Source organism: Cyprinodon tularosa, unplaced genomic scaffold (genome assembly GCF_016077235.1).
Source record: "Cyprinodon tularosa strain WSP-4 unplaced genomic scaffold, ASM1607723v1 ctg1057, whole genome shotgun sequence".
Taxonomy (NCBI): Eukaryota; Metazoa; Chordata; class Actinopteri; order Cyprinodontiformes; family Cyprinodontidae; genus Cyprinodon; species Cyprinodon tularosa.
Genome location: NW_024037846.1, coordinates 66,524 through 195,813, shown reverse-complemented (window position 1 = coordinate 195,813; position 129,290 = coordinate 66,524). Strand labels below are relative to the sequence as shown.

Here is a 129,290-nt window from a genome sequence, read left to right as displayed (position 1 = left end):
CGGTTGCTAAGCAACAGAGCATACGGCGGTAAAACCCGCCGAAGGGTAGACCTGGTCGAATTTACAGCCAAAACTCTTCCGGTCTCCTTATTTTCAAGGACTTCGAAGGATCCAGTCTAGGTAGACCGCGTCCTTGGAGGACCCGTCCTAGGTTTTCGAACAGAGCCCAAGAGTCCTCGTTATGCGGCCTTAAAATGCGTCCTTCTTTTTGCCCGATTTGAAGGACGGGTCTGATGTATCCTCGGTATTCTTGGATATCCCAGGATTCATTGCGAGACCAAGCAAAGGTTACTTAGCGCCGAACAGTGGTGGAAATTGGAAGTTCAGTTTAATATAATACAAGTCATTTAATAGTTTCGTCTGAGATTAATGAAAAATTGTTGTTTTAATATTAGTTGTTGTAAGGTTATTGAGTCAGATATGTGGCGGTAATGTTTGGTTTATCTAAAGGTTTTAATCTGTTACTGTGTAAATGGGTTTGGCTATAATTTAAGGACAGATTCTAATATATCTGCAGGGTGGGGACTATAAATCTGATAGGATTTTTATCTTTTTATTGCTGTTTTGCACAATATGCTTAACTACGTATTTTTTGTTGTTGAATATTAGAGATTTCGCAGATATATTTTTTAGAAATACATTGTTTAGATTTACTTATATCTTTCTACCCCTTTTATAGAACAGAATAGAAAATCCCTTTATTGCAGTGGCGGCTGGTGAAAAATATTTTTGGTGGGGCTGATATAGCCTAGTGTATGTCTCCAACTAATCCGGAATAAGAATTCAAATAAACAATTGGACAATACATACAATTTAACAGTAATGATTTAATTTACTATATAATAACAGTAACAGTGATGATTTGGGTCACTGAGACGGGGTTCTTTGGCCTCCAAGAATCCAGTCTCAGTCGGGTTACCGGTGTTGGTGATTTATTGAGCTCAAAAACTCAAAACAGGGTGCAAAAGAAACTAAACATATACAGGTGCCGGTCATAAAATTAGAATATCATGAAAAAGTAGATTGATTTCAGTAATTCCATTTAAAAAGTGAAACTTGTATATTATATTCATACATTACATACAAACTCATATATTTCAGATGTTTATTTTGTTTAATTTTGATGATTACAAATGACAACAAATGAAAATCTCAAATTCATCATATCAGAAAATTAGAATATTACTGAAGACCAATAAAAACAAAGGATTTATAGAAATGTTGGCCAACTGAAAAGTATGAACATGAAAAGTATGAGCATGTACAGCACTCAGTATTTAGTTGGGCCTCCTTTGGCCTGTATTACTGCAGCAATGCGGCGTGGCTTGGAGTCGATCAGTCTGTGGCACTGCTCAGGTGTTATGATAGCCCAGGTTGCTCTAATAGTGGCTTTTAGCTCTTCTGAATTGTTGGGTCTGGTGTATTGCATCTTCTTCTTCACAATACCCCATAGATTTTCTATGGGGTTAAGGTCAGGAGAGTTTGCTGGCCAATTAAGAACAGGGATACCATGGTCCTTCAACCAGGTACTGGTAGCTTTGGCACTGTGTGCAGGTGCCAAGTCCTGTTGGAAAATGAAATCTGCATCTCCAAAAAGTTGGTCAGCTGCAGGAAGCATGAAGTGCTCTAAAACTTCCTGGTATGTGGCTGCGTTGACCCTGGACCTCAGAAAACACAATGGACCAACACCAGCAGATGACATGGCACCCCAAACCATCACTGACTGTGGAAACTTTACACTGGACTTCAAGCAACGTGGATGAAGTGCCTCTCTTCTTTTCCTCCAGACTCTGGGACCTTGATTTCCAAAGGAAATGCAAAATTTACTTTCATCAGAGAACATGACTTTGGACCACTCACCAGCAGTCCAGTCCTGTTTCTCTTTAGCCCAGGCAAGACGCTTCTGACGCTGTCTGTGGTTCAAGAGTGGCTTGACACAAGGAATGCGACAGCAGAAACCCATGTCTTTCATACGTCTGTGTGTGGTGGTTCTTGAAGCACTCACTCCAGCTGCAGTCCACTCTTTGTGAATCTCCCCCACATTTTTGAATGGGTTTTGTTTCACAATCCTCTCCAGGGTGCGGTTATCTCTCTTGCTTGTACACTTTTTTCGACCACATCTTTTCCTTCCTTCGCCTCTCTATTAATGTGCTTGGACACTGAGCTCTGTGAACAGCCAGCCTCTTTAGCGATGACCTTTTGTGTCTTGCCCTCCTTGTGCAAGGTGTCGATGGTCGTCTTTTGGACAACTGTCAAGTCAGCAGTCTTCCCCATGATTGTGTAGCCTATAGAACTAGACTGAAAGACCATTTAAAGGCTTTTGCAGGTGGTTTGAGTTAATTAGCTGATTAGAGTGTGGCACCAGGGGCCATCAATTTTGAACCTTTTCACAATATTCTAATTTTCTGATATGATGAATTTGAGATTTTCATTTGTTGTCATTTGTAATCATCAAAATTAAACAAAATAAACATCTGAAATATATGAGTTTGTATGTAATGTATGAATATAATATACAAGTTTCACTTTTTAAATGGAATTACTGAAATCAATCTACTTTTTCATGATATTCTAATTTTATGACCAGCACCTGTACAAGATACTCTGGGCCTCAGCCTCCCTCCAGTTACCAGCAATGTAACAAAGAAACAGAAAACAAAAATTGCCGCTTTTCTTCCCACAGCCCTCATTAAATAGTTTAAGCCCCTCACCTCAGGCTCTCTTATTTCTGATTTCTTCTCATAAATCAGTTTTGTCCATATATTACCTCCACAAACAATTGATGTACAAAAACAAATAATTTTTACAACTTAATTCTTTTACACAGATTCATTCACTTATTCAATTACACCAAACTGGGTTTAAACCCAGCAAAGACGCAGCCAGACTGAAGATGACAAGTCCCCGTAGCATAAACACGTACACACCCACACCCCCCACATACCCACACACACACCCACCCACGGCTAACCCCACTGAAATATTAAGTGTGCACCCTCAATACGCCAGCAGGTAACCAGGAACAGCTTGTGTGTTTTAAGTTTATGGAGCTACTGGTCTCAGCGCGAGCGGATTGGTCCTCACAAACACAGTATAACAGGAATGTGTGTGTGGCGCGCAAAGTTAGAGAGGTTGTTTTAAGCGACGAGGTGGATTCGTCACAGTCACAATAACCATGACATGAAATGTTCATATCCTACAACAGGGATGTTCTTCTGGCAAACGGGTAGATAAATAAGGATCTCACCGAATTTGGTGGAAGCTGCATCTCGCTCGTTACGTTCGCCACCTTCCCTCTCATTGTCTGCACCTGCGCATTGGGTGCAGAAGCCTGTTAATGCGCAGTATTTTCAGCGCCCCAAGACCATAAAGTTCCGAGACGCTGATTGGCCATTAAATTCATCTAGCAATAGTACATGATTGACAGATTCTCTGCAAATGTGGGGCTGTCTGATCAGCGCCCCCAGAACAGAGACGGTAGGAGTCTGTCTGTGGAAATCCACAAATTTATGACAGTAGATAGCGAAATGTTGTTTATATAATTTGTTTTGCTTATAGGTACACAGTCTAGAGAGTAAAACTGACTTTTATGGGTTAATTTCTAAAAATATATTTTACGTTTCTCTCTTCTTTTCAGGGGGGGCGGTGCCCCAGCGCCCCCTATGGGCCGGCCGCCACTGCTTTATTGTCCCACAATGGGCAAATTTACAGTAGCAGAAAGATTATTGAAAATGGTCACACAAATGTGGACCTTATATAAACAATACAATACTGTAAAGTGTTTTAACAATATAAAACTGGGGAATAAATAACCAATATGCAGCTATGGACATTTTTACAGTAATGGATATTCGAAAATAGCAGCAACATCAGAGATGTGCAAAATGACAGCAGCATGTTATTTAACTGACTAAGGTTTCTATCATTACATTTGATTTTATTTGTTCCTGCTCCCGGTGGTTGGAACAGTTATTCCATTCTGGATTCTTGTGAGTGTAGTCTTTGTTCACTTCACAATAAAAAAGAAATAAATAAACAGTTTTGAAAACTTCTGTATTCATTCTTTTCCTGCTTTGTGTGTCAACGTTTACGGTTGCTAAGCAAAGGAGCATACGGCGGTAAAACCCGCCGAAGGGTAGACCTGGTCGAATTCACAGCCTAAACTCTTCCTGTCTCCTTATTTTCAAGGACTAGTCTAGGTAGACCGCGTCCTTGGAGGACACGTCCTAGGTTTTCGAACAGAGCCTATGTTTAAATCAAATCGGTTTCAACTCATTGCAGGGGCGGATTTAGGAATTTTGGGCCCTAGGCAAAATCAAGAAGGGGACCTTCTGAATTGAGAGGACAACACATAAAACAGACCCATTATACAGATAGAGAAATATTAATAGAATAGACATCCGTTATTTGTTCTAGGTTTTGTCCCTCTCTTCTTGTCCCTTTTCTTGTTCTTTTCCTCTCTATGTTTTGTACTCAGCTGACTTTTCATGCTGTCTCAAAAGGAATGAAAGATTTTTTCTAAGCACTAAGTCCACAAAAAATCAATTATAAAATTTAAATATTTCTATATATATTGACATATTTTTTTAGATGTGCAACATAAATATTTAATTTTTAATCACAATTAAAGCTGTTTAGTTTGTTGTTGGATTGGTGATGTATTTCCTCCCCCCGGGTGCAAAAATAGTTGCCCATTGACTCTCATCCGCAGTAGCTCCTCTTTAATGCTGCAGGATAGGAGAGCTCTGGTTGCATGAGAGCTGCGCCCTGAGCTGACAGGAACTATCATCACAGTTGTTGTGCAGCTGACTGAGATGTTGATCCCTTAAAGCAAACTTACCAAGAGAGGCTGGAGGTGACATTGTTTGGATCTGATCAGCCAAGCATCAAATACTCAGCGTTCCAAAGAGAGATGGAGACGGTTCACTCTGTCTTTTTCCAGGACCTGGTTTAGCTACAAGGCTAGGCTAACAGCATGCAGTGGGGCTAAGGCTTTATTCTGGTTTCACTGTCTCTTTTTCATCATTCTGCTTCATTCTATCTCTATTCTCCTACTCTGCAGAATCTGTTAGTTCAATCTCTAACGTTCTGCTCTCTCTGCTTTTTCTCATAGTAGCTTCATCTGGTCTGTTCCTGTTTGGCTGTGACTCCATCCTGGAGAGAAATATCAGCTGTGCTGCTGCCATCAACACCTTTGTTTCTAGATGTTGGAGCTTGGCCTGTTTTCCAGTGTAGTCCTGTTTCTCTGACTGCGACTAACTGGATGTGCTCTCTCTTCATCCTCTGACATGGGAGCTGGCTCGGAGCTCGTCTGCCTGGCTGTGTGTTTCCTGGACGGGGCCGCCTGTGGAGCTGGTTGACAGCTGCTTCTGTCTCTTTGAACCCCAGTCGGCCTCAGCAGATAGCCGCTCACACTGAGTCGGGTTCTGCTGGAGGTTTCTTCCTGTTCAAAGTGAGGTTTTCCTCTCCACTGTCACTACAAGTATGCTTAGTGTGAGGGATTGCTGAAGAGTCAATGAGTCGATGCAATCAACTGGTTTTCCTTAGATAGAAAACTTTGAATAAATCTGACTGGATGATCTGGTGAACTGGAAAGTGCATTGAGATGACATGATGTGAATTGAAGCTATAGAAATAAACTGAATTGAATTGAATAAGAGAGTCTGGACTCACTTCTATTCTGGAATGGCCCATGAGTGGAGGGCTGGGGTGTGTCTGCTTGGCTCCAGGAGTCAGGGGCCACCCAGTCTCAGTAGATTCCCATACTATCTACGTTGGCGCTAGGGACCACCCTGCTTCCTGGTCCTGGTTCCTTAAAGCCAGCGCTCTTCAGCTAGCTCTTATTATGGGACTGCAGAAGAAATTCCGCTGAGGCTTAAGGGCCCTTACCGATTTTAGGTATTGAAATCAGGCCGGTTTATCGTACTGTCTATGGTGTGGCACCATATAAAATGATGATTGTCTGCCCTAGGTTGTGTAGAGACCATTTGGTTACTACTTTTGCTACTTTTCAGCCTTTCTTAATTTTCAGTTGCTTTTTGCAACTTGCAGACTTTTTCCTTTCTATTTACGTTGTATGTTTGAAATGCAACATAATTTTGGTGTTTCTAAAAAATTTTTAACATTTCTTGGAATACATGTATTTGCAGGGTGTTTGCACTCCTTGGCCACCCATCACAGCCTCTCTGATCACCAACCTGCAATAAACAAGTTTTGTTTGTTTTTTTATCGCCCAAAAGGCAGCAGAACAAGCTGGGTCTGAAATCAGATGGAAACAGTTTCTGCAGAGTCGAAAACCATCAGAATATCATTTTCAGATTTTGGTTTAACACAACAGTGTTGAAGCACTCAGGGCATAATCACCCCTCCGCTTCATCCTTTTCTCAACATGGAAACAAACAAAACCGCAACAATTTCTCACATAAACCTGTCCTCCCCCACCCACAGTACTGACCTTCAGACAACTACGTCAGTACCAAATATACATCATTAAAAAAACAAAAAACTTACTGCCTCAACCCTGAAGACTAGCTTTCACTCACTTTTTCCTCCACTTCCTGTAAGTTCAGACTGAGGTTGAAACACTACCTGAATGTTTAGTCTGCAGCTAAAAACAGATGTTTGCATACATTTAGGTGTCATTAAAGACTTTAGAAGTTTCACTTTTTGCATCTGTTGCAGAAAAATCTCAAGTGTTGCTGCAGTTTTTTTTTTCTTCAGTTTCATTAGCTTGAATAATAAATAAACCTTCAACACTGAGAAGTCTGAATAGAAGTAATAGAAATTTTCCTAACCATAGAATAGTAGAGAGATTTGAATAGAATTTGAATACCATACTAACGAACGTGTTTTATGTTGCATTGACACATCCAAACCTCTGCATTTCACTTACTTAGACAAACTTTATTGAAATTTTGTTTTGTACAGCTCTCAAGACATTTCATTTTCTTTAAGTGCATCTGTGACCAAACATAAACATTGGGAAACAGTGGGATAAAAGCTGTTGCAGAACCTGCTTCTCCTCATTCAGGATCAGGCTGTTATCTTTGCACCAGCCCACCAGCTGCTCCACCTCCTGCAATGCAGTGTTTACCCCCTGGACTGCATCATTAAGTAGGAGGAGCTTCAGTGCTTTGTTTTTATTGGTCTTCAGTAATATTCTAATTTTCTGATATGATGAATTTGAGATTTTCATTTATTGTCATTTGTAATCATCAAAATGAAACAAAATAAACATCTGAAATATATGAGTTTGTATGTAATGTATGAATATAATATACAAGTTTCACTTTTTAAATGGAATTACTGAAATCTATCTACTTTTTCATGATATTCTAATTTTATGACCAGCACCTGTATCCAAATCATACCTCCAATTAAAATTTTATTAAATTCATTTTATTACTGCCATCACAACATGTCATCTCAACTGACTTTACAGACATATACTGTCAGATTGGTTAGAACCAGTTGATTGCATCTGGTAACTGACTTGCAAGACATGCTCCTGTGGGAGTGAACATTTTGCATTTAGGATAAAAAATTTTGTCAATATGTTCTACTCTAAAGTAGAAAATTAGATTTTTTTCTGGTATAATTTAGCAAAAAGTCTTCTTTAAGGAACCTTTCACTATCCGATTATTATTTGATCAATCAAAAAGTTCTCGACAGATTAATCCATTTGCAAAGTAATCATTAGTTGCAGCTCTATACCAAATGCAATTTCAGCAGCAAAGAAGCTCCTGCTGCTTCCTTTTTGATGCGTCCACATTAAGGTCAGACGCGCTTCCAGAGCATCTTTGATGCTCCTGATTCACATCAGGTAAAATGTGCCCAGATGTGTCTGATGTTCCTGAGCGGCTTTGCTATATGTGTGAGCAGTGGTTAAAGAATAGTTTAAAGTATAGTAGTAAAGTAGTTTAAAAATAGTTTAAAGTATAGTAGTAAAGTATGTCTGATTCTGATTGTAACCCCCATAAACTATGCTGATCTGTCTGTATTAGAGACATATACAGACATTTTTCCGGGAATCCCACGGGTCACGGGATTCCCATGGGATTCACGTGGGATGGGAGTCAGTATTAGTATTGATCACGTGATTGGGACAGTACAGGATTAAACATTAACGGGAGCAGACGGGAGCGGGAGCAAACCAATAATAACTAAAAAAAAATAAAAAAAACTAGGATCGATGCCAAAAAATAAAATAAAATGGAAAGAAAAAAAATCCAGTACTGGCGTGGTGCCGCCATTTTGTAGTTTTTTTCCTTGAAGCCTACACTATAATGCGAGTCAAAAAAACGACACGACCCAAAAACCAATAGTGCTTCCGCTCTGAGTTTTTCACCCGCGCTGAAAAAAACAACAAAAAAACAAGAATGGGAGTGGTGCAGGTGCGGGAGTCATTCTGAATGGGAGCGGGATGGGAGTGGGAGTAATTTCACCAGGAGTGGGACGGGACAGGATTTAGATTTCTAGTCTGGCCCGGGATCGGGACGGAACACAATTTTTTTCTGTGGGAGTGGGATGGGACAAGAGCGAAAATCCACTCCTGTGTCAGTCTCTAGTCTGTATGTTTAATGTGTTTGTTTTCTTAGTTCTTAAAATTTCCTGTAGAGGGCTCCAGACCCACATTTATCCTGTGTCGGTAAGACAGACGAGAGAAAAAAAAAATACGTAGATGAAACACGTTTCAGCAGAAGTAAAAAAGTTGCTACTTAAAAGTTATGCTGTGATACAGAAGATTTGTTTATTTTGAGCGGGATAGAATATACATTCTGTTCTGGGATTTCTCCGGTGAGTCTTTGTGTTATTTTCAGCTGCTTATTTATGCAGAATGGCTACCAAGTCAGAGCTAATGTTGCTCAGTTTTTTAACTGGAAAAAACTCCCAACCGGAGTATAAGGTGTTTCTCTGTAAGTAGCATAGTCCTGTGAAATGAGACAGTTTCATGCTGAAGTGATATTGTTAAGTTCTTAACTACTGAGCGTTTTGTTTATTTTAAATGCTGAATTGATTTTCACTGAGCGCGATTGTAGGATTTTGCTGATATCAGTAAACGTGCATGATCGGTTGATGCTCTGCATACAGGTTGGTTTTTTTTGGACGGCCAATAACCAAACGAACGAGTGGAGATCTAGAGGCAGGAGGATCCCGCCGCCATCTTTGTGACTCGGACTGAACGATGGGAAGACTGAGGGACTGGAGCTCCTGGAGCGTGATATTTTGCTTGGACAACAGATAAGCTTTTTGAACAAAAATCCTTATTTTTTTTCTATAAACAAAACTATATGTTCAAGAACATTATTTTTTTTTTTTCAAAACTTACAACTTATGTGCACATTGACGTAACCGACTGACCAAACTGTTATATCTAAGGACTAATTACTTTGTTTAAATGAGCTTATAAAAAAAAAAAAATCAAATGTTCAGGACAAATGAGGGTAGGTTTTCTAAATCGTAGCTTATAGAGGGATTATTTGTTTATCAACACGGCGGATGCGCGCGCATCTTGGCTGCAAAAAGTGCCGGGTCCTTTAAAGCGTCTGGTCGAATGTTGTGATTATACGCGGTTATTTAGCAGTTGCGATCCGCTATCTCGCGATGTTGTCAGCGTACTACAAGTTTATTACCTAGTGATAAAATAAGTTATGCTTCTAAATTAACACTAGTTAATGGAATACGTCTTAATGACCGATACGCGTTACATGCCGGTGAGTGGATAAATGACGATTAAAAATGGCCCAAAATTCAGTGGCCGGACATTCATTCCCACCTGTGCAAAGTGCAATAGGCATTTCCACTACGAATGTGCAACAGTAAAAAAGAAAGGCTAAAGAATGGTATTGTGATCAGTGCAAAAAAAAGAAAAACTAGAAAAAATGCACTCTGAAACAGAGTTGTAACTGTACCTGTGCTTACCATTCAAAGTATGCACTAAGGTTCTCAGTGTGCATCTTATGACAAGATTGTTTAATATTTATTTTTTTATTTTTAATATTTATTTATTTATTTATTTGTTTTTTAAGAAATATTTTTTATTGAATTTTATAACAAAAGAAAAAAGCAAGTGACAGTGATACACTTAACACAGATTCTTAAAAAATAACTTGGTCCCCAAAGCCAACAAACACAAATAAACAATAATGAACAATGAGAAAAAAAAAAAAAAAAATAAACCCAGCAAAACTCTGCACAGTTCTCTTAATGTCCTTTGTAACGTTTCAGAAACTCGGTCAACGGTGACCACGTCTTTTCAAATTTTGCTCCTTTTCCTCTGACAATATAAGTGAGTTGCTCCAGAGCCATACAGGATGACATCTCCTTCACCCACATGTGCTTTGATGGTATATCTATTTTTTTCCAGTGTAGAGATATTAATCTCCTGGCCTGCAGGAGTCCAAAGTCAATCAGTTTTAACTGTCTGGAATTAAAAGCACAGTTCTCTGAATAAATACCCAAAACACACATTTTGGCCTCAGCAGGTACATTCACTCCAACGATCTCTGACAAAGTTTTCGTAACCACGTTCCAATATTGTTGTAACTTTGGACACTCCCATACACAGTGAAAGAGAGTACCCCTTCCAACCAAACATTTACAGCAGATATCTGGGATGTTAGGATCCCAGCGGTTCAGTTTGACTGGAGTTATGTAAGTTCTCATCAACCACTTGTACTGAAGGAGTTTCATGCTTGTATTGATTGATTGCTTTTGGGCTTTTACACATGCAGTATTCCAGTCCAATACTTTTATCTCTTCTCGAATATCAGCTCTCCATGCATCCAATTTATCTACAGTGGATTCCTCATCGTGCCTTAATAAAGCTATATAAAATAAAGAAATATGACCTCTCCTCTCTAAATTTTCTAGTACAATATTCTCTAGGTATGATAGTGGTGGTTTGGATTCAATCGTTTTATGTTTTGACATAATAAAATGTTTAATTTGTAAATACTTATAAAAGTGTTTCTTTGGAATGCTATATATTTGGCATAACTGTTCAAATGTCAGAAGCCTGTCATCCTTATAAAGATCTGCCAGTTTCTGTAAACCTTTATTTGCCCAGATTTTGAAACCTCCATCAGCTGTCCCTGTCTTAAAATATCTGTTCCCCCAGATGGGTGAGAAAGATGAAATGGAAGGGGTATCTCCAATATATTGATGGGTCCTATACCAAACATCAATTGTATTTTTCAGAAAGGGATTTTTTGTCATTTTTATCAGTTGCTTTGGTCTTGCGGAATACAAATACAGATTTAATCCAAGGTTTGTTATTAATTCTTCAATTTTTATCCATGCTGGGGGTGTTTCGGTTGAAAAGTAAAACATAGCTGAACGTAGCTGGGCGGACCAATAATACAATTTAAGATAAGGAAGTTGCAACCCCCCTCTCTCATATGGCAGGTACAACAGGCGAAGCCTTAATCTAGGTTTTTTATTATTCCAAATAAATCTACTGAAAATACCATTTAAACCATCAAAAAATTGTTTTGGAAGAGGCAAAGGAATTGTCTGAAAAAGATACAAAAACTTTGGCAATATATTCATTTTAATCACATTTATTCGGCCAATCATTGATATGGGCATTATCATCCAATTATTCAGTGACTCGTTTACTTCACTGACCAGAGGATCATAGTTTGCTGGTACAATTGATTTAATGTCTGGGGTGATCTTAACACCAAGGTACACAAATCCCTCCCTTGCGTTGATAAAGGGGGTCTGTATAACCGGGTTCAGTCTCTCATCCCTGTTCAAAAATAGAACAGAGGACTTTGAATCATTTATTTTGTAGCCAGAAAACTGACCAAACAACTCTATTTGTTGCATTAAGTTTGGGATGCTAATGGACAAACTTGTCAAAAAAACGATCAGATCATCAGCATACAATGCCAGTCTATGCTCTTGGTTTCCCAACTGAATGCCAAATAGATCAGTTCGCATTCTTATCATCATTGCCAAGGGTTCTATAGCTAAGACAAATAACATCGGAGATAATGGGCAACCCTGGCGAGTGGAACGTTCTAATATGAAAGGTTTGGAGGCTAAATTATTTGTCCAAACACTGGTTTCAGGAATTGTATACAAAAGTTTAACCCATTTGAGGAAATTGGAACCAAATCCATACCTCGGAAGAACGTTAAATAGGTATGACCATTCAATTCTATCGAAGGCCTGTCGGGCATCAAGTGATAATAAAGCAGTATCTTTAGCATCAAATTTCTCATGAATTATGTTCAGGACTCTTCTTATATTGTGAAACCCTTGACGCTTTGGTATAAAGCCATTTTGATCATTATGAACTAAATATGAGATAAAGGGGTCCAGTCTGTTTGCTAGAACTTTGCAAAGTATTTTAGTGTCCACCCCCATCAACTGATTGGTCTAAAGAGGAGCACTCCCCCAGGGGGTTTTTTCCAGGCCTTTTTTTAAAATCAGTTTTGATTATTGCATGGGTTTAGAGTAGGGGGGGAAAAACTTTACTTTTTAAAGCTTCTTCATACATGTTTAAAAAGCGGGGGTTTTTTAAGTTTTTTTTTTTTAAACGTTTGGTTAAAATTTAATAAAGGGAAACCCTCTGGGGCCCCGGGCTTTACCCTGTTGATACTTTGTATGGCCTGTGAAATTTCTTCAATTTGTTTAAAATTTTTATCCAATTCCTTTTTGTCTCTTCTGTAAATTTCTGAAAATGAAATTGATCTAAGAACATATCTTTTTCTTTCCCAAGCAAGGTGGCACACCCATTTATATAGATTTTTCATAAAATTGGCCCAAAGCATCGTTTTAATTTTAGCTGGGTCTACTGTTACCCTAAACCCGAAAAGGGGCCCTTTTTGCATTAATTGTCTTTTGCTTTTTTATTTTCTTAATTCTCCACGCCAATAATTTCCCAGCTTTCTCTCCTTGGTCATAATAAGATTGTTTTAACCACATTAAACTTTTTGCTGCTGCTTCATAAGATAATTTATTATATTCAGTTCTCAAACGTAACAATTCACTCTGCTTTGTTTGGTCATCATTGGTATTTAATTCTAATTCCAAGAGTTTTATTTGTTTATCCAAAGTTTCCATTCGCTTCTTTTGTTGTTTGTTTTTTGTACTTGTATAGCTAAGAATTTCACCTCGAATATATGCTTTGAATCCTTCCCATCTCACTGAAGCGCAAGTCTGATCCGTATTTAATTCAAAATAAGTATCTATCTTCTCCCCTATCAATCTGACAAAGTTTTGATCTTGTAGCCATTTTGCTTGAAACCGCCAACGAGGTGTATTATGCACCAAGTTTTCTATGTGCATGTTTAATGAGATAGGTGCATGATCACTGATCACTATGCTGTCATACTGACATTGTTTGATCATGGATAAAAGTTCTCTTGAAACAAGGAAATAGTCTATACGTGAGCGGGACTTATGTATACTAGAGTGACAAGAGAATTCTATTTTGTCAGGATTTTGTTCTCTCCACACTTCCACCAAGTTGATATCCAATATATATTGACTTATTAATTTTCTAGTTTGATTTTTATAAGCATCTGGGCCAATTGATCGGACAATATTTGGGTTTAAAGTGCAGTTAAAATCTCCTCCAATTACATAAAGTCCTTTAAGAGTAGATATAGTAACAAACAGGTCTTCAAAAAATTTTGGCTTATTTTCATTTGGACCATATAAACTCACTAAATTTAAAGTAAATGAGAAAATGTTACCCTGGACAATTACATACCTACCAGCTGAATCTTTTATTGTTCTTACAATTTGGAATGGTATGCTTTTATGGATCAAAATAATTACGCCTCTTGCATAATTATTATATGATGCATATATCACCTGGCCCGGCCATCTATTTTTAACAGACTTTATCTCACAATTTGTTAAATGTGTTTCTTGAAGAAAAACTATCTTCGATTTAAGTTGCTTAATCCTGTTTATAACCTGTTTCAGTTTAGTTTGTTTCCGAAGACCTCTCACATTCCAACTTGTAATTTTTATGTAAGAGATGTGAGTATTAACCTGTTCCATCCTTTGTTTTTGTTTTGGAAAGGTAATAACCAAACATGATGCTGAGTTAACGGAAAATACACAAAGATTTGAGTAAAATAAAATAAGTAACTAAATAAAAGAAAAAAACCCTGAAAATGACACATAACTCTTAACTTCCCCCCCCCTCCCTTACTCAGATTAATAAATTGGGGCTTTTGCTAATCCACTAATAAGAGGAGTAGCTGAACTATGAAACCCACTTCAAAAGCAACAGTGGTGCCCGTGAACCATACACCATAGTATAGTCATTAATACAGCGAACCCATAAATAGCCATAAATTCCCTCTTCTGAGAAGCGTTTAACCAAAGATATTTCGTATTAACGTAACATACATAACCAGCAAGTACAAAAGTATTTGTTAAAAGTATTATACGAACATATAGAACTATCCCACATACGAGAAGAGAAAATACATTTAAAAAAAAAAAAAGCCAAAACAAAGTCACTCCGTAGCTACCTATGACTTATACACTATATTGCCAAAAGTATTTGCTCACCCATCCAAATTATTGGAATCAGGTGTTCCAATCACTTCCATGGCCACAGGTGTATAAATTCAAGCACCTAGGCATGCAGACTGTTTTTACAAACATTTGTGAAAGAATGGGTCGCTCTCAGGAGCTCAGTGAATTCCAGCGTGGAACTGTGATAGGATGCCACCTGTGCAACAAATCCAGTCGTGAAATTTCCTCGCTCCTAAATATTCCACAGTCAACTGTCAGCTGTATTATAAGAAAATGGAAGTGTTTGGGAACGACAGCAACTCAGCCACGAAGTGGTAGGCCACGTAAACTGACGGAGCGGGGTCAGCGGATGCTGACGCGCATAGTGCGAAGAGGTCGCCAACTTTCTGCAGAGTCAATCACTACAGACCTCCAAACTTCATGTGGCCTTCAGATTAGCTCAAGCTTCATGGAATGGGTTTCCATGGTCGAGCAGCTGCATCCAAGCCATACATCACCAAGTGCAATGCAAAGCGTCGGATGCGGTGGTGTAAAGCACGCCGCCACTGGACTCTAGAGCAGTGGAGACGCGTTCTCTGGAGTGACGAATCGCGCTTCTCCATCTGGCAATCTGATGGACGGGTCTGGGTTTGGCGGTTGCCAGGAGAACGGTACTTGTCTGACTGCATTGTGCCAAGTGTAAAGTTTGTTGGAGGGGGGATTATGGTGTGGGGTTGTTTTTCAGGAGCTGGGCTTGGCCCCTTAGTTCCAGTGAAAGGAACTCTGAATGCTTCAGCATCCCAAGACATTTTGGACAATTCCAAGCTCCCAACTTTGTGGGAACAGTTTGGAGCTGGCCCCTTCCTCTTCCAACATGACTGTGCACCAGTGCACAAAGCAAGGTCCATAAAGACATGGATGACAGAGTCTGGTGTGGATGAACTTGACTGGCCTGCACAGAGTCCTGACCTCAACCCGATAGAACACCTTTGGGATGAATTAGAGCGGAGACTGAGAGCCAGGCCTTCTCGTCCAACATCAGTGTGCAACCTCACAAATGCGCTTCTGGAAGAATGGTCAAAAATTCCCATAAACACACTCCTAAACCTTGTGGACAGCCTTCCCAGAAGAGTTGAAGCTGTTCTAGCTGCAAAGGGTGGACCGACGTCATATTGAACCCTATGGATTAGGAACGGGATGTCACTTAAGCTCATATGTGAGTCAAGGCAGGTGAGCAAATACTTTTGGCAATATAGTGTACATACACCAGAAATTAGCTGGATATCGTGTCAGCTGAGACAGAGAAAAACAAATATCAGTCATAAGCAGCTGATTTTGTGGTTCAGGAACTGAACCGCTCACCAGTACTGTCAGTTCTCTCCAGTGTATGTGCGGAGGAAATCCCCAGCTTCCTTAGGAGAAGAAAACAGCTGTATCTTCCCCTTGTGGAGGATCCTCATTTTGCATGGATTATATTGAAACCCGCGGAACATTCCCTTTTCAGAAAAAGCCTTCCTGATGTTATCGAACTCAGCTCGCTGTCGGATGGTTTCTGCTGAAAGATCTTGAGTGAAGAAAAGTTTATTCCCATCGTATTGAATATTGCGTTGTTTTGTAGAGCGGAAAACAAATTCCCGATCTTGGAAATTCAGGAAACGAATGAGAACGGCTCTGTGCTGGTTCGGCTTCGGAGGTGCCAGGGTGCGGTGGGCCCTCTCAATGATGAAGGATCTATCAGTCTCCAGCCAGCGCGGCAGCATCTCCCGTATAAACTCCAGTAAAGGCCCCCGACCCTCAGCGCTCTCCCGGAGCCCAAAAAGGCGCAGATTCTTCCTTCGGCCTCGATTCTCCAGGTCGTCGGTCTTCGTCTCCAAGTAGGATATTCGCTTCAGGGCTTTGGTCAGACTAGCCGTACTAGCTTCTAAAAGGTCCTCCACCGACACGATTCTGTTTTCAGCTTCCTCCAGTCTAGTAGCATTAGCCGCGACATTTTGCTTCACCTCTGCTATGTTTTTTTCCAGAGAAGCGATGGACTTTGTCATTTCACCCATACGGTTATCTATGCTGTCCAGTTTATTTCCAAATCCACCGAACTCTGAATGCAATGACCGAAGCTCAGCTAGTACGGTGCTAAGGTCACACATGCTATCAATGCTAGCGGCACCTTCTTTGTCCTGCTCTTTTCCCGAAATATCCGTTTTAGTTGGTTTTTGGGAACCGCGTTTTCGTGTGAAAATATCACAATCCTTAAGAGTGGTCGATTTTGACATCTTCAGATCCAAATTACGTTTCTAATTCTGGGTTTTATCGAAGTTTTGGTGCAGGTCTCACGGAGCATCCACTTTAAGCTGCCATCTTGATTCGCGGCTCCACAGCGCCCCTATTTATTTATTTTTATTATTGGTTACATGCACAAGAATAAATATATTTCAATGTTTCCTTGACTCTTGAATACTTTATTAATATTTACACAGGTATCAGCTGATTGAGTGTATTCTTTTCAATGGCAAAACACAAAGCAAAATATCTGCATATTTCATTTAAGATTTTGAAATATATCATACAACAGAGGAATGAGGAAAAATCTCAATATTCAAAAGCAAACTGGATACAACACACATTTTGAACCAAAACTGCTGCAAAATGTTTTAAACCACAGCTTTTGAATGTTCAATGAGCTTATGCAGTGAAAATACTTGGGCAATCATTTTTTTCAAAAAAATAATATTCAATGACATTTAAACCTCAATTCATAGATGTTAACAACATTAAGGTCTTAATTTTGGCACAATATATTAAGGGCTTTTAATTTATTTTCTAGGGACTATGCATTTGCAAATGTTTGTCAATGCTGCACAAACAATTACAATGTCATCTAACAGGTCCACCTGTGATAAAGGAATAACAGTAAGAATTCGGAAAGTTTTCCATCTCCCTATTATTCTTTCAATGTGTATTCTAACATTGGACAAACGCCTCGATGTTTCCACCTCTTTAGCAGACAACTGCTTTTTACCTTTGGTAAAGTGAGGGATCCTCAGGGTAGCACCACGCAAGGCAAGCTCATCTCTAATGGTAAAACCACGATCTGCTAGTATCTCATCATTTACTTGTAGAAGGTCATAAAATCCAGACTCGGCTGTAAGTTGTTTATCAGAAACACGCCCACCCCAACCTGCAGACAGAAATGTAATTGCTCCTGCAGGTGACTTGCCAACCAAATACTTAACCGTGTTATGGCTCTTATAATTTGAATATGTTTGGGCTCTGGCTGTTAAATTTGTTGGTCTGTTAATAAAAATTTCTGTGCAGTCAATAATGCACCTGCAACGCTGGTATTTAGGTTTGAAACATTTTGGCATATTCTTTAATATAGCATGCTGACTTGGCCACTTGATTAAAGGTTTCAAAATCAGAGACATAATAGGCAGCCAACTTCTTAAGATTTTAGAGATGTCACATTCGTTAACATTAAATCGGAATGCAATATCCTTGTTGGTGAGTCCTAATCTGAGTTTCATGAGTACAGCCAAAAGATGATCCTCTAGGGTCAGAGAGCCACGGATGACCTCCACACTGTCCTTGACCGTCTGCAGGACCCAATTAAAGAGGGCACTGGTTAGACCTGTGAAAAACAGCACCTGTGCTGTTTTACACTTCAGTGACGCAAAAGACAACTGTGCAGTCCCGAGCATTTCTTTTAATTGTTCATTCTCTGTTTTCAGTTTGTTGATGTCCTCACGCAGGTTATCACACTCTGTATGAAGTTGGCTGTACTTCAGCTGGAGGTCATCATGGACAGTCTTTGGGACCATACCTTCTGAAAAATAAATACAAATTTTACATTCTTATCTTTACAAAAAACAAATTGTTACATTCTGGGTGATCAGTCACACTGTGGGCAAATACCTGTTCGCAACAAATATGAACATTACTAACTGATTAATCTCACTAGTACGCTAGAGGATAAGGGCCACTGGAAAAAAAAAAGTTAACTGTTTTTTTTTTATTTTATTTCAGTATAGTATGGGGAAAAAAGTCAGAATTCTGACTTGTTCCCATGTTAAACTGAAATAAAATTTAAAAATCAGTTTACTTTTTTTTTTTCAGTGGCCCTAAACCTCTTCCGTACACTAGTGACTATTCTATTCTGCAATAATTATTATAATTTCCCAATAATTTGCACTTCCAGTCATACTATGTGGAGTCATGCTTGTAATCAGACAACAATCAAGCACACAGATGTGATACTTACCGCTCCAGTTTTGCAACACCGTCTTTGCCGGGCTGGATTGAGTATGGAAAGATAGACGGGACAAAGTCTGGGCCCTCGATGTCATCTGATGCCTCTCCTGTACAAATAATGTATTGACGCAATCATCATCATCATCAACCTTTATTACAGACACTAATCAATTAAAAAGACAGCACACACAGAGAAGTTTAGACCAGACAACGTGATGATGTTAATGATAAAACTTATAGCTGACCCGATGAGTTGCAACTTGATAAGACTGAATCAAGGTACATTAGCTTGTATGCTAGTTATGCTCCAATGTGTTTTGTACGATTCATTAATCCCGTTTATATATGTAATACTTAATAATTATGTAAAAACGTTGTTTGTAAAACCAGCGATGCCGTTTAGCTTTTTTATAGATAAGACTTACCTGATATAAAGTGATCGCTGCAGATTGATGCATTTTTAATCATCTGCTCGTTCCAATCGCTTCTTCTGATGGCTTGCAACCAAAGACGTCTCTTGTTTGCCTTGAAAGGGGTGCGAGTTGATGGGATTCGGTAAAACTTGCGCTTTTTATTGTTTTTATCAAAACGGTTCTTGCAACCGACAGCACAACAAGACATGTTAGCGGCTCTTTCTGCAGGCGACATGCGCATTGGTGCCGGAAGTGACGTGGAGTGACGCTGCCTGATAATCCCTCTATAAGGTTGGATATTTTAAGTTATATTCTAAATTATGGTAAGGTAAATGGTGTTATCTGGATTTTTTTTGGGGGGAGAAGAAAATAAAATTTGAGTTGTTAAAACTTATTTGCTTATCATCCTCCTGCGTGACTCTAGAACAAAAGTAACTTTCCTACTGAATTTATTGTTAACTAAATTAAGTAGAAGTGAGAAAGTCCTCCTGTAAACATGGTCTGTGCCATCAGTTCATCCAGATTACCATCCTGCCTTCAAAGATTTCTGTCAGAGCCGCTCAGACCCCCATATACCAGCAGTGCGCTGTGACTGGGAATCAGCTGCCTCAGAACAGGTCAACTACAACTGGTAGCAGCTGGAAGTAGACGTTAGAGTTTTTCAGGTTCAAACTGCAGGCAGCAGGATAATAAAAGCGAACATATTCTGCCAGCAGGTTTCTACATTTTAAGTTAATGTAGGCGTTAAAAAACTGCTTTAGATGAGTGATCATAGCGCTCTGCATTAGCAGCGCTGTGTCCGTCTCCCTGCCAGCTCCCAGATCAGCTTGCCTGATTGGCTGATGTGACGCATCGAGCAGCAAAGGTTCAATTTTTTTAACTCCAGCAGCTGCTGATGTTGAGGCTATGAGGCGCTGCTTCACATGCTGAGATGCATAAAGATGCGGTGCAGAGACCTTTCAATGCGCTTTGATGCACTATAGACTTTGCATGTAACCCTGCTGCTTTTAATGCTCAAATCACGTCTGGTGTTAACAGATAAAGACAAACAGACAAACTTTTAGCCCTCTTAGTGTTCTGTGAATTTGTTCCAGATAAGTGGAGCAGAGATATTGCAGGTTTAATTATGTGATATATGTTTATTGGTTGCAATGCTCTCATCCTCTCATTCTCCTCCATCTAGACCTTCGTCTTCCTCCTCTTTTCTTTCTGGGGGTTCCCTGTACGCCTTCTCTGATGGAGTGACAATCACACCGTCCCATGTAGACATCTCTGTAGCCAAGTCTGGGAAAGTCAAAGTTTATATTAAATCAGTTTTCTGCCTAGAATTGTTGTTGTCAACATGGATTTGATACTAAAGTCAAATCCAGCCAGTCAGCAGTCATTAAATCATCTATTTTAATGTTCTATTTTAAAATTAGAAATGGAGCTAGTTTCCCAGGGACGGTTAAAAAGGTATTATCTTACAGCTGGCATCTCCCTCCAGGCCAAGGATCTTTCTGTAACCTCCGTGGGAAAGCACCCTCACTAATGTCTGTGCTGTGGAACACACCATGTCCTGAAAAAAGGAGAAAAAAACAAGACAAACCATTTCAGCTTCAACTTCTGTTCAAGTAGCATGCGGATCAAAAATTCAAATGTGGGACAATTAGGATGCTTATGAGCGACAATGTGAGTGAATGCTTCTTTTCCAAGCGTGCATTTCTTTGGTGAATCACTTTTCCGTTTTGCTTTATGTCCTCAGATCATTTTTCCAAATACGAGAATAAAATCTTAACATTATGTAATATATTATAAAGATAATATTACTAGAATAAAGTTGAAACATTACGAGAATTAAGTCATCATACCACACCCCGGTTCAGACAGAAAGCTTCGAGCTCCGACCAGCATATCACAACCGACCAGCTCCACCAACCTGAGTCCACTTTGTCTTAGACATATACTGAGAATTATATGCTGGTGCTTAAAGACTTAATATTTACTTATTTGTAGGGATGGGGATCGAAACCCGGTTCCATCAAGGACCCGGTTCCACTTTTTTCAAAACCCGGAAATCAATAACGTTTGGGCTTATCGATACCACTATCGAGTCTGGTCGTTTTTTTTTTTTTCTCCCCCCGAGGTCCTGTAACATTGGGTGTCCCTCGAGTCGCGTCACAGCATTTAACTCTAATCAATCCAATTACTGCAGCATGTCCACCAATGTTTTGGAATGAAATTGTAAGCAAACAGATATTAAAAGTAAAACAAGTGAAGTCTGGCAGTTAACTTCGTTCACGACTCGAGGATGGCTGAACGGACGAAAAGGTTTAAAGTTTGGCTTCATTTTACCAAGCTCAAAGATAAAGAAGAAGCGAAATGCAACTTATGTTGCAAAATCATCTCTTTTAAAGGGGGGAACACAACCTCAATGGCCAAGCACATTAGTATTGTGCATCAAATAAAGGCCAAATGCAGTACCTTCGACTGTCTCCCGGTTGAAAAGACTCCTCCTCCTCCTGCTGCTGCCACCGCACACAGTCGGGCCCATCTTCATCATCCACTCAGAGTAAGCGCACACAGACTTTGTAGCTTGTCCGGTCAGTTAAAAATAGTAATTGTGAAATCCGTGTTGTAATCGGCAACATACAAGCTAGTTAGCTTGAAAAGTAAATAAAGTTTCAGACGTGCTGCGTGATGATGTGTTCAGATTGGCTCAGTAAAACGACAATTAGGTTATCATGATGCATTCAAGTGTAACGTAAAGAAAAGGGACATTGCAATACAGTAGTATATTGCTCTAATTATTTTAGAACATATAATTAAACTACTGATTCCAACATATATTAAAAATTACATTTAATTTAAAATACAATTATTTATTTGCTAAATATTTTCCTAATCACTAAAAACATAATGAAAAGTGACAGTAGACAATACATTAACCAACAATTGTGAAAATTTATATACTTTTTTAAACCAAAAGACGACATTTCTTCAAAATATAATTTTTCTGCAAAAAAAAATACCTGTTAATTTATGAGCTGATATTTTATTTCCCTTTGTGTGACACAGCATATTATTTATTTAATTTACATACATTATGACATTTTATTTTTCATTTGGTGCTGCTGATATTCTAGTTATTTTTATGTCATTTCGAAGTGGCCTATTACATTAGCCATGTTTATTGAAGGCTGTTATGCTCACTTGTTAAGCAATAAAAGCAATACCAGTTCTGTTTAAAACATATTGTCGCATCGTCTTTCCACCAAATAGCAGAAAAGTATCGATAGTGGTATCGATAAAGACTCGGATCGATAAGGAGTATCGATAAAGGTATCGATATCAATAAATATTAACGATCCCCATCCCTACTTATTTTTGAAGTTTACTGTAGCTTCACAAGATGCTAGACATTCCTCATTTTAGGGAAGATAGTGCTTCTTGTAAGAGTTGTCTTAAAATACAACTTTATTCTCATGATATTACAGCAGCAGCCGTTCAAAAAGGCCCTTCCCAGTCAAACGCCAGCGAGATGGCAGCCCACTTCCCTCCAATTCCAGCGAAATCCCCTCCAACTTCCAGTCACTGGAGTGACACCCCCCCCTTGCATATTTTATTCTGACTCCACCCTTTGACTGAATTACAGGGTCTTACCAGGAGATGATACTTTTATTTAGTTCTTTATGTCCACAAATCATGACAGAAAGAATATTTTAGTACAAATATTGATGTTTAAAAAGGAATTGTAGGCGACCAGCCAAGGACCCATCAAGGAAAGTGGGGACATTTTGAATGGTTAATACTGCAGGACAATTCTTGTAAATTTACGATATAATTCTTATAAAATTACAACTTATCAATCACTTCACTTCACTTGGTGGGAATGAGAAAACTGTGTCCTGCACAAATCAGGACGTCCGGTCACCCTCTCTACTTTGAAAATCAAAACAGAATAAAACTTTGCACCAATCAGCATTTTTTAACCTCACATGAGGAAGAAGTTAAACAGCATGATCCTAAACCTTGTATGACCTGCAATGATTGGAAGGATCAATCACATACCTGTTGTTTTGAAGTCATGACTGTGTGTACCCTGACGTTTTCACTTTCACAGGGGTCAGTAATTCCCACAGAGCCAGGAAGGAAGAGACCGGCAGCTAGCATCTTAAGGCAACGCCTAAATAAATAAATACAAATAACTAGACATGATGTACAGGAAGCGTCAGACTTTCTACAATCGGATTAGAAACAAAAGCTAAGGTTTGAAACATTAAAAATTCTTGAATTAGACTTTTTTTTTTAAGATTAGAAATATTAAATTTTTTAATTCAGTTCTTGAAACTAAGACTAAGGTGGCTTTGCATTTCTATTTAGAGCCAACATTACCTCCATTTCAGAAACATGCGAGACCCTTCACGCTAATGCCTGCTTTGCGGAGTGGTGGCCTAGTGGTGAGAAGCATCCTCAGGTTCTGAGTTCAGCTCCACTCCCACAGACTGCCACTTTGGGTCCCTGAGCAAGACCCCTAACTCACATTCTGCTCCCTGGGTGCATTCCCCAAAGAGAATGAGTTAAATGCAAGGAGTGAATTTTGTTGCTCTGAACTTGTGACAGTGTAATGACAATAAAACACTGGGGAAAAAAAATCAGATAGAAGATTCCTTTTTCCAGGAAGATTTTTTTCCAGAATCAGACCTGGTGCAGCAAAACTTTTCCAGGAGTTCTGGATAGAGCATATCGATGATCAACAAGATTTTTCTATCCTAAATGCAATTATTTCTATTCTTAACAATTTTGGTATAGTGTAGGGGTGGAACGGTTCGGTTCACGGTTTTTTGGTTCGGTATGTTTCTTGTTACACCGAAAAATAAAAAAAATTATAAAAATTAATGAACTTCATTTTTTTAAAATGAAATTAATGAAAAAATCCAAAAAAAGTAAGGAATTGCAATTATTTTTAATGATCCGCGGAAACCCTGGATCATTTTCGTATGTTTTGCTGCTTTGAATTTAATCATCTCGCGCATGCCCTCTACGATCTCCAAGGAACTCAGAGCGGAGCGGACGGGAGCCACAGCGGAGGCTGTAGGCTTTGCTTTGTGCAGGAGGTCTGGAGCGCAGCGGGGCGGAGCGCTGACGGAGTATGTGGGATTTCGGGGTTAACCTGACATGTTGGTCATGTTGCTGTTTGCATAAACAAAACGCACTTTTATCCACAACTTTCTTTCCGGCATCATCGTAGGTCACTCTAAATGCAAAGCGGTCCCATACAGCAGACCTATAAAGTGCTGCTGGCGCGTCTTCCAGCTCCTGTTTTTTCCCACTCGCCATACCCACACAATTCTCCACAACAACTGATTTTTTTCTGCTACACCTGGCTAAGCTGCTTCGCTTCTTCTTCTTCTTGTTAACTACTGGTGGTTGGCTTTGGTCGCAGTACCGCCACCTTCTGCTCTGGAGTGTACATGTTTCTCCTATGAGAAAAAAGGAGCAGCGCATGAACCGAACGAAACACACGCAAACCGAACCGAGACAGTCGAACTGAACGGTTCGGACGGTTTTCATAAATCGTTCCATCCCTAGTATAGTGACTGCTTTAAGTGGGTCACTGTCAGTTAAGGGTATGTTTTAGAGTCTCTATATTTCAGTTAACGATTAATGAATTACTAAATTAGTTGGCAATTATTTCTAGTGTTGCGTCGATGCCATTTTTTGGCCCCAATACCGACCTGGCTGTACAGTATCAGCTGATAACATCTGTTTAAAATTGATGTGTGTGTGTTTATATATGAAGAACTGCAGGCTACTTGGATGTAAAATAATTACCATCATGGCTGTCAAGCTGCTGCCTACCTTTATGAAAGAGGGGAAAAAGACTAAAAGTGAATCCAGTAGAACTTTTTATTGCCTACCATAAATAGGTGACAATAGCTGAATAAACTGTTGGCTCTCAAAATGGTATCGGTGCCAATTAAACGAGATTAAAATTATTAATTGTGTCAGCCCTTTGGTGCCATTAGTTGCTGGACTTTTTCTCCCTAAATGGAATATGAGAATAAAAAAGTAGTTGAATTTTATTTTGATAAAGGTGAGCAGGAACAGACCTGTAGGCCACATTCAGGGACAGGGGCTGCCTGGAAGGGTTGTTCATCACAGCAGAATGGCCCTGCACACAAAGGACACACATTTACCACAGTAAACTGATCAGAAACGTTTTAACAAATCAACACCACAAACTATCGCAGTGGGAGATGCAGTTGTAAATGTCTCAACAACTCTTCAAATCTCTATGTTTCTTTCTCTCTGCTATCCTATCTCCCTGAGCTGCTTTGAAGGATGGAAAAAAACTCTTGCAAAGTGTTTGTTGAGCGGAGGAGGGAATGAGCAGCTGAGATCTCACGGGAGCTGTGTGCGTAAGTAAAACGGCGACATGCAGGTAATTCAAAAACAAATCCACTCAGGTAAGTAAGCCAATAATTGTAATTTAAACAAAGTAGGTTTAAACTTTAACAATTGTCCCATATTTCCGAGGGAACAAACTGAAAGACGAGCCTGGAGAGCTACCTGGATGAGTGTTTTGACAACATCGTAATGCTTCTACCTCTACTTTGTCTCCAGACAGGAGCTACAGCGGCGTCCTGCAATCCATCGACAGAAAGCTAACCAGCCTGGACGCCCGCCTCGCCCTGGTAGAAGTTCTGCATAAGGATTTTCAAGCTCTTAGAGAGTCGCTGGAAAATAGCCAAGCTCAGCTGGCCTCCGTTATGCTGGAGAAGGAATACATTGAACTTTTGCTGCTCACGCCACATCAACCAATCAGAGAAGCTGATCTGGGAGCTGGCAGGGAGTCAGACACAGCACTGCTGATGCAGAGTGCTACGATCACTCCTGTGAAACAGTTTATTAACGCATAAATTAACTTCAAATGTAGAAACCTGCCAGCAGAATATATTCGCTTTTATTATTCTGGTGCCTACAGATTGTACCACAGACCTGAAAAATCTCCAGCTCCCACCAATAGTAGGGGATAAACCCCAAGAGGCGAGCGGGCCTGAGGCAGCTGCTGCTGGGGATTCCCAGGGACAGCGCACCGCCGGTATGTGGGGGTCTGAGCGGCTCCCACAGAGAAATAATCTTTGATGAATATGGAGAAGCGTCTAAAATGAAGCAGCAGGAGCCATTTTGCTGCTGAAATTGTGTACGGTGAAAGTAGCATTAGGCTTCAGATAAACACCCATAATCCTCCGCTGCATCACAGTTTGTACCACATGACCAAGGCCCTCCTCTTTTCTGTCACCCAGATGCAAATACATGTTAGCTGTTTAAGTCAGCCCAGTTTTAATTACCAAACCGATATCAATGTTATAACAGGCCAACCCTGAGATGTTAATGCTGATATATAATTCACCCCTAGTTATAAATGATAACGTTATTGTGAAATATCGGGTTAATAGAACTTACGAGCAGGTCAAGGATCCACGGGGTTAGAGGTTCAAAACCAGGGAAACGTGCCCTAAGGTCTTTCAGGAGACGGATCAGTACTTTCACTCTAAAGATTAGAAAGCAAACAGGAAAGTTCAGGTGGGTGAAGTAGCAACAGAAAAGCGTGCAGCACAAATTGGTGTCTAAAGAATAGTTCAAATACTCACGTTGACTGAGAGGCATTCTCCTCAAACCAGCGGGCGTGGCGGATGGCAGCCAGGGCGCTCTGCAGCACCTTGATGTCCACTAAAGACAATACAGAACATATTATATTTATTCAAGCCATTAAAATACTGAAATGACAAATTCTAATGTCTTAAGCTCATCTCGGGTGCATTAACAAAACTGTATATAAGTTTATATTTAATTAACATTCTTAGGCTTCACAAATCATTTAATATCCAGGTATACTGTGTAAAAATGCATTTTTGTCTAAATTAAAAATGCAGAACTCTGCAAGTCCAAATAAACTAATACAGATTTCATTGCTTCAAATACTTCACCCAAATAACAAACTGCACATACTTTCTAAGTTTTCCCTGGATTTCAGGTGGCAAGGTAGCAACTTTAGCCCTTACATCACAATGTTTTTATCACTGCTGCTTAACTGCACTTAAAAAGAATTTTTGTTAAGTTCAGCTCTCTAGACTATTTAATTTTTTGGTTTACACTTGTGTGTTCAACACAACAAAATAAAATCTGCCTAAATCTAAGTCTGATGCTGCAGTTTAAGGGAAGTTTTATAATTTGTGTGGTTGTGGTGCGTTGTGTAGATGGTCATACGGTGCAGTTTTGGTTCCAGCTTGTGCAGATTGGGCAGGATGGTGGTGATGAGAATCTTAACAGTAGCATCAGCAGAACTTATCTCAAAACCAGTCTCATTGGTCAGCATGGAAAGCACTGAAAATAAGACATATACAGTCAGGACATTAATGGTCTTCAACTATGGAAGAAAAACAGTTTCATTGGAATCTGCCTTTTTTTTTTAACACCAAATTTTAAACACTGAATTTTTTTTAGACATTGAATTCCTTACACTATAAAAATTTAGCCAATGAAATCAGCTCATTTCGTCACGTGACAAAGCTGTGATCGGCTCAGTTGTTTCACCCAGTCTGATAAGAGGATAAACTCTAATAGCTGTCTTGCGTTTTGTAATTTTATCTGTTTAACAAAAAAAATTCCTCATTCAGCCGGGAACAGCGCTGAGCACAGCTGTTGTGTCACGTGACCAAATGAGCTGATTTCATTGGCTAGAAGCTGCTGGACTCCATCGAGTGTAGAACGCTTTGGCTTGAGATCACCAAAAGGTCACCACTTTTGAGGCAGAATTTTTTTCTGGTGAATTTCTACCAGATAAAAATTGAGTGTAAGGAATTCAATGTCTAAAAAAATTCAGCGTTTAAAATTCGGTGTTAAAAAAAAGGCACATTGTAATGAGACTGTTTTTTTTTCCATATTCAACTTGGCTTTAAAATTATATTGAGCAACTTTTAATCCTAAAGCTTTAGCAAAGGAATTAATCAAAAATGATGCTTTAATGTACAGGAAATAAATCTTAGACATAAAATTTGAAATATTTACCATGATCTTCACACTATTGCTCACATTAAAAGCATATGGATTCAATTTAAAATATTTTCCACAGATAAAATCTGTATACGGTAGGTTGCATTCATCTCAACTATTTCGAAATATATATTTTCGGTAAAACTCAAGAAAAAACTTGACATGTATGCCATGTGCGACATGAAATCGAGGTTGAGGTTCTTCCGGACAGGTGGAAGAAACTGGGTAAAAATCCTGGTAATAGATCACAGCTTTTAGAATTGGGATAGTTGAAAAACCACCAACCCACCAAGGAAACACCCTCGGGGAAAAGCCCATGAGTAAAAAAACATCAGGGAATCACATTTAATAGGGAAGTGATCATATTCTAGCCTTAGATGGTAGGAAAACGCTTTCTTTGATACTCAGATTCCACCAGCTGGCTTTATTTTCTTTAATTTCTAGTTTATTAAGCCCCACCTCAAGGTTAGAGGGACGATCTAATATAATGATTTGACAAAAGCTTTGTGTCCGTCAGTCTAATGACCTAAATCACTATAATCAACTTAAAAAAATAAAATAAAATAGGAGTCCTTAAATTGGAAAAAAAAAAAAAAAAAAAGAGCTGGTGAGCCAAGATTGAGTACAGATGGATATTTCAGAGCTCCTGCAGGCTTAACATTGTTGCTTTAAAAACCACATCTGCTACTAATGTTGAGCAAAATCAGATTATTAAAGGTTTTGGACTATGAAGAATTCCGTTCCAGCAGACGTTACTTCATAAATGGTGGATAAACTTTGCAAATTCAAGTACTACGGTAACGCAGCTAAACTAACGGCTAAAACCAGAGCCACGAGGCGGCGTATTTCAGAAGACCAAGACCCACAACCCGAGAGCCCTGGTATGAATGAGCCGACATCCTAACCTCTATATAAGGGGAAATCTCTACAGTTCTAAGGGAGGGAATGAGAAGTGCACTGTCTGAAGAGTTCACCACTCTCAGAGCTGACATCAACGCAGTGAGGGCCGAAATAGCTGGTAATGATGCAGAGGTGTCTGCTTTGGATTACTTTAGACAGCATGTCTCTAAATCACATAGTAAGAGAACATTAAGGAGTTTGGAGAACCCATGAAGGCCATGGACTACATACGGACCATTCCCACTACGATAACTGGAACTGAACCGAAGCTGCAAATGCTAATATAACAACATTTACCAGTAGCTCTGAAATATTCTGTCTTTAGCTACTTAAATGCCAACAGTGATCATGTTTAAAAAAGTCACTTGGCTAAACTGGTACATTTGAAAGGCAAATTACTAAAGATTACTAAGTCACAATCATTCATAATTAAGCTGTAGTGATATCACTAGTGAATGTTACGCTGTGGTCAAAGTCAATGGCTGTGGGATGAGGGAGATTTATACATCTTTAAATATTTTTCAAACGACTCTTTTTCCACTGAAAAACACGCATAGACCCACTATTTTTAAACATGGGTCGACCCCCTAATAATTTCAGCATTGGGATCCCTTCCCACTGGCAAAAGAAGGTGGAGGTGAGGGTCTAACCCCATGCTGGCCAGACGGGGGGTGCACTTAAGTATTGCAGTGCTGTTATTTTAAGGAGAGGAGATTACATTGCATTTTATTTTAAGTAGAGAAGAAGGAAGGCTGGGAATTAATGTGTTAAAATAATTTGCTTTAATAGCATTTCATTTAGTAGTCACAATATGAAGCATTTATATTTATTAACAATTCTGTAAAAACATATTGCTCAAGCATAAAGTTTCATAGCCCTCAGACCAGTAGATTTTGACCTCAACTTGGAGCTCATTTTGTTTATAAGTCATAAAAAAAACCTGGAAAAGGAGCGCAGACAACATCAGTGAGTGAAAGAAACCTTCTCTCAATATTACCTTCTGTGGGGTACTGAGTGCGAAGGGTCTCAACAACTTTGTTCCCAAGAGCAGCTACTGCCTCCACTGTGAAAGATTAAAAGACATATTTTAAAATGCACAATTGTTTTCTTTTTCTTTTTTTACATGGTCGTTTAATTCTGATTAAGGATTACATTAAGCATGGATGCTAACTGAAATAATCCCCAACCAAGATAATCAGATCTTTAACTCTAGTATAGTGATTCTAAAATAGTAAACTTGCTGAAAGAATAAACCCTTGTGAATGAGCCTAAACTGTACAGAAATTATAAACATTTTCGATTTAAATTAAAAATGTTCGTACTCTGTAAATCTGTTCTATCCAGAGAGGGGCAATTTGGGCTTCACCAAGCTGAAATACTATTTAAAACCCCCAAAAACCTCATACTAAGCACATTTTCCCCGATTAAACTGTTACTTGATAACTTTGTTAAATTTCTACAAGCCCAGACACTGAAGAAATTAGGCTGATGCTTTAATCTAAGGCATTTCTCAATATGTGTACTTGTGTGTTCTCACGCGCTCGTGAAACGTCATTTGCACCAGCGTTGATCCAATTCACAAGACCGAGAACAGAAAAAGTCTCCAGATGCATTTCTTCGCCCCTCCCTCTACTCAGCATGCATCAGTGCTGACCTGTGCTTTATCCAGCTGTCCCAACATGCACCGCGGAAACAGCAGCTTAAAGTGGAGCGCCAGTTAAAATTTCACTTTTCTGTAGCCATTGTTCTACAAAAGTTGGTTTTAAGATAATTTGAGAAGTGAATATTATACTTTTAAATTTGACTATATAGCCCATATATTAGAAGAAAAAAAACGAGTCCATACTGGCATTCTTGTGAATTGAGAAACAGCCTGTCTATCAAAAAATTTGGTCGGCTTAAAAATCTCTAACAGGAAGACATTTGTCCCTTTATGGGCATCTGTCTTGTGCGAGCTCAGACCAAACATGGTGTCTAGGGGTGTAAATAATACTCATTTTGCATCGATGCATCGATCCAACAGCCGACGATCCGATGCATCAATACGTCCGCAGAAGAATCGATTCATGTTTTTTTGTTTCCTCCAGTATATTTTTATCCATTTGCTCCTGGGCGTAATTCTCCCTCCCGTGCTGCGGTGGCGCTAAACCTATTTTGCCCTCCTACCTCACTTCCTGGTTTTACTCTTACAGCAGAGTGTTGCAGTGAGCTTGATGCAGACATTTTTGATTTATGCTCAATATTGAAGCATGGTCTGAGTACACACTGTGGGTCTAGATACGGCCGAGGCGGCGAGGAAGTGGGGGCGAGTTTAGTCCAACGACAGAGGGACATGAGGGCCAAAAAGAGCGGAGATCCAGGTGGAAAAAGGGTCCCGGCGTTCTCGTGCACCTCACTCTTCTAGCGGTTAAACTTCCCGAGTTGTTTTCTGCAATTTCGGTCATAAAAACAAAACAAGCCGGCCTCCTGTCTGCGGCACTGTCTGCGGTCAGCTACAATTTGGGAGAGGAGCAGCGGAGCGTCTGTGGAGGGGGCGGGGACGTCTGGAGCCGAGGTATTGCATTGCACTCATTGCATTGATTTTTGCAGTATTTTTTGATGCAACTTTTCTACTTTTGTTATTTGCTGTTGTTTCTAAAAAAAAAATGCATAACGATATTACAGCTTTCATTGATTTATTTCAAACTTTAAACTTTGTTTAGCCTGTAAGGTGTAAAAAAAAAAAAAAATTTACCGATTAATCTAATCGAATCGTGGTGTATTCTTGAGTATCGAAAATAATCGAATCGTTCGGTCAGGAAATCGATACTGAATCGAATCGCCATGATGGATGTGACCCCTAGTGGTGTCTGCAGTTTTTTCTGCAGAAAGCAGAGGGAGATCACCACAGAGGTTTCACAACCCTCACTTTGGACAGAGTCATCAAATAGGAGGAGCTTTAAATTCCAATTTAACTCCATACTGATTTTACAGAGACGGACCAGTTTGGACGGTACCACCACTGACTCCAACTGGGCCTAAATGACAGTCAAAACCGGTGGTACTAAAAGGTGCAATAAATATATGCACATTTTGTCAACTTTTTTAATGATAAGTTTACTGACTCATTATTTTAAGATATATGAATTACTAAAATATTGTCAACTTTAAACATACTGATCTAACACATCACTGTCATTTCTCTGTACACCCCAGCGACTGAACCCAGAATGTTCAATTATTAATTAGCTTTAAGTCATGATATCGAAGTTTTAAGGCTCCACATATCACTTTTCAAAATTTCATACTTTTTCAAAATCAGCAACAATAAAAAAGGTCTGGAAAGACAAATGTTACCATATGTACACCAACCTTGAAAAAAAAGGAATAAACTTTAAGACTAGGTAAGAAAAGAAAAAATTTACTGAAGAGGACCAGCAGTGATGATTATTTTTCATTTACTGTAACCTTTACGCACATGTGGGAAGGATGTTCAGGATGACAACTAGGTCTGCGACATTATGTCCTGTTGTCATGGTGCCCTTCTTGTATGAACCGACCTGACGGACCTCTTCAATTTGCTGTTAGGTGATGCAGAGAGATTAACGTCATAAGATTAGGGTTTCAGAAATTTTTTTTATTTTTTAAACTTGCTTAATTAGTAGACCTGTGACTTACCACTTCAAAGTTCCCAGGAGCAACAATCAGGTTGTCAATGATGTTATTAATCTTTGTGACTAAAGACAAGATGGAGGACTAAGGTGGACAGAGAGAGGGAGTCCAAACTGCTTAAAAGACGGTGGGATATTTGATTGGAACAAACAATGGTAGAGTGACAGGACAGACCTGCTCTGCTGGTGTGGGGCTGAGGTCCTGGTTTCTCTTCAGCAGACATTCAGTGAAAGCCGTCTCATCAGGCATCGGCTTTACTCTGGGGAATGCCTTCTCACACTGGTAAAAACACATTTCAGTAAGTACTTTTCATCACTGCTTCTACTTTACTAAAAGCTTAGTGTTATTTTAGGGGAAACAAGTGTGATCATCTTACACTACATATGATAGGGCTGAAGAATTTTACCCAAGATATAAATTGTAATTATTTTTCTACCGATATTGCAAATTCAATGCTATAATCCTTTTGACTAAATACAACAATGTTTATGTTTTATTCCATAATTTCACCTTTTCATGTCCTTGAAAGCCTGCTTGTCTAGAGTCCAACTAGAACAAACAAGTTCTTACTTCTACTAGAATCCTATAATCCTGGTTCTAGCTGCAACTCTGTCTTCCCATCTGTGTGGTGCATACCAACTTTAAATCTATTACTGCCACCTAAAGAGCTGCAGCGAGAAATTTAGGCCCCGTCCACACGAAGTCAAAACGAACACGAAACGCTAATATTTTCCAGAACGTTTGTCGTAAAGACGGAGACGTAAAATAAATGTGATCGACCACACGAATGCATGAAAACGCTGCAAAATGTATGCCAGGCCTGTAAGTGGCGCTGTGGTGCCAAAGCAAAAATAGGCGAAAACAGGCAACGAAATGTTGGGCATGCGCAGTAATATTTATACAACAACCAAACCAGAAAACCGGAAAATGGCCCTGCGGGTCCATTTTCGTGGTTTAGTCAAATTGAGGTGCTGAACTATGTCGTCTATATTGCTCCGTTCTTCCTGGAGATATTCCAGAAGAAGAAGATTCTGTTGTAAGCCCGACAGCAGGGTGAGTAGCATGAGCAGCAACCATTCAACACAGTACAGCGCCATTGTTGTTGTGATACTGTGTCGCGCATGCATGTTTAGAGGCGACACTATGACGCATGCGTGTAAGAAAAAAAATGCGGTTAGAGCTTAAAGATGGAAACGCGAAAACGGCGTTTCAAAATCTTCCCACTCTGAAGGCTTAATAAAAAAAAGATCGTTTACAGACCCCCGAAACGCCGGCTTCGTGTGGATGAGAGGCTGGTTTGGTGAAAAATTTGTGCGTTTAGGCCAGGGTTTGACTTCGTGTGGACGGGGCCTTAGCGTCTTACTCTTTTTAAACACAATGTTATTAAAAATTGAGCACCTGTGGTTTGAAAGTAGTACTTTTCTAATTTGTGGTTATATTGCTAATGCAATTAATAGCCTAGCCCTACTACACAATATGGTTATCTAGAAACAACCAAATAATGTGTCCCATTAAGACGCAAAGCAATCAGTTAAATAAACAAAAAAAACAACACAATCTAAAAATCTTAAACGTAAAAAAATTAAAACTGTATTTACACATGCCACACAGCTCTGGAGGCGCCATAAAGATTACAAATTCTGACAGCCTTCGGAAAAAATGCATCCAGGCTGCAGTAGGCTTCAGGAAAATCCTGAGTATATTGACAGATGACAATATTCACCCAATACAATATTGGCCTGAATAATACTTATATTATTCCTTTTCTAGTCTCAAAGACTTGATTAATAGACATTACTCAAACAGAGAACAATATCAGGGCTGGATGTTAACTATCGCCCGATCTCCCGTTGGGAGAGTACAATTTTCATTGCATTTGCCCGCCGGGCAAGTGCAATGAAATGGCAAAAAAAAAAATTATCACTCAAAATTACTTTAAAATCACCGACATTCGATGAAAACGACCCAGAAGCGTTTCCGGCGCCATTTTTGTTGTTTTGTACAAATTCTTGCGTGATTTGAAAAATCCGCTTGATTTTCCACCAGATGCCGTGATTTTTTTCCCAGGAATTTGCGTGAATTAGACACATTTATTTTGACTTGGCAGGCTAAAAACAACAAGGCAATAAAATGTAAGTACAGTAACACACCCACCACCCAGATGACCCAAGATTAAAAATTATCAGTCAGGGATTAGGAAAATTGGCATAATTGTACACCATGCGCACAGTGTAAATATGGCTATTATATGGCAGTCTTCTGTACAGTGATTCAGGTCATACATTAAAAAATGTCCATTATATTTTTTTCTCTCAGACATTGCAGAGGTGCATTAAATGTTATAGAGCTAAACATGTTAGATTGGTGAACTGTTTTGTTATTATTATTGTCTTGTTGCTGCATTTATTTTGTCAGGGAAAACTAAGAGAAAACTCCTGAGTCAGTTAAAAGTCAGGGAATTCTGAAATGTCAGACTGTGGAAACCCTGAATAAAATAACTATGTATAATGATTCTCTAGAAAATTCACATTATATTAATAGTATTATCTTGTATAAACATACCGTGACTCTAAAATAAAAGTTATTCATTTGTGACATTGACTTCTGTCTTGTGATTTATCATAAGTTTTTAACCTGTCAAGTTTTTTTTAGATTTTTAACATTACAATTTATATTTTTCTAAGCACACAACAGTTTAAAACAAAGTTTAGTTTGAAAAGATGTGCAGGAAGGATTGAAAAGCATGTTAACAAAGTAATGTAGGCTTGAGTTCATTATCTAACGCATGCAGATACACACCAGGAACCTGGAAACTTAAAAAATGCTGAATTACAAAAAACATTTTAAAAACAAACATGTTTCATTGATATATATAAAAAAAAATAGATATTAGGAACTATATTTATCAAACATTATACTGGGCAAGTAAAAATTGTTTCTGGGCAAATGAAATGTGAAAGTCGGGCAAGTGGTAAAATCCTTAACGTCAACCCCTGTAATATGTATTACCGTAAATCCTCTAATATAGGCCGGGGCCTTTATTTCACCCAGGTACATCTTGGTCCAGGCCATTATTAGAAGGAGGCCAGAATTAGAGGCAGGCCTCTATTTCTATTTGATCAAAACAGACTACCAGGGGAATGAAAAAAAAGGAGATTTTGTGTCTCTTTGAACCTATAAAATATTAGGTTCATTTATTGAAAAAGTACAGTTAACATAACGGTATACAGAACATTATTCAGACATCTTCCAGCAGCTGCAATTTTTCTGCACGGCAATAAAAAAAAAAAAAAAAAAGAAGACACAGAATGGAATGTTGGCCAAACTGACTTGCGAAAAAAAGTAAAAAAAAAAAAAAAAAAAAGCAAACTGTTCTGCATTCACAGCGAAATTTTATTTGAGGCAGGCTAAGTGGAAGTAGGCTACCGGTATCATATATTTCAAGAGAAATTCAGAACAACGAAGGCCACGAAATTCTGTAATTTTAACGCTGCCTGGTTACCACCAGACCTGCTGGTAATCACATGTGTCTTTCAGATCAGAATGATTGTGTGACTGGTTATACTCCTGCAGCAGTGTGTCACAATGAGCTTGACACAGAATTTTTTTTATTAATGCTTAATATTGAAGCGTGGTCCGCGCTATAATAGACTGTGGGTCTAGATACGGCCAAGGCGGTGAGGAAGTGGCGGCGAGTAGTCCGACAACGGAGGGACATGACGGTGAAAAAGAGCAGAGATACAGGTGGAAAAAGGGTCCCAGCGTTCTCGCGCACCTCGCTATTGTAGCTGGTGAAACTTAACGTGTTGTTTTCCGCAATTTCGGTCATAAAAACAAAACAAGCCGACCTCCTGTCTGCAGCACTGTCTGCGCTAAGGATCGGATTTCCCATGCAAAAATATTAGGAAGTGGGGGCGAGTAGTCCGCCAACAGAGGGACATGACGGTGAAAAAGAGCAGAGATACAGGTGAAAAAGGGTCCCAGCATTCTCGCGCACCTCGCTCTTGTAGCTGGTGAAACTTCACGTGTAGTTTACCTCGATTTCGGTCATAAAAACAAAACAAGCCGACCTCCTGTCTGCGGCACTGTCTTTGCTAAGGATGGGACTTCCCATGCTAATGGCTTGGATTCGTTAGCAAATATGTCCCCCCTGTAGTACTTGTATGTTACTATGACAAGTTGTTGAGGACTGCCCAGGAACATTGTTGGTTCTAATTATAGCCCCGGCCTGTATAAGAGTCCGGCCAGTATTTACCTCCTCCGACAGCCAGACAGGCCATTATTAGAGACCCGGCTGCTAATGGAATACAGGCCAATATTAGAGGATTTACGGTATTCACCAGTGGATTATATTAACTTTAAACAGAAATTAAGTCTATATGAATGCTTATGTCAAATTTAAGATGCAGGATGATATCCATGAGATTCTTTTGAAGTAGTGAGATGCTCTCTTGGAAGTTGTTGTGACAGGATTTTATTAGCCTTTTAAGCCTTATAAGAGAAATATTTTTGATTGAGATGAGAAATCTGCTTCCTGGTATGTTGAAGTACGAATAGTTTGCATCCAATCATTTAATCAAACGGTCTTCATTTTTGGGAATATATAAGGATTATGCTCTAATTTGTAGTTAGCGATCTAACATTATTATATTTTGAGTTGATGAACTGGATCGTCTCACCGTTCATTTCACTGTTTGGTGCGATTGCAATCATGGATCTTGACCTGGCCAGACCGGAGCAAAAAATGGCTCGGCTCCGTATTGTGATGGACGTATGTAAGCGGTTTTGGTGTGGCGGAAAAGTTGTGGTGGGTTTGGAACAGATCTCATTGATCGTGAGTGGGGCGGAACGCTAACAGCATGTGGCCGTCTACAGGTCTTTGTAGAATGTGAGAGACATTCACTATACAGTTCTGGTTTCACCAAAATTCACTTTTAGTATCTCTTCCAACTTTAACATTCAAATAGGACTGGGAAATTAATTGCATTTGCCACACAATTGTAATTTAGAAAAATGCAATTACCAGTTGCAGACACATTTAACAATAGTAAAACACTGAATGTCTCCTTCAAGCCCTTTAGGTGGCAGTAATACGATTAAAGTGGGCATGCACTGCACAGAAGGGAGGACAGATGTGCAGCTAACACCTAGATTAATGCAATATAGTAGAAGAAAGAACGTGTTTGTGCAGGTTTAACAGTAAAGTCCTGCAAAACTGGACAAGCAGGCTTTTAAGGACTGGGAAAACTGAAACCCTGGTGTAAAACAGACATGGTTGTTCTTGGTGTATAGGATTATCGTCCAAAAAAAATTTGCAATATTGGTTGAAAATGATTGTCCAGGCATATATTCAAACACGTCATTTTTGATTGCAACAGCTTTGGCATAATAATCACTTACCACATAAAAATCAAATGGAATGTGTGGCGGTACAAACGGGCGGTATCTAAAAAGTAGAGAGAAAAAGAAATGAGTAGCTATTCATTTGAAGTACATGAAAAGAACACTCATCAAATGTTGCAGCATCAATGTATACCATTAACCCAGCTGTTTCAATTAGGCAAAAGAGTTTGGCTGCAGTTTGCAAATTAAACCCCTGAATGGTGGACGCTCCGGCATTCAGGGGCCAAGGTTCAAATTTCTGAACTCCAGTATCAAACTCTGACCTTCCAATGCATCAGATGCTTTGACGCACATAACAGGTTCCTTGTGTGCACCATTAGGGAAGCCCATGCTTTTACTTTTAGGATTTAATTTATCTTCAACACATTCCAGTCACTCACTATGCATTCTCTTTTCAATTGTATCCCATCTTTGAACATTTCGTTAATGGTTGTGGTTGCATTATATTGTATAAGATGCTTCTTACCATTAAAGAGCTTCTCTAATTTCACATGAATGTCTTGCTTTAAAAGCCGTTAAAAGAGAATTTCGCTTTTATCACATTGGGCCCTTGATTTTACGTATATATCGTCATACACACTCCGCTTTGTTTTAAAAAATAAAAAATCTAACCGCGGATGTCGGGGGACAGTGATTGGCCTACATGTTCTGAATGCTGGCGTACCATAAAGAATAAATTATGAACAGTTTAGTTTGTGCCTTCAAGTCGGTGCCCATAGGAAGACGTTACTTGGATATAACCTAACGGAATATCTTCAGAATGGCTCCAAATGACACAAAACTCATATGGGAGAGTAGAACATGATGGAATAACGTAAAATCAAGGACCCAATGAAAAAAAAAAAAAAAAAAAAAAAAAAAAAAAAAAACAGTTTTTCCCTTTAATCTGAAATTCCATTTGTTAATAGCAGTCTCCCATATTTGAAACTGTTTTCCAACAAACAAACAAGTTTAAAAGACAAGAATTTTAAGTACATTTGCCTTTTCTTTACCACAATTGCCTATTTAAACATTGATTGATGCAGTAGTTTCCCACAGGCAACCTGGGATTATGATGGGGGTTTTCTATGAAACCGGCTCGTCCTTTAATGCAAAACAAAAGTGAAAACTGAATTTCATTAAAATGAATAATTTTTTAATACCAACAAGATAATTAACAAATGGTGTAGATTAAAATTGTCTAGGTTTAAAAGAACAGTCTCAAGTAGTGATGTTATGAAATGAGCCGAGGATTCGAGCCGTGTCGAGTAATGGAGGGGGGGGGTTTCCCCAAAGCGCTTCGAGGAGTGATTCATTTGGAGGAGGGGCCAAAATTGATGACGTCCGAGGCCTTGTTACCGTGAAACCACGTGACCACTTCGGGAAGCGCAAGAATTTTGACAGGCATCTAAAAAGCCTCAGTATTCAGTCAAGATGTGGGAGTTTGGAGGAGAGCTGCTGTCAGTATGATAGAGTTTGAATAGATTGGTTGTGGTTGTTTTTCCAACCAATCTATTTGTTTAAAACTATTTTGGTGAGAACAAACAATGTAATGACCAAAATCTGAGCAAGCCAATGGACACAGTGTTAGCAAGTCAGCATTAAAGGAGAAGTGCACTTTTTAACACTTTAAGCCCATTTTCTGTAGTGTCCAGGATGAAATCGAATGATCGACACCAAAATTTTGACAATTGGTCCTGTCTCTGCTTTTTGGCTCATTTAGAATCCACCTCTGGCTGCTTCAGAATGGCTTCCATAGAGCATGTCCGATAATGTCCTTAAAACAACCTTAAACGTTCTTTTTTTAAAATATGCTACTCACCGGGTCGTCAGCGCTGTTCAATGACGTTCCAAAAAAAGTTTCGTGAAGAAAAAACGTTCCTGTAGTGTTTTATTTAGCATTTTGTAAATCCCATTGAGTTCTGTTGGAATAGTCAATATTCCCCTGCCACCGGAAACGGAAATGGGGCCTGTTTACACAGTTGTAGTCTTTTCGCTTCACTCTGTGTACTCCGACGTCGAGGTGCTAACGTCTCTGTTAAACACTTTAAAAAACTCTGAAAATGGAATACGAAAGGTGGATTCTTGATTAACGTTAACTGCCAACTGTAAAGGAAGAAAATATTCTAACATAGTTAACTTTGGAAAAAGGTTGGCTTCTGATTCTTCCCTTCCCCAGGTCCACTCGGCGAGCTGCGTTTGGTAATAAAACCAACATTGCGTGTTGACATCACAGAATTACAGAGTTTAATCCAATATAAGACAATGCATAAACTTAGAAATAAGACAATGCACAAGCCTACACCAGAAACTGCAGAACAACAGAGACATACATTCCATTACCTGACATGAATGGAGAGAAGGAAATAAAGCAAAGACGTACAAGACATCTTTGGAGAGTTTGCAAGAGCAAAATCTGATCTGTAACTTCTATTTAGAAAGCTTTATCCTCTTGTATCTAATCCATTCAAAAAGGGCTGGCCCTCGGTCCTCCAACCAGAGCCATCTCTGACACTGAGCTTCACCTAATTTACTGCAAACATCTGGGGTCATTTGCTTCTTTGTTTTAACAAGAAAAGGCGGAAAGCTTGTCCTGGCATCTAGCATTCCTAAAGTCATAAAACACAAGATAAGCTCTCACAGACAGCTTGTGGAATGCGGGGGGGGGCCTCACTTTTGACCTTCTGTAAACCAAGCAGAAATCTCTCCTGCAGGCTTAACTGTTATTCACCCCCCAGGAGATACTCATTCTATGGGCTGGTGGTCTAAATACTTATCCATTAGTAGTTTTAAATCATTAACACAGCCTTGTTCAAAATTAAGAAATATGTTCAAGTGAGAGTGTTTACACATGCCATAAGATTAACTGTATTAAAGTCTAAAAAATAATCATTTTTCTTTAACACAACCCTCCGGGTTTCTCACGTATTTGAGCCTTTTCCCGCTGCCGTTTTTATTATTTTCCTGTAAAAGATCCCAACTTTGAAGGAAAGAAACAAAGTAGGCTATAAAATAAAACCGTGCATCTTTAACTTACCAGAATGAAAATGCAGGGAACACACTATCAATGACATTGGGATACTGTGGAAAGTTATGTTCGGTCATCTTACAGCCGCGATCCAAGCTAGCCGACGACTCTTTATCTCTGACGCTTGGTCTCATGGTTACGCCTCCAGGCAGGAAAGCGGTGGAAAGTTAACCCATATTCTATGTTGTTCCCATGGCGATCATGTGTTGAGCTGTTACAGCCCACAATACAGCAACGGTTTACCATGGTTGAAATCAAGTTAAGGTGATATTAATCAAATTAAAACAGGGCTGAGAGGGAGTACAGTATGTGGTACTCATAGGCAGTAGTCTGAGCCGCGGTAAAAGAGGCCGTCAAGATGGCGGCGACGCAAAGTGCTTACATCATTATGCTTTTTAAGCTGGATGAAATGCAAAGAAATGACTGCAACAGTGCAGTTAAGGTTTAGCAAAAATAAATGTAGATAAAACATAAATGTGTGTGTGTAAAGTGTAGAAGCGACTGTTTCTTTGACAATCAGACTCACCCCTGGATCAGTCCTCCGCGGCCACCAAAGCCCCGCCCCCGGCCTCTGCCGCGGTCTCCTCTGGGTAGTAAAACAAAATAAACATGGTAACAAACCTTGTAAGACAGCATTGCACCTTTTCAATAACGTTTACTATAGAGCTTAATATAATGCAGAACTACTACTGATCTGAGAAGACCTATTTCTGAACACAACATGACACACATTCAGTGGGATGTAAACGGCAAATGTTCCCAAAGATCACGTAGCCCATCTCCGCCAAGTGACCTAAAATGGCGTCTTAGCAACAAATGTCACGTGACTGGCGGAGACCGATTTTCCTAAATCCGCCCCTGTTTTCAGGCTTATGTTAATTGTAATGACTTATCTTGGACAGGCTGCTATGTAAACGGGCCTTTAGTCCTTCGTTTAGCTATGCTGCGGTTGTTTACACTTCGCCTTTTCCACCTAAAATGGCGTCTTAGCAACAAAAGTCACGTGACTGGCGGAGACTGATTGAGCGGCTGAAACATTTAAAAACATTTTCGGGAGCATTTTTAGCTTTCCGTAGCTCACGCGCTAATCACAAATGAGGAAGCATCAAACCGGCTACCCAGGGTATTAACTCACAGACACCAAGATCAGACAAATAACTATACTAATCAGAAAATGGTCACAATTACCTCATTGCGTACGCCGTTTTGAATATCTTGATGAAAAACCAGAACGAGAACAAATTTGAGCTAACGCTGCACCCAATCTGAATTAGTGGCACAAAGACGCTTCTTCTTCTTTAGGCAGATCGAATCCATTTAAGTACATCCAGCTGCAGCCTGCCCCGCCCACATCAAGGACAGAAACAAAACTAGAGAAAATTTGGAAGGTAATCAAAATAATGAATGGTATAAAAAGAGAGTTTGACTCTCCTGTACTAAAAATAGATGATACAAACCTAATAAGAGATAAAGATAAAGTTGAAATATTGGCAAGAACGTTTAGTAAAATTCATAGTTCAAATAATATTAGTGAAAATGGAAGAAAAGGTAGAGAAAATACAAAAATTAAATATAAAGATTTTATACAGAGCGTTGAAGAAACAAATAATTTGTTAAATGTTGAGTTTACAAAAACGGAATTGAACAATGCACTTAAAAAGACAAAAAACACAGCACCAGGTAAAGACCAAATCTGGTATAGAATGATAGGGCAACTTAGTGAAAAATCTAAAGATATAATATTACAACTATATAATAAAATTTGGGAGGAGGGAAAATTACCGTTGAACTGGAAGGAATCAATTATAATACCAATAGCCAAACCAGGAAAAGATCATTCAAACCCAGAAAACTACAGACCAATAGCCTTATCATCTAATTTATGTAAAATAATGAAAAAAATGATTAATAATAGACTAGTATATTATCTAAATAGTAAAGGATATATATCAAAATATCAAAGTGGTTTTCGAAAAGGGAGGAGCACTAACGATCCAACGCTCTGTTTAGAGCACGAAATTAGAAGAGCACAAGTAAATAAAGAAAGTGTAGTGGCTGTATTCTTTGATATAGAAAAGGCATATGACATGATGTGGGTGGATGGATTATTAATTAAATTATACAAGTTTGGTATTAAAGGGAGAATATTTAAATGGATTAAAGACTTTTTAACAGGTAGGAAAATACAAGTTAGAATAGGAGAAACTACCTCAGGAAAATATATAGTAGAAAATGGAACTCCACAGGGGAGTAAGTCCACTATTGTTCTCAATTATGATAAATGATGTATTTAAAGATATTGAAAAAGACATGGGGTGTTCACTATTTGCAGATGATGGAGCTGTTTGGAAACGAGGGAAAAATGTTGATTTTATTGTTAAAAAATTACAAAAGGTTATTATTGAAATAGAGAAATGGGCGTTGCAATGGGGATTTAAGTTCTCAGTTGATAAACGAAAGTAATGTTATTTGCTCAGAAAAAAATAAACAAGGAAATAAAATTAAAATTATATAAACAAGAGTTAGTGCAGGTAAAGTGTATAAAATTTTTTGGATTATGGTTTGATGAAAAATTTAAATGGCATATACATATACAAAAAGTTGTTGATAAATGTAAGAAAATCTTGAATATTTTGAGATGTTTGGCTGGCAGTGACTGGGGAGCAGATAGGAAACCACTAAAACAGATTTACACAAGTATGATAAGATCCAACATAGGGCCGGATTTATCAAGATCCAATTTTGCGTGCAGTAATTTGCGCTCGCAAACTGGAATTTTGCGCGAGGGGCTGAACCATGGTTTGCGGGTGATTTAACAAGAGTGATTGCGTAACTGGTGGAAGGTGCAAAACTGTTGGAGACGCCCTATTTAAATGATGGTTTTGCGCGTTTTGTGGTTTGCGGCAAAGTAGTTTGTAGTCTGTACAAACTAGTGCATTAAGAAATTTAAATATTACAGTGACCCCCAACAAAAAAAAAATAAGTAAATATATATATATATATTTATAAATTGGCAACCTTTATTCCCTAAGGTGGTATGTGCTGCAGTAAAAAGAAAAAAAAAAAAACAAAAAAAAACAGGTGTTTTGTATTGGCCTGTGACTGTGGATGGGATCCCCGCAGCATTTGGCACGTTGCTCCACAGGCGCAGGGGGAGAACCCCGACCCCGTCGGACAGCACTTCTGAAAAAACGAGATTGGGAGATCCCAGCTCTCGCTCCAACCGTACGCTGGAATGACCCAGATGCAAAAAAGTGCAATGTTGCAAGGAGTTTTGTGATATCTGGTATTGCGTGGGTCCTCCTTGCGGCTGGCTCCAAATCCATTCGGAGTTCCCCCAACAGCTCCAAAATGGCAATGCTGGATAAACGATATGTTTTGATGATCGTTTCCTCGTTCATTGCAAAAATATTCACACGGAGTGAAAAAATGCGTTCTCTGCGTCTCCTTGCTTTATTTCCATGTCTCCTTGCGACAATAACTGCTGCCATGTGTGCGCAATTACGCATACAGACCATTTGCACCTTCTTTTGAAACGTGTTAAATATAGAGTCAGATACCGTTAGCAAAATTGCGTTCAAGTTTGATAAATCACTTTGCGAGTGCTAAATTAATATATTTACATGTTCTCCTCCCACAAGACGCACTTTAGCGTGTAAACGCCCCATATTGCATATTCATTGCAGAAAAAGTACTAAATGGATCAGAGGCGCTATTTAGCACGTTTTAAAGACCAAATGCTTTTAGCACGCTGTTGATAGATCAGTTTGTAAATTTTTTAGCGTGCGCAGTGAAATAGCTCACGTTTTAATACACGCAAACCTTTGATAGATCCGGCCCATAGACTTTGGTTGTTTAGTGTACGGTTCAGCAGCTAAAACACATCTAACTAAATTAGACATTATCCAACATCAGGCACTAAGATTATGTACTGGAGCATTTAAAACCACACCAACAGCAGCATTAGAAATAGAAATGGGAGAAATGCCATTAGATTTAAGAAGAACAAAATTAGAAATTAATTACTGGTTAAATTTACAAGGAAATAATGTGGATCACCCAACTTTGGACATTTTAAATCCATGCTGGGAAAAAGAAAAGAAAGAAATGAGGAGTTTTGGATGGACAATTGAAAATAAAATAAAAAAATTTAAAATGAATAGTTTAGAAATGAGTCAAACAACACCAATATCAATTATACCTCCCTGGATTCTACCAGAAGCAACAGTAGATATGTCACTAATGGAAAAGAAACAAGATAAATCGTACACGGTAGATATTAATTTAGTACAGTTACATTTCGACAGTTATTATCAATATATTCAAATTTATACTGATGCATCAAAAATAACTGAGAAACTAGGAATAGCATTTGTAGTACCAGAATTCAATATAAAAATAGGAAAACGAATTACAGATGGATTATCAGTATACACAGGAGAAATGTTGGCAATATTATTAGCTTTACAATGGGTAGAAGACATAAAAACAATAATATGTTCAGATTCAAGCTCTGCATTGTTAAGTTTAAAAAATAACCAAACAGATAGTAGGATGGACATTTTATTAGAAATATATCATACACTGTTCAGAATACGAAACATGGGGCTGATAGTTACATTTGTGTGGGTTCCAGCACATATTGGGGTAGAAGGAAACGAGAGGGCAGATAAAATGGCAAAAGGGGCAATTAAACATTCTATTAGTTTTATAGTTAAAATAAGTAAATCAGAAGGAAAGAGTATTATTAAAGAGAAACTTATGGAAGTTTGGCAAAAAAGGTGGGATGAAGATAAAACAGGTAGATGGTTTTATAAAATTCAGAAGATGGTAGGAGAAAGAAGAAATGGAAGAAGAAATAGAAAGGAGGAAAGAGTGATAACAAGGTTAAGATTTGGTCATACAGGACTTAATTATACACTTTTTAAAATACAAAAACATAAAACGGGCAAATGTGATTACTGTGATAAATATGAAACCATAGAACATGTTATATTAGAATGTCATAAATATGAAAAAGAGAGAAGATATATGAGAAGAGAGTTTGAAGACATTAAGGAGAAGGTTAATTTATTAGATATACTGAGGAAAAATTTAGGGAGTAAACACATACAAATAATTATTCGATTTCTAAAGAAAACGAAATTATTTCATAGAAGTTAATTATAGTAAGTGTGTTTGTGAGTGAAGGAATGATATACAAAGCTGTGCACAAATATGTTTATATTTTTAAGTGTGAATGTATGTTTAGAAGAAGTTAGGGTAGAGTGTATCAGGATAAATATTTAAACCATCACGAACAACACTCCATACCAGTAAGTGGCGGTAATGCTACTAGCAGTTTGTTGCCAACCGCCATAAAACTCGACAAGAAGAAGAAGAAGAAGAAGAAGAAGAGGTCAGAAATGTATTTCCACAATTCACTGTTTTGCTTTAATCATGTTGCCTTTAACATATTTTTCTCACTTTTCAGTTTGAGGAGCTTTGTGGCTTTAATTCTCAACACAAGGCTGCAGCTTACAAAAAAAAGAAGCTGTTGCTAAAAATAACTTAACAAAAGGGAAATTTCTCCTGACTCAGCCAGTCTGTTTCTTTAATGGCACTTTCAGTATTATGATAAAAAAAAATTAACCTGATTAGAAGAAAAAATCCCTCTTATGATCCATAACATGAAACATGTGGATTAGAGATGGTTACAGACAGAAAAGCTGTTAGTTCAAGGATGTTAGATAAATATTATATTTCAGTTATTTTTCATTCTCAAAATTACCCCTTGATACTAAAAAAACGCAAATTATTTGATCTACTTTTATTAAAAACAAATGTCTGTTTAGAGCTCAATACAAGAAGCAATTGCTTCTTAAATAAGATATACACCATTACCAACATGCGACTAGTATGTTATCTCCTGTGTGAACTGCAGTCATACAAAGCAGGGGTCCCGCATGCGCATTAGAGGACGCAATGACGTCAAAGGCCAGCGTACTCTATATTTACGGAAGTAAACATGTATGGTAGTGCCGGGGCGCATCTAGCGATCTTTTCCAACCATAAAAACTCAATCTTTTCAATATGGTTGAACATAAAAACTGCTCTCCACATCATCATCTGCCATGGTTGTTGTTTTTCTTGCCGCTTCTGCATAGCAAGACGCATAATAGTGACCTTTGTCAAGTATTAATGACGTTCAGTTTGGATGAATCCGACCTGGCCGTTCACACCCAGGTCGCATTTGAAAAAAATCGGATCTGGCTGAATAGGCGAGGTCTTCTGTTCACCTGTAAAGGGGTTGGGGTTGCGATGATAGCAGGAAGGGATCAACTCAATCGCTGCGTTGTAGGGCCATCCCTCTAACGACCCCCCTTTCAGAGACATAGACAGGTATGGGGCATTGCAGGCTAACAAAGAAGCCAAACGACCCCCATTCCAAAGGGGTGGACCCGTTCATCCGTTTCTATTTGCATGTTTTCTAAGCAAAAACAAGGCTTTGTTGGGCTGCTGGATAAAACCTGGAACGAAGAGAAACGTTTTTGAACTTGGAAACAAAGTCCAGTGGATTTATTTTAACTGTTTTTGGAATTCTTTAATTTACTATAGCTCATTTAATTAAAGCTTTCAGAGTTAAATAATTATAACTAATTGAAAATAAATAAATAACTCAAATAAAATAAAAAATGAGTGAACATGCTGTGGAAAGAGAAAAGCTATGGACCCTGCTTGGATCTGTTGGGTTTTATGTTTCCATCATTTTTTTTTATTAATTAGCTGCTTCTCTCAAATAAAGGAAAGAATCAGCTTCTAGTTAGAGTGAGACCCTAACTATAGGTCACCATATTTGTTTTTCACATAATAAATGTCTGGGTGTTTCCTTCATGTAGATAAAACAAACCAGACACCAACAGCCCAACACTTGGTTACAGAGTATTTGATGCAGTTTAGGGTCATTGTTTGATCTTAACATGTATAGCTGGCTTTGGACAGTGAAACTCTGCAGGATCAGTGGGTTAACTTACGCAGAGGTAGAAATGTCTCATGGTCGTTGTGGATTTCCTGTTTTACAGAGAAAAGCGGTAGAGGGCTAAGACTAAAGTTTCTAACAGCTTTGCGTGCACAGACATTCATGACCACAATGAAGCTAAACGTTTCCTCAACAAAACACTTATGTGGCTTTTATTAAAGTCTTGGAGCTGACTGTCCAGTTCTAGAACTAGTAGTTTGTTAAGCTTGGAGCAACTGGGGAAATCTCCAGAAAAGCTTTATGAAAGAAAGAAAACGTCAATTTAAGAGTTTTATCATTTTAAGAATGTTCTAGGACTAAATTATTTCACATAAAACTTAAATTTTATATTGGTCTTGTTTCTTTTTTTGTTGAAAATCGTTGAACAGATGATGAATGTCTATTCTATTAACATTTCTCTATCTGTAGAATGGGTCTGTTTGATGTGTTATCTTCTCCATTCAGAGGGCCCCCTGCCTGTCTTTGTCTAGGGGCCCAAATTTCCTAAATCCGCCCCTGTTTGTAAATATGTGATAAATTGTAATTGATGAATTACAAGCTCTGTAATTAACTTGATTAAAAATTATATTTGTGTACCTCAACTAAGTTTGTAATGTATTTGTTAGTTTGTTTGTTTGATTAACAGTTTGCCAGATTACTTAAATGAAAAATAAGTTCTTAATGATTACAATAATCAGAGAAGACGGAGTGAATAAATTGTAAGACGGAGAGGAGCAGGATTGATCTCTTATTTCGTTAACATGTTTTATACAGATCTTTACATGCTTTTAAAAATCCAGCTGCTTTAAGTTGTAGCTTAAAATAAATTCATCATGTAAATTTGTTCTCGTCTTTCGTCATTTTTATGAAAATCCTTCTGGGAAATATCCAGAAATAAAGATTTAACAAATCAAATGGATCTGAAGAATGTGGAAACTACTTTTTATCTGCTGCCTCATTCACCCTTTTTGATAAAGTTAGTATCATAAATAGAATAGATTTATTTGTTCTGTTTTAAATATCCTTTTCAATTTTATTCTTTTGGAAATGATCCTGTACATTTCTATCTTTAAACAGATTATCCCTTTATTCAAAAACAGTGGAAGATCTGATAGGAATCTGTATCGTTTGGTCATGTCAGGATGATTTTGATGTAAATAATTGAACTGTGGTCATAATGCATTGTTCATTGTGTTTACAACTCCTTAGCAGCAAAATATCCTGTTTTCACAGAGGCTTTTACACTGATTTATTTGTTAATCACTACATGTGGGGCTGAGTAAGATGTAAACTTTTTTGGTTCTCTTTGTGTCGATGTTTTTCATCTGAGACCTTTTCTAAAGGTTTGAATATTTGCCAACACAGGATCATGAAGAAATTGAGAATTTTTAGAAGAACTGTGTGCAGTAGCTTACCTCCACTAGAGGGAGCTGTTGCTCCATTTCTAGTTTTAAAAGTGGTTCGATTCGAGCCGCCTATTAGAAATTCCGGTTCCAGTAACTCCCCTTTTTCTCCACCAGGGGGAGACAGATCCCTTCAGATCATTGGAACTGATTTAGATGTTCTGTCCAGAAGATCAGAAACAGGCCAACAATACGATGGATATTAAGGCCAATTCTGAACACTAAAAAATTTTTTATGACCATTGGGACACTTTATGTAAAGTTTATATTTAAGAATATTTAGGAATTTATGAGGGACGAAGGACAACATTCACGTATACATGCATTTTGTAAAATGTGTAGACCATGAAAAGGTAAATTCTTTTTTGGGGGTGGTCCCCATATTTCTCTATTTATGTATTTATTAATGAATTTTGCCCCATTCTGTGGACTTCATTCATTTATTTCTTGTTTTATGTATTTATATATATGATTTATTTCTACTTTTTTTTCAATTTCTTCCACATTTATTTCTGTAATTCTACATAATGGGGATATTCTGGTGTTTTCAGCAGCAAAAAGATTATAGGAAAAAAAAATGGTTGAACAAATGTGGATCTTAGAAAAAATATCTAAGAATAACATACCGGTAATAGTGAAGAGTTAAAAGATAAACAATAAAATCCTGCACTGTAAAGTGTTTTAACAATATAAAACTGTGCACCTGGAGAATAAATAACCAATATCAAGTTATGGACATTTTTACAGTAATGGATATTTAAAAATAGCAGCAACATCAGCGATGTGCAAAATGACAGCAGCAGGTTATTTAACTGACTATACACCATATATATATATATATATATATATATATATATATATATATATATATATAATACTCCAATTGTTGAAATAGTCTAAAATTCTAGCTTAAACACCTCTGATTCACATCATTCCTATACAGTACATGAAATACTTTTCTTCCGTTACGTTACCGGCTGATTTTCATAGGAGCCTTGGATACGGTATTGATAATGTTGCATCTTAGCTACAGATGGTGAACATTTCACACAACTTCATGTCTAAAAACCTGAACTTTCCCTTTAAAAGAAACAAAGTACCTGGGTTTAAATGGAGGCCTTGACTGCTTCCCTTTTCTGTACTTTCTTGTCATCATTCTCTCTGGTAACCTGTAGATCAGACAGATCATCTGTCTGTCTCAAGGCAAGCCAGCCTCAACTCTGGGGAAAAAGGCAGAAAAGGTATCCTATGACGCTGAAACATTTTAAATTTACCTCGGAGTCAACAGCCTTTGGAAGTTGGTTAACAACCACCCTCTCATGCTCCAGGTCCAGATGTTAAAATTGTGTCCCTGGATCATATAAGTTAACATAAGTTGCACCCTTTCTTCAGTAAAAGATCTTATGTAATAGTTTTTCATTTAGGACAGCTATCCCTCATGACGGCCAGTCCAGATTGCAGCTGTAGGCAGGGTTAGTAGTCAAGTGGAGCCTCTGGTGTAGAACCGCTTTTCCCCATTCAACTTCCTGGTAAATACTCCAAGCCTCAAATATATTTTACGATGTGTGGCTCAAGTATTTTTCTGTTCAACTTATTTAACCTCAGTGCTGGACTATGATCTGCGTCTGTGTTTCAGTACAGCACAGAGGCCAAGTTTATCTACTGTCTAGATAAACCACTGTTCACTCTACACGCACAACAAAGATGTTGACTAAAACATATTCTAGACAGGTTTTTCTGTGTGTATTGTTTGTGGTGGGATAAGATTAAGTTTGAACTTCATGTCTTTTTTTAACTGTTGTAAGTTTGAACCTCAGAAGCCAGATAAAACGTTGATCATCTCATCTAACAAACGTGTCAAGATTTGAGGCATTCCTAACCAACAAGCCAAAGCTGGTGCACTGTCATTAAATGACATTTTTGCATAAAGCTAAACTGACAAGTACTTAGTCCCAACTTTATTCTAGAATGATTTGGATTATTTTATTAAATAACTACATTTTTAACTTGCAAGGAAACATTATCATCCAAATCCATAGTAACTGTGTTGTCAAGAGTTAACACCTCAAACAGGAACAAAACAGAGATTTTACATCAGAGTCAAGATCCAAAAAAAAAGAATTGAAAATTAAACCTAGATTTTGGATACTTGACTTCCAAGTTGGACATATGTCAAGCAAGAGACTGACTGACTTTTGAACTAAGTGCAGGAGATGCTATAACATGGTGTTTGTTAGAAAGCCAATCACAATCTTGGATAAACATGGATGGATAGTCTGCTGGGCTGATGAGTTTCAAAAGACACATATAGCTGATCATCCTCCACATAAAAGTAATACATAATATTATTAAAAGATTCAACAAAGTCAGCATATACAATGCAAAATAGAGGACCCAGAAATAACCCCTGTGGAACCCCACAGGTAAGAGAGAACGCTCTGGAGATGTGCTTGTTGTGCCATAAACCATGATATTGTCACGATTCAGGCTGTGGACCCAAATACAACCAGAAACAACAGTGGACGGTAAGTAGGTGTATTATTTGAATGTTACAGAGAAATGGGGAACAGTTTAAACCAAGGAAGCAGGAACCACTTGAAAGCAGAGAGCAGATTAGTGGCTATACTGATGATTCAGTGGATCTTTTAAATAAAGACAGAGAGCCACTAACCTTGTTCTGAATCCAGGAGTATTTAAAATCCAGAGCTTAGATTCCTTAAAGTTGATAAGGAGAATTGGGTTTTTGCAGATGGGGACTTTTGCCAAGATCCATTCAGAAATCCTCTGGGGACAAACCTGATAGGTTGGCAGAGCTTGTAGATCCGGGGGCAGAAGCGACTGAACAGGAGCATCACAGGAGGACCTAATAAGTAATCAGAGCAGAAGGAAGAGAGGAAAATAAACACACTCCAGTAGATAGGCCACAAACATAACAGGTATTAATCTTGAACATTGAGAAGCAATGTCCATACTGATATTTAACATAACCATTGGGTTAGGGGGGTGCAGTTTGGCTCCACAGTTGGCTGGTGTGGACTCTCCTCTCCTTCTGCAACCTTCCCCTGGTTTAATTGATCATTCTTAATCATTTAATGTATTTACGCTTGGGTAAAGACACGCTAACTGGTTGCGGCGCATGCTACACCACCATTAAGCTAAAACAACCTTTATTTCACTAAGGGTTTAAACACTGACCTGCGCTTTGGTGCAGTTTGTAGCAACGTTGCCTTGCAGCAAATAAGCGCTGAGTTCGATCCCTCTGGGTTTTTCTGTATGGAGTTTGCATGTTCTCCCTGTGCATGTGTCACTAATGCTCAGGGCACTCTCTCCGGGCACTCCAGCCTACTCCTGCAGTTCAAAAACATGGCTGCTAGGTTAATTGGTGTAAATGTGTCTGCATGGTTGTATATCTTCGTGTGTATCTATGTTGCCCTGCGACAGACTATGGACCTGTCCAGGGTGTATCCTGTCTCTAGCCCAGAGACTGCTGGTTAACTGGCCCCAGGCAACCCTGACGGAATAAATGGGACAAGATGAATGGATGATTTGTGTTTTCTCATAAGCGCATTACATTTTGATTACCAAATTATGGTGGAATGTCATTTAATAGGACTTAACTAAAGGTTATTGATTTAATTCAATAAAACATTATTTTGCCTAATAACATTTTATATACCTCTTGAAATTGCATTGAGGATTGGTTTGAACAAATTGCATAACAATTGCTCTAAATCAGTCAAAAGCTAATTTCCTCTTTGGTTCTTAAACATAACATCCGTGCTGAACTGTGAAATAATTTCACCATTTTATTGATGGTTTTCGACCATGTTTTCCCTTCTTCTTTATGTACATGGTAGCTTATTTTAGTTGAGTTTCACCAGTATAGTCAAAAGCTTGTAACTGAAATATGTTTGACTTGGAGCTGAATGATTTTTTTTTTAAATAAACTGTTATAATTTGAATAGAAGTTGTTTGTTTTAAAAGTGAACTTATTCTACATAAGTGCAGAGTTAACTGTTTGAACATGATTTGAGCTTGTTTCACACTTGCATTTGTTGTTCTAACATGCAGCCAGTTGGGCGTGTTTGCAAAGAACAGTATACGACAATCCCAATATTATTTGGTTAAAGGTCAAATTTGCCACCCCGACAAGGTTGGCAATAAATATATAATAACTGCAAACTATACTTATTCACCAAAACTGAAACCTTTCAAGAGCATTCCCGGAGATACCAGTAAAATCCCTCAACCTATTTAGTAAAATGTTATGGTCATTGACCATAATGAAGGACCAATTCTAGATTGGTCATTATACAAGCAGAGCATTTAAATTAAAAGCACACAGCTGCATTTATTACAGATGTTTGTAGGATAAATCAAAAGAATTAGAATTAGAACTTCACAAGAAAGTTATGAAATGTGCTGCATTCCTCCTTAGAAAGCAACGTAGCATAATGTGGTGAAGGAGACAACATCATTAATGGTGTCAAAAAATACCTTACATTGACATAAGTGATGCTGCAGTAGGTAAAGCTGATGCTGCCTTGAGCTTATCTTTGGATGAAAATTGCTATTTATTGGTACTTTCTCTCGAAACATAACTGTCCCCGTTATAGTAAGCGCTTAATGAGCAAGGTGTTTTGGGGCCAAGTGTGCATGACAGCTTTTTCCACTCTTTCTTTTTGTATACACTCTGAGTATACAAAATGACAATAAAATCTGTCTATGTCTAAGCAAACCCAGGCCACCACATCAGCTCCCTCGGCAAACATTCAGGTCTCTTTGTGATCTTCTGGATACAGCAGCCCAGCCTGTAAATAAACTGTGTTACCCTGGAAACGGCAAGCTTCCTCTCTGCTGTGAGAGGGACAGAAATGGACAAAGCTGCACACACTTTGTTTAAAAAAAATAAGCCTGATTATCTTATGGTTATCTCCCTTTTATCTCCTCTTTCTTTCATCTTTTCTCATTTTTTCTGTTTTTCCTTTCCTGTTCTACCTACATTGCAGTGTCCATATAATCTGTAAAACTCTCTGCATAATTATAATAAAGCAATTTATATGCATAAATCAAGCGGAGCACTATGGCGATAGCCGTACTACTCCACTTGTGAAAGTAATATCTGTTGGGCTCTTTTTGCATCAAGACAGTTATTCTTATTACCACATCACCAGACAGGATACTGTAAAAAATAATAAAAATAAATAAAGCCTGATTAACATGTTTGCAATTGTGTTTAGAAAGACTGGAGCACAAGCCTTTTAATAAAATGGAAATCGAAATAATTAGATGAGATTATTAAGTAGAGAGAGCAATTGTGTTTTTATAGATATACTAAAGTAGGGGATAGTTTCTCAGATCTTTGTCAGTTTTCCTTTCTCTTTAAATTAAAATATAGAAAAAGTATCTGTAATAGTAACTGATGTACTTGTTCCCATTTTTCAGAAATTATAACTAAAGCATTAGTGAAGCCCATATAAAATCAGTCACAATGTATCATGAATACAAGTAAGTTTTGAATAAAGGATCTTGTGGTGCATTGAAGGATTCAATCTTTTTTTAATTTTATTTTCCATGAAGCGGAACCTTTGATCCGGTTGCTTAGACGGAACAATTACAACGATGCACACTTTAAAGTAACAGCACCATGGCGTCGGGTCATTTGTGTAAGCTGCACGGTGTTTTAACGCGACTTTCATACGCTGCTACGCTGCAAAATGTGCAAAGTAAGTAATTTTTTGTTTGTTTTAAACTGATGACCGCTGTCGTAACTGGGTTTCCCATTTAAAGCTTTTTAAAAAGTGATGGTGGCTGCTAAAGCTAACGATAAGCTAACCTTGACGTATGTTCCAGGAGTCCTGTGTCAGTTTTTCATCTCCTAAACATTATTTTATGTTTAGAATATAACAAATTGTTTAAATATAACGGTGGTTTCTTTGATTCATACCAACATCTGACGTAAAAGCACATATTTTGGAGGTTTTAAATATTTTCAGATTATTTTCAAGTTAAAATCATACTCATTGTTAGTTAATGAACCATCTTATAATTTTCCAGTTTAAATTTAATTTTGTCCCACATTTAGTGGACTATGATCACTTGTTTGGATCTGGGTTGTCAAGCCTGTTTGTATTGTTGCAGGTTGTTTGGTGCCACTTCGACAGAAATCTACTGTTGACCCTTCCTCACCCCAAGGCCATAATTGGTTAGTGACTGTAAACAAAATGCAATCAACTGAAAACTCACTGGAAAATCACTTGCACTTTGTTTGAAGCTGCTGAAAAAAACAGTTTTTATATACCTGATAAGATCCTTTGACATCAAATTGTTAATGGGGACGTAGATACAGGAGCGAACTGCAGCATCTGGCTGCAAGGAAAATAGTATTAATTGCAAACAATCATCCTCTGCAAAGGTTTTTGTACTTGGAGGATCTCAAACGACACGCTTAGTGTCGAGATTAGGGCTGGGTATTTTTGCCAAAGTCTTGAATTTATTTGATTTATTTGAAATCGATTAATTGCGATTCAATCTGTTTTTAAAACAAGTGGTTCAACTGTGTTTCAAAATACTTATGTATTTTATTTTTTCCTGTCATATAAACAAAAAGTGCAAACTTGTAAACCAGACAGTTTAAACTTAAGATGTGAACAAAACTGTCTCAAAAGTGCAAACTTGTTTGTGAAAAGTGAAAAAGAGAAGCCTCACATGAGCAAGCAGATGTGACACAGCGGACATGCATGAGCTGCATTATCTTCACTTCACAAACCATATTTGCAGCTTGTCTGTAACAACTACAGGGTGTTTGCTGGTCAGCCCCCATTTGTTATTGTCTTTATTCAAACTATTATTTGCAGCTGTCTGGCTTGAATTAATTTTGGTGATCTGTTGCACGAGATCCGAGGCGCCATTCATTATCAATGTAGTGGGAAGTCGCCTTAATATCACATATCCAGCACATTATCTTTAGCTGTTTTAAATCCAAAATGGTTCCAGATATCAGACTTCAGCTGGGACAGCTTGCTGAGCGGTGTGTTACTTGGATCAGCATTTGCACAGGCCTGCTCATTTGAATATGAACGTCACGAGCGTCACTATAAAACTAATCAATCTCATTCCCTATACATCGATTTTGCAAAAATCTAAAGGAATCGATCCAAAATCAATTAAGTCAATCTTTTTACCTAGCCCTAGTCAAGATACTGTGGCTTTGAGTTGTGTTGTGTTCCAGCTCACCTAAATCATTCGGCTAACTAGTCCTCCTAATGATTACATGTATTGAAATAGAAATGTGTGTAAAAACAAGACTCTGGCCTTATAGGACTAGAGCTTAAACAAAAGAAGCGGAAGAAAAAAGGAAGTGAGGTTGCCGCCAGTGCAGAGTGTGTTCATAAGCAGCAGCAGCAGGCAGGATTTGACTACTTCTACATACATTGTGAGCATCATCTTATACAGAAAAAAAAAAATCAAGAACAGAAAATGCCAAGACAAAGTAACGTTAGCTTCTTACATTTGTTGGACAAGTGAAAGTGAGCAGAAATCCTCCCAAATCCACTGAAGTGGCTGTATGCTGATGAAGATTCTCAGTCATCCAGGTCAAGTAATTCCGTAAAAGTCAAAAAAACAAAATCCACTGGACTTGGTTTCCCAAGATTTGAAGATGTTTCGCCACCTCTCCAGACATTTGAATTGAGAAAGCTTCCTGGAGAGGTGGCGAAACGTCTTCAGATCTTGGGAACCAAGTCCAGTGGTTTTTTTTTTTACTTTTACGGACTGAATCGGCTTCCAAGAGCTAACCTTTTCCACTGTCCAGAAAAAAATGTTAATTATTTTTCTAGCACAGTGGATTGCCAGGTTACCAGGAAAAGTTAATAACCAAGTAGCCCAAAGATAACAAATTGTATCTTTGATTGTAATAGAAACGTATGCCTAAAAGGTTTGCTATGGTTAAGAAACCAAACCTTTAGTTGGTTTCAAAACAATTGGTTGTGATTGTAGGGATAAATGTCTAAATTTACCATCTTTACAAGGATCTGTATTATTGATAGTAGATAATATAATAGAGGAGGAGTATTTCAAAAAGAAACGTTAATTCCTGGAGTTATGAGTCATGTAAGAGATTGACCAAAATTTTGATTCTTGCAGATATACATTTCAGTGGAAATCGGGATGTTTATTTTAATTAAGGTTTGTGTTTGTAGCTTAAACAAAAAAAAAAAAAAAGACAGCATCCTAAAGGTTAATTTTCCAATTTCTATCTCGCAGTGAGGTGAAAATAGGCGTTACTTCCGATGGAAAAACCATAGTATGCTACCACCCTGCCGTCGACGTTCCATATGAACTCACCCAGGTATGCTCACACACTTTAAATACCAAACACTAACATATATTTATGTCAAAGAATAACCAATGAGGGTTTTTTTTTTGGAAAGGTGTTAGAACTGTTGTATAAAACATCTTAATGTTTATGTATCTGCAGCCCATAGAGCGACAAGACCCTTTGACTGTGCCGGCAGAAACCCACGATCAGGTTCTGAAAGCCCACCTCAGCAAAGAGGTGCTGAAGGGCAAAGAGGGACCGACTATAGAGGAGCTGAGCAAGATGTTTTTCACCACAAAACATCGGTTTTATCCAAAAGGACAGTGAGTGTTAAAACTTTTTTACAAAAAGTGTCTTTTTAAAATATTTTTAAACCTTGGAGGTTTCACATTTAAACCAGAATTCACTCTGTTATTGGGATTTTATTGATAATAGAATAGTTCATGCATGTGTGCTGGAAGGAAATTGATGTAAGGTTTTTAAAATGTTTTACAAGAAATATCTAGAAATCATTTTATTTATACCCATGCTGGAACTCTCTGGAGTTTGTGCAAAAGAAGCATCCCTAATACAAGTAAACTTTTTTTTAAAGGATTCTTTGCAAAATGTTGATTAAACAATGTTCTCCACTGTTCACAGGTATCACAGGAGGCGCATCAATCAAAACCCCCCGAAGGACAGATAATCGAGGTCCATAAACTGTTATTTGAAATGTAAAAATATTGTATAATAAACTGGGAAATGTGACGCAGACAGAATTATTCATTTGTTTTTGTGTCTACAATTCGTCGCAGGATGTTTTTTGGACGTTATCTAGAGGAAATAAAACAACCCAGCTATGAGTGAAAAATGGTGAGGTGATGTTTTATAATGCTGGTTTGGAAAACAATAAAGATGTATTAAAAGTAAATGTTTTCAACATACACTATATTGCCAAAAGTATTTGCTCACCTGCCTTGACTCACATATGAGCTTAAGTGACATCCCGTTCCTAATCCATAGGGTTCAATATGACGTCGGTCCACCCTTTGCAGCTAGAACAGCTTCAACTCTTCTGGGAAGGCTGTCCACAAGGTTTAGGAGTGTGTTTATGGGAATTTTTGACCATTCTTCCAGAAGCGCATTTGTGAGGTCGCACACTGATGTTGGACGAGAAGGCCTGGCTCTCAGTCTCCGCTCTAATTCATCCCAAAGGTGTTCTATCGGGTTGAGGTCAGGACTCTGTGCAGGCCAGTCAAGTTCATCCACACCAGACTCTGTCATCCATGTCTTTATGGACCTTGCTTTGTGCACTGGTGCACAGTCATGTTGGAAGAGGAAGGGGCCAGCTCCAAACTGTTCCCACAAAGTTGGGAGCATGGAATTGTCCAAAATGTCTTGGTATGCTGAAGCATTCAGAGTTCCTTTCACTGGAACTAAGGGGCCAAGCCCAGCTCCTGAAAAACAACCCCACACCATAATCCCCCCTCCACCAAACTTTACACTTGGCACAATGCAGTCAGACAAGTACCGTTCTCCTGGCAACCGCCAAACCCAGACCTGTCCATCAGATTGCCAGATGGAGAAGCGCGATTCGTCACTCCAGAGAACGCGTCTCCACTGCTCTAGAGTCCAGTGGCGGCGTGCTTTACACCACCGCATCCGACGCTTTGCATTGCACTTGGTGATGTATGGCTTGGATGCAGCTGCTCGACCATGGAAACCCATTCCATGAAGCTCTCTGCGCACTGTTCTTGAGCTAATCTGAAGGCCACATGAAGTTTGGAGGTCTGTAGTGATTGACTCTGCAGAAAGTTGGCGACCTCTTCGCACTATGCGCTTCAGCATCCGCTGACCCCGCTCCGTCAGTTTACGTGGCCTACCACTTCGTGGCTGAGTTGCTGTCGTTCCCAAACACTTCCATTTTCTTATAATACAGCTGACAGTTGACTGTGGAATATTTAGGAGCGAGGAAATTTCACGACTGGATTTGTTGCACAGGTGGCATCCTATCACAGTTCCACGCTGGAATTCACTGAGCTCCTGAGAGCGACCCATTCTTTCACAAATGTTTGTAAAAACAGTCTGCATGCCTAGGTGCTTGAATTTATACACCTGTGGCCATGGAAGTGATTGGAACACCTGATTCCAATAATTTGGATGGGTGAGCAAATACTTTTGGCAATATAGTGTATCTTCTCCTCACTCTATCCCCCAAAAAATTAGAAGACAATCCACTGGACTTGGTTTCCAAGTTTGAAGACGTTTTGCTTCCCATCCAGGAATCTTTTTCAATTTAAAATGTCAGGAATAGCGTTGGGTTTGAGGTTTTATACAATAGCCCGACAAAGCTTTGTTTTTGTTTTGAAAACATGCAAATTGGAACAGACGAAGGGGTCCACCCGTTTGGAATGGGGTCATTTGGCTTCTTTGAAAGAAAGGTCGGTAAACTAGATGGGTATGGGGTATTGCAGTCTAACCAAACATCCCTAAAAGTGTCCTTAGATGTGAGTGTATGTGTGCATGGTTGTTTGTCTATGTGTCTGTGTAGCCCTGAGACAAGGTGGTGAGCTGTCCAGGGTGTATGCTGCCTCTTGCCCATAGACTGTGGAGATGGGCACTTCTTCCTTTGGTACCACCTTCTCCTTCTTTTTGACTATTTGAGCCGATGTAACGAGCAAATTTCTCCACTGTGAGATCAGTAAAGTCAGTCACCCAATCAATATCTCGCTCAGTTAGAGCCATTGGTTTGAATCAGGTCTGCTGAAGAAGGGATGCATCTTAAAGTTCCAGGATAGTAGCTCCAGGACCGAATTTATCAACCAGAATAGCCCAGTCAAAGTTCAGAACTAAAACCAGTGGAAAATATGTTTGATTTAAAACTGGTGTTTCATAAATGCTGTTTTAGAGTAGAATTGACAAAATAAAAAGGTAAGTCTCACATAACTCTGCTGTCAGTTGAAGTCTTTGCTACCAGTTTAAAAAGTGAGTTAAAAAAAAAAATCTTAAATTTAATGGAATTATTCCACACACAAAAAAATCACAAAAAATGTGTCTATTCGTACAAATAAAAGGTCTCTCTTGAAAATTACCTTAAAATGTGTATTAAATTTTTAGCTTTGATCATGTTTAGTATTTAGGCAAGAGGATTAGGGCCACTGGAAAAAAGTTAACTGGTTTTAAATTATTTTCAGTATTGTATGAGAAAAAAGTCAGAATTTTCACTTTAATCCCAGAATTCTGACTTTATCCTCAGACTTCTGACTTTAATCTCTGAATTCTGACAGCTAACAAACACATTAGCGTCAAGCCGTAACCATGTCTGTTTTATAGACTAAACTCTTGTTTTAATCACCTTCTACTCTACCATTTATGAAATATCACTGGGGACCCCTCGGGCACGTAAAAAGTCGCCTAATTCCGTCATTATCCAAAAATGTGTCACTGGCCCTCTCAAACAACTCACATCTTTGTCCGTGAAGCTGAGAGGTCCCACATCTCTTCTTTCATGGTGCCCTTTTGGATTAAGATCCAAAATTCTGAGATTAAAGTCAGAATTCTGAGAAGAAAGTCAGAATTCTGACTTTTTTCTCATACTAAAATAACAATTAAAAATCTGTTAACTTTTTTTATTTTTCCATTGGCCCTAACCCTCCTCCGTACTAATCCTCTTCCGTATTTACGGAAAAAAAAAAAAAGTTAACTGATTTTTTACATTTATTTCTGTATAATATGAGAAAAAGTCATAATTCTGACTTTAATCTCGGAATTCTGAGATTAAAATCAGAATTCTGATTTTAAAAAAAGTCAGAATCCTGACTTTAATCTCAGAATTCTGACTATTTTGTCATAATCTACTGAAATTTCAAAATCAGTTAACTTTTTTTTTTTTTTTTACAGTGGCCCTAATCCTGCTCCGTACTTACGGAAGAGGATTAGAGCCACTGAAAAAATAAGAAAAGTGAGCTGATTTTTAAATTTTATTTCAGTATAATATGAAATTCTGAGATTAAAATCAGAATTCTGAGATTAAAGTCAGATTTCTTATATTAAAATCAGAATTCTGAGAAAAGAAAAGTCAAAATTCTGAGATTTACAGTCAGAATTGTGAGGGGGAAAAAATTTATTCTCAGATTAAAGTGAGAATTCTGACTTTTTTTTTCCTCCGCCAGTCACGTGACATTTGTTGCTAAGACGCCATTTTTGGTGGAAAAGGCGTAGTGTAAACAACCGCAGCATAGCTAAACGAAGGACTAAAGGATTGAGTTTGTTTCTCTGACAATATGGAAAAAAGTAAGCAGAATGCGAAATTACCGTACCGGTGTCGTGCCAAGGTAGTTATCCCTGCCAAAATTTGTATCCCCTCGTCGGGAGCGCGCACGGAGTAGGAAGAACAACCCGAGTTGGTCCGCCTCAATTCCAATGTGCAGAACTTGAAATTTGAAAGGTTTTACGTGTATGAAAGTTGAGCTTTACTGTTTTATTCTTTACTTCACATGTTATAGCAGAATATCGCCAGTGATATTGATTTAAAACTAATTATAAAACACAAACGTTTGCTTGAAAGCTGGTCGCTGACAGCAGTGTCTACTCCTCCCTCTGAAAGCAAACAGATCCTTGTTCTTTTCCATACGTTCATTATAAAAAATCTCTCATTGTTTCACAGTGTCCAAATGTTCTCATCCCATTGAAAACTGTTGTAAACCATATACTTGTAATAAAAATGAAATAGAAAATGGAGTGCACGTGTAATCATTAAAGACTATATGCAAAAGGAAATAATTTTTTCCTGGTTGAAATTTAGTACTTAAATCTATATTTGTGTTTATAGTAACGTACAATTTATCTATGTTGTACTATCCTTAATAAACAGTTTGTCTTCTAACATCAGCCTTTTTATTTAATCCCATATTGCCAGAACTGGCAGAATGGGATGAAATAAAACCTGCTGTAATCTGTTCCCCCTGCCTAAATCAGGCAAAAAAGGCCCCAGCATTTTCATTTTTGGCTTATAAGCATCTTTTATGATGACAATTTTTCCTGAAACTTTGGATGTGATGGACCTTTATTTCTTAAAGTTACAAGGAGGGAACTAATTATAGCAGGCCACCTGCTGTAATCTGTTCCCCCTGTCTAAATCAGGCCAAAAAGTTTCAGGAATAAATTGTCATCATAAAAGATACTTATAAGCCAAAAATGAAAATGCTGGTGATGAAAATGCTACTGATTTAGACAGGGGGAATAGATTACAGCAGGTGGCCTGCTATAATTTGTTCCCCCCTTATAACTTTAAGAAATAAAGGTCAATCAACTCCAAAGTTTCAGGGGTTAGTTGTCATCATAAAAGATGTTTAAAAGCAAAAAATGAAAAAGCTGGGGCCTTTTTTGCCTGATTTAGACAGGGGGAACAGATTATAGCAGGTGGCCTGCTATAATTTGTTCCCCCCTTATAACTTTAAGAAATAAAGGTCAATCAACTCCAAAGTTTCAGGGGTTAGTTGTCATCATAAAAGATGCTTATAAGCCAAAAATGAAAAAGCTGGGGCCTTTTTTGCTGGACTGGCAGCCTCTCACACAACACGATCGTGTCATTTCTGGTAAATAATTGTGCCGAAAGAACAGCCGCGTGTGGGTTATCTCGACTTTCCACCTAATATGGTGGTTTTCCCACGATGCACCGCGCCCGAGGTAAACATTGACGTCATCTGGCGCGGACCGATTCTTTTTTTTTTTTTTTGTCAGTGGCCCTAATCCTCTTCCGTAATTATTAAATATGTACTTAAGAGAAATAAATCTAACAAAATAAATGTTATTTATTGTATGTGAAGCCAAGCTGCTGAATCAGTGCGGCCGTTAGGTCATCTGAATTTACCGGTCCGGAGGAGTGAGTTATTAGGCCCCGCCCCAACACTTCGCTCAATCCAACCTGAAGATAGGGCGAGTCAGCGGCTACAAATATAACTGCTAACACAAGATGGCCGGTCTGCCTCGTAGGATTATAAAGGTACACATAGAAACTAAACATATATATACTAATATACTAGCCAATGTGAGGGTTTTCTGCCGATCTGTCGGTGATTATGTGTAAAATAAATCCAAACTGCTGTTGCTCGTAGCTATTTCGTTAGCATAGTTAGCCTCTGCCTTGCTAGCTGCCGAGCTAATTCGCTTCACTGCAACTGATGTCTGACACTTCCGTGTAGTCAATTCTCGTCTGCTTTATGCCTAAACTTGATCTAATTTAAAGTTCTATGTATTTATACCCGAACTGATAACACTAACTTGCTAATTATATCAAATTTAACGCAGTCCCCATATGAATGAATTTGGCATTCGAGCTAGGCTAGCTGCTGTAGCCTCGATGGTTCCCACACATGCCTCGCGCTTTCTGTGAAACTCTGCCCTTCGTGAAATATTGAATTTGCCTTCATTTGGGGGGGAAACGTTTTGTTTCTGCTTCTATATTATTGAAAGGACTGTCTAAGAATGTGTTATTGTGAGTCCAGTTGCGCTGCGGTTTCCTCCCTTTCGCCGCACCGCAGCTTCTTTTTTTGGGCCTGGCCCAGTGTTATGCCGAAAAAAAAAACCCCCACCCATGTCTGTAAAGACCCCCCTCCCTTAAAGGAAGCGTGTTTCAGGAATTCATAATTGGTAAAAATCGTCGTCTTAGTCAGCATCTCTGAAGATGGCTTAGAAGCGTTCATAAAAACACTTCCTTTAGGAGGTATTTCAGTCAAGGGTGTGTTTTTTTTCCTCTCTCTCGGTACAACACAGTCAGTGAGCGCGGTCAGCCTTTTCCGCCACGCTGAGCCTCAGGTTTGGCAGGTTTTGCTGCCTGCACTGTCAAGTTGACAAAGTGAAACCAGCTTCTGGATTCTCGTTTTGCATTTTGTCTTCCACCTAATGTGGTGTTAGTTTGAATCAGACACTCACTAATGCTACTGCACCTGCTCAATCTGCCAAATAAAGGGAAATATGTTTATTATTTCTTCTAATAAAATGATCTAAAGTGCATGATGGAATCAGTTAAACCCTTAAATGTGGCTATTTCTTATGACCAAAGGATCTTAATGTAGCTCTCTAGTTTATAATTTCTGATTAGGATAGTTTGCATGTTTTTACAATGGGGCTCGTTTAGCTAAAACTTGCAGAGTGAAACCACTAAGTGGGATATTTGCAGGTTATTTTCCAGCCTGCACCCACTACAGGTGCTGGTCATAAAATTAGAATATCATGAAAAAGTAGATTGATTTCAGTAATTCCATTTAAAAAGTGAAACTTGTATATTATATTCATACATTACATACAAACTCATATTTCAGATGTTTATTTTGTTTAATTTTGATGATTACAAATGACAACAAATGAAAATCTCAAATTCATCATATCAGAAAATTAGAATATTACTGAAGACCAATAAAAGCAAAGGATTTATAGAAATGTTGGCCAACTGAAAAGTATGAACATGAAAAGTATGAGCATGTACAGCACTCAGTATTTAGTTGGGCCTCCTTTGGCCTGTATTACTGCAGCAATGCGGCGTGGCATGGAGTCGATCAGTCTGTGGCACTGCTCAGGTGTTATGATAGCCCAGGTTGCTCTAATAGTGGCTTTTAGCTCTTCTGAATTGTTGGGTCTGGTGTATTGCATCTTCTTCTTCACAATACCCCATAGATTTTCTATGGGGTTAAGGTCAGGAGAGTTTGCTGGCCAATTAAGAACAGGGATACCATGGTCCTTCAACCAGGTACTGGTAGCTTTGGCACTGTGTGCAGGTGCCAAGTCCTGTTGGAAAATGAAATCTGCATCTCCAAAAAGTTGGTCAGCTGCAGGAAGCATGAAGTGCTCTAAAACTTCCTGGTATGTGGCTGCGTTGACCCTGGACCTCAGAAAACACAATGGACCAACACCAGCAGATGACATGGCACCCCAAACCATCACTGACTGTGGAAACTTTACACTGGACTTCAAGCAACGTGGATGAAGTGCCTCTCTTCTTTTCCTCCAGACTCTGGGACCTTGATTTCCAAAGGAAATGCAAAATTTACTTTCATCAGAGAACATGACTTTGGACCACTCACCAGCAGTCCAGTCCTGTTTCTCTTTAGCCCAGGCAAGACGCTTCTGACGCTGTCTGTGGTTCAAGAGTGGCTTGACACAAGGAATGCGACAGCAGAAACCCATGTCTTTCATACGTCTGTGTGTGGTGGTTCTTGAAGCACTCGCTCCAGCTGCAGTCCACTCTTTGTGAATCTCCCCCACATTTTTGAATGGGTTTTGTTTCACAATCCTCTCCAGGGTGTGGTTATCTCTCTTGCTTGTACACTTTTTTCGACCACATCTTTTCCTTCCCTTCGCCTCTCTATTAATGTGCTTGGACACTGAGCTCTGTGAACAGCCAGCCTCTTTAGCGATGACCTTTTGTGTCTTGCCCTCCTTGTGCAAGGTGTCGATGGTCGTCTTTTGGACAACTGTCAAGTCAGCAGTCTTCCCCATGATTGTGTAGCCTATAGAACTAGACTGAAAGACCATTTAAAGGCTTTTGCAGGTGGTTTGAGTTAATTAGCTGATTAGAGTGTGGCACCAGGGGCCATCAATTTTGAACCTTTTCACAATATTCTAATTTTCTGATATGATGAATTTGAGATTTTCATTTGTTGTCATTTGTAATCATCAAAATTAAACAAAATAAACATCTGAAATATATGAGTTTGTATGTAATGTATGAATATAATATACAAGTTTCACTTTTTAAATGGAATTACTGAAATCAATCTACTTTTTCATGATATTCTAATTTTATGACCAGCACCTGTATGTCTGTGCCAGCCTGCACCCACTATGTCTGTGGTTTAACAGCAGCAGCTACTAATATTCCCTCCAGTGTGTTTTAATGTGTCTGTCGGCCCATAACGTCACAGATTTTAGTTGCAAAGCCAAACACTGCTGCGCTGCTGAGGGTGCTTCTTGCTTTGAATCCAGTACAGACAAACAAAAGAACTGCGTAATTTGGCAGATGAATGCAACATTTAACAGGCTTAAGATCAATCTTTGTTTGTTTGATTTTTGGATATCGTTTATAAGGATCAGTGACTTGTTCTGCGGCACCTGGAATGCCGTCTTTTCTATGTTTAAAGAGAAATCTGAACAAGCAGGCATGTTGTCGTCCTCCCGTAAATGCAGGAGACACAGCGGTTGATGCAAGAGCCTGTCCCGGGGATCACAGCTACGCCTGACGACGGGAACGCACGCTACTTCCATGTGGTCATCGCAGGTCCTCAAGACTCTCCGTTCGAGGGGGGCACGTTCAAACTTGAACTATTTCTTCCAGAAGAGTATCCCATGGCAGCTCCTAAAGTGCGATTCATGACCAAAATCTATCACCCCAACGTCGACAAACTTGGAAGAATATGTTTAGACATCTTGAAAGGTAAGAATGAGTCTCTTATTTTACCTTTCCTTCTCATTAGCTCTAAATATTAACATTTTAAAGACATAAAGTCTGATTTGCACATCTTAAACATCAAAAGGGATATTTTAATTCTAAGTGACTTTGCAAAGCTATTGGTTCTGATTAGAAATGTGCCCATTTACCTTTTTTAGTTTTTATTTATGACTTTAATAGGCATGTTTGTTATCAGACTATTTGAACTTTGTTCTTTGAATACTAAATACTCCTTTCAGCTTTTACTCATCACACAGAACCTATAAGCAATAAGATTTATAGTTTAATAGAAAATTGTTTTATTGTGTTTATTGTTTGGTTGTTCTACCCTCCGTGTTGAAGCAAAATCCATTTTGAACGCTTATAGTATTTAAAACATTACCTTTATTTGCAAACGGCTGATTAACTTTAAAGCTTATTCTACATTGAAATTTCATTAATCAGATCTTTAACTTTTAATATTAAGATACAGTGATGGAGTTTAAAGCATCTCCTTATGTCATGTGCACCCATGCAGAAAAAGACTTCTAAGACCCTAAACAAAGCTGTTTGTTTTATAAATGAAAATCTAAAAAGGTATAAAACATATTACCTATTTTCTCTGATATCTCTTCATTTATTCCTGTGGTAGAACAAATACTAAATTCTAAATAATTTTTAAAAACACAAAAACACACTTGTGATTAATGTAATCTCAGTGTAATGCAACTCATATTTACCAGGGTAGTGATAAAGACTTAAATCTGCTATTTAAGCCAATTTTCATCTTCATGCAGGATTATAGCTAGGAATATTTCATAGGGTGTAAACCTTGGTTTATAACATCATTAGGGTTTGCGCGGTGTACGGGAAAATTTTGAAATTTAGACCATTTCCTGCATTTTGAGGTAGGATGCAGCTATTTTTGTCTTTGTTACAACACTACTTTAGTCCTGATTATGGGAAGTTTGTGTGCTTGACTAGAGGTGGAAATTTCATAAGGAAGACATAATGCTACGTTCACGCTGCAATTTGAGCAGAAAAAAAGTGTCTGCTGCTTAATTTTTTTTATGCTTGTACGCATTAGTGCGTCCTGATGCTGCTGCTGCTCCTGTTTTCAATGGCAGAGAGCGGCTTTGCTATATTTACTGTCATAAATGGGTAAAAAGTAGTTTAAATATATTGTTAAGTGAAAAAAAGTCCTCCTGAAAACATTGTCTGTGCAGTCAGTTCATTAAGATTACGATCCTGCCTTAAAGTATTATTTCACTGTCCGGGTCGCTCAGACCCCTATAGTGAACAGTGCGCTGTCACATAGGATCCCCGGCAGCAGCTTCCTCTTGGGGCTTTTCCCCCCCTGTCGGTGGCAGCTGGAAGTAGATATTAGTGTTTTTCAGGTACCTGGTACAAACTGCAAGCACCTGTATAATAAGAGCAAACATATTTGCCCAGCAGGTTTCAGCATTTTAAGTTAATTTACGTGTTAATAAATAGTTTCAGTGGAGCGATCATAGCGCTCTGCATCAGCATTGCTCTGTCTTCCTTCCAGCTCCCAGAATATCTCCTCTAATTGGTTGATGGGGCTCGTCGAGGAGCAAAAGTTAAATTTTTCCAGCTTCAGCAGCTGCTGCTTGTGAAATTTAGAACATTTGAGCGAAGTTTCCAGGGGAACAACAGAGCATAAAAATTTGCAACTTTTTTAGTAAAGGCCATACAATGCACGGCTGTACGCATTGCTAGCTAAAAGCAATGAGCACTCATAAATGTTAGTATGTTTAAAGATATGTCTTTTATTTATAGTGCTTTTTCTTGGCACGGTTACATTACTTTATGGAGCTGCTGTACCAAAATATTTTTTAAATAAAACCAAAATATGATACCTTCAACTGAACACTGCCCATTTTTAATTGTTTTCGACCCCTCTACTCTGATATCCCGAAATATTATGCAGCAAATAGAGAACATATAGTGTATTTAACAAGAAGGGACTTTTTGCATGTGCAAAAGCTAAGTGTGACCAAAAGACACATCTGCACATCACCCTTGATAAGTTGCACCAACTGATTTATTTTTGGCATAAATGCGCTGTGGGATCCTTCTCTGAAGCTCTGAGACAGCGGAAATACACCCAATATGTAAAACAATATTAAAACTATGTATAATTTTCCTTCAACTTCATAATTGTTCACTACTTTATGTTGTTCTGACATAAAAAAAACATTGTTTGTTAGGTTCTAACGTTATGTTGCAAGGAGACCGATCATTTTGATCCCTTTAATCAGCTTTTTCCACAATTATCAGCTTATTTTATTCAGTTATTGATATTATTTCACTTGCTACTGCGGTTTCTTCATCTGTTATGTTTTTATAATCCCCTACGTTCTTTTGGATGTTTCCTTGGTTTCAGAAATTTGGCATTGGTGTAAATATTTGTCTTTTCTATCTTACTTTAAACAGACAAGTGGTCTCCAGCCCTGCAGATACGCACAGTGTTGCTATCCATCCAGGCATTATTAAGTGCTCCTAACCCAGACGATCCCCTGGCAAATGACGTCGCAGAGCAGTGGAAGAAAAACGAAAGCCATGCCATTGAGACAGGTCCGTATAAGATTTATTCTTTCATTTCTATTTTTGATTTATTGAAAAATACAAAGGAATGGGAGCACCAAGCTGCATTGCAGCTCCTTTGGGTCGTCACTTATTCGTAGCTGGAGAAAAGCTTTGACAGATGGCTGCAAACATTAGCTGAATTCCAGATCTTTGAAATTCCACCCACATCTAAAGCTTGGTGATAGTTTTTCAGGCTGCAGAGGAACAACAACCTAACAAACTTCATGATGCCCACTCTGCTTGCAGCTTTAACATTACTGTACTGTAAACACAAGCAGGGGGTGAAGAGGTTAGAGGGAATCCTAAAGGTGAATAAAAAAAAATGCTGAGTATGTGGGATGTTGTTATCTTGTCAGGATTAGCAGCCTATTCTCAGAAGTGCAACCCGTAAATAACTTGTATGTATTAACTAAAAACAAAAATGAATTAATATACAGATTTATTTAGTTAAAAAGCTGATTAGGCTGGCTATGCAGTACCTGCATCTTAGCATACTCTGTACCAATGTTCATCGGAAAGATAAAAGGTTTTGGAGCCTTTAGAAGAAGCTCATGTTGGCAGCCCTTGAAATTAATCAGCATGTATTCAGCTTGTTTGTTTGGAGACAAAAGCTTGGGCAGATTTGGTCAACTGTAGAGTAGGGCTGCAGAATATATTGTATATATTGTTATCCCAGTATCTGTAAGCTGTATTTATATTGCTTTAAACAGCTCGGGCTACAAAAAGTGTTCATTACTCTTTCAGGTGTTCGGTAACACCTATTTGATTCTGCAGGAAATGGTTTTTTAACAGGGAGCACAGTGGTCCGGTCATAGCATTCATTTAAGAAACTCATCATCCATCCAGTTTAAAACTGGCCTGTTTTTTCCTTAATCCCAAAGAAATTATTAAGAAATGCTTATTTACTTTCCCCTCGCTTTAATTATTACAATATCTCATTAAAAGGTTAAGTGCTTTAATTCTTTATTTGGGGAATTCTTTATTCATTCTTTTTTTATTAAATAACATGCAAGTTTTTTCCTTCTATTTTTTTTTGTCATGGTTAGAAAAAAATAAGGAATCGGCAAAGATTAGCAGTCAGTAAAATCTTCATCAGTGGATCTATACCTTTTTTCATATTTAAACTTAAACAATAATTCCATACCTTTACCTAGTGAATAAGCTGAGTCAGCTTATTCACTCTACATTTAGGTAAAGGGTATAACTTTTGAGGCATTGCCGTTTATTGCTTTTTCTCTACCAAACCTCTCCTTCAGCAACAGTTTCTCTTCCTTAAAAATGTCAATGAACCTCAAACATGCAGTTAAATCCTGTGATCTTATCTCAGGCAATCTTTTTATGAGTTCCAACAGAGGAGCTCCTGAAGCTGACTGTTGAACAGCTTGAGGTCAGATTATCTTGCTAATTCCCTCTCTATGGATTGCTGGTAAAACAGCTGCTTATTCAAGATTAAAAATTGGTTTTACGTTCTTGGAAGAGGTTAGTCCTCCATTTTTATACTGGAAAAAAAACATGCATCCTTACATTGAAACCAGGCAGGTCAAGCTAATGAAAGTGTCGTATCACATAGATAAGAATGGAGAATTTCAGTGGCCTTTGTATGTATTGTTTGTATAATCTGTTGTCTGAAACCCTTAGAGGGGCTCCACTTTTTTATTTTTGTTTGATAAATGCAGCACAGATGGTCCGTGTTGAAAAGTTTTATTAAAGATCGAAATAATGAAGTTTCAAAGCTAATCGAAATTCAGGTCTTCTTTTCTAGTTAACGGGTTTTGAAAAGTTTGAAAAGTGTTTTTTGTAATGGGAAAGTCTGGGAAATAGGAATATTTATAATTATTGGTAAATCAAGACTGTTTCTTGCCTTCAAGCCTTGTTTATCAGTCTGAGGTCCATCTTTTTGTTTATGTCACATTTCTTCCATTTTGTCCTTCATCCCTTCCACCCCCAATTCATTGTCCATCGTTTGTCCTCCTCTGTTAGTTAATCCATGATTTTTCTCTCCGTCTTTTGAAAGGTTTTAGACAGAGAGGCAACTTTTCTGGTCTCTGAAGTGATTTATTTATTTTTTCCTAATATAGGAACAGGTAATGTTGTTCCCATGCAGTCTGAAAAAAACTTGAGTTTTAAAGATGTTGCGCCTTTCAACAAGTACAGAACCTAGAAATAAAGTTTTGGATTTACAGATCTGTTATGCTCTCCATTCCTATCCATCTTTTTAGTTTTCAGGCTCCGTATTTGAAGTCTGATGACCTTTGAAAAATATCCTGTAGATTCATTCAAATGTCTTATGTTTTACAAATTTTTGTTTTACAAAAAATCTGAGCAGCAAACACATTTAACATAAGAAACCTTTTTTTTAACTCCCTTACTTTCCAAATTAACTTAATTATGTGTAGAAGTTTATTTCATTCAAGTCAGAATGCAGCTCATGAACGTAAAGTGGCAGAAAATGTTTTAGCCGTTTGTTTTAAGTTGATTTAAGCAAAAATGCTCAAACCAATAGATAAGAATAATTTGGTAACTGATTAGAATCAGGCATATTACTTATACCCACCCTGCATGACTTTACAAGCTTCCTGTTTCTCTCCCCTCCTCCCTCCCCTATCCCGCACCCCTCTGCAGCCCGAACATGGACCAGGCTCTACGCGAGCAACACTGAAGTATAGAGGAATCGAAGAGGCGTCTGAATGTGATCCACAAAATGTACTCCTACTCTGTCAACCTTTGAATTTAACGGACACATAAAAAAAAAAAAGAAATAAGTCCAAATATATTTGAAAGAAATGAGATTTACTGCTGCAGACCCCTGGGTGACTTATGTTTTCCTCTCTTAAGACGCGTTAAATGTGTGTTGGCCTTTGTTTTCTTTTTTTGTTTTTCTCCGTGTTGCTATTTAAATGCATGGACAAGCATCAACACCCTCCCCATGTCTTAAAGTACATGCAATATGTTGTCCTGAGCTAGTCACAGACTGGTACGTTTGCGAAACTATTCATTCATTAAAGTTTTTTTTCTTTTAACAAACCCATCATTTGTCAGCACATCTGTATGTCTTTTGTGTTTAAGCAGCGCAGAGTGAAAAAGTTTCTTTTCTTACACATTTATTCAATGAGGGAATGTAAAACGCATCGTCACTCTAAGGGTGGGGGGGGATACATTTCTAAATTCTTACAAAAAAATTAAGTTGGTAGAAAAGAACGATTTAGCACCAAAAATAATAAAGAGGGGTTCATTTCTTTTAAATTGTCTTGAAGATCCGTGTTACATTAGGTTTTTATTTTTCAAGAATACCAAAACTCTTCTCGCATTCGTCCATTTTTATCTCTACATTAAAATTTGATCAGTGAAGTAAATCGTGTGCGTTAGCCTTGATAATAAAAGGAAATATAGAATTGGATGCTCTTATTTTAAGTTTTTCTTATTTTGAGGTCAGTAATCCTTATAAACTCTCTGGGGAGGGTGAGCCGGGTAACTTTGTCGTGACTTACGTTCATCCCGACGCATCTAGATCAACAACAGAAAAAAATTTCTTTAAAGAATGGTTTAGGAGTGTTGAAGATGGCATTTTTTACTTCTGCCACCTCATCTATTTCTGTTTTAAAAAGGCATTCATCCGGCCCAAACATAACCAAGGCAACATAAACCAGTTTATATGGTTATTAATATCCTTTCTTTTGAGTCAGCCATACTTAACATTGGATCTGTCTGTGATACTAATGTAATAATTAATGATTATGCAAGTGCATTTACTTGACTCCAGATTGGGGGGAGTATAAGGTCAGTTTGGTAGAAGACGGTTAATGTTATATAAAACATTTCCTTTATCACTAAAAGATTTAGTGTTGGATGGGGTAAACGACTTGGGTGGGAAACCGAACGATGATTGCTTTGGTCAGGATGTCTCAACAGCCCAAATCATATCGGGGTTAGGACTTACAACATGCTGTAAAATACATTTTTGTTGTAGGGTGGGGGGGGGGGGGGGGGGGGGGGGGAGGAGAAGTTAATGTTCAAAGGTTGTTCTTTAGATTTGTCATCCAGTTACTAACTGCTATGTTTTTTCTATTTGAACATGGATGGCCCTAAAACATTTAATTTATTGTTTTTCCAGCAGGAGTTCATGGTAGGAAGTGGTTTAAGCAGCTAAATGGAGATAATTGGAGATCAAACTGATAAATCAGCTCCCCTTGTGTACTGATACAAAGGAGTTCTGTCAATAATTTGAGTACATTTGCTTACATGGCTCTTCAAACATGCTGTAAATAAACTGAGTTGAGTAAGTAAGAGGAGTCTCCTCTCTTTTGTTTATGCTGAAGTTGTGCAGCTGTAGTGTCAAGATTGCTTCAATAGATTACTTTTTATATTTTTAGAAACGGCACAGGCATTAACATTATTCACCCACTTAACTGTAAATATTAAAACATTCAGAATATTTAATTGCACTGAACTAAAATTAATGAGGATTTTCTTTTATTCAAACACTTTATCCTAAGTTCTGTCATCCCCTGAAATCAAGGGCTTCATTAGCAGCTTCAGTTGTCCTTGAAAGGAATACCATACATACCTGGACTGCTGCTGGGTGTTTTAGAAGTTTAATAAAGGAAATTATTTAAAAAGCTCAGATTTTGCTGCAACAAAGGAGACCGAATACAAGAGGAAGCTGTCAGCGATGGCCGCCTGCTCCCAGAAGAGGTAGGTGGTCGAGACATGATTGCATCAGCCGCTGAAGATTGGTCTCCACAGAAGGAAATGTACGTGTAAAATCTACCTAAATGCAGAAGAAAAGTCTAATTCAAGTAGCTCACAACCATATAAATATGGTTTTGGACCCTGTGCTAAGCAATGAATCATAGCTGGAACCATTTATTGAGACGATTCATCAGCCCGGGAGAAGAATTAAGTGTAGGACTTGGAGGAAATGCCACTAATGAAGCACGGTTTAGTGATACTGTGGGGATGTTTTTCTTCCTCTGGAACTAGAAGGCTGCAGAGACGAGATGAAATCAGAAAGCCCTGTCTGATTAATCTGAAGCAACAATGAACCTGTGGCAGAATTTCTCGACATCTCACCGAAACTCCTATAAAACTATGGTGTTATTTGAAGAGGGATGCAGCACCACAGAGCATGAGCAATAGGTTGGTTAATCAAAAATGATCTCAAAAGCTCGTGTCTATTAATCATTTTTTCAGGTCAGAACAGGCTGAATAATTTTCAGACTGCAGTAGTCGTTACAAAAAGATGTCAAGTGTTCAATCTAGAGAAACCACAAAGAATATCTGATAATCTGAGCTATTCTGGTTTGATTTGCTTATAAAAACGGCAACAAGTTGGTTTTATTTACCGTACCTCCCTTAAGTGGCTGCAGCTGTGATGTTATCTATGGAGGTGGCTTACAAACTATAACCACAAGGGGAGCCATTTTACAAGCTCAGCTGCAAAGTGACTCGACATTCTCTGGTCTGAAGGCCCATTTAAAATGCATTTGTACACCCCTTATTTTTCTGTAACATTTCTGAAGAGATGACATTTTGGCATAGGAAAATATTTCATGTAAAGCTTCATTAACAATGTAAATATGTCCTTTCAAAATAAAATGCATATATTGTTTAAAATGTTGGCAACTAATGGGACTACAGCCCTGCCTATAAAGTCCAAACTTCTTGCCTTTTGAGCATTTAAAATAGTACCTTCACCATACAGTTTCAACTCAGAACAGGCCTAGCCACGGTCAACTAAAATAGATGTATGAGAGGTGCCAGGTGCAGATAATTCCTGTGATTGTTTGCATTCAAGGCCATAAACATCTCACATGATCTTCCTGTTGTACAAAGAAAATCTCAGCGCATCAACAACTCTAGATGCAAGCAGCCATTAAGAAGATAAATCCCTGAATTTAGAAAAGCTTTAGCATTCAAAATATGGTAAAAGCAAATGTAAAGAAGTCTGCTAAAGTAATGCCACATGACTTTATTTACACTGTGTGTCTTTTATTAAAAAAAGGCAGAGGGTGCTGGTCATTCGTCTTGAGTCCCCTTTATTCTGATGCCCCAGAATAAAACTTAATCTACCTTTTTATGAATATGAAGAGCCAATGATGAACACTTCCCCCTTACCAGACTAGTCAGGATTGAAGATGTAAAGATGTTTTGACTGTTTCCCAAAGGTTTTAATGTTTCACTTAGCATCAATATAAGAAGCAGGCATGAAAGATCTGTTGCAGAGAGTCACATTTTAATCTGCCACTCTGCAAATCCGGCATTTATAAAGCAAGGCAAGCTTAACTGAAAAAAAAAAAAAAAATGTTTAAAAGAAAACTTGAGACTATAAGAAGGAAAACATGCATTGTCATGCAATAAAGGCAGGTATAGAAAAATTAGACCACAGAGTAAAATCAGATATTTGGGTTAACAATTGAAACAGTACAGTACTATTACTGTTGCAAAACATTTTAAAGCAACAGTAGCTGCAACAAGGTAATGCACTGGGAAAATTACAAAAACATATAAAGAAGCATTAAGAACAGGCGATTAAACACAACAAGATCATTGAAACCAGAAAAAAATGTGAAAAGTCTCAGGCTGTTACAAAAACTAAGGGGGAAAAATGCATTAACTGCTAACATCTCTAAAGTTCTCATCAAGAAAACCCTAATTATTCATCCATTTTAAAGTATCTATTTCTTGAAATAAGCACAAAATAAAAATTGAAGAATCTATTATGGTAAAAACACCACATTATGTAAGCTTAGAGTTAAGAAATCACATATTCAGAACGAGTAAAAACAGGAAGGTAAATAAAACCACTGAATTTATGACGGAAATAAGGCTGACTAATGATATATGAGGCTTTAAGTGATTATTTTGCTGTCAAATGTGTTTAACAAACAGGAAACAATGGGCAACACTTAGGATTTTATCTGCAAGTTACATTTTGGTGCCAGATGCCAATTTGCAAGTTATTTTGCCCCCACCATGGGGCACTAAAGACGAGGAAGAATAAATCAATGCTGTTCAATGAATATAAAAACAAACCGAGTTATTAAAGTTTAATCTATGCGTTCAACTCAACTTTAAAACACAATCTGATTAAAGTGCTTTATTGTTTTTTGTTATTTTTGGAATGGATTTCCCTTCCATAATAATAGGGGACGATTCTGGTGACCAATGCCCTGTGTAAAACGTTGCTAAGTGTTTTACAATCATACTTTAGTTTATATGGCAACAATGACTCACTGAGGCTGAATCTTTGGGTGGAAGTGCAGGAAACCATTCCCTCTGACTATCTGCAACAATTGGAGAAAACATTAACCAGCCTGTGAGGCCACTGTCTCTGCAAAAGGCTTTAGTTGTTTTTGCAGCGGCCTGCCACAGATCAGCAAGGTGATATTTTTTTAACAGTCAGCCTCTGACACATCTCCAACCTTATAACAACTATAAACAGAAAACATCCATTTAGAGACAGAAACTACATGCTTTTCCATTACATGTTGGGTAAATACAGATCTTGCTCACCTAATTGCTTTTATTATTATTTTTAACTCAGGCATAGAAATAGGTCAACTTATATCTAATAGCATTTAGAGAACATTTAATAATTTTAATTTATAACTGAAAAAAATTAGATAAGCTGAAACATTTCAACAAAAAAAACTTTTTTAAAACCTAATTTAACCGATAAAGAGAGCAAACCTTACAGTCCTTAATTGAGCAAGGACTCTATTTACCAGCCAATCGAGTAAACATGGATGATAGTGTAAGTGTGACTTAACTATGTACAATTTGAGATTTTCAACTTAATGTAAAGCTACTTATTTATTCTAACATTGTTAGATCTTTACTTCATTCTCTTTTTTTTTAAATAAAAGGTCTGAAAATGGTCATTTCTGAGTAGCCTACTGGTTTACACGATGAAGCCAGTGTTGACCATGAGGAGGCAGAACTATAACCTTGTGAGCGGGGACCTGCCTCAAAGGATGCAGAGCCAGCATCCTAAACATAGACCTCCCCTGATACGGCGGATCATCTCTCGCCGCAGCTGCTGACAGCAGGTAAAGACATTCCCGTCACATGCCGCTGATAAAGACCTGACAGGTGGTGCAAGACTTCCTGTTGTGACTCCAGTTCGCCGGGGAGATCCTAAAGTAAAAATGCTGTTGCTGGGGAGTATGAGGCAGCTTTTCTGAGCAGAGAGGATGTCTGTTATGAAACTTAATGGTTTTATATAAGATTAATCCATTTTTTTCTTCACCTTTCCCCTCCTTCTTCTCTTTCTCTCAATTTTTCATCTTCCTCATGTTTTTTTTCTGAACTTTCCTTCCCTCTCTCTCACCCTCCTCCCTGTCCCACTGCAGATAAACCAAAGGGGCACTGCAGTCTGAACCCACCCCCCCTTATATAACCACCCTGATTATCCCCCCATGCGTAAAAACAAAATGCAGCGAGCCAAAAGGGAATCCCTTCTCCAGACTGCAGACGGTACCCCAAGCTTTCAATATTTCAAGAGATTTAGGGTTATACAAGCCAGCTGCAGTGGAATGTTACTGCAGGCAGAGATTTTTCCTGTTTTTTTCTAACCTCCCTATTGCTTTGCTTACTCCTAGGCCTTTGACCTCCTGAGCCTGATGCTGCTGCTTCATTTTCTTTCACTTATGCATAAAAAAATACTCTGCAGCACGCCCTAAGACAGGCATGTGTTTGAGAAGTAGGAGACTGAATGCACAGAGGAAGGTGCTGTGCATGTTAAATCGCACATCATCTTAAATGCAAAAAGGGCATGACAATGTTAAAAATTCTTTGTGTGGCCTGATGCATTTTGCCATGGTAATATATAGCTAGAATGCGTAGTTTAACAATAAATTAAATATTAGCTTTTTTAAAATAAAAGCCATATATAAGCAATTTTTTGTGGCTCTGTGGAGTCACTTCTGGGCCGATATCTTCATTTCATTTGAGAACAGGCTGTTCTGAGCTGTCTTTGTCCTTCTCTCCCTCTCTCTCGCTCTTTGTCTTGCTGCAAAAAAAAAATATAAATATATATATACACTGTAAGTAATTGTCCTGTAAAATAACAGTAAAGAGCTGGCAGCAGAGACGCCAGCAATATACCGTTATTTTTACGGTATTCATCCGTAAATTGATTTTACAGTAGTAGACCGTAAACCAGAAATACGGTATATTTCTGTATTTCTATGAGTTACAGTAAAGAGCTGGCAGCTAGGACACCAGTGATATACTGTAATTTTAGGGTTTTCATACCGTAAATTGACTTTACAGTAGTAGTCTGTTTTCTCACTGTTTAATGATTTCACTGTCTAATACATAAAAAATAAATGCATCATATTTCTATTATTTGGAAATTACAATAATATTCTGTTTAAGTTTACTGTAGAGAGGCACAGTAGATACACAATACAATAATTCAGTTTAGCAGTTTCCTAAAATATCAACCTTGAATACATGCAATCAATATAAGAGCTTCATTATTCTACAGACAGTTGCTCGAGCATTATTATGAATATTGTGCAAAATAAGCAATCAAATCAAAAAGAATCAAAATAATTTATTTCAAAAGGCAATATAATATTGAATATTATTACTTTCAAAAAATTTAGAAAAACCCCCCCAGAAAATAAACCGTGTTGGGTGATGCGGAGAAGATATTTCGAGTAGCAAACAGAGACAGGTGACTAGCTGACTTTGAGCCAATGTCAATATTATTTAACATTGTCTTTTACACACCAACACAACAAATACAGAGGAAATAAGAGTTTAAACATTATTAAGACTACTTCAAAGTAGGAACATTAAGACCTTTTTGATTATGAGTAAAAACATTCAGCAAACCAGTGTTTTTCCTCTTAAAATAGTCCTGTGAGATAGATTACAATTTTCCTCTAAACTCCACTTAAAACATGTATATTATGTAATCTGCAATGTATTTTCTGATGTCTGTGAAAATGCAGAATATTGTATGCAGAATTGACAACATGTGGAAAACAAACGTAAGAACATTTTGAAAAAGTGCATCAAGGCCATTTCAAATCTATTACAGTACAGTTAGAACATGTGGATTTATACATCATTACAGTAATATGGATAAAAGAGAACATTTAGGGAAGAAACTGTACTTTACTTCTTAAAGTAGTCCTGTGAGGTAGTAGTAGTAGTATTCCCGGGAATCTGGGTGGGTGTGAACCACCCTGATTCAAATCTTGTGGATCCAGGAGAGATGTTCAGTTTGTTAGCCACTGTTCCTCTGCAGTATTATTCTAGTGGAGCCACTGTCAAACAATAACAAACAAATATTATACAATCAGGAATGTACAATATACTCTCCAAGCTAATGCTTATAAAACTAATAAATTGTTGTGGCTTAATGTGGCAATGCCAGATTGTCAAAACAACACATGGACAGACAGCAAGATTAAGGAGTACTCACTGATCTATGTGAAGTCCCATTCAAAGTCAAGGAGTTTCTTCAGGAGCATGTAGACGTGTGTGTTGACTGTGGAAGACTTCTTCTGGACGATCACACTTTTCTTCTTGGAGACAACCTTCCCCCTTTTGGCCTTTGTCCTTCTCTCTGGATTTATACCAATGAAGCGCCTAAAATCGTCAAAATAGTCTAACATCAGAGTGGAGTAAAGTGACAGCAAATGGGATTCTAATGAGGTCCAATACCCTGTGTGTGTGCGTGTGTGTGTGTGGGGGTGTGCATGCGTGTGTGTAAGCTGTCGTCCGGCTACTATATATTATAGTTAACCAAGATTTAACAACAACAACAAAATAGTAGAGAAGTAGAGTAGAATATAGTAGAATATTGACTACCCTATTCAAATCTAAGCATCACTGATAGCTTACATATAGCCTAGCTAGACAAACTCCTGAGCGTTAGCCTATATCAAACATTCTTGGCAATATAAATAAAATAGAAAACACAGAGGCAAAGAAAAAAAGATTTTGATTTACGTACCGTTACATTTTTTTAGATGCAAGGCTGGAATCGTTGTGATGAAGACAGATGGTAGCACGTTGTGTGTTCTGCAGTCTTCTGGAAATTTTTCAGAAAATACTGTAGTATCCCGTTATTTAAAACAGCCGCATACCGTTTACGGCCTCTGTCCTGTTGCTCCAAGTTAAGAAGCCCACAATGCATTGCTTATTACAGTACTGAACTGTTAAACATGAAAACAGTATTTTAGTGTTGAAAATTTGCTGTAAATTTACAGCAATTGCTTACAGTGTATATATATATATATATATATATATATATATATATATATATATATATATATATATATATATATATATATATATATATATATATATATATATATATATATATATATATATATATAAAACTGTTTTCTCACCCCTCGTGGGGTGGTATGTGTCATCCTCAAGCTCGGGTCCTCTACCAGAGGCCTGGGAGTTTGAGGGTTCTGCGCAGTATCTTAGCTGTTCCTAGGACTGTGCTCTTCTGGACAGAGACCTCTGATGTTTTACCTGGAATCTGCTGTAGCCACTCTCCCAGTTTGGGGGTCACAGCCCCCAGTGCTCCAATTACCACTGGCACCACTGCTGCTCTCACTTTCCACATCTTTTCTAGCTCCTCCTTCAGTCCTTGGTATTTCTCAAGCTTCTCGTGTTCTTTCTTCTTGATGTTGCTGTCGCTTGGGATTGCCACATCTATCACTACTGCCTTCTTCTGCTGCTTGTCCATCAACACGATGTCTGGTTGGTTAGCCATTACCTGTTTGTCAGTCTGGATCTTGAAGTCCCATAGGATCTTAGCTCGGTCATTCTCAACTACCTTAGGAGGTGTCTTCCATTTTGACCTTGGGACTTCCAGCCCATACTCATGGCAGATGTTCCTGTACACTATGACAGCTACCTGGTTGTGGTGTTCCATGTATGCACTTCCTGCCTGCATTTTACACCCTGCTGTTATGTGCTGTATTGTTTCAGAGGCCTCTTTGCACAGTCTGCATCGGGGGTCCTGCCTGGTGTGGTAGACCCTGGCCTCTATTGATCTTGTACTGAGTGCCTGTTCTTGTGCTGCCATGATTAGTGCCTCTGTGCTGTCCTTCAGTCCAGCCTTTTCCAGCCACTGGTAGGATTTTTTTGATATCAGCCACTTCTTCTATTTGTCTGTGGTATACGCCGTGCAGCGGCTTGTCCTTCCATGATGGTTCTCCTTCCTCTTTCTTGTCCTCACTTTCGGTTTTCTCCTGCCTGAGGTACTCACCGAGCCATTTGTCTTTGGGGGCCATCTTTCTGATGTACTCCTGGATCTTAGTATTTTATCCTGGACAGTGGTCTTGACACTCACTAGCCCTCGGCCTCCCTCACTACGCTTGGTGTACAGTCTCAGAGTGCTGGATTTGGGGTGGAACCCTCCATGCATTGTGAGGAGCTTTCTCGTCTTGATGTCAGTAGCCTCTATCTCCTCCGTTGGCCAGTTTATTATACCAGCGGGGTATCTGATGACTGGTAGGGCATATGTGTTGATGGCTTGGATCTTGTTTTTCCCATTCAGCTGACTTTTCAGGACCTGCCTTACTCTTTGTAGGTATTTAGCTGTGGCAGTCTTTCTTGCCATCTCCTCGTGGTTTCCGTTAGCCTGTGGCACCCCAAGGTATTTGTAGCTGTCCTGAACATCTGTTATGAGGCCTTCTGGTAGTTCTGGGGTACCAGAACTACCAGAAATAAATAAATATATATATATATATATATATATATATATATATATATATATATATATATATATATATATATATATATATATATATATATATATATATATATATATATATATATATATATATATATATATATATATATATATATATATATATATATATATATATATATATATTTAACTCCTTGCCAAAGCCACTGAATGCTACTTCTTTTAGGTGACAGTTTTATCTTTTCTGTAGCATTTCTTTTATCAAACTTTATTTTACTCCATTTATTTACTTTAACATACGGTACATTTTCGTGTCAAAAAGCTACCATTTTAATTGTTTTAGTTTAAAATAAAAAATCCAACATGAAGCAATCCTTAACTGTAATGTTTGGAAGGCACAGGGAAGCCCTTTAGAACTGATGTGAAAATCACTTGCACTAAATACGGGTCGATACTGGAGGTAATCCAGTTAGAGGCTGCAAAATACTTGTGGAAAAAGATCACCTTCTAGCTGGTTGGTAACCAACAGCTGGAGTTACATTTATGGTTCAAATAAAAACATATTACATTTGTCCCAGTGGCCTAGTTAAAGTCCCACCTTCAATTGTTGCAAATGTATTGAAGGTTGTGGATCAGGATTATAAATATCAGAGTAAATTAACTAAATTAACTTTTTTGTTAATGTTTTCTAAATGAAATAATGTTGGATCCAAGCTGAGCTGGGAAAACATTTGTCATTAAAATGATTTGACTTCTGTTCCTGCCACTAACCGCATGGTAATCAAGTCAGGGCATGGTTCTGCCACACCCATACATAGAAACATTGTAGACATACACAACCAGGGGTCCGGCAGCAGTCTCATACCGGTGTGCTTAAAGTAAATAATTAACAGCCTCCATTCAGGGAATCTCTGACCACGACCTGGCCCTGATAACACCACCCGATGTGTAAACAAATCCACAACTGAGCAATCATCGAGTCTGTTTCTGTATCAGAGGAAGTCATGCTGACAACGCGGATCAGCAACATGTCAAACAAGCAGTTGGTTTCCATGGAAAGTTTGCTGATTTCTGGGGCAAATTCCATCTTTTTTTGATGAGTAGCTCTCTGTGATCTCTGATTGGATTATTAGAGCAAACTACTCAGATTCCTTTGTGAAAAAAAATCAACTCATTGACTGTTACTTCAAAGCCACTAATGATCTGTAGACTGAAGCCTGCATGATATCAGCTGTTAGTCATGCGGTGTGTCCCAGACAGTTCAACACATGACCTCTGATTCTTCATTTAAAGTGATATGCAGGGGCCATGTTTATGTATTTAATTGTTCCTATGCGTAATATATGGTAATGTCACCCCTGGCACCAAGTTATTTCTCATGCCTGTAGGGAGATTTGGGCTCAATAATGATTTAGATAATTTAAGAGTTTCCAGGCATCATTTCAATCAGATTTGACTAGAAATAAAAAGAAAAACATTGTTTAACCACTAAGAAGTGGTTCTCTGGTCAGCTTCAGGTCTCAATCTGATGGCTGGACATTTTTGCTTTAGGAGATTTTGCCACAGAGCAGAATTCATGGTTTTATCGTGAAGGTAAGCGGTCCAGGTCCTAATCCACAGCCCCAAACCTCCACTTTAGGAGGTTTGGGGCTTTATTGTGCAAGCAAACAGATGTTGTTAGAACAGGAGCAGAAAAGCAGTTGTAAAGTAGCTGCCAATAAGCAAAAAGAAAATGCTCGATATTCCTTTCGACATGACGATGTTGCTTGAGTTTCAGGAGAGCAGCTCCTCCGGTTCTCCTCCCTCCATCTTTTTTATCGGTCTGCATTCAGGTCACTGTTTCTTGCATAACGACTCATTCATAAAACAGCACCACACCTCAGGGAAGGAACATAGAAAAGAGATTCCAGACGCTGAGAAAATGTCTACGCAGGGAAAATTTCTGCTGCAGCATAAATTCCTGTCAGGAATCAAGTTGTGTACTGTAACTGAAGCATAAAAAAACCCAAATCTTATTCTATCAAAGATATATAAGAAATATTTGCTTGGTGTCATAATTCTCCAAACATATCCCACTTTTATTCTTGATAATAACATTTTACATTTCTGCCATAACTTTTAAATGTAACAATTTTGTTAACTTTGATTAAACTAATGCAGCTACTCTGGATGTTTTAAAGCTCTACATATTTAAATCTTGTATTTGTGTAATGTATAAAATCATTTGAATAATTTCAGTTTGTATATAGCTATACTATACATCCAATTATTATGAACATATCTGTGTGGAGCAATGTTGTTTATCATCCCAGCAGCTTTTACCAAATTATTTGCCTCTTATGGTTTTTGAGGCGATGAAACCAGCCTGAGTCGTCTTTTCATACCGTTCATTAAAGCCTGTCACAACAGGTTAGGCTGCTTTGCAAGCAATGAGGAAGTACAGTAAGATAAAGCAGATGTTAATGTTTGATCGGCAGAAAAGCAACTGAGAGGATGAATTGATTTTAATGATTGTCTTTTTACTCTGTTTTTAATGTTATGGTCTTTTAAACTTGTTTTAATTTTCCCTTTTTTTAAATGTAGCACTTTGTAGCACTTTGAGATTTGAAGTCAAATGTAAAGTGCGTTACAAATAAAATTCATTATTATTATTATTAATTTCACGTAAGCTTCATGTCACCGGTTCTGTTCCCTGCCTCTACAGCAGTGAGGGCAAAACAAGGCTTGTCAGGTCACTCATTACCCAGCCTAATTTTAGCAAAGTGTTTGTCGGTACATCATGACGTTACAAAGCTTGATTCCAGGTTTTCATGTGTCACTAGAAGATCTTTATTTACACTAAACACATTTTACAAGATATATTTAAGGTGTCCTCACCCATTCTGTTGTCAAGTTCTGTTTAAAATCACATTTCAAATGAAGGTACGGTTTAAAACTTTCTTTATGGAGATTACTTGGGTTAATTGGAGCAGATTAATAGAAAAGGAAAAAATGGCAAAACATAAAACCCACATGGTTTCAGGTTTTTAACCTTCAAATGAAAACTATGAGTTTAGTTTGGTTCCATCTTGGACTCCCTTGAGGTTTCTCTGTTGGTTATAGGAGCCGTCCACATCTGCAGGCTGTAATACTGCTGTGAACTGTCTGCCCCATATTCCAGACCTTATGCAGACCAAGTTTGTTAGCCTACATTATGACTCACATGCAGAATGTATTGTCCAACCCAAATGGGGCAACAAATTAGTTTTATACGTCCATATGTCCAATATTGTCAGGCCAAAATATTATATATCGTGAACTGAGTCATTATCGTATGGATGGGGGCCTTTGCTAAAGAGCCAATTTCAACATCTGGACATATTAGGTTCTGTAAGTTCTGGTTGGGAATAAATTATACTTTATAAATCAGACGGTTTTAAAGAAAACTCTAAAATCTTAATGTTATTTGTCAGGTTTAAAGAAATGTTTGTGCCATCGCCGCTGTGGAGGTGTGTCTCAGACAAGTTTCCCACAATCCATCACACTGTCTGGCTTTGTTAATTCTCCTTAAAGCTCAATCTTCCCATGATTACACACTGTATGTGTTTTTGTTTTCAAGGAGACGCAGGCATTATTTTATCAGCATCTAACAATAACATTACACAGTCCCCCCTTTTTTTTTTTACTCATTAGGCTTTACTTACATTTAAGAAAAAAAACTATCCAAAACATCATTCTTATATACAACTTTTATTGCTAAGGATGTTTGATAAAGTTAAGAAGCTGGTGTCCAGAGAGGAAACATCTATTCACAGCTTTTCTGGGAAATTCATCTGGAGTAATGTTTATTCCCACAGAGTCTGGCTTATCCACAGCTATCATAATGATAGCTTTTAAACAAGTGCCAACAAGTGGCCATTGTGTTCACCAGCCCTGACAAACACGTTATTATCAGTGTTTTATCACTGACTTCATCTCTTTTAAATCTCAAAATGTGATTCCTCGCAAAAGCATTCATGCCCTTTAAAGTTTTAATATGTTTAGTTTGTTTTATTTAGAATTGCATATGGTAAACAGAATAGAAATCTGACATGCATTATTATTATGCCCTGTTTTACTCTAATGTCAATTAAAACCCCAGTCTAACTAATTCTTCTGCTCATTATCCTAAATCAAACGTCCACATTTAGGAACATGGATGTGGCAGCATCATGCTATGGGATTATGTTCTTCACAGTGATATAGTGCAATATCCTGGATGTCTGCTATTAAACGCGCATAAGACTTAAGGAGCTTTATTGAACTCTCAAAAGGTGGAAACAAAAGATTAGAAGAAAAAAAAACGTTTTAAAATCTTTTAGTTTTCTTTAATTTTTTTTAATTTAATATGAGAAAATACGGGGTTTGCTTGGCTTCCAGCTGCTGGCCTAGTGGAAAAAGACCTGTCCTCAAGTCGTAAATCAATTTAAAAGGAGACACGGTGTCTTGTGTCTATTTTGGCAGCCTTGGAGAACCATCAGCAGATCGCTCCATCGTCTGAATGAGTTTCATCCCTCAAGAACATTCACCAAATCCCCGGTACTTGAAAACAAATGCCCTGGCTTCACTTGGTAATTGAAAATTAATTAACAGGAATGTGTTTGCATACAGAAGCCGACGAGAGCAGAGGATCAGATTTGCATTTAATGCTTGCCAAACATCAATGAACTAAACTCAGGAGGTGAGAAATGATACCTCATTATCTGTATTTATTTAGGTGATCATTTTAAATCTTTTATATAGGGTTGGTTTTAGGAGTTTTGCATAATGATGCCCTCACATGGCTGCTGTCTGAGAGCTCAGTGTTAAGGTTGCAGCTGAGACTTATGGCTCAGCTAATCAGCTCAGGATTTTACAATCATACCTGGCTGCCAACCCTGAGTAGATCAGGGACAAACGGAAAAGATCAGAACATCTGTGTGTGTTCCCTGTCTGTGATGTTTGACGTTAGAAAGAAGACGTCTTCCTGAGAACAGCTGGAAAGACGGAGCTGACGTTCAGTCCTGGCCTCTTTCACCCCCCCATCTGTCTCAGCAACAGCACGGAGAAACCAGAGCTTTCCTCTTCCCCCTTAATACTTCTGCTAAAAGAGGAGCTTCCTGCTGCTCTGCTTGGCCGTGCGGGAAGATGACGATTAACCACTTTAGGTATATGATGAAAGCTTTATATTCCCCACGGGGGGCTGATGTAGCGGAGATTATGGCATCTGTTGTTATATTTGAAGGCATGATTGAGATCAACAGGTTAGATTCTGACTTCAGCCTCTGATAGTTGAATACTGACACCAGCATTCTAAATCCACCCTCCTTGATAGTAAACTTTTTAATCACATCTCATATATACCTCTGATATCATAGTGCAAAATGGCATTTATGTATTTAGCTACTGAAGCTAAACAATTCATCCATGCTTTGTGTACAAATATGAATAAAAAGGGGATTCTATTTAGCCATTAAGTGTTAGTCCTATGACACCTCGCCTTGAGCTCATTAGTCACTTCTACAAGCTTAAAACCACTTCTGCAGATTTTTTTGTAAGAGATTGCTGGAAGAAGCTGGGATGCCTTATTATTGAAATAAAAACAACAACAAAAGTTTAAAAAAAAACTTAAAATACATGTCATTCATTAACATCACATGATCTTAAGGTGACATTTCCTGAAAAACTTAGATTTTATTTTGTCATTTTCTATACACAAGTGTAAACAAAAAGAAATTTCATTTAGAAATTTGTATGTGTTAAAAAATCCCAGGCTTTAACGAGAGCATATTTAGCTAGTGGCAAACAATAAAAGTGTGTGGTTTTTGGCTTTTGTTTTAGACTCTTATCCTGTTAAAAAATCAACTTATGACTTATTTCTAATTTTCTGGAATAGTCAACCAGATTATAATATAAAGAAACCTCATATTCACCCCGAACAAGGTTCCTGGCACTTTGTGACAAGAAGCAGGCCCACAGAATGACAGATTTTCTACCATACATAGCAATGGGTATTCCATACGTAATGCTTTTATTTTAAATCAAACCCCCCTGGTAAAAGAAAAAAGTGCTTTATTGTATTTCAAGTATATTCATATTTCCTATAGTTTACTAAAAATGTACTTAGACAAATTGTACTTTTTGTAAATATATAAAAAGTATACTAAAATTACGCTTTCATGCTAATACTTTTAACACACTTTAACATAATTACACTATGTTACACTTTATAGAAATATATTATTAAAAAAGTATTCTTTAAGTGAAAGTTATGTGTAATTTCTAAAGTGTACTTATTTGAAATTTGTTTTTACATATATTTTTGCTATATTTTAAATTGTATGCTCAAAATTGTCATTGTAACGTACATTGAAAGCATATTTTAAAAGTAGGCCTACACATTTTAATATCAACACTGTAATATTAAATTTAAGTGCATTTTAAGTTACATTTGAATCTAATTATGAAGTGAAGTTATATACGCTTGTACTTAATTCTTCTGGAAAGTGTTCAATAGTATAACTACAAAAATGCACTTAAACCCTATTATGCAATTTTGTGCTGTGTGTAAAGTACACAGATAGCAATTATTGCAGTGGTTATGTAATGTTTAATAAGTTTTGAAAAAGAAATATGATACAATACATCTTACACACAAAACCACATTGAACAAAACACTAAATGTTCACTCCAAAAGTACAGGTGCACAAAAATTTGTGTTCTGCTGAAAAGCAAGTGGTTTAAAGCTGGTGCAGTGCTACATTATGATCTAACAAATAGCATAACCCACATTGCAACAGAAAGTTAATACTGGCCAAATGCAAAAGAAATAAACTTAACACATTACAATTGTCTCAAGTGTTCAAAAAAGAACATTTCATTAGTATTGTTTAATGGATCAAAGCAGGGCTACTGCAAACAAGACCAATTGGTGAGTGCACAGATTTAAAAGTCACTGACAGCACTTCATGCGTATAGGAGTGATATGTGGAGGTTGTTTGGCCTTGATGTCTGTAAAGTAGTAGCTCCCCAAGAATTTTAGTCTCTTTCAACATTGTTTGGAAGTGGAATGACATAAATTTTGTCCTTGGACTTAACCATTACACATTTACGTTTTCAGTGATTGGGGATGCACAGCAAATACATTATGGGTGTATCCTCCTCTCTGTCATCATGTTCATTTCCGCCATCTTCCTCTCTGTTGTCATGTCCACTTCCACTATCTTCTTCTCTGTCCTCTTGTCCACTTCCATCATCCTCCTCTCTGTCATCATGTCCACTTCCACTATCTTCTTCTCTGTCCTCATGTCCACTTCCATCATCTTCTTCTCTGTCCTCTTGTCCACTTCCATCCTCCTCCTCTCTGTCATCATGTTCATTTCCACCATCTTCCTCTCTGTCGTCATGTCCACTTCCACTATCTTCTTCTCTGTCCTCTTGTCCACTTCCATCATCCTCCTCTCTGTCACCATGTCCACTTCCACTATCTTCTTCTCTGTCCTCATGTCCACTTCCACTATCTTCTTCTCTGTCCTCATGTCCACTTCCATCATCCTCCTCTCTGTCATCATGTTCATTTCCACCATCCTCCTCTCTGTCATCATGTCCACTTCCACTATCTTCTTCTCTGTCCTCTTGTCCACTTCCATCATCCTCCTCTCTGTCATCATGTTCATTTCCACCATCTTCCTCTCTGTCGTCATGTCCACTTCCACTCTTCTTCTCTGTCCTCTTGTCCACTTCCATCATCCTCCTCTCTGTCATCATGTCCACTTCCACTATCTTCTTCTCTGTCCTCATGTCCACTTCCACTATCTTCTTCTCTGTCCTCATGTCCACTTCCATCATCCTCCTCTCTGTCATCATGTTCATTTCCGCCATCTTCCTCTCTGTTGTCATGTCCACTTCCACTATCTTCTTCTCTGTCCTCTTGTCCACTTCCATCATCCTCCTCTCTGTCATCATGTCCACTTCCACTATCTTCTTCTCTGTCCTCTTGTCCACTTCCATCATCCTCCTCTCTGTCATCATGTTCATTTCGCCATCTTCCTCTCTGTCGCCATGTCCACTTCCACCATCTTCCTCTCTGTCCTCTTGTCCACTTCCACTAGCTAGCACTAGTGTTTATGTATGATTACCCTTGATGACTTACAGTGGACTTGGGCAAACATTTCAGAATGAAGATATAATACTGGAAGCAATACTGTCTTTTAGAAAACCATCAGATAGGTTTATCTTATAGGCTGGGATATTATAATATACCTACCAACCTATTTTTCCTGCAGATGTCATAGTAAAAGTCAGAAGCTATAACACATATATTATATAGTCTTTAATGAATGTGTAACCCATGGTTATTAAGCTGTCTGTAATTTTTTATTTTATTACCAAGTCTCATTAAAAAAATGTCAGTTTTTGGTTCAGTACTGAAAATTCCCATAGACTTTGAATGCACCACACCTGCGCAGCAGTTAGTCACGGCTCCTCCCTGCTCAGAGCCAGCGTGCTTTTCTTTTAAGGCCTCGGTCTGCATGGAGAGAGGTAACTTTCAAAACATTCCCATTTGGTTTTGAATTCTTAAGATATCTGTATAAAACGCGATTTTGATTATTATATTTGTATTGTAGAAACAGGAGATGTAATCGGTTGAGCAGGAAGATTTGCTGTGAAGAATATCCTGGTGAGTTCACATGAACCTGTGAATGAAATATATATATTTTTTGAGATGTAAAACCAGTCAGGATATAATGTTTTGTAAGATATGTAATTTTACTAGCTGTTTTGATTTATTGAATGCATTAGCACAGTGACAAGGAGGCTAACACACCCCCCATGTGCTCTTCTAAAAAAAAATGCACTTGCAAGCTAGCTACATCGTGTGTGATGTTGCTGTAAAACCCCCACAAGGGGTTAACGTAAAATTAACCCTTCATAGGTGTCCTGGATTGTTTTTTCCAGATACAAGTATTGACTACTGACCATAATGATTTCTTAGACAGTGAACCACGTGTAAATTGATAATTTTACTTTATGTATATATTTTTGTCTGTATAAATGTGGTAAAACCAATTTATATTATAGTGATTACATGATTTATTTTCCAATCGAAGTAATTGCTCTGGACATTAGTGTGCAGGCTGTTTTTTACATAGTTGCAGAACCTGCTGTTACAGCTGAGCAGTTCATTGTATGGACTGGACTAGACTCCACCAGAGATGTTGATGCAGAATGTTCCCAATGTGAATGCCATCCGGTTCCCTGGAGGGTGGTAGGAAAAACAAGGAAACTTAAGGATTTTTCTTCCCTTTCTTTCTGCAGATCCATAATTTTTTTCTTTTCTGAGATCTCGGACAATTTTTGTTGTTACTTTGTTTAATTTTTTTGATCAGATCTGATAAAACCACTTGATGCATCAGATTTATTTAAATTCAACTGAAATGGACAATTTCTTTTTCTGGTGCACTTATGGACCCTGGTATATCATACTGATACAATTTGTCAGACTTTTCTGATATACTGTTCAAAAATACTATAAATATGCTGCGTGACTTACAGTATCTCTCTGTTTGGTTAACAGACGCTGTTCTTCTGGAGTTGGCGCACGGCCATCAGACGAAAATGTAACAATGAGCAGTTCAGCCAAAAAAAGGAAAATAATGTGTGGTGGGCGTGTTTTTGTATGGTGCGAGGGTTTAGGGGTGCAATAATAAGGAATGTTGTTTTTCATTGTTCAGTATTCCTCTGTGTTCTTTAAAGTTTATTTGTAATGTTTAGGTCTGCTGCCTGACATTGACATATTTCTACAAAGTGTACTAAAGTAACAATATTTGAAAATGTGTTGTAAGTTTTATAATGAAAATGGTTAAAGTCGATATGTAAATGTTTATACATTCTGAGATAGTACCAGTTATATTATTTGTAATGTACTATAATTTGGACATGTTTCAAATACATTAAAGTATATTTTTTCATCTGCACGGAAGTATATCCACAAGTCTTTCAGCATTTAGTATACTGTTAATACATTTGCAAGAATGTGCAAGGTAGAAAGTAGTATAGCAATGTAATGATAAAGTATATTTACTATTAAGTGCAAAGTATGCTTTTTTAGTAATTGGAATAAGCCAACAGTATAATTAAGCATATTATTACCACAGTAAGAGTATATTAAAAGTATAAAGCTTATATATTTTTAAGACACTAACATCATTTTTAATGTAGTTATAATACAACCATAGTGCACTTTAATTTGACTAATTAAGCATATATTAGTACATATAAACTCATATACTTAAAGTATACAAAATATACTTTAAGTTGTTCCACTTTAGCACATCAAAGTACACTAAATACACTTCAAGTTGAGCTTGTCCACAATTTAATTACAATTTAAATATATTTAGTACAAAATTAGTTGTTCCAAAATAGCATCCTTCAAGTTAACTAATCATAAACACACTTAAAGTATAGTAATGATTAGTGTGCCTTCAAGTTCACAAAAGTATGCTAAATTTTAGTACACTTAGCACATTTATTTTTCAGCAGGGCCCCCTAGGCTACGACAAGATTATTCATAAAAACGCTTTTTTAGACAGAGTCACAAAGTGATGTACAACAAAAGTACTGTGTAAACTAAAACACTAAACCAAATAAATTTCAAAAAATCACAACAAAGCTTTAGTTAAAAAAAAAGCTTGATAAAACGTAAAGGTTCTCAGTCAAGTTTTAAAAGCATCCTCCGAGACAACAAAGGAAAAAGACTCCCTGCACTGCATTTCTTTAGTTTGTGGAACAACAACCAACGGGAGCGATTGATTTACTAATAAAGATGACTTGTTAGCATGTAGTTTTCATGTTAAGGCTCAACACGCCTACAGTACGTGGGTGGCATGTTTCCTTGTCTTTCCCATTTGAACATTGGCTTCTGCCATGTCATAGACATACCTAATCAATGAGAGAAGCTTTTGATTATGAATCAAAGGTTATTAGGAACTGATCTAATCAAGAAACTAAAATATTAATTCTTTAATTGTTATAAAAAGGGATTTTTAATGATTTTGCACTACATGTTTCCCTACAATTTTATTTCATTTAATAATATTATCTATGTAAAAGATCCTCCAGTCATTTATTCCATGGTTTAATTTTTCTATTCCTCTTTTTGATTAGTTTTACCTGATTAATTAGTTTTCTATTTTCAGCACTTAAAGATAAGGTGTCAGTAAAGGAGGGTGATGCAGAACACCGTAAACCTGTTTGAACATGTGCCCTCTAAATATGATTTGATTATCTGCTGCAGTTACAGATCAGATCTGGACAACAATGTCTGTTTTTTTTATCAGTGTATGAGCAGTTTTTAATAGCTCTGTCTGTTCATAGAATGACATTTAATGGGTTTGAATGGCTGTATATGCAGAAGGAGCGCTGATGATTCACTTAGACAAGAAAAGGAGTTTTGTAACAGAGAGCAAAAGTTTTTACAAACCTTGTATAACTTTGGACCATGAGCTCAAACCCACTGAGAAAAACACTTCTCCCCCTTTTACTCCTTTACTTGCGGAAAAAAAGAAGAAGAAAACATAATTAAAAGGTTAAAAGTTGACTGCAGTAATTACATATAAAACAACGGAAGCAAGGGAGTCACTGATCTGTTTCCCAACACATTAGACAGAGCAAAAACCTGATCCGGGTCACGTCTTTACAAATGACCTATACAAATAATCATTTGGACGGTTTTACAGGTTAGAGATCACATACCAAAGCACAATGCAATCTATAAATTATCTTAAGCAAACACAAAGACACCAGATTGCTGTATCAGTGTGCATGTGATTTTCCAAAATGTGGAACCTGAAAGGGAAACATTCAGAAGCGAAATAATAAAACTGCATTAAAACAGTCAATAAATGATTGAAGGTGGCTTTTATCCGTTTGAATTCATTAGCATAATACTGTAGGTGCTTTTTTACTTACTGACATATTTCTTTATGTTTCTTTTTTTTAAGACTTTTGCTGTTCAAGAGGTATAAACTGACACAAGGCTCTGATCTGAATAGAGAAATAAACATTCTTCCTCATCCTTGAGATTTCTTGTTTTTAATTATTTTATAGTCCACTCAGGACGTCTCCCTTTTCAAGGCAGCCAAAATTATTAGCTAACTAAGGCCGGGTCCATGGATTCATGAATACTAATGCATTTTTGTTTTACAAGGTTTGCTTCATACTGACATCAACACCAGCACTCTGTTTTATGTAACAGGTTTGCAGGAGCTAAATATGCACCCTTTGCTTCTTGATTACAGCATGAGCAAAGAAATGCATATTTACTAAATCAGAATTTTAGAAAAGTATCAATACCCCTTGAAGGTTTTCACATTTTGTCATGTTACAACCAGAGGCGCAGCCATAAATTTTTTATAAGGGTGGCCAAGTAATAACCAATGTACACTGAAGGGTGGCCGAAAATAGATAGGCACTAAAACCTCACGGTAAATCTACACTGTTCCAACAGGAAAATTAGCGAGCAAAACATCCATATTATCTAATTATAGACAAACTATATTTTCCCACAGCCTTTGCTAACAAATACACAAATATATTCAAACATCCATGCTTTCTAGATAAAAGATATAATGGATAAAATTTTACTTATCAGTAATCATTCTGCATAAAATTGGAATTTCCAATACAAATATCTACATAAATTGATTCTTTAATAAGTTGTACCCCATAAAACACAAAATCTATTTCTGCTTGAATTCTGTATTTATCATCTTTAATGTTAGTATATTGATGTGCATAATTAACAACAGTGTTTTTGTTGTTAATATACGAAAAATTAAAATGTTTTGAACATTCCATTTGAGAGTATTACTGTTGCCACCATCTGTATTAGAGGGAACTAAATGGTAGGGTGGCCAATGATTGGCTAAGGGTGGACATAACCACCCCTGGCCCCCCATCTAGCTCCTCCCTTGGTTATAACCACAGACTTCAGTGTATCTTACAGGTCTCTTATGTAATTGACCAACACAATATGAAATGAATTAAAAAGCAGAGTTTAACGTATAAAAATCTGATAAGTTTGGCACGCATTCCTGTCCATCCCCCTCTACAATCATTAGTTAACACAGTTATATATACAACAATATTACAAATGAAATGTTACTAGATTTGGTCAACAACAGCCTCTAATGAGGATTATGTAATGCATTTTTGTCCTCATCAGGGACTGCACACTCTGACAGCCACAGGTCATCAGGTGAATACCCCTGCTGCACTGTTAGAACATGTTCATCAGCATTGTTTTGAGCAGCAACGTAGCCCCGCCCACTGACAGGGGCTCAGCCAATGAGCTCCTCGCTACCTTAGATCCCCCTGCATTGAACGGATCCAGAGGAGGGCTGAGGAGGCGTTGTCTTTATAACATCTAACCCGTGGGACCCTACTCATTTACCGCTAGTTTGGAGATCATTTAACTTTATCTTTTTGACAGGAGGGATATTTTTAAGAGGAGGCTGAATCTCAGGGCTGTATAACGGGGATATCTCCCACGTACCTCGTCACGCAGCCGATGACAGAACATCTTGGACCTTGGATGCAGAGGAAAGCGGCGATGCGTTGCTGTTAACTCTTTAGGCACTAACTGAGCTGAGGTTTTTTTTTTGCCGGTTTTTATCTTTGAAGTCGGGAAGAAATTTTAAAATTCACAATAATGAAGCTGAAACCGAACCAGACCAGGACGTACGACGGAGAGGGGTTTAAGAAAAGAGCGGCGTGCCTGTGCTTCAAAAACGAACGGGAAGAGGAGGTATGATGTGTTTAATTTTAATGCTTGTGTGTGTGGGGTGGGGGGGCTGTTGCCACTGCTGTTGATGCGCCAGGAGCCAGCCAGTTTAGGCTAGTTTGAGTACGTAAAGGCGCCGCTGTCAAGTCAACTATTGACACGCGCCCAGTTTCTACAAAATAAAACGTTCCTTTAGATATGCCTGCTTGAAAGCACCCCATTATTACAAGAAATGCTTTTATTTTGAAGGTCGAATCTTTTCACATCCCGTTAGCCGTTCGCTAGCTTGAGGGAAGTAAGCGATCCAAGAGGGCGAGGCTTTTTGTTTTACGCGTTTTATTTAAAGCCTTTTTAACAACCCGTGTTTAATTTGGGGACAGGGATGAGTGTCGTGCATCATTTTAATGTGTAAATCACATATTGCGTTTCACAACAACAGTGGCAGTTGCGTCGGCATCGTTGACTGAGCAGGGGCCATTCATGAAAGCCGCTGCGTCCCGCCACACCGGCCTTCAGCGACCCAACTGCGTAGCAGACATGCTTTTAAAGAGACAGTGACTTGGAAAAATATTTTTTTCTTTTTAACAACTCTCTATAAATATGTTCTACTCCTATTGTTCCCTGAATTTTTTTTACTATTAAGCTGGTTGGCTGATTCGTATTAATTTCTAGAATTGAAAAAAATAATTAGTTTCCAAAAAATGGTTCACTAGGAAAAAAAATGTGCTGATTTTCTAATAACACCATGTGTTTCTGTTATGCTGTTATGGGTAATCCTCCTGGTGGCCTAGTGGTTAGGGCATAGGGCTTTGAATCCTGAGATTGTGAGTTCGATCCCCCACTCCCACAGAGTGCCACTCTGGCTCCCTGAGCAAGACCCTTAACCTCACACTGCTCCCCGGGCGCCTCATAATGGCATTTAACCCATCCGGATGGGTTAAATGCATTCATTCATTCATCATAGTGAATATCCCTGGAAAAGATAAACAAAAATACACAACATATACTAATGGGTAAGGTGTTTGCCAATAAAAGAAACCCATTTATTTAGCAAAATGACTCACAGTACACTTTTAATTCACAATCTTACAGGTGCTGGTCATAAAATTAGAATATCATGAAAAAGTAGATTGATTTCAGTAATTCCATTTAAAAAGTGAAACTTGTATATTATATTCATACATTACATACAAACTCATATATTTCAGATGTTTATTTTGTTTAATTTTGATGATTACAAATGACAACAAATGAAAATCTCAAATTCATCATATCAGAAAATTAGAATATTGTGAAAAGGTTCAAAATTGATGGCCCCTGGTGCCACACTCTAATCAGCTAATTAACTCAAACCACCTGCAAAAGCCTTTAAATGGTCTTTCAGTCTAGTTCTATAGGCTACACAATCATGGGGAAGACTGCTGACTTGACAGTTGTCCAAAAGACGACCATCGACACCTTGCACAAGGAGGGCAAGACACAAAAGGTCATCGCTAAAGAGGCTGGCTGTTCACAGAGCTCAGTGTCCAAGCACATTAATAGAGAGGCGAAGGGAAGGAAAAGATGTGGTCGAAAAAAGTGTACAAGCAAGAGAGATAACCGCACCCTGGAGAGGATTGTGAAACAAAACCCATTCAAAAATGTGGGGGAGATTCACAAAGAGTGGACTGCAGCTGGAGTGAGTGCTTCAAGAACCACCACACACAGACGTATGAAAGACATGGGTTTCTGCTGTCGCATTCCTTGTGTCAAGCCACTCTTGAACCACAGACAGCGTCAGAAGCGTCTTGCCTGGGCTAAAGAGAAACAGGACTGGACTGCTGGTGAGTGGTCCAAAGTCATGTTCTCTGATGAAAGTAAATTTTGCATTTCCTTTGGAAATCAAAGTCCCAGAGTCTGGAGGAAAAGAAGAGAGGCACTTCATCCACGTTGCTTGAAGTCCAGTGTAAAGTTTCCACAGTCAGTGATGGTTTGGGGTGCCATGTCATCTGCTGGTGTTGGTCCATTGTGTTTTCTGAGGTCCAGGGTCAACGCAGCCACATACCAGGAAGTTTTAGAGCACTTCATGCTTCCTGCAGCTGACCAACTTTTTGGAGATGCAGATTTCATTTTCCAACAGGACTTGGCACCTGCACACAGTGCCAAAGCTACCAGTACCTGGTTGAAGGACCATGGTATCCCTGTTCTTAATTGGCCAGCAAACTCTCCTGACCTTAACCCCATAGAAAATCTATGGGGTATTGTGAAGAAGAAGATGCAATACACCAGACCCAACAATTCAGAAGAGCTAAAAGCCACTATTAGAGCAACCTGGGCTATCATAACACCTGAGCAGTGCCACAGACTGATCGACTCCATGCCACGCCGCATTGCTGCAGTAATACAGGCCAAAGGAGGCCCAACTAAATACTGAGTGCTGTACATGCTCATACTTTTCATGTTCATACTTTTCAGTTGGCCAACATTTCTATAAATCCTTTGTTTTTATTGGTCTTCAGTAATATTCTAATTTTCTGATATGATGAATTTGGGATTTTCATTTGTTGTCATTTGTAATCATCAAAATTAAACAAAATAAACATCTGAAATATATGAGTTTGTATGTAATGTATGAATATAATATACAAGTTTCACTTTTTAAATGGAATTACTGAAATCAATCTACTTTTTCATGATATTCTAATTTTATGACCAGCACCTGTACACTCACACACACACACATACACTCTCAACAAGAAAAGTAAAAGCTTACAGCTAATTTAGCGAGAGAAAAAAACATTGAATAGATTTAGTTTTTTATAAACAAAATGAAAACTTATAAGAAGTAGCTTATATAAGACTTTGTATATAGGTGATGGTTGTATGTTGTAGATTTTTACAAATATAAAAATGCTGTAAAATAGTATTTTTAGAAGACTAATAATTTGGAGGTCAGCTACAGTTTTTTCACGATATTTGGATCATACAGATAATTAATCCAAACATTTTTTGATCTTTTTAATGAGATTTTGTCATGGAATCACAAAGCAAACCTAAATCTGAGGCAGCCAGACTTTCTGTTTTTTTTCTGAAAACGTTTCAAATTTATTCAGGAGTCTTTTTCTATTGTCTTATGCTGCCAGAGTACTGATGGTTTTTTTAAACCTAACAATTCTCAGCACCTTATTCTCACCATGTTCTTGAAATTTCCCGAACAATGCTTACCTGGAAAAGAGTTCAGAGAATAACTGTGACAACGGAAGAATGTCAGCAACCCCCAACACCTCAGGAATTTCAGGTTTTGACTGGCATGTCTACTCATGCAAACATTGGGAAGATGCTGTAAGAGAACTGCTGCGATGCTTTGATTGTAACCAAGCTTTGCACCTGATATCAGGTTCTCTTAAGCTCACAACCAATTCTTGTCAGGAACACGACACCTGGCTGTTGTTTAATTGGAGCTGTGCACGCTGTCAGGTTGTATTGTTTTGGAGAGGAAAAGGAGAAAGTGGAGCCCCCGGGTCACAAAGCTCTGTGACAGCAACTGAACAAACCAGTAATGAGCTAAACAATACAGAAGGACAGCAGTGACAACTGAGGAGGACTGGGTCCTCCATTGTGGAGCCTCTCTAATAGTAAATATCTGTCACTGAGTCCCAGACAGGCTATTTGCTCCTTATAATTCCAATCTCCATGTTTAACCGTGGAAAAGTAACAGTAGGACTAGGAACTTAATTAAACTGAAATAGATGATGTAAACTGAAACATCCTCTCACATGTGAGGTTTGCAGCTGACAAACACACTAAGAGATGTTCTTAAAGCATCTATATAATCAAACTAAATCACAGGATCGGCTTTGTTATTGGCAAGCAGTTTAAGTAAAAAATCTGCTTGTTTTTTTATGGTTTTGAAATGGTTAAATTAAAAGTTTGTCTAAATTTGTGAGTTATTGAAAGCTGTATTTCCTGTTTTGTCTGTTGATTTGTTACATAGATTCATTAAGGGTGCGTCAATTTCTAAACTTGATGTTGTAACATTTAAAATGAACCCTTTTATTAATCCAGCACAAGAAGATAGAAGAGCAGCATTTAAAATGCTTCTCTATACCCCAGACAGGCTGTTACATTTGAATAAAAAAAAAACAACCCGGTTGTTTGGCTGATATTTAAAATCGTTTTCATTATCTTTATTAGCTTTTAGCACAGCTAGCTGTGATAAGGATGCAGTCTTTGTGTATTCCCTGTAGACAACATATCTCAACTTTGCCATTGTCTGCTGCAGGTGCTGCTCTCTCTGCCTGAAAGACCCACAGGCATATTGTGATAAATAAGGCTTTCCTTCATATAACATCTTGCATCTCAGTAACTGCTTTGATTTCCTGTTTTCTTCTGAGTGATACAGAAAACGGCAACTTCTTCACCAAAGAATCACTGACCTGAAAAAAACATCATCCTCCAATATTTCACAAAAAGATGAAAGTTAAATTCTTTATTAATTCAGTGTCTTTAATCTTTTTTTTAACAGCCCTGATTTCTTTCTTCCCATCGGTCCCTCCTCTTGGTGCCGTGCCCACTCTGGCTTTCAGAGCTCTCCTTTATTTGTCACCTACCAGACGTGCCTCTTTAGGGAGAAGCAGGATCTGTGTGTGCCCTCCAGAATATCCTCTCCTGTTGTCCCAGTTTGGCTCTGTCATCACCTGGGTTTATTCACGTGTCCGGCTATCTTTTAGCACCAGGCATTTTGGAGCATCTTGTTCTTCATTTCTGGCCAAACATTGTTTTTATGACGCACTCATAGAGTTTGGCTGTGATTTAGCGTTACAGTACTGTGCTTCCTCTGAGTTTTTTTCCCCCCTCATCTTGATCCACTTCACAAACGCATGTGGAGCTGCTGTCGTAAGGATTCAGCCGTCAGCTGACTGTTGACCCAGCTCTCATCATGATGCGAGATATTTTGTTTTGTTTCTTTGGCCTCTTTGCCTGTGCAGTCTGAGCTGCTTCCTCCAAGTATTGGAGCATATTAATTCCCCATCAAAGTCCTATATTTATTTACAAAATAACTTAAAATAAACCAGAATAATAAAAAAACACATGCTGCTAAGTGATGTGATCACTCTCTGACAGCAGCCAGAAGATAAAAATGGAGCAAGCAAAGCAGAAATCTCTTTTGTCCTCGCTGCCGGTGGAAGCTTATTGTTTTGTATACATCACGCTGTAGAAACGTCCACAGCAGGGAGCTTCCTTTAAGCCCTGCTGGCTGCATATCAACATCACACACTGGTAGATTGGATGAAGAGAGCCAATAAAGCCCTATTTTTCCAGGTCTGGGTAAATCTGGGGAATCTTTATCCTGTCATGTTATCTGAATACAATTCCCTGCAAGAGTTCATATACCCCTTTACCATTTTCATACAGTATTTTTTTTTTTTTACAAATAAATCCAAAAGTTTTCGAATGCATTTTCCTATTGATCCCTTTAACCCCTATAGTCACAGTTATAACTAGCAGTCATCCATGGGAGCCCAGGAGGGAGAATCTGTTCTTCTTGGTACTGTTGTTATTTCTACATTCCAGATCTGTATTTTTGACAAAAATATATACTAAAAACATTTTTTTAAGGAAAGCTATAATAGATTCCATTTTTTTAAACATGCTATTTACAGGATGCAACAAGCATGTGGATGACAGTGCTCTTTTTTTATGTTTGAAACATGGTAGCAGCAGCGTTATGCTGTAGAGATGCTAAAAGCAAAATGATCCTGGAAGAAAGGTTTTAAAAATGTGACAAAATGTTAAAGTTTAAGGAATAACAGTAGTTTCTGCATGTTCAGTTACCCATATAAAAGACTTTCTAGTGTTTTTTTATACATATATAGATATAAATTTGAAGTTTAAACTTGATGGAAGCATCTGCAGAAATACATTTTGAACATTTCAGTTCATTCTATAACAGCACGCTTAAAATAAACAGAAAATCTGCTTGTTTGGAACTTTAAACCATTTTATTTGCAGAGATATTAACCATCTTAGATGCATTTTTAATGAAAATTCAGCTTCAGCTCATCTATACACGACACAGCTCATTTAAAAGGGTTATGAAGTTCATGTTTGCACCTTTTTTACAGTTCTCACTCTCCTGAGAAGACGTCATCTGCTGTCAGTGGATCCCTTTTTCTTCCTTTAGCCTGTATTTCATAGTCAGGTGAATATTTGCTCCACAACTTTTCTATTTTCTCATACCTGCTTTAACCTAACCTCCCACTTGGGACTGTGGAGTTTGGGATCTGAGTTTTTTTTCTGCACGTGAGTGAGGAAGCTTACACTTGATTTTTTTGGCCTCTCGGCTCTGATTCAGCTCCTCAGAGGAGCCTCCTGTAACTTCAGCCCCAATCCCATTAGAGAATGTAAGGAAAGCTATGCGAAAGCTCCGTTTGGATTAAGTGACAGCCTGAGTGCAGCAGATTACTGCTGATCAGCCTGTTGGTGGAGGTGGATTTCACCATCTGTTGCTCAAGCTGCCTGATGCACGAGTTTGTCATTAACACACATTAACACCTAATGATTAATATGGATCACAGCATAGATTGTTAAATAATCCAATCGCAAATTGTCTTATCTCTCCTTTTATGATCAGTACTCATATTTTCCCTTAATGTTTATTAATATTGGGCTCCTTGTCAGTACCAACTCCATGCATATGTGAGCGGATCTGATAAGTGTGGATCGGTGTACAGTTTTAGTGTAATTCAAACTTTAAAAACTGCTTCACAGAGTGAAATTACTGGGAATATCTTCATTTTAGCTGAATTTACTGCAAAAGAATTCATATATTTTAAAAACAAATGCTTGAAATTGAGTAAATTGTACCCCTTTTATACCATTTTATCACTCAATTCTGTTTCCTTAACATGTTTTTGTTTTCTGACAGGTTCTTTTGGTCACCAGCAGCCGGCACCCAGACCAGTGGATCGTTCCTGGAGGAGGGATGGAGCCCGAGGAGGAGCCTTGGGGGGCTGCAGTGCGAGAAGTCTTTGAGGAGGTCAGTAAATCTGTGGCCTTGCCTTTTTTTCTTTTTTATATCACAGTGATTCATGAGATGAGAGATCGCTAAACAAGTCTCAAAGCTGACACCCAAACGCCGCAACCTGTTTGCAAACTGCTCTGCTTTTAAACACAGAACCCTCTGGGTTTAATCACACGCCTGCTTCCAGAAATGATATCACCTGTTTCTTCCTGTGATATAAATGGTGCTTTCTGTAATTCATATTTTCTAAGTGGATCAGAGGAGCCTTTATTTAGTAACACCTCAGGTTTCTCTGTGGGATCAATATGATGTGACACAGACCCGTTAAAATGCAGAGATGTTTTTAAAGCTGTTTTTGACTCATGAGGATCAGGTTAGATTGGATCTACTTACATGCAATGTTGTCTTTCACTCTGATCAACTTAGAAGGTACGATTTATTGTAACTGGAAAGATTAGGGTTGAAATCAGTCCTGTAGAGAGGATTGAGTCAAAGTATATTTAATATCTACAGTTTTTTAATGTTAGATTATGCTATTGTTATAAAATATGAGTTTATAACTAGTGTTTTTCGTTTTCTTTGTTGAAATTGTAAGTAATTATGCAGGAATCTGTAATAAGAATGGATAATAACATTTCTAAATCTATGACAAAGTAAATAAATGTTATAGAAGTTTGGTCTGTACAAATTAAGAGCAACCAGGTTGGGGGTGTAGGAAACATGACAAAAAGTGATGGAGAGTTTTTTGTTTTAAAGGCTGCAGTGACATTAGCTCGGTCACACAGGGGTCCCTTGGCATTTCAGAGGTCCTGCTGTTTGAGAACCACTTGTTCTTTGCTGCGTTAGCGATCTAAACTTGGCTTTGAACACCCCCCCACAACCCTTCTCGTGGCGTCTGTCTTTGGACACATCAGTGGACAGGCTGACACTTGTGAGGCATGCTGAGAGGAGGGAAGGACAGATGTCATGTGTCCTGACAGCTATCTGATACCTGTTAAGTAGATCTTAGCTGTAAAATAATGTTATGAAAGGCATAATGGCCTTCCTGTAATAAAGAGAAAGCAGAGGTTCTACCCAGTCAATTAGACACTACAAACCATAAATATGGCTTTTATTGTGTAATGTACTGTATGGAAAGCCATCATTCAGCTTTTTCTCTCATCCTTTAGACATTATTACCCCCTAAAAGGGAAAAGTGATTGAAACAACAAAGCAAACATCCCTGTTTTGGTGAAGCATCCACACCTGAAAGCCCTTTTTTAAAACATTTGGTCTCTTTCTAATAACAAATTTAAATATTTTCTTTAGTTTTTTAGATAAACCAACACACAAGGGATGCATGGTATTAAACATTTGTAGAAATAAAAATGGAAAAAGTGAGGCATGTACTTAAACTTTTTTGAAGTGGATACAGATTTTTGATTGAATTCGGGTCTGGACTTTGACTGGACCATTCTAATGGGTTAATAAACTAAAAATAAACTATTATATTTGCATTTTAAAGGGTTAGTTTTTTTCTGCCTTCTATAGGGTTTTGTTTATTAGTGTAAAAGCCTGCTCCTTGCAGAGAGCTCCGATTTGTTGAACTGGCTGCTAATAGTTTTCCTGTCTTCAGATTCTTTCACCTGACCTGTTGACCTCTGCAGTTCGTCTCCTGTTACCAATATTCAGTTCAGTTTATTTCTATAGTGCCAATTCACAACACATGTCATCTCAAGGCACTTTACAGTTCACCAGATCATCCAGTCAAATTGATTTAAAGTTTTCTATCTAAGGAAAACCAGTTGATTGCATTGACTCATTGACTCGAATGCAATCCCTCACACTAAGCATGCTTGTAGCGACAGTGGAGAGGAAAAACTTCCTTGAACAGAATGAAACCTGCAGCAGAACCAGGCTCAGTGTGAGCGGCCATCTGCTGAGGACGACTGGGGTTCAAGGAGACAGAAGGAGAGATACAAAAGGCAACTGTAAAAGACTGCCCCGTCCAGGAAACACACAGTCAGGCAGACGAGCCCCGATGTCAGAAGATGAAACGAGCACATCCAACCAGTCAGTCAGAGAAACCGGACTACACTGAAAAAACAGGCCGATCTCCGACATCTATAAACAAAGGTGTTGATGGCAGCAGCACAGCTGATATTTCTCTCCAGGATGGTGTCACAGCCAAACAGGAACAGACGAGGCTAAATATAATATAAAGGCATCCTACAGTTTTACAGAATTTCATTTGAATAATTCCATAATTTTCCTTCTATTTAAGTCCTGCTCTACTTTGCGTTGGTCTATTATAGTTAAATGTCTTTTAAAACACAACATTTTGTGGTTTAATGTTATGTAGAGGATGCAGACTTTAACCGTAGAGGGAAGGTTAAAGTTGGATTCATAGTGTCCGACTTGTCTTGTATTTATTAAAATGGAATATAAAACTGCTATTGTTCTGAGAACACTTATAATGTTGGAGGCCTGCCTGTGTTTTGTCATGCTCTGTTTTCTGCATGACAGGCTTTTATGAAAAGGCAGCTCCTCACACAGAGATGAAATGTCTTCAGCTAAAAATATCTATTTTAAATTTTTTTCCCCAGGCTGGTGTGAAGGGAAAGCTGGGGCGCCTGCTTGGTGTTTTCGAGGTAAGCTTCGTATGTGTGTGTTAAAATTAACATGCTAGTACGAATTAAACCTTTTAGATGAGGTATGTAAAGTAAGCTATAGTTCTAAAACATCTCTTTCAATGTGTCCTTAAAGCAAAACCAGGATCGAAAGCACCGGACGTACGTGTATGTGTTGACTGTGACCGAGACGCTTGAAGCCTGGGAGGACTCTGTGAACATAGGTAGATCTTCTCTCATCTGTGCTCCTGTTTCTACTGGCTCTGCTGTGTGTCTCTTTATTTACGCGGAGGCCTGCAAACTGCTTGGAGACTGGTGGGAATGCAGTGAGAACAGGTGACCGTAAATCTAGGCCACAGATCTCGGCTGCAGTACGCCGCCATCGTCTGTAATGGGGGTCCGGTGTTGAGATCTTTAAATGATTAGGATGTGCAGAGAACATCTCTTGTGTTATAGTCTGCTTTACATGCTTTAGTAGCAGATCAAATGTAGTTTTAATTCCTGCATTAAAGCTTTCACAAGTGCATCATGTTTTCTTCATGTGATGCAGTTTTTTTTGGTATTTAGTTTGCCAACGTATGCATGTCCTCTGTCTCCATCTGCAGGCCGGAAGCGGGAGTGGTTCACTGTGGAGGAGGCCATCAAAGTGCTGCAGAGCCACAAACCTGTTCATGCAGAGTACCTGCGGAGACTCCAGCTCAGCTGCTCCCCGACCAACGGGAACTCCATGCTCCCAAGCCCGCCTCCCAACGACAACTACCCTCACTACAGCACAACCGCCGGCGCCCCTTCGACAGGCAGCGTGCTGGGCTCTTCCTGCAGATAGGACCTCACCTGGCCGCACTTTCCTGTCTCGGCTGCGGACAATTTTACAGAAAGTCTGTACAGTCTCACCTGCATGAATCTAAAGACTTCTTGGAGCATTGGCTCGGCTGTATTTATTATTTCTTACTCCAGCTGCAAGACTGACCAAAGCTATCGCCACAGCTGCGAGAAGGACGGAGCAGGAAGCTGTCTACTCGTGGACGCCTCTGCTGCTGTCGAGATCCAGACAATGCTGGTGCGAATGAACTTCAAGTATGGGATGCCTTATTGAAACTTTGTACGAATGTTGAATGTGAGGTTGTTTTAGTTCACTAACAGTCACAGTTACCTTTTAACAGTGTCGTGCAGCCTGTGGGGGGAAAAAATGGCTGGCTGGTTCTAAGGCACGTCGGTGTGCAGAATGTTTTCATGATAAATGTCATCAATATGTGATGGTAAATGTATTACACATGAGTATTTATTTAAAAAACACCTTTATTTTTAAAAGAAATACATTTGTTCCAGTTTATATCAAATTTGATTTATAGAAAGATTAATTAGCTTCATGTGTTCCTTTTCAAAATAGAAGTTAAAGGAGTCATTTTGGGGGAAAAGTTTTTTAACGTTATACATCGGTGAACTTAATTTAGTTACAATCTTTGGTTTGGCGACCTCTTATGACATTAATAAAAATTCAGCCTTCCGCATTACCTAATGTATGTGTCCTCACTACCTTGTATCAGAGCTGGTTTTAAAATAGAGAGAACTGTTTCTCCAAGACGCACTGATCAGCCATTTTTGTTCCTTCATTGCTGCTGATCCATTGGTTGACTTGGCCAAATACCAAACTTTCTGAACAAAACCCACGTGTTTGGTCTGTAAACGCAAAGCTAAATTTAGATTTATTTATTTTTTTCAGCGTTTGTTTAAATATGGGATATAGTGGAGTACGGAGAAATCTTTTGTTTCCAGAGTTCATTCTTGGTTCAGATTGTGAGTTTCTGATAAACCAGTTCTTTCTTCAGTTGATTTTCTTTGAAAATACGTCTTGTCTTTTATTTACATCAAACAACGTGTTTCCATCCAACTCATCCATGTGTTTTGGGTTTTTGTTATATATGTTCTTTGTTTTTACACAGATAATATATTCACACTAATTTAAAACCCTGAAAAGCGTTATTTTTACTTTTTAGACCATTTCAAATCTTTATTATTTTAATTAATAGGGAAAATCGTTGAAAGTATTTAAGTGTTAAATCCACAGGAGCCAGGGAATCTAATGTGTTTAGTAAAATTAAATGTGGAGCATATTTGGTGATTCATAAACAGGAATAGTCTTCTAATTTGAATCAAACCCTCGTTCAGAAACCTACATGTTTTAATGTTTGTATTTCTTTAAAAATGTCCAAATAGGCAGTCCAACTTTAAAGAAAGTTTGAAGTTGGTGTTGGCCTTGAAAAGTCTGGCTTGTTCTTACTTGATCGTCCCCCCTTTCTATGAACATCAGCAGTGTCTTTCCTTATTATCCTTCAAAATAAGTCGAAAGTGGTTCAATAAAAAAGGAAACAAGCCTCTCCCAGGAACTATTTTCAGATTAATCAGAATAATAATATCATTACTAATTTGATCTATTTGGATATAGAGAGAGGGGTATAGTTTTTGATATTTTTTAGTCCCTCAGCCTAAATCCTTAGTCTTATTTTGTTGGCTTCTTGAACTTACACTGACACTTAAAAGGTCATTCTCATTTAAAAGAACCATTACCAATTATTCTGACACAGTGGTTGTACTATAAAGATTAAATAGAGTGGATGCAAACATTAGGGAGCATTAATAAAGTGCTCTAATTGGCCCAGGTGCTTTAGACCTACAATGTCTAAAGCACCTGGGCTTCATTTCACAGTGAATTTACTCTAAAATAGAATCCAAGTTATTTCTGGGGCTCAATATCTTTTAAACCTTTGTTATGAAAGGTATTGGAATTGGAGGGGATAAATAATGGCTCTATGGAGGTTCCTGTTGTTAAAATGTGCCTATAGTTTTAGAAAATAGTTTCATTTTTTAAAAATTCAGATTTGTTATGGATTTTATGTTCCTGGTAAATTGTGTACAGAATGAAAATCAAAAGAAAATCCAGATAAATATGTATGAAAACAGCCTCTCTACCTTTTGCATTGCTGATTAAATACTCGGGATGTGTAAATAACTTGAAGAGGCATTGTAAGATGTGTTTTTAACCTGTACGTTTTCTCTTTTAATATTTTCTATATTTTTAAAATGATGCACAAACAGCACGTGTACAGAGTGGGATGTTTATGATGTGAGAGCTTTAGGAAAAAAGGTTATCGTATCATTCAAAAGAAAAAAGAAGCTGCAAAGAATAAAAATACAACAGGAAGTCTCACCTAGAATAATCATTTTCTAAATAAAACTAGACAATTTTTTGAAGAGATCAAAAATATGAAATGTTTTTCTTTATGTTAAATACTAAACAAAAAAAAAATGGCGTTTGAGTTTTTTACTCTGACAAACGAATCTGATTTTATAAACTTTGTCTCCTGTCATCACAATGTTCTGTCTCCATCACCAAATCTTATCTCATCTGTATTGTAAACACTGACTTACCTGTTTGAGCTGTCAGAGTTTTGGGTTTAGCTTACTTCTGTCTGTGTATACATTTATTAAAAGGGAGGAAATTGGAGATTTAATGTGCCAAATATCAGATATCTGTGCTTTCGTAGAAAAGGAAACATCTATATGTCAAAAATAGATACCAAACTCTAATCCTGATGAGTTTCTGAAACTTTTAGATGTTATATGTAGAGGTTTATTTCTTAAAGACCAAATTTTTAGCTTTTAAAGAGCGTATTCTTCACCATCTAATTGGTGGTCTAGTTCTGCCTGTGTGGAAATACTGCTGAATGTTTTAAGTGCGAGGTCTTATTATCATGACAAGTTGCTTTTAATGAAGGCAAATGAAAGTGTTCTTACGGTTTATCATGATGTTATGTAAATTTCAATGTAAAAATGATCTGGAATGGAAGGAAGAGATTGTATTAAAGGAAGAAAAACTTTAACTGTTGAGTGTTTGTTCATTTGGAGGATACATGTTGTAATATCAAAGCCTTAAAAGTCACTTCAAGAATCAGTTTTACTTTCTTTACTTTGGAAATTTTTCAAAGCACAAGTGGGTTAAGAAAGTACTATAAAAATGCCTTTATATGCTGATGATGCTGCACTATATGTTCATGCAAAAACTAAAAGTGAAGCTGGTGCAATTCTCTGCAGCGCTATGCTATCAGTGTCTCAACATGCAGGAGTCCTGGAGGGCGGAGTCCCCGATCCGAATCCCACTGCCTGCACTCTGGGTTCCTGAGCAAGACCCTTAACCCCCGATTGCTCCCTGGGCGCCACACAATGGCAGCCCACTGCTCCTCAAGGGGATGGTTAAATGCAGAGCTAAATTTCTCCAATGTGAGATCAATAAAGTTCAATAATCATTATTACATCTTAACATTGGAAAAAACACTCTATGTTTTTTTCCCTAACAGCCAGTAGAGGGTGATGAAATATCATATATGTCAATGGAGAGAGATTGGATGTGGTTGGGCTTGGAGTGGTCTTTGACTCAAATTTAAATTTCAAGCAGCATGTAAAGACAGTCTGAAATCTAATAAGGTTTAATCTTTCAAACTTTAAACATATAAGACCATCTCTGAGTTTTTAATCAGCAAAAACTTGATTTTTAGCCATTTAAACCACTGTCATACCTCATGGTGTCACATTTCAGAGGCATTTCTGAAACCCCTACAGTCTATCTTCAAGAAAACTCGAAAAGTTCTTGACAAAAGCTTTCATGTTATCATCATTGTAAAATTTAGACTTTGAATGTCACGAGATATTTTTGGATGCATGTCTTGTTTTTAAAGGTTTAAATGGACTTGCTCCTCCTCCTGTAACAGATTTTATAAGCAAAAAAACATTGCTAGAATAAACATCAGGGCTATAACCAGAGGAGACTGTAATGTTCAGCGGCGTAGGACCAAATTTGGCCAAATGGTTGCATCCATCAGAGGATAACAGACATGGGACACACTGCCAGCTCATGTTAGGGGCTGTGCAACCTGCATATGTTTTAAAATCAATACTGATTGAAAACTAAGCAGACATGTGTTCACAGGTGAATTGATCTGTCTCCTTGGGCCTGTTACCCTAATTTTATTTGATTCCATGTTATTGGCATTTATCTGTTTGTGTCCACTCTTTTCTCTCTCATAGACTCTTGTTTAATGTTCACACTTTTAACCTGCCTTAGGACAGATGATGGAAATTAACTGTTGTGCTAATTCTGGCATATTTACATTGATGCTTTAAGCTGCCGTGTTGATAAATGTATATTTTCCTAATTGAAATTTAAAAAGTTTGTTATTGTCACTGATATATTTTGTTATAAAATTATATACTATTTTAAATTGAAATGAAATGACATTGATCATCTAACTGAGATCCAAGATGTCATTTATAAACATCGAAAAAAAAATTTGTTATGAACAAAATAAAATTTATAATAAAATTAGGAAATTTGTCATTAAGATTTCTCTTTTTTTAATAAATCTCAATTCTCCAAGAGGAATTAAGATACAAAACGCAAGAAAATTCCTTTTTCTGATCGCAGTAATGAAAATCTAAAGAAAAGGTTTTGAGAAAAAGGTCTGGAGATGGGTTGTTAAATTTAGAGTAAGGATGATAAGTAGGGCAGGAATAATTCAATGATTGCCTCATAGATAAAGATGTAGCAATGCTTCAATATATAGAAAATTATGGCCAGTTCAACACAACTAAACTACAGTGATAAAAGATCTATGACCTTTTATGAATCTGTTTCCAAGAAAATCCCTTTTTTGTTTTTTATTTACAACCTTTTCAACATGTGACTAATAAAACCTTATTCTCAATTTCTACTCTAGAGTAATTCTATGCCTCAACATACAGTGTTGGTTTATCTGTTTCAATGGGGGATAGAGGCTGTGCAGATCTATTTATTTTATTTTTTAGAAAGTAATACAACATTGGTTTTTATCAACATTTATGACTAGTGTCAGATAAGGTAAGTCAGACTGAATGGTGTCAAGTGTACTTCAGACACTCAGACAGCAGTTATAGTTGTTACATGGAAGTAAACAGTGTAAAAAAATGTTTATGACCAATAATAATATTTTCAATTACATTATTTTATTTACGCGAGGATGACGTCATACACGCGCCGCTTCGTTTCTAAAAGATATAAATATAAAAAATATATAACCGCGGATGTCTGGGGGACAGTGATGTTATGAATGCTGGCGTACCATAAAGAATAAATTATGAACAGTTTAGTTTGTGCCTTAAAGTCGTTGCCCATAGGAAGACATTACTTGGATATAACCTAACGGAATATCTTCAGAACAGCTCCAAATGACACAAGACTTATATGGGTGAGTGGAACATGATGTAATAACGTAAAATCAAGGGCCCAATGTAAAAAAAAAAAAACGGCATTCCCCTTTAAAACCTTAAGACCTTAAGTGAGGGTAATAATTCAGAATGCATTAAATTCCACCGGTAATATTTTTACCAGCAGGTAGAGCCATTGCGCGCAGCTCCAAGCTGACACAAAAAGTTCCAAACCCCACAACTCTGGAACTGTTATAGCTAGAGGTCTAAAATTTTCTGCATTTGTGGTTGATATGATGTAGAGTAAATATAATGCAATAAAACCTACTATTTCTCAATAATTTCTTTATTACTGCTGTTCGAAAAAGACCTATCATTTCCGAGAATAAAAAAACAATAACTTTGAGCCATGTTTGAACTAATGCAGGTTGGTCTGCGTTCTAGTCACCCAATTTTAATTTATATATTAAGAAACTAGAGGGTGTTAGCTTTCAAATAATGTATTGCACGTGTTATTTGCTTTTCCTTTTGGGAATGCAAAATAGGCAAGGATTACCCAAAATTAGGTGGATATTAAGAGGTTAAAAGAACATGAATTCTTTATATATCAACTTTAATGTTAGTATTTGCGTACTAATTGTGCATAATAAACCACAGCATTTTAGTTGTCAAGTTACTATTAATATATAAAAAAATGTAAATGTTTAATAAGTTTAAACATTCCTTTTGGTAGTATTACTGCTGCCACTGTCTGTATTAGAGGGTAAAAAAAATGGTAGGTGCGGCCAATGATTGGCTAAGGGTGGCCATGGCCACCCCTGCCCCCCCCCCTCTTGCTCCGCCCCTGATTAGCGAGGTTTCAGTAATATGACGACAGATCTTTTTAGCTGTTATATATTTATATATAGATTACATATTTATGTATAGATATTATTATATATCTTATATTATTTATACAAGATATATTATATCTTATTACCTGACATCAGCGTTTAAAAAAACGATTATTATTTTTTTACTTCCTTTTATAAGAGAAATTATATTCAGTCTTATTATTTTTTTCTTTATTGTTTCATATTTTTTTTTTTTTTCTATCAAATTATTATTTTTTTTGTCGTCATAACGTCAAGCTTTGCGGGAGACACCTGACGCCTCAGGTGCGTGTTAAACTCCGCCCACCCTGGCGTCCTCCCTTTCGGCACATCAGAGCAGGACTCGTTGTTAACAAGGAGAAGGGCTCATTATCCTACATGAGGCCTTAAAAGCTGAACTCTCGGGGCATTGTTCATTGTTCCGTCATGGAGGAGAGTTTTTTCAAGTCTGCGCTGCCTGTGCAGGACTACCTGCAGCTGAAGGACACCAGCCTGGCTCTACCGACCGAACCGACTAACAGCTCCTCGGCGAGGACTGAGTCAGCAGGGAAGAACCTGCGGGTCCAGAGGCAGGTTCAGCTTTCACTGCGACGGAATACAAAGAAGGCTACATCGAATGGTAATACTCACAAGTTATATTCTCTCTATGTATATAAATATTAATCCAAACTAACTGTAAAGTAATAAACAGGCCTCTGCTTTTGTTTCTTTGATGTCTGCGCCCCACGAGACACACAAAAACCCAACTAAGTTATATCTGGTATATTTTCCCTTTTAACTATGATTCGAAAAACGTTTACTTTTGCAGAAAAAAATAAAAATAAAACAAAAGATTCATATTTAGGGTGCAGTAATTAATTTTTAAACTAATTTAACTAATTAGAGTTATTATGTGGGCTCCTTTCTAATTGAGTTTGGCAGCAGACCCATTCATTGATCCTAATGAAGGCCTTTTAGAGTAAATACAGGTATTTTTCTGTCGCTGAACAGTGGGCCCCTTGTCCAACAGGTTCCTGCAGTTTCGTCGATCTGCCTGAGGGCTGATAAAACTAGTGTACAGCATTTCACACTCTTGGTTCCAAATGCATCATCTGGTTATTTGCTCTGAGGTGTGGCTTATATCTATTTACGCCTGATCTAATGTGAAAGAACAGTATTCTGATGTGCTTATATTTTGCTTTCACATTGAGTCTGAAGCAAGTTTAGTGTGAGAAGCATGTCACAAAGTTTCCACCCTGATATCCATTAAATTTACATCTGATTATCCCTCTAAGATAATTTTCAGATTCATATCTACAGATAGAATATGTCATATTTTCTGCTAGATATGTATTCCCTTTGATGTGAGAACAATTTGATTCTGGAAGTTATACCCAATTATACTGTAATCAGCAGGATTATCACGTTTATTTTTCATAAGACTTTTAATTCTGATTTAGTTTAAGTGTTATGTTTTTTTTTTTTTATTAAGTCATTAATAAAATAACTTTGAGTTAACACACAAAATGCAGTTTTAAATTGTTAAATTTACTAAATGATAACTGCTATACAAAATAATCATAATATAAACTAAGAAAAGTGGCATGATGGGGAGGGTTCAAAGACCTAAACGACCTCTGACCTAATGGATCATAAAGGCATGATCTGCCACAAAAAGGCTTTTAAGTAAAAAATAATCAGTTTGAGGGGATACAATTGGATTTAAAGGTGTGTGGATGTAAAGCACTATTCAAAAAGAACACCTTAGAAACATATGGTGTTGGTAGGAATATGGTTTGGGGCAGTTTTGCTGTTACCTGGAGGACTTCTGGATATAACCATCATTTTATTCTGCTCTATAGCAAAATATCCTACAGGAAAATGCCCAGTTATAATCTGAACCCAGGCATCAGTAGCAGCTCAAGATCGCCTGCTATTAATGCCTGAATTCCTCAAAAAAAGACTTTCACTAGTGCCGAGTCAGAGTCTGAATTCTCATTGCAATGTTTTGATCTGATTTGTTTTGATAATACCGCTGTGCTTGATTTTAAACTATTCAAGTGTGACGGAAAATGTAAAAAAAAAAAAAAAAAAAAAAGAACACTTTAGGTGTTTAGTATTTTCACAACCACTGTAGATACTAATGTTTCTGTGAGAGATAAAGCACATTTTATCACCATCATAAGCTTCTAATATAAATCTGTTTGGATATTTAACTAATTTTTTTGGAAGAAATTAATTTGGTAGTTTTTCCGACAAAAACAGGTCTTATATAATAAGTCCATTAGGCCACAGCAATGCCAGAGGCATTTTTCTCCTTCTTTTTTCCCTCCAGAACCAATTTTTGAGGCATTTTTAGGATGATTGTTCTGTCCCAACACGCATCTGTGTCCAAGCTTCTACCATCTTGCCTCATTTAAGGTGGAATTGAGAAATCTGGAGGTAGTTTATTATTTCAAACGCTTTGTGTAGTGCTGATGACACTATGTTTGAAAGTTGGAGTTCCTTTAAACTGGAACGCATACCTTCACTATTCAGGACATTTTTCCTGCCATTAACTTTAAATGTAAAAGTGGTTTGGAAGTAAGATGAGCAATTTATACATGAATGATGTTTCCATGTTAAAGTGAAATTAATAAGAAGTTAGAGGACATGAGTCAATTGAGCATCAGGTATGTTAGACCTCATACTTTATTACATTGTCATACACTGACAGCCAAGTCACGAATGGCATTAAAAAAAGAAAGCAAGTTTAGTGTCATAAACATGCATCGAAATTCCCACGGTTACACCCATTGAAACAAGCCTTTCGATATTATTGATATTCCAGGGTAATTTTCAGATTCCTATCTTGCATTTCTATTGAGTAAAACAATTATTTGATAAATAATCGATTTACTTTTCAGTATTTGTATTATTTATGTTCTGGTTTGAAAATCATTTTGGTTTAATTTCAGACTTTAAGACAACTTTTTTTGTGTAGGTCTATAATAAATAAGAGACATCTAACATCTATCCATTATGGACATGAATATGATGTATTTTATTGTCTCGAATTAGTTTTTGAAGCATTTCACATGTTACCATATTCTCAAACTATTATACATTTTTTTTTTATTTTTACAAACTCAACTGTCACTCATTTGAACACATTTCATTCAACACAATTATTGCAAAAACAAACAAAAAAGACTTCTAACCTCTAACTAGATCCAGGTATAACACTAATTGAATAAACAATTTTACATAAATTTTACATAAATATTTTTGTTTTATAAATTCCTAAACGATGTAGGTATTTCTATCATCCAGCTGTTAATTTTAGCTAATCATGATGCTACCACCACCATGCTTGATTGCTGTTTACTATAAAAGCCATACTTTACACCTCCTAACACATCTCTTGCCGCTGAGGACACTTTGCTCCATTTGTCTTTGGGTGTTAAACTTTGTCTATATGTAAACAAATGTTAGTTTAAATTTGATATTTCTTGTTTTGCCTCCTCTCAGTCTATTTTAATCTTCTAACTCTGATTAGTGACTGTTTCCCACTGTGAGTCTCCTATTCAAAGCCCATAATGGCAACATTGATAAATAAATTAAATGTATATTTGAAAAAATACAGTTTAGCTGGGGCTTTGAAGGCCCAAAGATGATGGGATTTGTGCCCATAATGAGTATATGTATGAGAACATGCTATATTTTGTCACCTATGTTTCTTTTTGTCTTTTGTAGATTAATTTGACTCTTGGTTAGTAATTGAAATATGTTTTAGGTGAAATGTGATTCACTCATGCTGGAAAGAGAGCCCATCCATTTAGGTTAAAACCAGGTTTGACCTTTATTGTTTTAACTAGGACTCTTTTTGGATATCTTTCAGGGGAATTCAAGTTACAGGGAATGACCTCCAGGAGCTTGGATGATGTAGATAAAATGTTTTCCCACACAAAGGTAAAGCACAATTCCACACCTTTTATTAACCCCTGAACACCTATTCAAGTCATTGTTCTGTATGACTTCGTCATTTTAATGCAAAATCACTAAAATATTTATTGTCCTTTTTTTACTACACCTAGAAGTATATCTAAGGTAGAGGTTTGCTTGTTCATCATTTCAGTGAGCTATATGAATCCAAGGTAGCACTTTGCATATTATACTCCTGTATTTGACTTTAAACAAATCTGAAGGTCTGTGATGCTCCTGTCTTTATATTTCGACTTTCTGCAAGCCTATAAATTCAATCACAACTCTCTTATGACCCTTTTGCTTTATCTTAAAGATGTACAAACAATATTTGATTTTCTTTACAGAAACTTTGCTAATTTATAGGAACAATTTTTCTGTGCAAATGCAGTTTGAGAACATTGAATTGCCACATTTTTTATTTCTGACCTGGTCAGCCTCAGACTCTTTGGTCTAAAACCAACCAGACTAATCCCGCTGAGGTGGAAGTTAATGTTTGCACCAAAATGATGCATAATAAAGCTTTTCTGTAACCAAAACAATCAAGCAGCCTCGACAGAATGATGTTTTAATAGAGCTCTTTATTATGGCCTAAATTAGCTGGATATATCTTTAAAATGTCAAAACTAGCTGCTGTTAGAGCATTTACCTATAAAAATAGCTTTTTGTTTCACATCCATAATTATCTGATTGGTAAAAGTAGGTTTAAATTCTTCCTGCTACTCAATAATAAAAGCAACTGGTGGTTCATGTTGATTTCTCATCTTCTGCATCCATTTTAAAAGATTTTTTTTTATAGACCAATATAACCTACATATAAACTACATAAGAGCCAAGTTACACTTCAGTAGCTTTTATCTTCTCCTTTTTGATTATTCAAACATTAGAATACATATTAAAATATTTATACAGGTCTGACTGATATTTGATGATTAATTCCAAATTTAAAAAAAATTCACAAGCATCCTTCATCTTTAGAATATCTCAAAATATTCTTCCTTTTGCACAATGTTTACTAATAAATTTTTACACACTTTACAGTAGTAGATGGAAAAGCCTTTATTGGTTTTATGGCGATAAAAATAAGCAAGAATGGTAGTTTCTTTAGCTGATCTCTAACTCAGGCTCGTGCAACTCCTACAGTGGTCTTTGCTCAAAGACAGATCTGGAATAGATTAGCAGTCATTTTAATTCTTGATTTAAAAAAACAAAACAATTATAGATTATAGTTTAAATCATGGCATTAACTTTAATTTTTTTGAATTGCCTCATATAATGCAATCACACAGAGAACCTCCAAAACTACCTAACAATGTAAAGACAATTAAGAACCTAATAAAAAAGTAAGAATAAGATGTTGGGGGAATAAAAGTAAAAAAAAAATAAAAATGACAACACAAGGAACCATGGGTAGAAATAGGATATTAAAAAATGAGAAACGAATAGAGAGAAAGTTACCATGCAGCCTCCTATTGACTTCTATGATTAATAATGTCGGTGTCTTCATCCAGAACATGACTTTGTTTTTTCTATGTTTTACTATTTTTGTTTTAAAGGTAAACATGGCTGATTTCAGCAGCCTTTCGTTAAAAGGAAACCATTTTCAGGGGCCCAGGAGGATGGCCTCGCACACAACACCAAACACAAGGCTCTCCCACCGCCGCTTTATCCGCAGCATTTCTGTTCACGGCACCTCTTCACCCTCCAGGCACAACCATTTTCAGTCGGTGGTAGCTCTTAAGGACTGTGTTGCTGGCTCTAATGCAGCTCAGCTGCACACTTTCTCAGGGATTCTTCAAGGTACGGCCATCCGTGCAGCCACGTCTCAACCTGGAATGTATAGGAGCAAATCACTGAGGCGGTCATTAGGAGGAAGGTATCCGTCGGGATCCATGGCATTCAAGCAAAGCCCTAGTAATACCTGGAGTCACAGGCAAACAGTTGTAAAACAAGATAAACGAACCGTACAGCAAGGTTTATATAACATGGCTGGAACCACCCTGCCGGAGAGAGGCTTGAGCTGGCAGACTCGTGCTTCCCAGAGACATCAAACATCCCTGCCCTCCATTGAGGCTGAGAGCTTGGATAAAAGAAGGCGGGAGGAGACTGAGGTGGACGGTCAGCAGTGGCTCTTTAATCAGTAAGATCAGTACCAACTGTGAAAATTTTACCTTATTTGTAGTCAGCCGGTTAAAAAAACATTTTTTTACCTCTCACTTAGGAAGACTGTTAAAAAGCGTCCAGAGATGACGATTTTTAAGGCCTTCTCACTTCTAGACCTGACTGATGAGGAAACCCTGGTCTCTGCCACCAGATGCATACAGTCCCGATGTTTGGATGATGATAATAGAGATTGGGTATGTATACCCACAAATATGACCTCATTTCTGTTATCACCTGGCTGTACAGCTTCATCCGAATCTGTGAGCCATCAACTTTTCATTTTTGTGGGGAGAATTTATGTTAGCATCTACATATGCTGGTTCCTTGGTTTCAGGTTTACAATGTACGTGGAGTATTAAAGCTTTTGAAAATGCTCCAAAACGACAGCGAAGAGGTGCAACGCAACGCAGCAGGGGCTCTGCGAAATGCCGTATACGCCCACAATGATAACAAGACTGAGGTGAAGGCCTGTGGTGGCCTGGTTCTCATCCTAGACGCGCTGGAAAACACGCGCGATAAGGAGACCATACACCAGCTTTCAGGTCAGGCTTTTAAATATGTTATACCACCTTAATAATCAGTACAGAGAAACCTACATCATCACCTACACTGACCTTTTTGGCTTTGAGAGCATCACTAAATAGAAGCAGTGGTGCGTATTTTTAGATTTTAACTAAAAATGAGACCCAGTTAGTTTTTAAGATGTGTTAGTTGCAAAAAGTATTTAGCAAATTTTTGCAACCAATAGGAAGATAAAGTTTTAGTTAGTAAAACCAGTGGCTGAATTGATCTTCATTGATAGGGAACTCAGTTCTGGTTGCCATTCTGTGAGCGGTTTATAGTCCGTATATTGTGCCGTTGGGTATGACAATACAAAGGTGACCCAAATATCTGTTATTATTGCTTGCCAAAAGATAAGGAATGTTGTCAGGGATGGGTGTCAGCGATCAGAAGGGCTAACTGGTGAGCGACTGCATGTATCTAGTGTGTGCAGTGTACATTACGTATCGGGAGGGTTCAAAACGGGTCAGGAGAGCTAGCTCAGGCTGCTGCCAACTGGATTTAATGTCCTGTTCTGTTTTTGTCCGCCAGATAATGAAGTGATTAGATTACACTGATAGAAAACTTTGTGAAAGAATTTGATATTAAGCTGCTTACATAAAGTAAGCATAAAGATCAGCAGAACACGGCTTACCTTCACTTTACACATGAATATCTTCTCGTTTTTTTTTTTTTTTTCGGATCAATGATCCAGCCAGCTGTGAAATAGTGATAGGCATCTGTGCTTCTTAAAGCTTTTAGACTTTTTCAGGTGTATGAGGACAAGGTTGTGTATAAGATGTATGTATAAGGTGTGAAAGGAAAAATCTTGAAGCCTGTCAAATGAAGAAAGGTATTGGAAAAAAGTTTTCAGGAACTTTGTAAGGATCACATTTAATAACACCAAATTTCTCTGTGTGTCGTTGAAGTTCAGGGGTATTTAAATGAGAATGATCAATTTTGGTCAGAGAGAAAGCACCGCAGAGCTATGCTAAGTGTTTGGTAGTCAATATGGTGGTGGTAACGAAGATGTCATGCTCCTGAAACTTATCTATACCCCCTCTAACCTGGTAGTACCTCTAGATACCCCAAATTGAACTGAAGGTGGTTATTGGCAAGATGACTGTCTGGCTTTCCACTAGTCTGAGATCAAGCAGCAAGGCTCTAACAGAGAAAAAGGAACTAACTCATCAGAATCAGACTCAGAATTAGACATACTTTAATAATCCCAGTGGGAAATTGAGACTGGTGGCTTTGTAACAGCAGCATAACTCTTAGGTCAGTCTGTGGTTCTGGAGCCTGAAGCTCTAAAAACACTTCATATACTGGATTTTATCTGAAAAAAATACAGAAATTCTAAATATTTTTTTATTAATATTAAGGCTGAAATAATTAATCAGATGCATTAATGGATTATTAAAATAATTGTCAACTAATCTGGTAATCGATTAATTCTAAAACATGTCTTTAGCTGACAAAGCAACCCACTTTGAGCAGCAATATATAAACATTTTGCATTTAAGATAAAAAATTCTCTTCTGTCTGTCTGTCAATATGCTCTATCCAGAACTCCTCAAGTGGAAAGTTTTAGTTTCACCTGTTTTAATTTTGTAAAAAGCTTTCTTTAAGGATCTTTTGACTATCGGATTATTAATTGATTAATCAAAAAACTAATCAAAAGATTAATCTACTTGCAAAATAATCGTTAGTTGCAGCCCTAATTCATATTATTAATAAATATTAATGCATCAGGCTGAGAATAAGATTATCAGATTTTGCCCTGGAAATTTCCCCCTAGCTTCTTCTTGGCTAGCCCAATGCTTTTTATTTTTTATTAACGTTACTTGTTAAATTAAGCAAAACTATGAAATCCCCCCCAGTTTGGTCTGTAAACCCTGGGTGCCCCCTCTCTAATTACATCCATCTTGTTTAAGCCAAATGACTAGTCTTATTTTTTATGCCTCTCGCTTTCAGGTCTCTTGTGGAATCTGTCTTCAGACGATACAATAAAGGAACAATTCGATGAAAAGGGGCTAAATATCATCACAAAGTCGGTCTTGGTGCCCAGCTCTGGGATGAATGCAGCTGAAAACCCCAAAGATGAAATGATCGCTGACCCCAAGGCTTTCCACTGCGCTACAGGCTGTCTACGGTGGGGAATTGAACCAGTTCTATTTAAACTGCTGGAGAGGATGCTGGGTTGTCTTTAGTTAACCCATTCATTGTCAAACATAGCTACTTTACACAGGGTCGCTGTGCAGTCAGAATCTGGAAAGGGGTGTCTAGTTCGGGATAAGATAATTTTTTTCTTTTCATTTATCTTCCTTGTTTTCATCCTTGTGTCCTTCCTTAATTGCTCCCTTGTGCCCTTCTGTTCTTACATCTTCCTTTCTGTTAACAGGAAATTCTGATCTGAGTTCTATAGAAATTTTTTCTGGACGATATCATTTTCAATAGAAGTTTCTTCCTTGAATTCATTCTGACTCATGCAGATGCCACCCATGGGTGTGTTAGCGAAGACGGTGCTGCCGGGCACATCTTGTCAAGAACTACAGCCCGAGGAAAACTGTAACCGCCTGATTTTTTCAGGAGACTCTCACGTTCCCTCTCGGTTGAACTGAAATTATTCTCTCCTCATAGAGCACATGTATTCATCGTCTCCTTGTGTTTTTAAATCTTTCTAGCTTTCAGTCAATGAAGAAAAACGTTATCAACTTGTTTTAAGTTTAAAAAATGGCACCATGACTCGTCAAAATAGCGTATTGACCTACAGGTTCTCATTAGCATACATGGATCTACATGCTGAGAAGTCATTTCATTGAAAAACACATGCATGGTTCATCATAATGATTTGTATGTTTTTTTTCTTGAAGAAATCTAAGCTCTGCCGGCCCAAACGTCAGGAGAGCTATGAGGAAGTGCAAAAATCTCATAGACTCGCTGGTTTACTATATTCAAGGGACCATAGCCAGCCGTAAACCTGATGACGATGTAAGTAGAAAAATGTCTGTTGTCTGCCAACATCCACTGCACTAGCGGGTATTTCTGCTTTTGGTCACATAAGTGCTTTGCATGAATATTCATACGTTCGGAGGTCTTTCTAAATGTTAGTGCATTTTTGTGGGGGATTTTAGATCTTCAGTAAGTAGAGCTTAATTTGTGAAGAGAAAGGACCCTAGAATGTAGCTTTAAATGTTTTTAAAGATAAAAGTCCTCTATAATAAATGCACCATGGCAGCCTCAGGCTGTGGGAACCATTCTCACTACAGAAAGGAAGCTGGTGAGAGTTGTTTAGGAGACTGGATTAGGTTAAAAACTGGAAAATCCTGTAAGAAAACCTGTTTTTCTGCTGCATGCTTCATGAGATTGTAAATGCAGTGAAAGGTCTGTTTTCGATGGATTTGATCCATTACATACAACTTTATTCGTCAAAGGTTTTAAAAGGGATGAATAGTTCTGCAAACTTCTTTAGGTGTAATCCTCTCCACAATACACGTTGACATTGTAAAGGTTTGGGTTCATTCGGTATGCACATGTTTAACAGGCTTGTTGGGGTGTGTTTACTAATTCATACATGTTTCTTTCTTTTTAAAGTCCACAGAAAACTGTGTCTGCATCCTGCAAAACCTGACTTATCAAGCTGAGTGTGACTTTGATTTCCAAAGCATCAACGATCGCAAAGAGGTTCACAAAAATTCAACCTTTGGATGTTTTTCCAAGATCAGCACCAAGATTCCAAAGGTAAACTCTTTGGACTATGATCCCTTTGGTCAACCAAAGGTTTCCAATGCAGCCAAATATTTCAGATTGGGTATTCATTAGTTGTCCATTTTTGAGCTTTTTGGTACATAATCTTCCCTATATTTACCGTTGCTGAAAATAACAAGAAAATTGTAACTACTACTTTTGTGAACATCTTTGATCACAGACTTCATCAGCTCAAGATGGTTGTTCAAAGAGCAAACATCAGTGTACTTTATTTGGATTTTTCCAAATAGGCCGACATAACGTGTTGCTAAACTTTAAAACAAAAGAAAAAGAAACTTAGTACCCAAATGTTTCCTTTAATGACAATTGGGAAAAGTTTGTCTTGCATTTCTATTGGCCCTTTGCTATGAAGTTCCTAAATGACATCTAATAGTTGGTAATAAACTCATGGTGCTTAATAGGGGACACTTATTTAGCAAATAGAAGCAAACCTAAAGGTGGACATTGGTTGAAATAATTGAATGATACATATTGACCCAGTCAAGGGGTTGAATGTAAATTTATAAAAATTTTCTAGAAAAAAAATTAAACACTACAGATAATTTTACTCTATTTTCCTGTAACATTTGACATTAGAAATAGTGAATTGACAAATGGTGAGGTTCGAGGAATATGCAAGAAATGTTTTCTAATTCATCTTCATTCTAGGTCTGTGGAGAGGGAAGTCTGTGAGTCTTTGCATATATATTCTGTATATACATGCAAACCATGTTGGTGCATAGGGTCAATATACACGGCCGGGCTGCTATAGCCAAACCTTCGGTCACTCATGCCTATGCCAAACATCGGTTTCAGTGGTGCAAGGAGCGCAAATTTTGGGCTGTGGACAATGTGAAACATGTATTGTTCTCTGATGAGTCCACCTTTCCTCACATCCGGGAGAGTTACGGAGTGGAGAAGCCCCACAGAAGCGTGCCACCCAGACTGTTGCCTGCCCAGAGTGAAGCATGGTGGTGGATCAGTAATGGTTTGGGTTGCCCTATCAGGGCATTCCCTTGGCCCCATACTTGTGCTAGATGGGCGCATCACTGCCAAGGACTACCGAACCATTCTGAAGGACCATGTGCATCCAACGGTTCAAACATTGTATCCTGAAGGAGGTGCTGTGTATCAGGATGACAATGCACCAATACACACACCAAGACTGGTGAAAGATTGGTTTGAAGAACATAGAAGTGAAGTTGAACATCTAAATATTATTGAGCCACTTTAGGGTGTCTTTGAGGAGCGAGTCAGTAAACCTTTTCCTCCACCAGCATCACGTCGTGATCTGGCCACTATCCTGCAAGAAGAATGGCTTAAAATCCCTCTGACCACTGTGCAGGACTTGTATATGTCATTCCCAAGACGAATTGATGCTGTATTGGCTGCAAAAAGAGGCCCTACACCATACTAATAAATTATTGGGGTCTAAAACCAGGTGTTTCAGTTTCATTGTCCAACCCCTGTATATGCATATATATGCACTTGTACAGAGACCAGATGGCCCCTAGTAAAGGGTCCCCAACAGGGCACCATGAGGGACATGGTCGAATGTCTTCTCCAGGTCCACAAAACACATGTGCACCGGTTGGGCAAACTTCCAAACACCCTGGAGAACCCTGCAGAGTGTGTAGAGGTTTTCCAAAGCCAAAACGGGGAGATGCACAATTTATCGTCAAATGCCCATTATTTATCCATTGTTCAGTTATTTTAGGTAAACTCTAAAGAGTATTGGCTGGAAGTTATAGTTGTACCAGAATGAGCCAGTCTTTCTTTCCTTATTAAATAATTAAAAAATAAAAAGCCACAACCATTTTTGAGCTTTTTGTTTTGTTTCTATGGGACACTGAAAACCACAACCAGCCTAAACTCTGCAGCTTTGAATAATTTCTTCTCAGGAGGCGAAGGACTCTCCACATGCAGTGAGCTTAGAACAGTGGGAGCTGAAAGAGATGAAAGGAGCCGAGTGGCTATATAGTAAGTCTGCTGTGCGGGTGTATCTGTCTCTGTTGGCCTGCAGCAAGCGGAGCTTGACACAGCAGGCTGCCATCGGGGCACTGCAGAATCTCACAGCTGGAAAGGGAGAGGTAAGAAAGGACAATGTCGGCCTCTGAATCTGTAAATCTTACGAGACATTAGGTATGAAAAAATTTAACCAAATCCTTTAAATAACACAGCTACTCAAAAAATCTTTAAATGAAAAAAATGTTGTTAGCAAACATTACTGGAATATTTTGGTGCTTTTTAACAACAGGAACTGTTTCGCCGCCTTAAGCTGTGGGTTTTCTGACATGATAAACTTAATAAATCCTTTCTTTCTGTGCCTCTGACAGATCTCCGAACATACTGCCTGCACTTTAGTTGAGGCTGAAAATGGACTCCAGAAAATTAAGATGGTTTTAGATGATGGCGACAACAAGTTAAAGAAACCAGCCATATATCTGACGAAAAACCTTTCCTGCTTTCCGAAACTTCACCCTGAAATCTGTAACTTTAAACTCTAACAGTATCCTCTAACAACTCCAGTGTCTTTTGTATTTTATGGAATTTTATGTGACAGACGTGTACAAAGTAGTTCATAATGTCACAGAAGAAATAAATAAGGGGTTTACGGATTTTATAAAAACAAAAATCTAAAAAGTGCACCATGTACTTGTATTTAACCCTTCTTAGGTTATACTTTGAAATAGCAACTGCTGCAGTAACAGCTCCGAGTCTGTCATGTTGCATTTATATTAGTTTTTGTTTTGCTGGACCTTAGTCCAGGCTTTAGTCTCCTGGAGCCTCTGCTTTTTTTCCAATATTGCTTTTTTAACTCCATCAATTGACTCGATGCATCCAAATTCCCACTAAGAAATGCATACCTGCTGCATAATGCTGCCACCACCGTGTTTTCCAACATGTAACCCAAATATTTATTCATAAAATTAATAAAAAAGTAAGTTTCCATCCTTTTTACCATTATGCACTACTCTCTAATCATCTGTCACATAAAATCTGTATAAAATAAATACGTTTTTATAAACTTTAATTTTGCAGGTTAAAAAAATATGACACATTATTGAGATTTCTTTTTGTGTCACTTTTGCAGTCGGTCAACTGATTCGAGGGATTTTGAGCACGCTGCAAAGTTCTGACACAGATTTCTCTAGTGAGGTGGGAAAGCCAGTGTTTCAAATCTTGTTAAACCTGAGCCAGACGGATGTGCATCACGCCAAATATATCATCAAAGATAAAGCCGTGGTAAAGTTTTTAAGGAGCAAGCATAAAGGGTTAGTGGAAACTCAGGATGTTTTACCTTATTAAGCTGTATGTGACCATTAACCATTTCCGTTATTGATCCAGTGAAATGGAAACGGTATTAAATGAACTTCTGAGAGTGCTGTGGAGCGAGAAATCTCTTCAAAAGAAACTAGAAGAAGTGAGTCTTTACCCAAGTCACACAAGTTTTAAATGAAGGATTGTCAACTCTTATGCTACGTTCAGACCGCACGCTACTAGGGATGGGGATCGAAACCCGGTTCCATCAAGGACCCGGTTCCACTTTTTTCAAAACCCGAAAATCAATAACGTTTGGGCTTATCGATACCACTATCGAGTCTGGTCGTTTTTTTTTTTTCTCCCGGAGGTCCTGTAACATAATTGTGTGTCCCTCGAGTCGCGTCACAGCATTTAAATCTAATCAATCCAATCACTGCAGCATGTCCACCAATGTTTTGGAATGAAATTGTAAGAAAACAGATATTAAAAGTAAAACAAGTGAAGTCTGGCACTTAACTTTGCTCGCGACGCGAGAATGGCTGATCGGAAAAGACTCCTCCTCCTGCCGCCGCACCACATTCGGGCCCGTCTTCATCATCCACTCAGAGTACCACTGGTAAGCGTGCACACAGATTTTGTAGCTTGTCCGGTCAGTTAAAAATAGTAATTGTGAAATCCGTCTTGTAATCGGAAGCACACAAGCTAGTTAGCTTGAAAAGTAAATACAGTTTCAGACGTGCTGCGTGATGATGTGTTCAGATTGGCTCAGTAAAACGACAATTAGGTTATCATGATGCGTTCAGGTGTAACGTAAAGAAAACGGGAAATTTAGTTTTTGGCGAGAAACATGAGTAATAAAGTTGTATATTGCTCTAACTATTTTAGAATATATAATTAAACTACTGATGCCAACATTTATTAAAAATTACATTTAATTTAAAATACAATTATTTATTTGTTAAATATTTTTCTTATCACTAAAAACATGATGAAAATTGACAGTAGACAATACATTAACCAACAATTGTGAAAATATATTCTAGTTAGTTTTATGTCATTTCGAAGTGGCCTATTACATTAGCCATGTTTATTGAAGGCTAGAAACCTTTTTGTTATGCTCACTTGTTAAGCAATAAAAGCAATACCAGTTCTGTTAAAAAAAATTTGTTGCATCGTCTTTCCACCAAATAACAGAAAAGTATCGATAGTGGTATCGATAAAGACTCGGATCGATAAGGAGTATCGATAAAGGTATCGATATCAATAAATATTAACGATCCCCATCCCTACACGCTACTGAAGCAGCAGAAACAGCTGGTTTACATGCAAAGTCAATGGTTGATGAGCATCAAGGCACAACAAAAGGTCCTGCAGCACGTTACGAGCAGCAGGAGGAGCACATTTTGACGTGTGTGAGCAGCTGAAGCAGTGCGCATTCAGCTTCTGAGCATCTGAGCAGCATGACACATTTCACAAACAGCAACTGCTGGAGTTGGAAAAATTGAACCTTTGCTGCTAGACGCATCAACCAATCAGAGTAGCTGATCTGGTAGGGAGAGAGACATAGCACTACTGAAGCAGAGAGCTATGATCACTCCTTCAAAAAAGTTTTTTAATGCCTAAATTAACTGAAACCTACTAGCCAAATATGTTTGCTTTTTTTTACCCACTTATGACAGCAAATACAGCAAAGCCGCTCTGTGCCATTGCAGCATCTGTTCACACTTTACTGGACGCGCTTCAGAAGCATCAAGGATGCTCTTGAGGCACGTCGGACCTTAATGTGTACAAACATAAAAAATGAGCAGCCAGCGCTTTTTTTGCTGCTTCTGTCTTGTACCGTCTGAATGTAGCATTACATATTTGAATCTTTTGTTTGAAATACCGTTGTAAAAAATTTTTTTATCTTGGGGATTTTGTGTTTAGCAATAAGCAGTAAAGGTTAATACATTTTGAAAATGGCTAAAAGATCACAAAATGTGGTTAAAAAAATAAAGGGAAAATCTGTGAAATCTTGAATGCAATGTGAACTTTTGCAGCTCTTCTTTAAGACACATCATGTAACGAGCACTTCTTTATTTTTCCTCAACAGATGAATATAAGAAAACCCACAAAACCGAAAGGAAGACTATCAAAAAAAAACGAAACGTGAGGCTGTGAAGTGTAGCAGCGGAACATCAAACCTAATTCACTTTTTCCAAAGCATCGTCAACAAAACACACAACGCAGCATTTTCTTAGGATTAACTTTTATTAGCTTGTTCACAACTATTAAATCTAGTACATCAAGGGGGCTGGCATAAAACGTTGTCACCATTTTTACTGTTGTTACTAATTTTTATAGGAAATATTAGACAAAATTAAAGCTAAGGCTTTCATTTATATGAACATTGGTGTTCACCTTGGAATAAACTATTAATCCAGGCAACTGTTTCAGTGCCTTATAGGATGAAGAAATAAAGCTATCACAAAAGCACTGTGGCGAAGATAATGGACATTTTATTTCATGTTTATGCATGTTTCCCTTATTTTATTAAGGCAACTCAACACATTTTAACAATG

The 129,290-nt window shown here is 37.8% G+C and overlaps 6 protein-coding genes across 8 annotated transcripts; 4 read left to right on the top strand and 2 right to left on the bottom strand.

Annotated features, from left to right (window-relative positions):
- Positions 1–18,264: 18,264 nt before the first annotated feature.
- On the bottom strand, positions 18,265–42,353 carry ilf2 (interleukin enhancer binding factor 2). Of its 3 annotated transcripts, XM_038285797.1 has the most exons (16): positions 42,334–42,353; positions 41,672–41,731; positions 38,136–38,181; positions 32,910–33,014; positions 32,742–32,819; positions 32,542–32,644; positions 30,082–30,147; positions 27,399–27,515; positions 26,783–26,861; positions 26,595–26,682; positions 25,238–25,299; positions 23,196–23,310; positions 20,613–20,703; positions 20,331–20,429; positions 18,743–18,839; positions 18,265–18,307 (listed from the first exon to the last, which is right to left on the bottom strand). In XM_038285797.1, exons 1-16 carry the CDS (start codon positions 42,336–42,338, stop codon positions 18,280–18,282), a joined length of 1,239 nt encoding a protein of 412 aa, XP_038141725.1. In that variant the 5' UTR covers positions 42,339–42,353; the 3' UTR covers positions 18,265–18,279. The 3 variants fall into 3 exon arrangements, with proteins under 3 accessions (XP_038141725.1, XP_038141707.1, XP_038141716.1); XM_038285779.1 differs by lacking the exon at positions 42,334–42,353 and having other exon boundaries at positions 41,672–41,796; XM_038285788.1 differs by lacking the exon at positions 42,334–42,353 and having other exon boundaries at positions 18,265–18,304; positions 41,672–41,796.
- Positions 42,354–55,146: 12,793 nt separating this feature from the next.
- On the top strand, positions 55,147–58,775 carry mrpl42 (mitochondrial ribosomal protein L42). Its single transcript, XM_038285771.1, has 5 exons — positions 55,147–55,271; positions 55,687–55,750; positions 57,811–57,895; positions 58,025–58,188; positions 58,505–58,775. Exons 1-5 carry the CDS (start codon positions 55,193–55,195, stop codon positions 58,548–58,550), a joined length of 438 nt encoding a protein of 145 aa, XP_038141699.1. The 5' UTR covers positions 55,147–55,192; the 3' UTR covers positions 58,551–58,775.
- Positions 58,776–63,718: 4,943 nt separating this feature from the next.
- Positions 63,719–72,902, top strand: LOC119783970 (ubiquitin-conjugating enzyme E2 N-like). The gene is made up of 4 exons (XM_038285759.1): positions 63,719–63,848; positions 67,028–67,274; positions 69,726–69,866; positions 72,501–72,902. The coding sequence occupies exons 1-4, from the start codon at positions 63,819–63,821 to the stop codon at positions 72,542–72,544; spliced, it is 462 nt and encodes a 153-aa protein (XP_038141687.1). The 5' UTR covers positions 63,719–63,818; the 3' UTR covers positions 72,545–72,902.
- Positions 72,903–89,682: 16,780 nt separating this feature from the next.
- On the bottom strand, positions 89,683–90,438 carry LOC119783937 (prostatic spermine-binding protein-like). Its single transcript, XM_038285690.1, has one exon. The coding sequence runs from the start codon at positions 90,436–90,438 to the stop codon at positions 89,683–89,685; it is 756 nt and encodes a 251-aa protein (XP_038141618.1).
- A 5,517-nt stretch (positions 90,439–95,955) lies between these two features.
- Positions 95,956–108,517, top strand: nudt4b (nudix (nucleoside diphosphate linked moiety X)-type motif 4b). The gene is made up of 5 exons (XM_038285747.1): positions 95,956–96,376; positions 103,260–103,370; positions 105,941–105,985; positions 106,101–106,188; positions 106,570–108,517. Exons 1-5 carry the CDS (start codon positions 96,281–96,283, stop codon positions 106,788–106,790), a joined length of 561 nt encoding a protein of 186 aa, XP_038141675.1. The 5' UTR covers positions 95,956–96,280; the 3' UTR covers positions 106,791–108,517.
- Positions 108,518–113,385: 4,868 nt separating this feature from the next.
- pkp2 (plakophilin 2) lies at positions 113,386–128,935 on the top strand. The gene is made up of 12 exons (XM_038285732.1): positions 113,386–113,692; positions 116,933–117,003; positions 118,572–119,155; positions 119,237–119,372; positions 119,513–119,720; positions 121,693–121,870; positions 122,592–122,709; positions 123,313–123,459; positions 125,367–125,555; positions 125,802–125,955; positions 126,560–126,889; positions 128,822–128,935. Exons 1-11 carry the CDS (start codon positions 113,500–113,502, stop codon positions 126,772–126,774), a joined length of 2,193 nt encoding a protein of 730 aa, XP_038141660.1. The 5' UTR covers positions 113,386–113,499; the 3' UTR covers positions 126,775–126,889; positions 128,822–128,935.
- The last annotated feature ends 355 nt before the right edge of the window (positions 128,936–129,290 follow it).

What these genes read in the sequence shown, in the direction of transcription:
- ilf2 (XM_038285779.1), bottom strand. Translation starts at nt 41,781, where the DNA reads ATGCTGTCTTACAAGGTTTGTTACCATGTTTATTTTGTTTTACTACCC. An exon ending in GCCCCACACCAGCAGAGCAG is followed by an intron (nt 32,820 to 32,909) that starts GTCTGTCCTGTC and finishes TGTCCACCTTAG; the next exon opens with TCCTCCATCTTGTCTTTAGT. An exon ending in TCCCTGAATGTGGCCTACAG is followed by an intron (nt 23,311 to 25,237) that starts GTCTGTTCCTGC and finishes TTATTTATTTAG; the next exon opens with GCGTTGCCTTAAGATGCTAG.
- mrpl42 (XM_038285771.1), top strand. Translation starts at nt 55,193, where the DNA reads ATGGCGTCGGGTCATTTGTGTAAGCTGCACGGTGTTTTAACGCGACTT. An exon ending in TTCCATATGAACTCACCCAG is followed by an intron (nt 57,896 to 58,024) that starts GTATGCTCACAC and finishes ATGTATCTGCAG; the next exon opens with CCCATAGAGCGACAAGACCC. An exon ending in CGGTTTTATCCAAAAGGACA is followed by an intron (nt 58,189 to 58,504) that starts GTGAGTGTTAAA and finishes CACTGTTCACAG; the next exon opens with GTATCACAGGAGGCGCATCA.
- LOC119783970 (XM_038285759.1), top strand. Translation starts at nt 63,819, where the DNA reads ATGGCCGGTCTGCCTCGTAGGATTATAAAG. An exon ending in TGCCTCGTAGGATTATAAAG is followed by an intron (nt 63,849 to 67,027) that starts GTACACATAGAA and finishes CCGTAAATGCAG; the next exon opens with GAGACACAGCGGTTGATGCA. An exon ending in AAGCCATGCCATTGAGACAG is followed by an intron (nt 69,867 to 72,500) that starts GTCCGTATAAGA and finishes ACCCCTCTGCAG; the next exon opens with CCCGAACATGGACCAGGCTC.
- LOC119783937 (XM_038285690.1), bottom strand. Translation starts at nt 90,438, where the DNA reads ATGAACATGATGACAGAGAGGAGGATGATGGAAGTGGACATGAGGACA.
- nudt4b (XM_038285747.1), top strand. Translation starts at nt 96,281, where the DNA reads ATGAAGCTGAAACCGAACCAGACCAGGACGTACGACGGAGAGGGGTTT. An exon ending in AAAACGAACGGGAAGAGGAG is followed by an intron (nt 96,377 to 103,259) that starts GTATGATGTGTT and finishes GTTTTCTGACAG; the next exon opens with GTTCTTTTGGTCACCAGCAG. An exon ending in TGCGAGAAGTCTTTGAGGAG is followed by an intron (nt 103,371 to 105,940) that starts GTCAGTAAATCT and finishes TTTTTTCCCCAG; the next exon opens with GCTGGTGTGAAGGGAAAGCT.
- pkp2 (XM_038285732.1), top strand. Translation starts at nt 113,500, where the DNA reads ATGGAGGAGAGTTTTTTCAAGTCTGCGCTGCCTGTGCAGGACTACCTG. An exon ending in CAGCAGTGGCTCTTTAATCA is followed by an intron (nt 119,156 to 119,236) that starts GTAAGATCAGTA and finishes CCTCTCACTTAG; the next exon opens with GAAGACTGTTAAAAAGCGTC. An exon ending in TGCGCTACAGGCTGTCTACG is followed by an intron (nt 121,871 to 122,591) that starts GTGGGGAATTGA and finishes TTTTTCTTGAAG; the next exon opens with AAATCTAAGCTCTGCCGGCC.